This window comes from Dermochelys coriacea, chromosome 7 (genome assembly GCF_009764565.3).
Source record: "Dermochelys coriacea isolate rDerCor1 chromosome 7, rDerCor1.pri.v4, whole genome shotgun sequence".
NCBI lineage: Eukaryota > Metazoa > Chordata > Testudines > Dermochelyidae > Dermochelys > Dermochelys coriacea.
Window position 1 is genome coordinate 93,320,313 of NC_050074.1, and position 144,179 is coordinate 93,464,491.

The 144,179-nt window shown below is 41.0% G+C and overlaps 1 protein-coding gene across 5 annotated transcripts; it reads left to right on the top strand.

Moving 5' to 3' along the window:
* The first annotated feature begins 7,385 nt into the window (after positions 1-7,385).
* Positions 7,386-81,527, top strand: HECTD2 (HECT domain E3 ubiquitin protein ligase 2). Of its 5 annotated transcripts, none has more exons than XR_006282978.1 (24): positions 14,099-14,248; positions 21,629-21,758; positions 33,277-33,435; positions 33,538-34,815; positions 37,916-38,054; positions 40,913-41,015; positions 42,168-42,257; positions 45,197-45,261; positions 49,218-49,263; positions 50,518-50,627; positions 51,666-51,814; positions 53,973-54,096; positions 58,967-59,063; positions 59,629-59,736; positions 62,194-62,326; positions 63,132-63,220; positions 64,812-64,970; positions 67,144-67,218; positions 68,101-68,188; positions 68,457-68,563; positions 73,177-73,292; positions 74,338-74,481; positions 78,782-80,409; positions 80,513-81,527. XR_006282978.1 is itself a non-coding variant. In XM_038411425.2 (21 exons), exons 1-21 carry the CDS (start codon positions 7,552-7,554, stop codon positions 78,900-78,902), a joined length of 2,376 nt encoding a protein of 791 aa, XP_038267353.1. In that variant the 5' UTR covers positions 7,511-7,551; the 3' UTR covers positions 78,903-81,527. The 5 variants fall into 5 exon arrangements, 1 of the variants encoding a protein (XP_038267353.1); XR_006282979.1 differs by having other exon boundaries at positions 14,100-14,248; positions 33,538-34,840; XR_006282977.1 differs by lacking the exons at positions 14,099-14,248; positions 33,277-33,435; positions 33,538-34,815 and adding an exon at positions 7,386-7,734.
* Positions 81,528-144,179: the final 62,652 nt, after the last annotated feature.

Sequence of the window (144,179 nt, forward strand, 5' to 3'; positions counted from 1 at the left end):
GATTTAAGCGATAGGTTTCGTGCCAGTTAGTAGTGCTGCAATTTCATATTTGAATTCCTTCAGAATTCTTGGATGAATACTATCTGCTCCTGATGACTTATTACTGTTTAATTTATCAATTTGTTCTATAACTTCCTCTATTGACACCTCAATCTTGAAAAATTCCTCAGATGTGTCACTTAAAAAGAATGGTTCAGGTGTGGAAATCTCCCTCACATCCTCTGCAGTGAAGACAAAGGCAAATAATTCATTTAGTTTCTCCACAACAGCCTTGCCTTCCTTGATTGCTCCTTTAGCACCTCAGTTGTCCAGTGGCCCCACTGATTGTTTGGCAGACTTCCTGCTTCTGATGTACTTAAACATTTTTTTTTTTTGCTGTTAGTTTTTGTGTCCTTTGCTAATTGCTCTTCAAATTCTTTTTTGGACTGTCTAATTATACTTTACTTGCCAGAGTTCATGTTCATTTCTACTTTTCTCTGTAGGATTTGACTTCCAATTTTAAAAGTTATCTTTTTGTCTCTAACCTCCTCTTTTACTCTGTTGTTTAGCCATGGTGGCCTTTTTTTGGTCCTCTTACTGTTTTTTTATTTGGGGTATGCAGGTAGTTTGAGATTCTATTATGGAGTTTTTAAATCGTTTCCATGCAGCTTGCAGGCATTTCACTCTTCTGACTGTTCCTTTTAATTTCTATTTAACTATCCACCTCATTTTTCTATAGTTCCCTTTTTTGAAGTTAAATGCTACTGTAGTGGGTTTCTATAGTAGGTTCCCCCCCACAAGGGTATTAAATTTAATTACATTACGATTGTTATTACCAAGTGGTTCAGTTATATTGATCTCTTGGACCAGATCCTGGGTGCATCTTAGGACTAAATCAAGAATTGCATCTCCTGTTGGGTTTCCAGAACTAGCTGCTCCAAAAACCAGTCATTAATGGTGTCTAGAAATGTTCTCTCTCCATCCCATCCTGAGGTGACATGTTACCTAATCAATATGGAGATAGCTGAAATTCCCCCATCATCAATGGATTTTCTGTTTTTGTAGCCTCTCTAATCTCCCTGAGCATTTAATAGTCACCATCACCATCCTGGTCAGATGGTCGGCAGTATATTCCTACTGCTATATTCTTATTGTTCAATCATGGACATTCCCTTGAGATTTTACTCTGTTTGATTGAATGCTTTATTTCACATATAGTGCCACTCTCCCACCAGCATGACCAACTGGCATTCCTATATATTTTATACTCTGATAGTACCATTGGTTATCATCGCTTCACCAAGTTTCTGTGATGCCTATTATATCAATATCCTCATTTAATACCAGATACTCAAGTTCACCAATCTTAGTATTTAGACTTCTTGCATTTGTAAACAAGCACTTATAAAATTTGTCAATATTTTGTTGTCTGGCTTCATGCGATGTAACTGAATCCGACTCTCTTTCACTTGACTGTTTCTCTTCAGTTCCTGTACTTTGTAACTTCAATCCTGTCCTCTTTATTAGGATATAGAGTATCCCCTTTAAAAATTCCTCACCTAATGGATGTGTCGTCAGAACCATGTGCTTCACACGTGTCAGTTTTCCCCTTTCTCTTACTTTAAAAACTTCTCTACGACTTTTTGAATTTTACCTGCCAGTAATCTGGTTCCGTTTTGGTTTAGGTGGCGCCTATCCTTCCTTCTTTCCCAAAAGGTTCCCAGTTCCTAATAAACCTAAATCCCTCCTCCAAATACCATTGTCTCCTCCACACAGTGAGACACTGCAGTTCTGCCTGTCTAACTGGTCCTGTGCTTGGAGATAGTAGCATTTCAGAAAATGCTACCATGGATGTCCTGAACTTTAATCTCTTACCTAGCAACCTAAATTTGGCCTCCAGAACCTCTCTCCTACCTTTTCCTTTGTCATTGGTTCCTACAGCTACCGTGACCACCATCTCTTCCCCAGCAATGCACATAAGCCTTGATAGACGTCTCAAGAGGTCTGCAATCTTTGCATCCTTCAGGCAATTCATTATGCAGGTCTCCTGGTCCTCACAAATCCAACTATCTATATTTCTAATGAACGAAACCCCTTTTACTATTACCATATCTCTTTCTAATAGCAGTGGTCCTCTCCCTTGTAGAGGTGTCATCAGTGTGAGAGGATACCAGGAAATCATCTGGAAGGAGGGTCCCAACTATGGGATCATTTCCCTCACTCCAAATTCTCCTTCCCCAAGACTTTCACACTCCTCAACAGCACAGAGACTGTCATATGGGGGATGGGACTGTGCTGTGTCCTGAAAATCTTATCTATGTACTTCTCTTTTTCCCTTAGCTTCTTCAGTTCAGCCACTCTGGTCTCAAGAGCCCAAACTCCTGTCTCAGAGGGCCATGAACTGCCTGGACCGAATGCACACATACACCAACCATACATGCTGCATTCAGTGCAATAAATTGGATAGCCCCCACTCTGCTGCTGGACTTCTGCCTGCTTTATTTTTACTTTTTTGTTTGTTCTTTATGTGTATGTGTGTTTTTCTTTTACATGTGATTGTAAGTTTTGAGAAACAACACTCTAAAGAAAAATTGCAATTCCTGCTAACTATATAATACCGAATAATAATAAGCAGGAGTAAGACTGAGTTTGTATTAGTGGTATTGTATCAACATTTCTCTTTGAGGTCCCATAAGTTTGTGAAGGATTTAAGATCCTGCTTTTTAAAAAATTAAGTTTCTAACCCTCCCCTGCATTGTGCTCTGGGATTTTATTTTTTATCTATTAGTCTGTGGCTAATGGGTGTCTGGTCTAAATTTGAATTCCTCCTCCACCTCTTTGGCTGCTAACAGAAAAAGGTTACTCTCTGTGTTAATTTTGATATAATAAATGGGCCTAGAGCATCAAACATCTCCCTCTTTTGCCTCCTGTTTCCACAACAGCTGCCAGACTGTTGAGGAGGTTGTCCTACTAGATCCCTTCCCAACAAGAAAGAAAGTAACAGAACGCCACTAGCCATCACCTTCAGTCCCCAACTAAAACCTCTCCAGCGCATAATCAAGGATCTACAACCTATCCTGAAGGATGATCCCTCACTCTCACAGATCTTGGGAGACAGGCCAGTCCTTGCTTACAGACAGCCCCACAACCTAAAGCAAATACTCACCAGAAACTACACACCACACAACAAAAACACTACCCCAGGAACCTATCCTTGAAACAAAGCCCGTTGCCAACTCTGTCCACATATCTATTCAGGGGACACCATCATAGGACCGAATCACATCAGCCACGCTATCAGAGGCTCCTTCACCTGCACATCTACCAATGTGATATATGCCATCACATGCCAGCAATGCCCCTCTGCCATGTACATTGGCCAGACCGGACAGTCTCTACGTAAAAGAATAAATGGACACAAATCAGATGTCAAGAATTAGAACATTCAAAAACCAGTCAGAGAACACTTTATTCTCCCTGGTCCCTTGATTACAGACCTAAAAGTGGCAATATTACAACAAAAAAACTTCAAAAACAGACTCCAATGAGAGACAGTTGAATTGGAATTAATTTGCAAACTGGACACCATTAAATTAGGCTTGAATAAAGACTGGGAGTGGATGGGTCATTACACAAAGTAAAACTATTTCCCCATGCTTATTTCTCCCCCTCCCTCCACCACTGTTACTCACACCTTCTTATCAACTGTTGGAAATGGGCCATCCTGATTATCACTACAAAAGGTTTTTTTCTCCTACTGATAATAGCTCACCTTAATTGATCACTCTTATTATAGTGTGTATGGCAACACCCATTTTTTCATGTTCTCTGTGTGTATGTGTGTGTGTGTATCTATCTATCTTCCTACTGTATTTTCCACTGCATGCATCTGATGAAGTGGGTTTTAGCCCACGAAAGCTTATGCTCAAATAAATTTGTTAGTCTCTAAGGTGCCACAAGTACTCCTCGTTCTTCCCAACACTGTGACTGTCTCCAGAACTGCAGGGACTGCTATTCTGTCCCTGCCTGCAGGAAGACCTAGCCTCTGTCTGCCCCTGCTGCTGTTCATAGTTTCCCCAACCAGCCGCAAAGTGAACTTGACAGTTTCACAGATACCCTTAATCAATATGAATGAAACTGACCCGTCTCATCAACTTCAAGCTGCTGGAAAACCTATGTGCAACTGTGGCTGTCAGAGAACAGTGCATTGTTCACATTTGGAGTGGAAGCTCTACAACCACAAGGGCTAGAACTTTTCTCCTTAAATGACAGCTTAAATATGACATCCGATGAGGTGAGCTGTAGCTCACGAAAGCTTATGCTCTAATAAATTTGTTAGTCTCTAAGGTGCCACAAGTACTCCTTTTCTTTTTGCAAATACAGACTAACACGGCTGCTACTCTGAAACCTTAAATATGACAGAAATTGATGACTTAGCTCCCTGAAACACCCTACTCCCAATTTTTTAAAAACAACCCTATGGGGCTCTTTATAATAAAACTAATGTTTTATGTTAGTTTCAGTATAATCAGCCAACCTCTCTGTACCTGACAGTCCACAGTTTCATTCCAAGTTCCCATCCCAAAACTGAACCTGAGATAGCTGTGTTGATGATGGGTTCTGGGCACCTCTCTATTAAACTGTGGTGAGTTTTGGAATGCCACTGAATCTATGGTGCTCCAAATCCTGGTCTTGTGTTTTCTGGACCATGCAAGAATCTGTGATGTAGTGCCAGGGCAGTGTGGGCCTAGAACATAAATAAGTATGATCCACGTTAAAACTGTGAAGCATGTGGTGGGGTCACTCTAGGCAGTAGGAGGTTTTAGGCTTCAGGGCCTGGTACAGCTGGTTGACAAGGAAAAGAGGAGGAAAGAATTAGGTACTTTGTTTGAAGTGACATGTGCTCCCAGTTTCCAAACCATCCAATCTTCATTTGACAATATTAAGAAATATGTCCTGGTTTTTGGTTTTTAAAAAAATACTGTCTATTCTGATGGGAAAAGAGAAGCTGGCAATCATGCAGCAGCTATTTGGTAACACATTTTAGATTGATTGATAAGGAAGTATTATTGAGACACCTGGAAATAAATTAATAGGCTGGGGAGAATGTATGGAAATTGGGGGCAAATCTGCCGCCCCCCCCCCCCCCGTTTATTTATTGTGCTCAGAAAATTAAAATATTGTAGCAAGCCAAAACAGAGTCAATTATGGACACCTCTCTCCCTCCATTCTATCTTATTCATTTACCTAACTGTTTTATACTGCCACCCATCACCATAGTATCTAAGTAGCTTCCATGAAAAATCAATCTCAATAGTGAAGTCTCCAGTGGACTTCCTCATTTGTGGTACTTTTCCCCTTTTCAGGATAAAAACTCTGCATGGTTAGGGTTTGTTTAGATTTTATTTATTTCCCCTTTCTTTGGTGGGTTTGTCAGGATTTATTGGGTATAAGAGGGTGTGTCCATGTTGTATCACTCTTAAGGTGGATAGGATTTTTGGAAAAAGAGGAAAGTTTTGGCGCTATTTCCTGAAGATGGTCACTTAGGGTTGCCAGGTATCCATGTTTCGACCGGAACATCAGGTCGAAAAAGGACCCTGGTGGCTCCAGTCAGCACCGCTGACCAAGCGGTTGAAAGCCAGGTTGGCGGCGCAGGCAGGCTCCCTACCCGCTCCGCATGACTCCCGTGAAGTTGCCAGCATCTCCTTCTGGCTCCTAGGTGGAGGGACAGCCATGGGGGCTTTGTGTGTTGTGCCCCCGCTGCTTCCCCTCCCCTCCCCCCCGCGCCAGCTCAGCAGCTCCCATTGGCCAGGAACCATGGCTGCGGGGACAGCGCCTGCAGGGCTCAGAGGCATGTGGTCACGCCTCTGCCTAGGAGCCGGAGAGAGATGTTGCTGCTTCCCAGGAGACACCTGAGGTAAGCGTCGCCTGGAGCCCACACCCCCTCCTGTGCCCCAACCCCCCAGCCCTGAGCCCCCTCCTGCACCCCAAACTCATCTCTGGCTGGCCCCACCCTAGAGTTCACACCCTCCTGCACCCCCGTCCCCTCCTGCACCCCAAACTCCTCATCTCCAGCCCCACCCCAGAGCCTGCAGCTGCGGCCTTCACCCCTCTCACCCCAACCCCGGCCTGGTGAAAATGAGCAAGGGTGGGCGAGAGCGAGCGACAGAGGGAGGGGGACGGGGTGAGTGGGGATGTTGGCCTCAGAGAAGGGCTGGGGCAGGGTGTTGGGTTTTCTTCAGATAAAAAGTTGGCAACCCTATGGTCAGGGGTGAGGGCTCTGGCTTCACCTGTCTCCCTGGGCAGTTCGCTGCCCCGCCCCATGCCCTTGACGGGGAATGCTTTGTCCCCAGCCCTCATACGCTTCAGCCTGGGCTTTGTGAGGTGCAGCCCCCGAAGGGTGGTTCATAGCTGGAAACTGACTGGGGTTTGATCCCCAAATTGCTTTCAAATGCGGGGGGAACAGAGCGCGGGGGGGGGGGAGAGACTCCCTCGCTGGGAGGAGAATTAACCTCCACGTGGGCAAACGCGGGTGCGACAGAGGAAAGGCTGGTTCGATTACGGGGGAGGAGGAGGAGGAGGAGAAATCCCCTCTCCGGGGAGGGCGAGGGATTGCGCGGCCCTGCGAGGCAGGCTAACGGGAGGGATTCTCTGTCTGCGGGGCGGGGCGCAGGCAGACGAGGCTCGCTCCCGACTCAGAGCGCTCCGTTGACAGGCTGCTGCTGAGGGAACGCCCCGGGGGAGGCTCGCAGAGGCCCCTTGGCAGGCCCCGCCCGGGCGGGGGAGGGTGTTGCAGGGTCCCCCGGGCGGGCTGTTCGCCCATGACGTAAAGCGTCGGTTCCCCCCGCTGCCCCGGAGCGCTGGAGCCTGCGGCGGCGCAGAGCGAACGGGCAGTCCCTGCAACGTGACCGGGGCACCGCGGCGTTTCTTACGTTGCGGAGTTTCCGTAGCCGTGTCCTCCGCTGCCTCCACGCCTCGCTCGCTCGCTCGTCGCCAAGCGCGTTTCTATGAGCAGCCCGTAAACAACATGGCGGCTGTGCCGGCTCCTGGTCCCGTCCTTGGGCTGTAGGCGGCTGTGCGGGGCGCGGGCAGCCGCGGCCGCCTGGAGCGCTCAGGGCAGCGGGCAGGGGGTTCCGAGAGCGGGGAGGGCGACAGGTCCGGCCGCGGGCTTCCAGTGAGGGCGGCAGGGCGGCGCTCCCCGCGCCGAGCCGTGCGGGGGTGTGTGCGAGCCCGCGAGTCGCGCCGTCTGCGGCACCGCGGCTTGTCCCCGCAGTGCGGTCGGGGCAGGGGTCGTTAGGGGAGCTGGCTGGGAGGGTGTCGGGGGGGCTGCGGAGGTGACTGGTTCTCTTCCCTGGGGTGTTGAGTGATTTCGGGGAGGCGGTGGGTGTTTGGGGGCGACCCGGTTGAAGCAGGTGACCTAGGGGCTGGTGTCTGTGGGCGCGTGTGGGGAGGCCGTGGGTCGCTGGGGTGATGAGTTTGGGGGGGTGATTGGGGTGTAGGGGCTACTGAGGGGGTTGGTGGGGGCGGGGGAGTTGCCGCAGAGCCGGTGCGTGTTGGCTGGGCGAAGTAGCGATGTCACTGCAGACCCCGCAGGCTGCCACAGCCGGCTCAGATCTCCCCGCAGCTACCGAGAAAGGGTCCTTTCTGGGTTACAAAATGGGCGAGGACAGTTTTGTTCCCCCGTCAGTGGAGGAGGAGGAAGAGGAAGAAGAAAAATTGCCTCCTATCCTGACTGCACCTAATACTGCTGCTGGGGTATGTGGAGAGCAAGTACCTTTTTCTGATGCCATAAGGCTCTTGACACAGATGCTTTGTGAATCATTATGAAGGGGATTGCGTGACCTGTCACTTTTCGTTAAAGAGCATAACTCAGATTTAATCCATTTTTTTTTTAGAAGGGCTTGAAAACTAGGAAGCAAAATGATTAATTTTTTAAAGTTTTTTTTTTAATTTTACTTTATTTTATTCTTAGTAGATAGACATTTTTTCTTTTTTAATGTTACTTGTTTTGGGGTGTTTTAAGTTTTTTGTTTTTTAGAAAGCGTACCAATAATCAGTGACGTAGCTGTGAATTTGCATGTGGTTGTTTATTTTATAGTGACGCTTCCATTTTTTGTTGGACGTGAGTGAGGTCTTTGTAATATTCTTATGGTAAATTTACCATTTTGAAAGTAATGTAATGCTAATTATTTTCAACCCATTGCATTCTCTTATGTTCTTCAGTCTGCTTAAACAAAGATGACAAAATATTTTTGGTGATAAAATTACTGCTATATGGGTTAATGTAGACCGCTTTAAACTTTATAAATATGTAAAACAGAAATGACCATATTGGGCGAGAACAATGGTCCATCTAGCCCAATATCCTGTCATCTGACAGTAGCCGGTGCCAGATGCTTCAGAACTGAACAGGGCAATTTTTCAAGAGATTCATCCGCTGTTGTCCAGTCTCAGGTTTTGGGGTTGTGTCCCTGACCATATTGGTTAATAGCCATTGATGAACCTATCCTCAATGAAGTTATCCAATAAAATTGAGGATGAAGAAAGATACTTACATTGAAAAAATTCCATTTCATAAACGTTATTATTTTAGTGAAATCTCCATACTTGTTGGAATTTCAAGTTTATTTCTGATGAATATATAACATTTCCCACCATGTAACCTTGATTTCCTGGCTATAATCTGCCATTTAACTAGCTCAAGTAACTGTGAGGACTATTTTCATAGAATAAAGGAGCAAACAATAGTTTCACTAATCCTCTACCTTGCATAATGACAGGTTTCAGAGTAGCAGCCGTGTTAGTCTGTATTCGCAAAAAGAAAAGGAGTACTTGTGGCACCTTAGAGACTAACAAATTTATTAGAGCATAAGCTTTCGTGAGCTACAGCTCACTTCACCTCTGTTTTTTCCACCAGATGCATCCGATGAAGTGAGCTGTAGCTCACGAAAGCTTATGCTCTAATAAATGTGTTAGTCTCTAAGGTGCCACAAGTACTCCTTTTCTTTTTACTAATCCTCTAGTGTCAGAATTCTGAGGTCTTTTAGTTGAATAGATTTAAATGACTGAATTATTAGAACTCACAATTTAATTTTTAAATTGAGTGACTGCATTGTTTATGACACTGACAGTCTGTCTTCACTAGCTGGTCTTTAATACTATGTAAACTTCTCTGCACAATTCTGCCAGTGCACCTTGGTCTTTGTGTACAACCAAATTCATGGCCTCTGGTTCATTAAAAAGATTGTCAACTTTGCGAATCACTAATTTACACAAATATGGACTTGGGTAAGATCCCTAGATTTATTTGCACTTGTGAACTCAAGTTAGAATTGGTAGGAGATAATCAGGGCACAAATGCCAGTGCTAACTCCTGTTGAAAGTCAGTTGGAGTCAGACACCCAACTGCCACCTGTCCTGGACACATGACAAGAAAGACAGAGAGCAAGGAGTGTGGCTTAGGTAACAGCTTTATTATTTAACTCATCTGGGAACAAATTGTTACAGTGCAAGTCATGATTCCTTAAGTTACTTCTACCTGTTGGAAGGCTGCCATCAGCTCCCCACCCCTCCACGGCTAGTCTCCGCTTGTTGCGAGGATCCCCACCACCTTCCCTTCATACAAAGGTTATGGGGCGGAGGAAAGGGAGTTGTCTCCTTGCTCTACCAGACGTTACTTGCCCCAGCCCATTAACCTAGTTTCTTTACATTCATTTCCATTTAATCAAGGAACTGGTCCTCCTCTGGAATGACTTATACATCCCAAAATGCCATTGGGATGTACAAGTAGGGGCATTGCCAGCAGATCGAGGGACGTGACTGTTCCCCTCTATTCGATATTGGTGAGGCCTCATCTGGAGTACTGTGTCCAGTTTTGGGCCCCACGCTACAAGAAGGACGTGGAAAAATTAGAAAGAGTCCAGCGGAGGGCAACAAAAATTATTAGGGGACTGGAACACGTGACTTAGGAGAGGCTGAGGGAACTGGGATTGTTTAGTCTGTGGAAGAGAAGAATAAGGGAGGATTTGATAGCTGCTTTCAACTACCTGAAAGGGGGTTCCAAAGAGGATGGATCTAGACTGTTCTCAGTGGTCACAGATGACAGAACAAGGAGTAATGGTCTCAAGTTGCAGTGGGGGAGGTTTAAGTTGGATATTAGGAAAAACTTTTTCACTAGGAGGGTGATGAAACACTGGAATGCGTTACCTAGGGAGATGGTGGAATCTCCTTCCTTAAAAGTTTTTAAGGTCAGGCTTGACAAAGCCCTGGCTGGGATGATTTAGTTGGGGATTGATCCTGCTTTGAGCAGGGGGTTAGACTAGATGACCTCCTGAGGTCCCTTCCAACCATGATATTCTATGACTACCTGTATTGGATGCCAGCCTTAAGGAGACATCAGCAATTAGCTTGGCTGACTGCCCACACATCCGAAGCTGAGTTCCCAAATAGCTAACAGTTCCTTCCCCAGTGGCCAAGAAGGAGAGTAGATGTACCCCATTACCTGAATAATTCAGGTACCAAATGTATTTTGGGTGGATAATTACCAATCCTCCCAGATCCTATTCCAGATGCTTCATATGACTACTGGCTTTGTCAAGCTGCACAGTAAGCTTTTCAGACAAGTTTATAGTCGCACCTTAAGCAATACCTACATCTCTTTGGCTCCGATTAGTAAATCAATCCACTAATGAAATCTCAAATTGTTTTCACCCAAGTGTACTGGAATCATTTTAGGTGGCTGCTTCCTCACTGCCAAAGAATATAAGAGGGTCATAAGCTGGTTCCAGAGCATGTCCCTCTTGCCATGCCAGCTCAGATTCATCTCTCCACCAAGACCCACCTGTGAACCTCCAGGGGAACTGTGCTTGGCTGCTTGCACAGATCCAAACATAGACTCTCATGACCCATTTCCCAGCTCTCTGTAGAGCACTCCGGCATTCATACTAACTCAGCTGCCTCACCACTGATGCCCAGCAGCATACTTTGTGGAGGAACTGGCCACCTGCCTGTATGTCATAAGCGCAATCTTATCTCTGAATATCTAGTCACTAACTCCTGTGAATCAGTCATGTGATCCTGAAGGTTTAGCGCACAAACCACTGAATTATCCTCCCAATAGGAACCTCCATACTTTCGTATGCATTTGGATGTCACCAAGTATCACCACCACGTAGGTTCCTATTCCAAGTTGTGCTGTGGATTAGAGCTTGGCAAATAGTTTTTTTCAGTTTTGCCAACAAACCAAAAAATCAACTAAATTATTGTTTTTGTTCTGAAAATGTTCTGAATTTGTCAGCAAATCAGAAAAGTCTGTTTTATGTGGGTCACCTTCAGAAAAACACGTGTCTAGCCATTCCTCTTATAACTTTTTAGCTTAGTGTTTAGGGCTCTTATGTGGAAGACCCAAGTTTGAATCCCTACTCTGGAGCAGGGACTTGAATTCTGATCTCCTGTGTGAATACCCTCACCCAGGGGTGGGTGCGCATCCGGCCCTTCAGATGTTTTAATCCAGCCCTCGAGCTCCTGCCGGGGAGTGGGGTAGGGGTCTTGCTCTGTGTAGCTCCCGGAAGCAGCGGCATGTCCCTGCTCCGGCTCCTACACGTAGTGGCAGCCAGGGGGCTCCGCACACTGCTTCTGCCCCAAGCACTGCCTCCGCAGCTCCCACTGGCCAACAGACAGGGCCAATAGGAGCTGCAGGGGCAATGCCTGTGGATGGAGCAGCATGCAGAGCCACCTGCCCGCGCCTCTGTGTAGGAGCCAGAGCGGGGACATGCCGTTGCTTGAGGTAAGCGCCGCCCGGAGCCTTCACCTCAACCCTGCTCCCCCTTCCGCCCTCAGTCCCACCCTCCTGCACCCCAAAGCCCTAGCTGGAGCCCTTGTCCCCACACCTGCACCCCAACCCCAGGCCGGGCCCCCCTTCCGCACCCTTAACTAATTTCTGGCCCCACCCCAGAGCCTGCACCCCTAGCCGGAGCCGTCATCCCCTCCCACGTCCCAACCCCCAATTTCATGAGCATTCATGGCCCACCGTACAATTTCCATACCCAGATGTGCTCCTCAGGCCAAAAAATTTGCCCACCTCTGCCCTAACCCCATGCCATAGGCCAGTGATATTAAGACCTCACTGGTTCAGGAGCCAAATTAGCAATCAGCATTACCCAAAAGAGCCACAGTAGAGTGAATTCATTGTTTCATTTACTATAGTACTATATATTCATATTAAAACAGTATGATGGGACAATATTTGATTTATTGATTAATTCACAGCAAAATGGCTGACCAAGTAATATTATTTTATCAACCACAATTATTTTATCAATTGTTTAATAACTTAGTAAAAGCATCCTGATTGGTTAATAATTAAATCACACAGTGTTTTAGTATCCTGTGGCTCTCTGCAGCACATGAGACACATTAAAGAGTCACTTGCGGCTCAGGAGCCTCAGTTTTAGTATCATTCCTGTAGGCTATTGTGCTCTTAATCTCTCCTGTTAAAAACTGTTTCACTTTATGTAAACACATAACTATTCATTGGGCCGAAAGAGAATCAGAACAATTTTATAGCTTATTGATTAAGGTGCTCACCTGCGAGATAGGAGATGTGGATTCATCCAAAACGGCATTTATAAAGACTAAACAATTCATCCATAAAAATTTGCCCAGCTCTGCTTTTAATGTAACCAATCCAGTCCTGAAGAAATGGGATCCTACTTTACCAGGGGAAACTTCAATAACGTGCGCTTTGACATTGCCATAAACTGAAAATACTTTCCCAAGGTTACTCCTCTGTGAAGAAAGAGCGGCACCTTCTTCATTAGTGCTTTGATTGGGCAAATCTCAGCGTCCCCACACTCTTGAAATATCATGTTTCACTTTGCCATCCTTTAATGGATTTTTTACACTTTGAAATTCGTCGTGTGAGACGCCTCAGTTTGCTTCCCTCCTTCTTCCCTTTGCAGATCTCTAAATTCTGAAGACCTATCTAGATCCTTCCTTGCTGAACTCCTTAATAGCCTGATCGAGAAATAAGTCAATTCCTCCACATCCTCAATGTATACCTGAATATTGAAGCTTTAAGTTGCACTAAGACAAAATGGTCAAACAAGAACTAAGCAGCCAGAGGTCTAGCTGCACCAGAATAGCTTCCTCACTGGTTGCCAGTACCAACTCTCAAATTCCATCTCCCTCATACTCTGAGCAACTCGAATGGCCAGTTACTAATGTGGACTTCTGCCTGAATCACCTCTCTAGTCCCTGACTTCATTCTTGCAAGAAGTCTCTGCCACTGGAGGGAGAGAAAAAAGAAAAGGAGTACTTGTGGCACCTTAGAGACTAACAAATTTATTTGAGCATAAGCTTTCGAGAGCTACAGCTCACTTCATCGGATGCATACAGTGGAGCTCTGTAGGGTTATGCTCCCATCCTCCCTGATATCCAATGAGCACTGCTTGCCCTGGTGAAAATACCAGAACAGATGCCCCCCAGTACATTCTAATCAACTTCCAGGTCCAACTGTCATCCATCCTCCCTTCATGGATATCCTATTGCACTGACTAGAGGATTTTCCAACACTCAAAACCTCCATCTCTTTCTTTTCCCTAAATAAATAAGTTCTGGCCATAACTGAGGAAATAGCCAGCTGTTAAGTGCAAAATATCCATCCCAAGGGCACCACCCAAGGTGGAAGTTGAAGATGGCCAGGCTTGTTGTTCATGCAAACTAATCTTGGACGCCCCAGTCCTTCATAGCCAACTCCTACAATCCTGGTAGTTTATTAACAGCGAGTAGAGATATCTTCTTGTCTCTGACGCAGACTCCAGACAAGCCAGCCAGAGGCTCACTGTGATTTCTTTGCTGGTATTATTCAACGGGCTTGTATTCTCTCTTGAATCCACCCTTGCTGCACATAAAAGAGTATCCAGATGACTACCACCTGCAAAGTTGGTCTTAACCAAACTGTAACATCTGCACTTCAATTACCCAATGTCAGGTCGGGAAAGGTTTCCTCTTGCCACCCCTGCTCCCAAGCTATGGCATACTCTCTCTTGCGGGTCTGTCCCTATCCCTGCGGTGTGTGTGTGAGTAAACCCTCTCTGAGCTAATCTTATGCTTCTTCCCCAGGGACAGCTTCTTCTCTCTGCCCCGCCTCCATGTGGACTGCAAGTCAGGGTCCCTTGGCTGAAGTGTCCCCCAATATCCATAGTCACACTCTGTAAAAGGTCTTCTCTTATAAACATGACTACTGCATATATACTTTTCCCACCCTCAGGTAGGTATCCTATATTGTGCAGTACTCCTTAAGAGCCTCAGTTTCCCCTTTCAGCTGAGATCTTTGTCACAGCAATACTGAGCTGTGCCTCGATTTTGGCTAGGATTGTAGCTGCAGCAACACTCAGCTGTGTCTGTTTCATTGTTTTGGCTACCTCACCACTGTGCATGCTCTCAAGCTGCAATGTGGGAGAGCCCAGGCAGCCCTTCTACCCCGTAGGAGCCATACACTCGGAAAGCAGCTGCTGCGCTGAATTGCACCCTCACCACACACATATGCTCTTGCCCCACTGAGGGGGTTGGCCAGAGGCGAGCCAGCTTCCCTTTCCCCCAAGGGGCTACCCACTCACTATTCTGTGGTGTGGGGAGCCCAGCCACCCTGCTCCTGCTGGGAATCACTCGCCCTTCCTCTTCTGGTTCCAGCAGCTGCTACTGTAGGCTGCCTCTGTGTTGGCCCTTCACCCTGTCACTTCTTCCCATATGCATGTGCTCTCCTGGCTGGCAACCACACCACACACACGCTTTTGCTCTGGGCAGAATGAGGGAAGGAAAAGGCACAGCTAGGTAATCAAGGGGGCCCATTCAACCTCCTCTGACCAAGGAAAAACCGGTGAAAGGCTAGTACACAATACCATCTATAGTTTAAAATCAAAATCATGTTATAGCAAGTCTGAAGTGTATTATGCTGAGGTTAATTGATATTGTCAGAGTGCAGATATTATAACTTGAATCTATATCTGAATTAGTGAAGGGTTTAAGAACAGGTTAGATGAACACCTGTCAGGGATGATCTATATAATACTTAGTTCTACCTCAGTCCAGGGAACTGGACTAAATGACCTATCAAGGTCTCTTCCAGTCCAACATATCTATGATTCTATTATTCTTATGTAGTTAATTCAAGGAAGATGTCATGTCAATATGTGGCACAAGTTTTTTAAAAAGTGAATGATTGTTTGTCCTGTTAAAACAGCATAAAATATTACAGTGAGATAGTATAGATATGTCTGCGACTTTCATACTTTGTTCAGTTTTGATTGCCTTGTTTCTAAAATGGTATAAAGGAGATTTAAATAGATTGATCTACAGCAATAAACCCACTTTAGTAGACGCATAAAGGACTTTCATAAATAATACATTTACTTAGCACTTTTTATCTTCAGTTACTTAAAACATTAATCTTTACAGTAGTCTTGAGTTAGGTATTTACTCATTTTGCATATGGGGAAACTGAGACAGAACAGTTAGATTGTTGAGTCACACAGTGGGAGTTGATTTCAGACCTACTCAGGAGTTCCTGACTCCTGATATTGTGCTTTCATCCACTTCATGCCTTTCTTATATGAAGAGTGACTCGGAAGACTTGAGTTCTTCATACTAGTAAGAGCAGGTGTAATAAAAGTGTGTTAAAATAATTAACAATATAGAGAAAGTAGGCCATCGAATTCACAACTTTAGTTTTGCTTTCCTAAGAACTGTAGGAGTGAAGAGCAGGTGAAGCTATGAAGTAATGAGGAACTTTACCTCTGTGTACGGTCAAGGGAATGATGTTGGGGATCTCACTACTGATAGGACTTTAAGCAGCAGCTCAGAGATCAATGCAGAGGGGGCATCTGTAGTCCAAACGTTCCTGCCGAAAGCTCTGTTGAGGACAGAGGTCTGAGCCTACAGCAGTCTCTTGTCAGTCATGTGTGGGATTTTCAAACCCTGGAGACACATAAAGTTTTTAATTATGGAAAGATAGTTGGTGGGACTTTAAAATTTGCAAAAGGAGTCCTGGTACAAGGCGTGGTCTTTTCCATGGCCCTGGATTTCTCTTTATGTAAGCTTGGAGATAAATTTTCAAGCTAAATAGACAAAATTGGTAAGGCTGCTCAGGTCATTGGTTATGAAGCAAGTACTTTATAAGATCCTTTGAGGAAGCTGATGAAGCTTGGAAAATTGCTTTGCTGCACCCTAGTGCTCGCTAAACCCAGATATCTGGTTCCAGGGGTTTGTATAGTGTGCTGCCAGATCCAATGCACCAAACAAGTTCTTTTAAACCCAAATTTCTTGTTAGTGCATCAAAATCAATGTTACAGAACACAGATCAGATCTTATAAAACAATTGTAAAAGAAAAAGGAAATTCTCAGACCCAACCTTATTAAGTTACAGTGAAGGTTGCAAGTTTGTATAACAACTTAAGAAAAAAATCCTCGTTAGAACTTGTAGTTTTACTTAAAAAAACAAAGAAACCAGCACTGACCTTAACATGCAAGGAATTTTTAAGTTGAAGTCTCCTGGCTTTAAAACAAACAAAAAAAAACAACAACCCCTAACACTGTAAATGTGAAAATGTAGTTAACTTACTCTAAACAACATTAACTTTGCTGCTGTATCCCTGTATATATGATCTGTCCAAATTTATATGACAATCTTACAATAGCACACCTGACATCTTCTGCAATGAAATCATACTCCTTCTGCAATACTCCACTAGATTTTTCTTGTACTTGATATATTGTCAATGTGCTAGACAACCTCTATGTATTTGTACAACTAACCTGGCTATACTGTCGGGTAATTATTCTTTGATGAACCAAGCAACTCCTTGGATGTACATCAACCAGTTACTGTACTAGTTATGAAAGTGCATCAGATCCAGCTTCCTGGTCTCAAAGGTTGATGAGAAAAAGTATACCTTGCTGTCTGCTACATTACCATTTTTCTCATAAAAGCTTGGTGTCAGAGGTATCGGGGTTCAAGGAAAGGCTGTCAGCACATAGGTAGTATATCTCGGAATCCTGAGCTGTGGCACTTAGAATCATTTGGATGAAAGGCTTGCGTATACATGGCTGTAGTCCTTTGCGTTGTGACCCTTCACGGCCATAGGTGAAGTGGAACTACAAGAAGGAGGGTTCCATCATGACCTATTCTCTTCCCTAAGAAAAATGTTGGGTGCTTAAGAAACTAGTACATGAATGCAGTGATCTGACATGCAGTCAGTTCAGAACTTTGCCGTGCATCAGGGCTTCTGCCTTAGGGATGGATATCAATAGTTCTGTCTGGCTGTAGGTATCCAGATTTCAGCAAGAGAAAGTTTAAGAACTTGCCTTTCACTAAAGAGAATTTGTTTGAGGAGCAGGTGGTGGCCTCTGCAAAGGAAACAAAGGGCACTCTGCATTCTCTGGGGCCTGTTTCACCTTCACTTTCTTTCTTCAAGGGAGGAAAAGGAAGGGCTCTGCTTCATAAGCAGGTATTACATTGAGTGCCTTAACTCTTGCAGCAAGTTCAACCTTGATGCCAGAAACTGAAGTGTCCTAAGCCCTCTTTCAGCAAATGTTGTTGTTATTTATAGTACCACAGTTCAAAAAAAACCTTGACAAAAGTTCAAGAGTGTTGAGTCCCCCTGCCTTTACCACTAGTCTGCCAGGACCTTCTGAGTGGAGGAGGATAGGAAGCATTTTATCTTCAGTGGCGCCTGTTCACCTCAGATATGTGAGTCGTGAGCATTGTTTGGATCTGCAGAATCAGGAAGGGCGAGTGATGGCCATCAGGAGCAGGGCGGCTGGGCTCCCCACACCACAGAAAGTTGTCAAGATCTGCCTCTCCTTCCCTGTAGTGCGGTATATTTAGACTCAAAAGGATGCCTTTATTTGCTGCTCACAAGAGCTGGGCTATCTTCTTCACCTGTCTTAAGTCTAATTTATGCACACTTATATGCACATTGGTAACTGCTTCGGTCTGTCATGAATTCCTTGAAGGTAGGCTGATGTCTGTCTAACCTCTTGTCAGATTCATGCAGGGGTTTAACTCAGGGGTTCTCAAACTGGGGGTTGGGACCCCTCAGGGGATCATGAGGCTATTACATGGGGGGTCGCAGCCTCCACCCCAAACCCTGCTTTGCCTCCAGCATTTATAATGGTGTTAAATATATAAAAATACGTTTTATATTTATAAGGGGGGGTCGCATTCAGAGGCTTGCTATGTGAAAGGGGTCACCAGTACAAAAGTTTGAGAACCACTGGTTTAACTCTTTTGAAACTCTTCATTACTAAGCCAGTGCTATAGTGGGTTAAATGTGATCCTTACAAAGATGATAAAAACCCTTTTGAATCACTTAGTTCCAGTAAGCTTAAATTTTGTACATGGAAGTTCATTTTTTCCGATGGCAGTAAGTGAGCTTTAGACCCTCGTGACTGACTGACCGCCTTACAAGTTTTTATAAGAATGAGATTTAGACTTATCCAAGATACTCTCCAAGGAGGTGTCAGTTCCTCATTAGCCCTTTTCTATATGTTTAATGTTGAAAAGTCCTTTGATGCTCTGCTTGGAGCAGATTAATGTCATTAGACTGTTCACTTAATTTTTTGTTTCATTTTATACTAGCATTCTAGGCAATGCTGTTTTCCAGAAGACAGTTTCTTATGGTTCAAAGGGATGTTTCTTGTGGCTCACATTGCTGTGCCCTGGCTAGCTTGAAATTGAGAAGGCCCTGAAAAGTCTTATACAGTCAGAGATAAGGCTGCTACCACATCCTGTTTCAGAGATCAGAGTAGCAGCCGTGTTAATCTGTATTCGCAAAAAGAAAAGGAGTACTTGTGGCACCTTAGAGACTAACACATTTATTTGAGCATAAGCTTTTGTGAGTTACAGCTCACTTCATCGGATGCATTTGGTGGAAAATATTGGTATTTTCCACCAAATGCATCCGATGAAGTGAGCTGTAGTTCACAAAAGCTTATGCTCAAATAAATGTGTTAGTCTCTAAGGTGCCACAAGTACTCCTTTTCTTGTTTCAGAGATGTTTCCATTGCATTTGTCTACAAAGTAGATTCATGGTTCTCTGGTCTTCATAATTGAACTCAAGTTGTCTGGCTTTGTATTCTGCATGCCGCAGAACTTGATTGCAAGGTGGCCACCCCAAAAGAGTTTTTCATTTCAACAAAAAGAAAAGGAGTACTTGTGGCACCTTAGAGACTAACAAATTTATTAGAGCATAAGCTTTCGTGAGCTACAGCTCACATCCGATGAAGTGAGCTGTAGCTCACGAAAGCTTATGCTCTAATAAATTTGTTAGTCTCTAAGGTGCCACAAGTACTCCTTTTCTTTTTGCGAATACAGACTAACACGGCTGCTACTCTGAAACCTTTCATTTCAACATGTTCCTTATTTTCAGCTGACCAATTCTTACTTGTTTTTTCCATTAGGTTGTGGATTTATTCTACAATCTTGTATGTTACACATTATAAGTTTTGAGAGGTGTCTTAGTTTTTTGTTTTTAACCTTTAAGATAGAATGAAAGTTTGAGTGGTAGCCTAGCATGTTGCATGTCAACTTTTCTGTGACCTATTTTTAACACTTCTGGCATATCAGGGGTTTACAGTAGGAAATTGAAATTCATCAGTCTAGAGGTCCTAGAGATGTCTTGTGCTGTTCTAAATTTGTTCAAATTTGACTGAGCCATGGTAAATGGCCACTTGTGCAAGTGCAGTAGAAATTTCAAAACTGTTTAAAATTTTCCAACTCCTGCCATGCTTCAGTGTGCGATTTTCTGGGCCCTTCTGAGCCCACTGTATTTCAGAATGACTGTGTGGATGTATAGCTTTTCCCAGAACTCTAGCTATATGATTTTTTTACAAGTGTTTTTTGTTTTTTTGTTTTTTTTTTGGTAAGGAATGAGAAAACTTGGGTTTTAAAAAATGGGTGGAATAATGCATTTTCAATATTAATTATTATTATTTATTATTTTTAGAATTACAGTTTTGGAGTTCTGAAGATTTATATAAAAGGCTATAATTTAATGTAGAAACACAAAACAACTCTATATTTGTAGTGGTCAGAGCATTGGCAAGGTTTGTGGGCCAAATTTGTCATTGGATTAGTGTGAGGACCAAATTTATCACTGGCTGAAGAGTAAATTCTTGAAGTGAGAAGACCTTGAATCTGCCTATGCCAAATGTGGATCGAGCCTTGAGAGTTCTAATAATCTTCATTCTGCTGCTGACTTCCTGTGTGATCTTGTGCAAGTCACTTAGCTTCTCTGAGCCTCCCTTTATTTGTTTGTAAAATAGGAATAATATCACCTTTACACTTCTATAGAATTTTAGAAATTGTTGTTTCTCAAGGGCACAAAAATAATAATCTCCCCCTTCAAACAAGTTAACATAAATAGTCATTTGTATGTTCCATCATACTGGTTCACGTAGGCTCTCTGCTAATTTTTAAAGTTTATTTGCATACAACATTGATGGCAGTGGTTTATGCAGGTTCCTCACTGGCATCAGATGTTCAAGCAGCTTCTCTTGTTGTCTAACTACAATAGCTAACCTTTTTTTGTAAGCTGAGTGGTAGCCAACATTGAAAACTCAAGTTATTGGCCTGTAGATTAACATCACCAGCAGGCAGCCCACAGTTCATGGCCACATGCCTAAGTTCAGGTGCTCAGGGAACCTGCCCGGGGACCTGCTGGGGTAGGGGAGCCCCTCCCTCTACCCGAACCCAGCCCCGGTCCGGACCTGTTGGGGGGGGGCGCCTGACCTGTGGCCCCAGCCCTGAGCTGCCACGGTGGGGAGAGGCACTTTCTCCTCCCTCCCCCCCCCCCCAGGTGCTGCTGTGGGAAAAGCGAGCTGGGGGAATCCTCTATCCACGCCATAGGTCCGGAGCACCCTCCTGCACCCCAAACCCCTAATCCCTGACCCCACCCCAGAGGCAGCACCCTCAGCTGGAGCCCTCACACCCCTTCACCTCAACACTCCGCCCCAGCCCTGAGCCCCCTCCCACACTCTAAACCCCTCAGCCCCACGCCTCCCACATGAATTTTGTTATGTGCACCAATATAGAGGTGATGTGTCACACATCACCTCCATATTGATGGACACATAACAAAATTCATTCCGCACATGGGTGGGCAAAATTCGAGGGAACACTGAAATTGGGGACATTTTTAAGATTTTTTTTTTTTAGGTTTCTGCTCTAAAAACAGTCGGAATACATATAAAGGTATTTTGATGTAGGAATGTGAGACGCACTGTTGGATATGAACTCAGTTGCATGCAAAAAAGAAATATAAAGATAATTATTAATTAGGATACAGTGAGTTAGAATAATACAGTATATTTAAATCATTTTAGTCATATCTGCTACTCCCATTTTATCTGAAGAACTCTTAAATATATATGGGTTTTAAAACATGATGAAAATGGGAAGGAATCTTACAGTGGCTTTTGTTATTCAATTTGAAACAAATTTGTTCAAAAATATTTAAGTATTACTCATGGATCTGTTCCTCATTCAAGAAGCATGTTGTTTAAGTGTTCCATAGAATAATTCATGAGTAAAGTTACTTTTGCAATAATAGATATTAGTGCTTTATTATTATTACTGCCTTCCTAATTACAGGGATTGGAAAGAGGAGCCAAAAGCCAATTTTCTACTTTTAGCAATTTTATTTCCACTATCAACCAAAAGAGAGAAGCAGCCGGAAGCAGCAGCTCACCTACACAACTTGTTATACCCAACATCAAAAATGGTAAGAGAATAAAATTCCTTGTTATTTAGTTAAGTTGTTAAATTACTCTGAGACATGTTCAATATGCTGCAATCATTAATTATCTGTATTACCATAGTGCCTTCAAACCTTGACTATGTTGAGTCTCCATTGTGGTAGGCACTGTACAAGCATATGTTAAACAGTCCCATGCTCTGAAGAGCTTACATTCTAAAAGACAAGACCTAACAGGTGGGTGAGACAAACAAGTGGGCTGGGGGGTGGAGAATGGAGGATAAAGTAATATTAATAATCAGAAGTTTTAGCGTAGACTCTCTCTATGCACAAATCGCAGAGCCAGTCAGTAGCAGTAATCACAGCTTGCCACCTGTGTATCCATTGTCAGATGGTAGATTCTGTAGACATCATGCAAAGATGGGTTTTAAAGAGGTACTTGAAAAAGAATAATGTAGATATTCTGAAGGAGAAAGTGGGCTATACGTTGCAGGATTGGGTCCTATATTACTTTAAAATCATGGTATCTGTATCCGTGCTGGCTATAGATGTGAGTTCTGTACTAGGTGTATTAAAAAAATCTAACATTAAATTTCATAGCTGTTCTTGAGTAGACAAGTACTCAAATCACCAAAAGGCAAGGCAATTACGAACCTGTAAATCATGTACAGGTTTCAGAGTAGCAGCCGTGTTAGTCTGTATTCACAAAAAGAAAAGGAGTAGTTGTGGCACCTTAGAGACTAACAAATTTATTTGAACGTAAGTTTTCATGAGCTTCAGCTCACTTCATCGGATGCATTCAGTGGAAAAAAAAAAACTGAATGCATCCGATGAAGTGAACTGTAGCTCACAAAAGCTTATGCTCAAATAAATTTGTTAGTCTCTAAGGTGCCACAAGTACTCCTTTTCTTTTTGTAAATCATGTAGTTCATCTTAAATTAGATATTTTGGACAGGATTCTCCAGTCTGCTCAGGTTATTTTGCACAATAGAAACAGAGCAATGTAGCCTGAAAATAGTCAGAAAAGGCTAGTGGGGGATTATCCCAGTGTAGAGTTGGGAGTGGATGTGTCAGGGAGAGCATGTGGGTAAAGCCTAGAGGGGGGGTGTTTTATGAAGCGTGTCAGAGCTGTGCCCTCTGCTCCACTGGTGTAGGTCAATTCAGGACTTCCTCTGTGCAGCCCTAGCTTAAATCACGGCGAGGGATCCTGAAACAAGAAGCTGCAGCCAGTTCCCTGTGACCCTCCCTCTCACCCTTATAATTGTAAATAAAACCTTTCAAATGTAAACTGAGTATAAACTGATGCAGTGCTATTAAATCTGAAAGAGCTCTGAAAAAGGTAAAATTATTCATTGAAATCAGTGCAGTGTTAACTCTGGAAGCTAAAGATGACAATTTGTAAATATAAAAACAACAAGGAGTCCAGTGGCACCTTAAAGACTAACAGATTTATTTGAGCATAAGCTTTTGTGGGTAAAAACCTCATTTCTTCAGATGCATGGAGTGAAAGTGCAGACATAAATATACTGACACATGAAGAGAAGGGAGTTACCTCACTAGTGGAGAACCAGTGTTGACACGGCCAGTTCAATCAGGGTGGATGTAGTCCACTCCCAACAATAGATGAGGAGGTGTCAATTCCAGGAGAGGCAAAGCTGCTTCTGTAATGAGCCAGCCACACCCAGTCCCTACTCAAGCCCAAATTAATGGTGTTAAATTTGCAAATTAATTTTAGTTCTGCTGTTTCTCTTTGAAGTCTGTTTCTGAAGTTTTTTTGTTCAAGTATAGCTACTTTCAAATCTTTTATAGAATGTTCAGGAAGATTGAAGTGTTCTCCCACTGGCTACTGTGTGTTACCGTTCCTGATGTCCGATTTGTGTGCATTTATTCTTTTACATAGGGACTGTCTGGTTTGGCCAATGTACATGGCAGAGGGGCATTGCTGGTACATGACATATATAACATTAGTAGACATGCAGGTGATTCACAAAAAGAAAAGGAGTACCGGTCACACCTTAGAGACTAACAAATTTATTAGAGCATAAGCTTTCGTGAGCTACAGCTCACTTCATCGGATGCATTTGGTGGAAAAAACAGAGGGGAGATTTATATACACACACACACACAGAGAACATGAAACAATGGATTTATCATACACACTGTAAGGAGAGTGATCACTTAAGATAAGCCATCACCAGCAGCGGGGGGGGGGGAAAGGAGGAAAACCTTTCATGGTGACAAGCAAGGTAGGCTAATTCCAGCAGTTAACAAGAATATCAGAGGAACAGTGGGGGGTGGGGTGGGAGGGAGAAATACCATGGGGAAATAGTTTTACTTTGTGTAATGACTCATCCATTCCCAGTCTCTATTCAAGCCTAAGTTAATTGTATCCAGTTTGCAAATTAATTCCAATTCAGCAGTCTCTCGTTGGAGTCTGTTTTTGAAGCTTTTTTGTTGAAGTATAGCCACTCTTAGGTCTGTGATCGAGTGACCAGAGAGATTGAAGTGTTCTCCAACTGGTTTTTGAATGTTATAATTCTTGACGTCTGATTTGTGTCCATTCATTCTTTTACGTAGAGACTGTCCAGTTTGGCCAATGTACATGGCAGAGGGGCATTGCTGGCACATGATGGCATATATCACATTGGTAGATGCGCAGGTGAACGAGCCTCTGATAGTGTGGCTGATGTGATTAGGCCCTATGATGGTATCCCCTGAATAGATATGTGGACAGAGTTGGCAACGGGCTTTGTTGCAAGGATAGGTTCCTGGGTTAGTGGTTCTGTTGTGTGGTGTGTGGTTGCTGGTGAGTATTTGCTTCAGATTGGGGGGCTGTCTGTAAGCAAGGACTGGTCTGTCTCCCAAGATCTGAGAGAGCGATGGCTCGTCCTTCAGGATAGGTTGTAGATCCTTGATGATGCGTTGGAGAGGTTTTAGTTGGGGGCTGAAGGTGATGGCTAGTGGCGTTCTGTTGTTTTCTTTGTTGGGCCTGTCCTGTAGTAGGTGACTTCTGGGTACTCTTCTGGCTCTGTCAATCTGTTTCTTCACTTCAGCAGGTGGGTATTGTAGTTGTAGGAATGCATGATAGAGATCTTGTAGGTGTTTGTCTCTGTCTGAGGGGTTGGAGCAAATGCGGTTATATCGTAGCGCTTGGCTGTAGACAATGGATCGAGTGGTATGATCTGGATGAAAGCTAGAGGCATGTAGGTAGGAATAGCAGTCAGTAGGTTTCCGATATAGGGTGGTGGTTCAGCCCCCAACTAAAACCTCTCCAACGCATCATCAAGGATCTACAACCTATCCTGAAGGACGAGCCCCCCAATCTGAAGCAAATACTCACCAGCAACCACACACCACACAACAGAACCACTAACCCAGGAACCTATCCTTGCAACAAAGCCCGTTGCCAACTCTGTCCACATATCTATTCAGGGGATACCATCATAGGGCCTAATCACATCAGCCACACTATCAGAGGCTCATTCACCTGCGCATCTACCAATGTGATATATGCCATCATGTGCCAGCAATGCCCCTCTGCCATGTACATTGGCCAAACTGGACAGTCTCTACGTAAAAGAATGAATGGACATAAATCAGACGTCAAGAATTATAACATTCAAAAACCAGTTGGAGAACACTTCAATCTCTCTGGTCACTCGATCACAGACCTAAGAGTGGCTATACTTCAACAAAAAAGCTTCAAAAACAGACTCCAACGAGAGACTGCTGAATTGGAATTAATTTGCAAACTGGATACAATTAACTTAGGCTTGAATAGAGACTGGGAATGGATGAGTCATTACACAAAGTAAAACTATTTCCCCATGGTATTTCTCCCTCCCACCCCACCCCCCACTGTTCCTCTGATATTCTTAGGTTTCAGAATGCATCCGATGAAGTGAGCTGTAGCTCACGAAAGCTTATGCTCTAATAAATTTGTTAGTCTCTAAGGTGTCACAAGTACTCCTTTTCTTCTTTCTGATATTCTTGTTAACTGCTGGAATTAGCCTACCTTGCTTGTCACCATGAAAGGTTTTCCTCCTTTCCCCCCCCTGCTGCTGGTGATGGCTTATCTTAAGTGATCACTCTCCTTACAGCGTGTATGATAAATCCATTGTTTCATGTTCTCTGTGTGTGTGTGTGTATATAAATCTCTCCTCTGTTTTTTCCACCAAATGCATCCGATGAAGTGAGCTGTAGCTCACGAAAGCTTATGCTCTAATAAATTTGTTAGTCTCTAAGGTGCGACCGGTACTCCTTTTCTTTTTGCGAATACAGACTAACACGGCTGCTACTCTGAAACATGCAGGTGATTGCGCCTCTGATGGTGTGGCTGATGTGGTTGGGTCCTCTGATGGTGTCACTACAGTAGATATGGGGACAGATTAGGCAACGAGGTTTGCTACAGAGATTGGTTCCTGGGTTAGTGTTTCTGTGGTGTGGTGTGTAGTTGCTGATGAGTATTTGCTTCAGGTTGGGGAGCTGTCTGTAAGCAAGGACTGGTCTGAAAGTAGCTATACTTGAACAAAAAAAACTTCAGAAACAGACTTCAAAGAGAAACAGCAGAACTCAGATTCATTTGCAAATTTAACACCATTAATTTGGGCTTGAATAGGGACTGGGAGTGGCTGGCTCATTACAGGAGCAGCTTTGCCTCTCCTAGAATTGACACCTCCTCATCTATTGTTGGGAGTGGACTACATCCACTCTGATCAAATTGGCCCTGTCAGCACTGGTTCCCCACTTGTGAGGTAACTCCCTTCTCTTCATGTGTCAGTACATTTATGTCTGCATCTGTAACTTTCACTTCATGCATCTGAAGAAGTGACGTTTTTACCCACGAAAGCTTATGCTCAAATAAAACTGTTAGTCTTTAAGGTGCCTCCAGACTCCTTGTTGTTTTTGTGGATACAGACTAACGTGGCTATCCCCTGATACTTGACATTAATTTGTTAACATTAAATTCACTGCTAATCATTTTTAACAGAAATGTGCAGTTAATGTGCTTATTTCACAATCCCAAACCATTTCCTTTGTCTTGCTGGTGCCACAACCCCCAGTTTTTTCCTTTTCAGCTATAAAACACCAGCATCGTGAAAAATTGTACAATGCAATCTTCATAGAATCATAGAATATCAGGGTTGGAAGGGACCTCAGGAGGTCATCTAGTCCAACCCCCTGCTCAAATCCTTAAATGGTCCCTCAAAGATTGGAATGGTCCCCTCACAACCCTGGGTTTAGCAGGCCAATGCTCAAACCACTGAGCTATCCCTCCCCTTATGTTGTTCATACAAAAATCTGCAGCACACTGAAAGTTGGAAGCGTAAAATAAATGTAATACTGAAATAAGTAACACAATGGATATATGGATTTTCTGGAATTCACGTCCATATTTAAATTTTTTAAAAATCTCAAAATTTCATTTTATCTGTAATTGCCAGAGAATATCTTGTCCTTCACTTGAGTGCCAGAAGAATTTAGGTCCAGCTTTTTGAAGGGAACATAGACGCCTGGTTATAGTTATTACCACAGCAATAGTGATTTTTTTAATTTGTATGTATTCATTCAGAAAAACACTTATTTTGATTATGACTATATTTTCTCCTTATTATACAATCAATCCTGCAAACAGTTGAGTAGACTCACAGAATTTGCTAGAACTCACATAATTTCATAATATTCTGTTATGATGAGGGTAGAAATTTTTTCAAAACTTGTTTGATTGTGTCTTTCATAGATTGTACCAGATACTGATATATAACTTTATGCTTTGAGAAATCCCTCATTGATATAAACCCAACATTTTAAAAGCTTTTCCTTGGTATTCCTTTATTTTAATGAGAATTATGGTATTTGTTTAATTTATCAAGGTGTTTTAATGTATTAATTCACTTGTATTTTTTTAAAGTTAGTGATATGTAATATATACCATGAAAAAGATGAGATAAGGCAAGTACTGTTGATAACACGAATTATGTTTTAAGTACAATTGGTATAATAGCAGCTACAAAGATTGAATTGATATAACAATATGATACAATAAATATCTATAATGAAAAGTGTTTTTAATCAGGCTGTTTTTTCTAGTTTTACTGTATAGTTAGGGTTTTTTTCACTTTGGCTGCCTGGAAAGGCTGATTGCTCAATGGTTGTCAAGTCATTTCAGAAATGCCACTGTTCTAGATCTTTCGTTTTTAATGTCTTTGTAATAATCACTCCCCCCATACCAGTAAGGTTTTGTTCCTCAGAGTTTTCACATTGCTTGTTGCATATTGGTTAAGGTTTTACCTAATGTAACTAAGCAACCAGCTAAAAATGGTAACACAATATTATAAGAAAAGAAAACATTATTGCTGCTTATCAATTCAGCACATAAAGATCCAAGTATTAGCTGAATGGAACTCAAGTACCAGGTTTTTAATTATGAATATTTTTGTACCTCTACAGAGCATTATGATATCGTGAATAGTGGAGCAACTGTGCATTTGTTGTGCATGGTGGGAGTGTTTAGAACATCAGTTTGAGATTAATTTAATATTTCAGTGTCCTCTTTGTTGCTGATTACTACTTTTGCCTTCACATTGTTTAAAAGTCCAGCTGTGAGAACAGGCAAGAAACACTCTCGAAAATCAATGCTACTGATACTCAGGGGTCTGAGGACAGGTCTCATCTATTATCGTCTCATGAGTGGTATTTGAATAAGTCACATCAGTAGATTGGCTCTATCATTCATGTGGGTGAAAAGAACCAACATTCTTTCTTCAGCTGCAGCTTCCTGCTGGGATTAGTGGAATTGGCAGCAGACTAGCAATAATACTTTGGTGTTTGGTTAATTAGAAAAAATGTAAACTCGCAAACAAGTTTTAGTGAAAATGGACACTTATTGGATTGCAGATAAAAGATTTAGATGAGTTTAGGATTAACATGCATTTATTGTACATGACATCTTTTTGTATAGCATCTTTCATCCAAACAATACTTCAAAATCCTTATACATAATTTAATAATAAAAAGAGGAAAAATTTAGTAGTATAAATAAGGGAGAAACAAGATATTTGAAAAGAGAGAGGGTCAATGAAATGTGTTTTAAGTATGATGTGTTATAGTTTGTTTGATGTGACTAAGCTTAGCAAAGGCAGGGCAGATTGAAAAATCAAGATAAAATGTGGAGTTAGATTAAAAGACCTCAGTGAAACTCTTTTTCTTCTATTTGGAGAAGATGTTCTAACGTCATAGTGACTAAAAGTTGAAAGATAGAATAGACACAGTAAAAATTATCTGCAAAGAAGTTAGAGTTGCATTTGTAGACTTTGATTACCTCTGCATCCTATTTAATTCAGTAGAGGGATCCTTAGAGAAGGATGACCTCCCTTTGTCCTGTGCTTTATTGTAGACTAATGGAACCTTCGTGCTGCAGTCCTGATGATTCAATAGGTGACATTCCTCTCTCCAAGTCGATGACAAACCAGTGATTGAATGCCAGATCACTGAGTTGCTAAGATGCCATCTTTTTAGAGAGAACAAAAATGAAAATTTTGATTACACATGGTCATTCTAAAATTCTTCTTTGAATAGTGTCCCTGTGGGTGCTCTGCTTCAGGTGCACATGTGCCTTTTGAGCTGTTGATTAGAGATTTTCCGTTAGTAGCATCCATGCAACCTGCTCATGTGCTCCGTACAACCTTGTGGCGTATATAGGGCTGCATGGGCGAACCATGTTCAGTTCCTTCTCTACTACTTTGGACTCAGATAGAGCTCTAGTATGTCTACCTCATGTGTACCTCAGTGTGTTTACAGTTGTTATTAGTATAGGAATAGTTAGATAGCTTTGAAATATATCAGTTTGTCCTCTCCCCCTTTTTTTCTGAGGAATTGATCTGGCCTTGCTTGCCATGCCTGGCTCACCAGGTTGCAAATGCTGCCTCTCTAGTTGGGAGGCTGTCCCGGTCAGTGATGGCCACTCTAAGTGCATGCATTGCTTGGGATGTAATTTTTGCCTGGCTCTCAAATCTAGAACATGGGAGAATCAGGAGATCAAATTGAAGCTGCTGTTGATTGCCTCAAGTCAGGTCAGGAGACCGCCCTCAAACATGTGTCTGAGCAGATCCAGTGCTCCTTCATTTTCAACTAAGGTATCTCCTAGAAAGAACTCAGAGGACTCAGGGAAGACTCCAAAAAAGGGGAGCTCTGTCTCTCATCATAAGGAGTCAGCTCCCAAGAAGCCCTGATCTCCCACTAGGTCTATGGTGTTGGAAACCTTGACCTTTCAACTTAGTACCATGGTGGCAAACTCTTTCTCCAGTACCAGTGAAATAGGGAGTGCCCAGAGCACTTCAGAGAAACAAGGCTTCAGCAGGGCCCCAGTACTGACCATGAAGGACAGGGAGGTACAAGACATGCATTTCTCCAGAATGGCACTGTCTACCTCAGTCTTACCAACAGTACCTTCACACTCGGTTCCATCATTATCAACAAAATTGAAGCCTTTGGCACCAGTGCCTACAAGCTCCAAACACAGCAGATAAAACTGTTGATCAGTGCTGACCCACTTGGTACCTCAAAAATTCCATTACAGCAGGGACTTGTCAGTGTTAGACAAGCAGGAGTCCCCACTGTTTATGGGAACCGAACAACTCTCAGTGCTGTGACCCCAGTCTCCAGATTACCATCGCTTCCCAATACTGCAGAATTCTCTGCCCTTTTCTGTTGGGGCCCTCCCATTGGATAGCATTGAGGAGGCTGAAGGAAACATTCAATCAGACTCCTCCTTTTCAGTGCAGAATTCACCTCCACATCATTCCAGAACCCCATATTTTGACAAGAACCCTCATTCATATCAAGAATGATGGAATCAGCCCTGAGTAATATCTCTTCTCTTGCATGGGCTTCCTCAGTTGCTATACTGGGATCCTTGGGTGATGTATCAGCGGAAATTTGCTAGATCTCCATCTCCATTCCAAAGGGAGATTAGGGCCACACAGTCCCCTATACCAAACCACCACCATGAAGAGACCTTAGAGGAACAGGAGGCTAGGGTGGACAAGGAGGCTACCCCTCAATCCCCTATTTCATCTCCAGATGAGGCACCATTGATGGCCAACAATTTTTGTCAATTCTAGGACCTTGTGAAGAGGATGGCTAATGCCCTTCACATACCTCTTGAGGAGGATAAAGACTCTCAACATGAGCACGTGGACATTTTGCAATCAGCAACACCCTCCCAGGTTGTACTACCAATTAATGAAGTGCTCCTAGATCCAGAAAAAACTGTGTAGCAAACTCCTGCCACCATCATACCAACTTCTAAATTGGCGGATAAAAAAATACTCTGTTCCTACAAGGGACTCAGAATTTTTGTTTTCTCACCCCTAGTTTAGTTCAGTGCAGATGGATGCTATAAACAAGCGGCGTCAACAGCAGGTCTAAAGGCATATTTATCCATGACCCTCTAGTTTTGGATTGCAAGCTATTAGGTGATCGTGAACAAGTATGATTACACAAATTACAAGAAGTTTGCATCCTTTATTGAATATCTTCCACATGAGCATTTCAGGTCATCGTTAAGGAGGGTCACTTATTAGTAAGGCAGCTTGGGTAGCCCCTGGACAGCCGCACCGGCCGCTGCTGGGGCAGTCTCGGGCCACCGTCCCCTACCCCTCTGCAGCAACAGGAGTGTCGGTGTGAGAGGGGGCTCCGGGCTGGGGCTTGGGATGCGGGAGGGGGTGAGGGCTCTGGGCAGCACTTACCGTGGGGGCTCCCCAGAAGTGGCAACATGTCCCTCCCTCAGCTTCTAGCTCTGCATGCTGCCTCTGCCCACAGGCACTGCTCCTGCAGCTCCCATTGGTCTCGGTTCCCAGCTAAGGGCTGGGAGCCAGGGCTTGGGGCAGGGGCAGCACACGGAGCTAGGAGCTGAGCGAGGGACATGTTGCCACTTCCAAGGAACCGGGTAGGGAGCTGTCAGCCCTGGCAACCCCCTCCCCCAGCCTCAGCGGGGGTCCCACGCTCCATGCTGCCTCCCACCCCCCCGCACCAGCCGAGATCATGGGCTGCTTCCCACCGAGCACCCATGGTGCCCCTCAGACTGCCCCCAAATACCGTTGGCATCATCTGGGCTGCTCCCCCATGAGCACCCATGGCAGCATCTCTTCTCCCCCCCCCCAAGATATACTCAAGGGTACATAGTACAGGTCACAGGTCATGAGTTTTTGTTTACTGCTTGTGACCTATCCATGACTTTTATTAAAAATAGCTGTGACCAAAACATAGCCTTACTTATTAGCCAGAACCTTTCTTCAAGTGTCCTTAGATGCTGCAGATCAACTCCACAGCAGTTGTCATGCACAGGGCATCTTGGCACCAGTCATCAGGGTTTCTGAGAATGGTTCAGAATACTGGTGAAAAACTCCTGTTTGATGGTCAAAAACTCTTCTCAGGAACTACAGACAAGTCCCTGCATATACTGAAGGACTCTATGGCCATGCAAAGGTGTCTGAGTATATACACCTCCACAAACAACAGATGTAGTACAGGCGATGTACGACACAAAGCAGAGATGGGCGGGTCATGTAGTCTGCCGGCAAGACAATAGGTGAACAACCCACATCAGTGACCGGATCTCCAGAGACTACAACCAACCTTTGGGCAGACCGAAAACGCTCTGGGCTGATCCCATGACAAAGTCTTTGGCCAGAAATGGAAAGAATGTGCTCACAACAAAATGAATGGTGTGATGTCGACTTGTGTTCGTGGAAGGACGGACGAAGACAAGCCGCACAAAGGTGAAACAACAGAAGATTTAGCAGGTCTTAAACTGCCCAGTGATTGCTCCCAGCTCAGTTCTCCAGTTTTCTCTAAACCACCAAACCTGCTAGAAAAAGACAAAGGTTCCAGAGGAGAAGAGCATTTCACCCTCCATCATCAAGTACCCAGTCATCATCGAAACAGCAATTTTCATGGGTTGGTCAAGGGTTTGACTCCTCCCTCACCTATAGTTTGTAAGCTGCAACCCTTTGCCCACTTCCCCACATTTGGAGACTGCCGTTGCCATTTCCAGCAGGCCTTATGGTATGTTACAACAGACAAGTGGGTCGTGGAGGTAATAACTTTGGGCTACACCATTGCCACCCAGCAGCAGCTGTTACCTGCCCACTCCCTGTGACCCATAATCCACAGAGGTTCAACATGGATCCTTAGCTAGGTGTCATGACTACCCTGCTTCTCTGTTCCTGAACTCTCTGTATTTACCTTAGCTCTGACTTGGATTCTGATTCCTGATTGACACCTGGAACTGCAACAGAGACCCTAGTACCTGGTATTGACCTTTGGCCTGATTTCTGATTGTCTCTGACCCTTGGCTCAACTCCTGACTCTGACTCCAGTTTGACTCTTGACCCTGATACTGGCTCTGACCCCTGGCTTCAGTTCCAGAATCTCAAGCTCCTGCTACTAGTCCTGCCTACCTTCACCCAGAATCTTGACAAGTACTATGTTATCAGTTAATGTTCAGAAGATGATACCTGGATTAATTTTTTTAATGTTACAGATTACTACAAATAGAAGTACTTCAGATTGATTTCCCATCTTCAAAAAAGAAATAGTTCAGTGGTATTGAACTTTGTTTATTATGCCAAAGGAGATGTAATGAGGCACTGATTAAGACATCAGCATCCATCCAGAAATAACTGGAATCAATCTTCAAATGGTATGCATATTGTTACATAACTTACATTACTTAACATCATTACAATCCCAGAGTAATTTATTACAGAATCCTTGTTTTTACTTTAGTCTCAATCATTTTTAGGCATCAATGGGGAGACAAAAGATTACCAACTAGTAACTGAACCTTTGGAGAATATCACCTTGGAGGACCTGATTGAACACAACACTTGGCATTGTGAACCATATTTTTGCAGGGAAAAAGTTGTGATATGTTGTAGAATCACACACCCAAACACTCGTTACCCTTCAAAAATGCTAACTAGATGTCATCTTTGAAAAGCATACTGATGTATTTTAAGTTGTTTCTCAAAGGATACAGGACTTGCAAGACGAGTTCCATACATCCAGTGTACATTCCGTATTCAGTGACCATTATTGTACATGATGGAGAGCTGCAATATCACAGAATGGATCATGAAATTTAATGAAGTTGAATTGGTGACAAAGCCAACTTTTGGACTAGTGTAGTAATACATGAAGATGCTTGAGTCTTTGCTGCTCTTTATTCGATCTGCTAATTAGAATTTGTATCTCACACTGGAAGACCTAGCAAAATACATTTTTGCTTTAGATTTAACCAACTATTCTGGGATGATTAATCTGCTACCTCGCTGAAATAAGAGGTGTGAAAAGTCTGACCCTGACATATTGGAGGAATTTCAAAAAGGAAATTGGGTTGTTAAAAGGTCACCTGTTCCCTTCTGTTATCTTATTATCAAACTATCTTACTGGACGGTATTAGATTCAGTTTCCAAAGCCTCTTTCCTCGCTCTGAAGGTTCTTGGAATGCATGAGACAATCACTGATGATGTCATAAATTAACTGGAGGCATTAATATACCAAGTTTACCATTTGAAGACTAACATTACGACATTTGCAGAACTATGTTGATGGATGCTTTCTAAGAAGCAGATAAACTGAGAAAAATTGCCATTGATGTGGGTACTATTTATACTTTGGTGTCATAAGGGCAAATTATCAAGCAATGGAATGGCTCTGAGATGATCGACCATATCCAAAACTACCCTCCCCTATTGGGCATGGTTGGGTCTTGGAGAATGAACTGATCATACCGGTTATGTGTGAATTACTATGTGGTTCCAGATCAGTACTTCAGCTAATCAAATGCTTGTGTGCAAAGACCAGATGCTCACCATCCTGCAAATGTTTGGCCAGCAGCCTGCTTTGCACAGAAATATGCAAGTGCAGCTCAGACAAGGATCAGTGTGAGAATATGTCTAGCAATGGTGCCCCCTAGATGGAGATGACACTGATGGTGACTTTGATAAATAAATGTTTTCAGTCCTACATGTCAATGCTAACTTCACTAGAATTACAAAAGATCAATGTCTTTTTTTATGTAAGCAATGCATCCCTCTGTTAAGGTATAGTTTAAAAAATGTTGATTTTAAACATTTTCTCGAATATATGTTTACATAATCGTTCTAGGTTTATCACGTTTGGTGCCTTTGTGTTTATGGGAGAAAGGGCTCTTGAATGATACCCAACTGGAGGCATTTCTGACAGCACTGTATTATCAAAATTTCTACCAACCGGAGGACTAGAAGCTGGGTGCCAGGGGAGCAGTAAGCCCCTCACAATGCCACAGAAGTTGGCACATTGAAACTGTGATTCTGTAGGTTTTTAGGAATCAAATGATACCTCCATCACCTTTCTATCACTAATTTGCCCACAGAATGACATTTTACTATATTGTGTTCCCAGATTTATGCTAAAAAATTGTGGTAGAGCTGTGAAAAATATAATATATGGCTGTCGATTAATCGCAGTTTTAACTCGCGATTAACTCAAAAAAATTAATCACAGTTTAATCACACTGTTAAACAATAATAGAATACCAATTGAAATTTATTATAAATACTTTTGAATGTTTTCTACATTTTCAGATACAGTAAAAGCTGTTTTATTCGGTATGTTGGAGTTATGGGGGGTGCTGGTAACTGAAAAATGCCAGTTAACTAAAAGGAAGGGAGTTGGGTGCGGGAGGGAACTCAAGACAGCAGGTTGGGGCACGGGAGTGGGTGCGGGCTGCCTCCGCCTGCAGGCACCATCCCCACAGCTAATGGGAGCTGTGGAGCTAATGCTTGGGGATAGGGCAGGGGCAGCCTGCCGCACCTCTGCCTGAGAGCAGCCAGGACAGGTCGCCTCTTCCGTACCCCAAGCATTAGCTCCGCAGCTCCCATTGGCTGTGGGGACGGTGTCTGCAGGTGGAGGCAGCCCACACCCACTCCCGCGTCCCAACCTGCTGTCTTGAGTTCCCTACCATACCCAAACCGTATGAGCGCCCCCCGGATCTGGCTCCTTGCATACTCTCTTGCGCCACACCCTCTGCCCCGATCCCCTCCCACAGGCAGATTCCCTGCCAGAGCCTCCCTCCACACCCCCTCCCGTGTCCCTGCGCTGGACCCACACCAACTGGCCTATAAACCGGCATTTCAGTGAAGATCAGAAATGCCAGTTTATAGAGCTTTACAGTTGGTGAAATGCTGAATAAAACAGCTTTTACTGTATATTGATTTCAACACAGAAGACAAAGTGTACAGTGCTCACTTTATATTATTATTTTATTACAAATGTTTGCACTATAAAAATGATTTAAAAAATACTAAGTGCAACTTACAAATGTCAATATTTTTGTTGCATATCTGCACTCAAAAACAAAATAATGTAGAACTTTAGAGGCTACAAGTCCACTCGGTCCTACTTCTTTTTCAGCCAATCGCTCAGACAAACAAGTTTGTTTACATTTATGGGAGATAATGCTGCTGAAAGTGAGAACAGGCATACGCATGGCAATTTGTAGCTGGCATTGCAAGGTATTTACAAGCCGGATATGCTAAACATTTGTATGTCCCTGCATGCTTTGGCCACCGTTACAGAGGATATAATTCTATGCTGATGACACTCATTTAAAAAAATGTGTTAATTAAATTCGTGACTCAACTTCTTTGGGGAGAATTATATGTCTCCAGTTTTACCCACATTCTGCCATATATTTCATGTTCTAGCAGTCTCAGATGATGACCCAGCACATGTTGTTTGTTTTAAGAACACTTTCACTGCAGATTTGACAAAATGCAAAGAAGGTACCAATGTGAGAGTTCCAAAGATAACTACAGCACTCGACCCAAGGTTTAAGAATCTGAAGTGCCTTCCAAAATCTGAAAGGGACTGGGTGTGGAGCATGCTTTCAGAAGTCTTAAAAGAACAACACTCCGATGCAGAAACTGCAGAGCCTGAATCACCAAAAAGAAAACCAACCTTCTGCTAGCAGCATCTGACTCAGATGATGAAAATGAGCATGCGTCATGCCTCACTGCTTTGGATCATCATCGAGCAGAACCCAGTTGATTTGAAGTATGAAGGGACATATGAATCTTTAGTGCATTTATCATGTAAATATCTTGCAACTCCAGCTACAGCGGTGCAATGCAAATGCCTATTCTTACTTTCAGGTGACATTGTAAACAAGAAGCGGACAGCATTATCTCCTGCAAATGTAAACAAACTTGTTAACCTGAGCGATTGGCTGAACAAGAAGTAGGACTGAGTAAGACTAGTAGGCGCTAAAGTTTTTCACTGTTTTTTATTTTTGAGCGCAGTTATTTTTGTACATAATTCTACATTTGAAATGATAGATCAAATTCCATGATAGAGATTGCACTACAGTACTTGTATTAAGTGAATTGAAAAATATATTTATTTTGTTTTTTATAGTGCAGATATTTGTAATCAAAAATAAATATTAAGTGAGCACTGTACACTTTGTATTCTGTGTTGTAATTAAAATCAATATATTTGAAAATGTAGAAAACATCCAAAATATTTAAATAAATGGTATTCTATTATTAACAGTGCGATTAATCGTGCGATTAATTTTTTTAATTGCTTGACAGCCCTAGTATAATATAAATATTGCAGCTGGTCAGGCAGTAAGTAAGCTTCACTAAAACATTCAAAAGAAATGAAAATGTTTGGCTTTATTTGAAATGTTGGGGGTTTTTTTACATTTTTAAATGAATTTTTTTTAAAAGGTTTGGGAGGGAAAAAACCATTTTCTCTCACTCCCTTTTACCTATTTTCACTTTTAAAAGATAGAAGGAGGAAAGTAAAATAGTGAGAATGTGTTTGTGTTTTTTCCACAGTGAAATTTTAAATTTTGATATTTGTCAAAAATGGAATTTTGAGCAATATGGAAAAAATTTAAGCTAATTTTTATATTGGTTGAAAAGGCATTTTCTATCAGTTTCACGTATATACAAGTTCCTAGTTTACAAAAACAATGTTTAAGTTCTCTTTACAGATTACAATGTAAACTTTAGTCCTTTTGCATAGTTCATATGCCTTTGTATTTTGCAAGCTACATAAATCAATCTTTCTTTGTAAATTATGTATATGATTACAATACATTTAACACTTCTTTAAAATTTTTCAATAAGTGAGAGATCTACCACCAATTTGCCTTGATGTTAGGCAAAAGCAGCGCATCTCTATAGATACACTACCACCGGAACTGAAAGCTCCAGTCCCTCCAGAATCTTCCCTTCCCATCCGAACCAAAACTATGAAGGACTTCCAGTAAGTTGTATTGGTTTTAACTGTATACTCTGTTTTGGTTTTTATTGACTGACTTTCCATTTTATTTATGTATGTATGTAATATATTGTTTTTCTCGCTGACCTCTAGTGATGGGATCAGTACAAGCTAACAGAATGCTAGATAGAATGTAATTTTGTAAGTTATTTTGGCTAGGATGTTGGAATTAATACTTCTGTGGCTGTGGAAATTGTCATGGTTCTTTGCTCAGCTTGGGTTTTATGCATCACCTAAAGATAGCACCATCAGCAGCTCAGTGCCACATGCATTTTTTCTACCATTACTGTTTTCTTGGAGGGTGGGGAAGTGAAAGAACTACTGATATTTAGTGGATATTTAGTTTCAATCAGAGAAAAGACATACTGGGGTATTCTCAGGATACAAAAGCTCTTTCGATATTTAAACCACATCTCTGAAGCTTTGCTGTTTATCATCCACTCATTTGGGGTCCGATCCAATCAGAAGCTGGGCATTCTCAACTCTGAAGACATTGTGTACCAAGCCTTTAATTTGTAACTTCCTATATTTTTGGCCCTTTGACAATAGTTAATAATATGAGCTGTGCCACCTCTCACTTAGATGTTTAAAATGTAGAAATATTTTTTTCATATTATGTGAAAGGACACTGTTGTCAGCAGTTCACTCTCTTTTTGTAGTTAGTTGTTTTTTTTTTTCTCCTCCTTTCTATTGATGATAGTGCTATTTTAAATAGCGTAAGTAAGCTTGAAACCATATTGGGGAAATCCCCTTCATTCTAGTTCCCTTATGTGAGAAGCACTACACTCAACAGGCCTTTTATTTCTGTGGACTTAGATCAGATTCCTTACAGGTGAGCTTTATACTGCTGCCCTCTTACAATTTAGCAAAAGGATAATATGATCACTGTTCCAAATCGATTTGGCTTTGTTCCACTTTCATATTTACTCTCTCTGTCAGAACACAAACCTAACTGACCTCATTTATCAAGGAAAAGTTCACAGTTGCTCTTACTGACATATGAGTTTATCTTCTTTTAACAAGTTGGTTGCTTTTTGTGTGTGTTTGAGATTTCTCACATTCAGTAGGAGGTTAAAAGTAACAGATGTTCTGATTTGTCAGGTGTTTCTTTACTTGGTGCAGAATGAGTCAGGTATCACAAAGGAACTGGTAAAAGAGAATATTTGGCCAGAACTCAAGTGGTCGAAAAACTGAAACATGTTACAAACCCATCTACCCCACATTATAAATTTTAACTAAAATTTTCAAAAGTGTCTGTGACTTAGGAATCTAAGCCCCGTTGACTTTCAGCAAAACATGCTCCTAAATCCTTTAAGCACTTTGAAAATATTACATCTATTTTCACATTTACAGTGTGTTTTATTGAAATAAACAAGTTTATTTCATATGAGTGAATATATAAAAATGTTGTAGAGGAAAAAATTAATTGTGATTTGTATCACTAACATGTAGGGCTAATGTTTTCTGGAAATTGCTGCAATTACTGCTTTTTTTTTTCCAAAATGACTTTTCAGTTCTGGAATTGCCCTTAATTTTTGGAATTGCCATTCAGAGGGTGAGCAGGGCATGCAGGGTGACATCCACAGCACCTGTCCCCCACTCATTTCTCCTGCACACAGCTTGCTCCTTCCCCCTGCTACTCAGCACATAGCTTGCCTGGCTCTAGCCCTCAGTGCCCAGCATTTTTGTAAAGCAGTGGTTCTCAAAGTGTAGTTCTCTGTGCCCCCATAAGGGGGTTCAGAGGACTGTCCAGAGGGTGCATGGTGGGGGCACGGAGGGTGGACCATGCGTCCAGTCCCACTTCGCACCCAGACCAGCTCCACCTCCAACACCTTTTTGTCCTCATCCAGTCCTGCTCTGCCCTCATTACTTCTCTGCCCCCAAACCAGCTCCACCTCCAGCCCCACCTCCTCCCCCATCCCCAGCTCCGCCTTCTTCCCAAGCTCTGCTGCTGAGGAAACCTTGGCTATGCAGTAATGCTGGGTGGGCGCAGACAGATTCCATTACTGGTAAGGGGCAGGGTGTGACTGGAAAAGTTTGAGCACCATTATTGTAAAGGATTGCATATTGCTCATGTTTGTCAATGTGTATTTTTTATTAATATAATGCATATCAAAAATGTCTGAAATATATAGCTTTGAAAATCCAAAATTACTGTTTTCATTGCTGGAGAACACTGGCCCTACTAATATGGAAATAAATTGCCGATTGGCTTTGCATAAATGTTTTTACTTTTATTTTCAAGGTATTTAGAGTTTTCCATTATTTCAGACATTAGTTCTTTATGGGTGTTTAAAATATTCACATAACGTATCCAACTCTCAGCTTTTAACTAGCTGTGAATCTCTGAATTTTATGGTTGCAACAATGAATGTGATCTTACATATGCTATGTAAAATTTAGAAATTTTAAAGCTTGTAATAGAAGCAAAGATCAGTACTTGTAATGTTAAATTAACAGTTTTAGGAGGTTACTTACTATTTTAAATTATTTCTACACATTGCATAAGAATTGATAATACATTATTCTATTACTAATTTGTTTTAAAATACTGAAATATAATCTGAATTAATAAATATTATGGTCAGGTAGTGCTGAAATATATTTTGCACAACCAATTTCAAATGTCTCCATTCTTTTGGAGCGTCAGTGTTTCTAGATTTTCAATATTAAAGTAGAAATTAACTTGCACACATCAATTCTTAAATTCACCCTTCTCATAAATCTGTTAAGAGATGAAAGACATTGGAGTAATAGTGAAGTATAAAGTCTATTTCATAAAGTGCTTAATATTTGTACATAAACTTGTGTGATATATATTTATTTGTGAATTTTCTTTCTAGGGAGGATATGGAAAAAACTAAGTCATCAGGAGATTGGAAAGCTGTACATGATTTTTATTTAACAACATTTGATTCTTTCCTGGAGTTAAATGCTGCATTTAAGGTAGAAAACAATTCAGAATGCTGCTTAGCTCTACAGCTTTTATATCTTCAAGATGCTATAAATCATCACATAAAATTTATTTTTATCTTTGTTTACTTAAACAGACTAGACTCATAGTATTATTATCTTGTTTACCTTACCCATACACTTTGTAGTTATAGTATTTCATTGTTTCATGTACTAGTTCCATTTATTATTTGTTTTTAGTACACCATTCGTCCATTATTCATGTATTAGTAAAGCAATGTTTCAAGGACATTTGTAGGATTTAAAACAAAAGAAATTCAAAAATTGGCGTCCTGAGAATTAAAGAAAATGCAAAGACTTTATAAAAGCTGTCTCTGTACAACCCATTTCTGAAAGATTAACTTTGCATTATAGTAAATAAAACTATATACATATTATTTTGTTAAAATTTGTAATACTTTATAACTATGGAGTTGCTTTAATATCTTTTTAGACTATTGTTGATGTAGGTTCCATTGCTGGTAAACTAGTTATCTGACAGCCCTGGAGACTGAAGCCCTCAATTCCCTAATCAAATACAGTATGGTTTGTGGCAACACTTTCTTCCTTGCATTGCCTTCTTAATGTGCCTCAGTCCGGTTCTGAAAGGATCACATCCGTGGGTGGGTACTTCAGTCTCCAAGCTGAAGTAAATTCTTCGTATTTTTTCAGAATCTGCCTGTGGCAGTGCTATTTGATGTGAACAGTGGGATCTGAATTGAGGGTATTAATTTATGTCACACAGGTTATCTAACAGATATTGCGTGGTAGTAATTTTGTTGCTCTTGACTTGCTGAATTTGAATTTGAGCCAATGACTAGAAATGGTAGACTAAATCACCCATCATGTATCAGCTGACACATCTAATGTAGTCCCGTTATTTTAGATTTTTGATAAATTGGAGCCAGGTGAACTTTGCTAACATAATGTATTCTTGCATTAGAATTTGAAAAGATACAATATCATATCTGACCTGGTTTCTTTTTTGTTGTTACAAAAAATTATCAATTTATTTTTTTCCTCTGTACATACTTTTTTCTAAACTTGAGACAGATGTTAGCACACCAAAACTTTTATTTTTAAGGGGATTTTAAAATGACATTTGAAATAACTTGAATAAAAAATGCTTATGATTTGAATTTGCAGAAAGATATCAGTCTCCCTTTCAGTACCATTGATGATTCTGGAATCAATGCTAAATTTGTGAATGCTGTCTATGATGCCTTACTAAATACTGTAAGTAAAAAAGATGTTTTTAAAATCTTTTAAAAGATTCACAATCATGAACTGAGGAATCTGCTGAAATTGCAAAAACTGTGCAAGCTTACATGAAATCACCATAAAATCCTGAAAACTGCACTCTACGGATAGAACAACTTTTAGTTAATAATATTGTTTTATATTTTGGTAGGGTCTAGAGGCCTCAATAAGAACCAGGATCCCATCATGCTATATGCTGCACAATCATAGCAAGGCATGGTTCCTTTCCCCAAAAGCTTTTTATGTGGATTGAAAAAAGATACAGAAATGAGTGTAGGAAGCAATGGGGAAGATGGAATGAGGGTGACAATCATATGAATATGCATAGGCAAGTTAAATGTGCAAATGATGGGTTCCAAATAATTTGAAAGTTATTTTTTCTTTAATAATTAAGTGCACAATATAGGCTATTCTTGACCACTTATTAATGTAGTCAATTTTTTATTATTTATTTGATTGATTTTGTATGACCTTTGGTGTTTCGCTCAATAAAAATATTTGCATCCGGTATAGTGAACTTAATATTACTGTTCAGTAAAGGATATTGTGTAACCATTAGTTTGCTTCTAAGCTATCTGTTCACATGGTACTGAACTGTTCTCTTTTGAGGCATGAAAGAAAAAATGGTAATGAGGGCTTTTTCCTCACAACATCGGAGGTTCTTACTTAAGCTCAGATCCTGAAAATGGCTTTTGCAGGTAGATTCCTGTGATTGTGCAGGACACCACTGATTTCAAATAGGCTGTACATTGTATAAAGGTCCACCTGTGCAGTGTTCTAGTGAAGTTAGAAGGACCCTGGCCCCGGCACAGCATAGTGCTCTGACCTCATGATCAGATTGAAGGATTGGGGACTTGGACTGTAGAAAGAGAGAGCCTTTTTTTACATACTAACAAGTAGTCAGAGAAACAAGATAATAGAAAAAGAAACCATAAGATAATATATAATATGTAAGAGATACTAGTGATACCAAAAGTTAAACTTAGTTGTGCAATAGAAAAACATATTGCTTCCCAATGTATTGATTCAAAACAATGGTGCATTCTTTATCTCCTCACTTTCACCGGACTCCCAGTCTAAATCTATCTCTTTAAGTTTGGGTGATATACTTTTTAGGTGATGTAGCTTTTTTTTAAACATATTTTTTTCCATGTTTGTATCCAATTGAAAAGTTTTGTGCCTATTTTTAATAGGGCTTAATATAAGATAACATCTTCTGGTAACTTAAACGATATTTTATATAACCAAACAGAGAGCTTAGCTAGCAGTGATTTGTCTAGGGTGGTCTTTGATTTTGTTTCTTTTCTACGCATCCATCCTTGATAATTTGTATTACTTTTAATAATCCTCCTATCGTGTCACATCTAAATAAAGATTTGGAGAAAATGTAATAAACTGATAACGTTTTGATTGGGAAGTGAGGCTGTGGTGAAAACACACTTGCTCCCCTGATTCGTTTTTCTGTTTTAAATTCTGCTAGTAGCACAGCTTTGAAAGATCTGCAAATTAAAAGATTTGTTTATATATGAAAAGAAAAAAAAATATGTATTGAACTTTTTCTAGACTGACTAGATTGATGAGATTTGCCCTTCCTAATTTTTACAAATGTAATCAAGCTATTAAACAAGAGCTTCTGTTGACTAGAGCTAGAATCATCAAGAAGTATTCAGCAGACCTTGGGCATTTAACTTTTGTAGAGAAGGTAATTTGCATGAAGGAAAAAATTAGGTCAGCTTTCTTATACAATTAACCTACTACGAATGTCAGCATAAGGTCATTCGTTCTATTACCATTATAAGAAAATTAGTATTTTAATTCTAAATTAGTAAAATGGAACGCTGAAGACTGAAAATGGGGGAAAGTTGAAGTAGCATTTATTACATATTCAGTGACTCATCAAGAAATTGAATATTATTAGTTCTTCATACATATTTAGTTGTCATGTCCTAAAATGAGAGAATTTTAATAACCAATTTAATAAATCTTGCCAGATCTAATTTACTTATAGACCTAGTATTCAAAATTCAACTAGCTGAACTAAATATTCATCTGAAAGTTGTAAGTAAAATAATGACAGGTTTCAGAGTAGCAGCCGTGTTAGTCTGTATTCACAAAAAGAAAAGGAGTACTTGTGGCACCTTAGAGACTAACAAATTTATTTGAGCATCAGCTTTCGTGAGCTACAGCTCACTTTCACTATCACGAAAGCTGATACTCAAATAAATTTGTTAGTCTCTAAGGTGCCACAAGTACTCCTTTTCTTATGCAATTTTCATTGAAGGTTTCTCACTGATTACTTTAAAATCAGTTTCTCCCATAGAGTGGGTGGAATTATAATCTTAAACTTCACTGCTCAGTGTAGTTCAGTGTAGGTTCATATGTGCAGTATTCCCCATTTTAAGTATAGGGATAACCACAAATACAGTACTGTGGTAAAGTCAAATTTTTAGAGGCACCAAAAGTAAGTTTAACATTTTCTCCTGGTTCTTTGTTCAACAGTAAAAGCCCTAATTCTTCTACTGATCTATTAATGTTACTTTATTGTAAACAGAGGGCAAAATACAATAAACATTTACATGTGGATAATTTTATGCACCTGAGTAGTCCCAGTTGGAACTAACCTGGGCATTTCTCTCAATTAAGGTAGCAGAATAGTATGCATATAAATTTCCTCTTAATGTTAATTGTATTATCATTAGTTTGGGTTGTTTTAGTTATATATTTTCTGTGAAGTAGACAAAATAAATAGTTATGTTTTATTGTGGAGTAAAAACTATTCCTAATCCTTTAAATAAGAATGTTATCCTACTGTCATGCTTCAACAATTGTATTAGATGAACTGTAAAAAAAGAAGTGTACTCTTTACACTCTTTACACTAATACTGTTTGGTTTTTTTTCTTTCCATTCTTCCTAGCCTCAAGATATTCAGAAGTCTGTCCTAAAAGGAATAATTAATGGTCTGTTACAGGAGTGGAAAGGGTAATTATAACCAGCATTTGCACACATTTACATTAGTGAAAAATCTGGGTTTATTGTACTCGTATATTATCTTTCTTTAATACATGACAAGGATCTAGCATGTTTTTAGACCAAGAATGAAAAATTATTTGAGTTACATCTTATTTGCTTTATAAGTTTCTCCTTTGAAGAGACACATCTGCTGATCATCTAAATCTTAGTCAAATCCCCTCTGAGTGATTGATCAGAAATAGCTGGAGCTTTCATGGTATTCCTACACTGTAAAAAAAAACTTAAATTGGGTAGGAGAGACAAGGAGGGTGATATACTATCTTTGATTGGACCAACTTCTGCATTAGCTAACTCAGGTTGTGAAGACATGGCAAACTCAGCATAGCAGTTCATGTTCAACCCCAGGCTTCCCTCTAAGGCTTGAACTCAAGCTGTTAACTCAAGTTAAAAACCATGTTAACCATGTCTTCACTGCCTATTTAACCCAAGTTAGCCAGCATGGGTTAGCAAACCCAAGTTAAGAACACACAGGTTTTTTTTCTTTTCCTTTCTTTGTTTTTTACAATGTAGATATATCCTCAGTCATGGTGGGCACTGGTTCAAGAGGACCTCTCCCCAACTTCTTGCTTGATTAAAATTTCTTAGGAAATGGGTATGCGGCTCTGGAGCTCCCTCGTGCTTTTCCAAAAAACTTTTATTTTGCAGCTGGAAACCCTCTTTTTCTTTTCAGCTTTTTGCTTTCAGAATCTCTTCTCTCTGCTGCCTCTCCACAATGCAAATTGCTCTTCGATTGCCAGGCAGCACTTAAGCTAGGGGCTTACAATGGTGTTCCAGACACACAGTTCTTTTCCCCACTCCACCCTTGGTCATTATTGCCTCTTTTGGTTGATAGATCTCTGCTGGATAGAGGGGAATGTGATGGATAAGCTACTTTCCAGTTCCCACCAAAGTGGCTCAGCAAACAGTAGTAGCTTAAAACAGAAGAGCCTGAAGAGGCACACAAAAAATTTAGTGAGGGAGGCAAGTCTCAGCAGTGACAGTAACAACAGCAAGAAAGTAAATGAACAGCAAGAAGTAGCAAAACCACACTGATACACCTCTCACAAAGCACGAAAAGGCAGGTAGGTAGATCCTCAACCATGAAGGGCGATGAGAGCATCCATGCTTCTCTAAGATAGAAAAAAGAGGGGTAACTCCTTTTCCTACACTGTTCCTCGCTCCCCATGCGTCTCTCATTCCGTAAGATTCCCCCAACCTCTAAGATGTGGGGATGATTTTTAATAAATATTTATATTAACTAGTATTTGGGTCCTTTGTGTTGGGTGCTGTACAAATACAGAAAAGAGAAAACACGCTAAGATAGCTAGCTGGCTGACATTGTTCCTGTTTCACAAGGTCCCCCTCACTCAGAAAGTAGCCAGAATTTGGTAAGGGTCTTCCCAAAGGTGTGTCTCATTCAATGATTTAATGGAGAGCAATGGGATCGTATATGCAATGAACACTAAAAGAGCTTATTCCTCCCCCTTTCTCCTTCTGAATCTGTAGACTCTTTCTGTCGTGGACATAAGATCCATGATTGGATCTTAAGATCCAAGATTAAAGAAATACAAGAAAAGTGTAGGAGCTTTGAAAGTGCTACTTGATTCCTCCTCCAGCTCAACCACTTCCTTTCACTCTCTTTCCTCAAAGAACAACTGTCTGAATCTATTCTTTAAAATGTTAACTAAGCTCCCAAGAAAGACTTTTTACCCCATGGAAATACTGCAGTAGTATGACTAAAAGGATTATTTTGGCTCTTGAGTCCTCACCAAAAGAAGGCAAGAAAGAATCAGTTAAAGCCTAGGTGGTCATATATTTTCCTGCTACCACATGGACTTTCCTTTGAAATGATTGCTTAAGGAACAGTAAACTCAGAATGGGAGCAGCCATGAAAAAGCAATAGCCTAAACTAGCAGATCAATAACTTTTGAATAAGCTGCAAAGAAAGGAACTGTCCACAGTGCCCAAGAGTGATGCTGTTTTGACAGGCATGATAAAGGAAACAATCTTCTTCATTAAGAAAGATTTCTTTCTTAAGCACTATGTTGGACAGGAAGGTCAAAGCACCATTCCAAGAAAATTCAGGCCTTAGTATTATTTTTCCAGCCCTCTGTCTCTGCCATCTACTTTGCTAGAGCATCTGTATTATAGTTCAGGAAACTTAGGAGTGGGCTTTTCAAAAGTGCTCAGCATTGACCTTCTCTTGTCCCATTAAATCCAGTGGGAGTTTTATCATTGACCTAAATGGAAGCAGAAGTAAGCCAATGCCGAGAGCTTTTGAAAATTCCATCCTTGAAAAGCTACGGCCTTCAAACACAAAATAATGCAGGCCATCTTGAAGACTTCTCATCTCTTCTTTCATAGTAGATGCCACCATTCGCTCAATTTGATCCTCCACAGGATCACTGATCCCAACCACCGTTGTCAGGAAATAAACATAGCTGTGTTTATGGAAAGCTAACCACCAAAGCAGCTGGTAACCCTTTAACACCTTTCTATGGAGGAGGACCATGTGGTGAAGCTCTCAACAAGGTCATGATTAAAATCCCTTGAGGACAATTGACCCAAGAAATATAGACCATTCAGAAATTGTAGGCTGTCTCTTCACACATCTCCAACAGATGCTACAAGAATGAATTCACTTTTTCTAAACTATGAAACCCAATGATTACAAAAAGCACACCAGGATTTCTGCAACATTTCCTATGTCAGAAACAAGTGGGCTGTTTGATTATGCTTGTAATACCAAGGACATTTAAGAATGATTCCTGCTTTCTGCTCTCATGAGAGGGATTAATCAGAGACTTCTACTTCCAGATTCTTGCGTGGACTTATCTTGTGGGATTTACCTCATGGCTAACGCTTCCTCAGAGTTATCATTATCAAAAATCATATTAGTTACACTCATTACAGCATATTCCATAGGGAACAAAGTAACCCCCAGGATTTCAGACTTAGAAGTGTATCTCATGTCTTAGTATCCTGTTATTTTACCCTAATCTAAAATGCCCCCAAAAAAGAAAACTGATATATCTCAGATTTTTGGTTTGTTCTCAAGATTTATCTTAAGAGAACAGAGCAGTATTGATGGTCAAGTTTTTGTCTTTCTTATTAGTCTTCAGCATCCAAACAGGACAAAGTCTCTTCTTGAATCAACTGCTCTGTTAGTAAAACATTGCAGGCCAAAGGTCTCTCCTTAGAGGGACTATGGACACACTCCTCTGAATCAGCTTCATTTTCATGGGCAGAGAAATCTTGAGCATCAATCAAGGAAATGTACAAAGCAACCATTTGCTTTCAAAAAGGAGTTCTGGGTATCTCGTCATACAATTTCATAGGAGGGTATTCAGTGAAGTGGTGCTTCAGCTATGTTTTTCTGTGCTTTCCAGTGTTTCTGGCCTAACCTTGTTCTTCCCTGCCTGTCTACTTTTTGCTTCTGGCTATGCTTTCTATGCAAAGGATCAATGGACAAGAGAATAATAATAAGAGAAATGTTCTTTCTTGTCAATTTCTCTTACCTGGGCATGTCTGCTGATCCTTCTTTTATTGTTTCAGAAATATATAGGCTCTATCAACTTGGTGCATCTTCAAAGGGTTCTTCAGGATCATATTGAGATCCTTTTAGAAGACATTTTCCCTGTGAACATAGTTATTTACAGTAACGTGCGTCTTGCTTATACTAACTTTGGAAGAACTCTTTATGGCAGAAAGTGGGTGGATGGTGGGTTCCTCAGCCAATGGTTTACAATGATAGACTACTTTTGCTTCTCCTAACCGATCAGTGAAAGGGACCCAGAGTATGTATAGATTGTAGAAGATCAACAGATATGGTATCTTTGGAGAAGCAAAACTGAGAAAATAGATGCATGTTTTCATTGACTGTTAATGTTTTTTATACTTACGTATGATTTTGATATAAATCTTAGGCCACGAACAAAAGATGATCTTAGAGCATACTGTATACTTCTACAGGTAAGAAAAATAAAAGCTTTTTAGTAAATCACATAATCTGTTTAGTGCATGATGTACAATCCTGTATGCAATCAAAGTGTAACTAAAGTGTACTGTAAATTAAAAATATAAATTGAGCGGCTTTACATTAAATGGGTTTATATTTAATTTCCTTGTATATGGAAACTATGTACTGAAATATTTACAGCTACCTTACAGAAAAGTCTACTGCTGTGGGATTTTTCTTTTAAAATTTTAAATTGATATGAAACATAGAGGCTTTCTTTCTAATTAACATGCAAAAAACAATGCAAATTTACTGCTTGGAAACTGCCATCTTGCAGGATGAGAGAGCAAAGTGGGTTATTTTATTTTCTCCCCATCCCCTGCTCTCCTGCACTGATCTGCCCTTGTGCCCACTTTTCCAACAGGCTACATTCTCCATATTTTGAGCAGTTTTGTTTCAACAATTAAATAAGGCTGTAATGTTGCAGGAAACATACAAATATTATCGATAAATACATCAGATACAGAGGTAAGAATGCCTGAGTCTTATTTATACTAGCATTTGACTGTTGCTGCTACTAGTGGAGTTGCACCAATGATGAATTATACGTCCAAATTTTACTAACGTAGATGAGGCTTGTGGATGTGTTTTGTACACAAGAGAGCAGTTCACCAGTATTTGGGGTTAAAATCAGCTGGGAATCTAATTCATGTAGGAGAAAAGGTTTTCAGTACACCAGGAAAGGGAAGCAACTGTGAATTGTGTGAAATGTAACCTGCTGTGATAGTGGAAATGTGATCAGTCCAGTGCAGGGGTGATGATAGAAATTAAGACTAATGCTCTAATCCTGGAAGATGTCAATCATTAGAATTTATGCGGAGAAATATAGTTGTATATAATATTGAGCTGTAAGGTCAATGCTAACCACAGCCATAAGAATATTAAAACTTCCATAAGTATTGCTTATCCAACATGTTTTAATTGATGTTCACTTATAGCAAAGTCTTCATTAAATAAACAAACCTCTGCTTTCTGTTTAAAGTGTAAGAGCATTTTAAGTGTTTTCTGTTGCTATATTGAAGTTGTACATATCTTTTGACTTTGAACAGAAGTTGTAAATAAAAAATATCTATTGTTTTATAATCTTGACTCTATCACAGCAATTTTCAGAATGATATTTTCATCCATGATTGTATTGGTTGGAAAAGTGTAATGGCTTTTTTCTTTATACGATTTTGGTACTAACATGTTTTTAATATCTTTTGCAGAATCCTCAGTTTAGTAACACATCTACTTATGTCATCTATGCTCACTTGCTAAGACAGATAGCAACCTTGGCAGAAGCTGACCATCATTTCCTAGCTCACTGGTTTAAAAAGTAAAAAAAAAAAAATACTTTCCATCATATAGGATCATAAATTTTTAATGTACTTTCATTTTTGTATTCTGACAATATTATATTATATTAATTATATTAACTGAAAAGTTTTATTTTTTTTAAACATATATGGAAGGAGCAGATTGTGAGGTTCATACATAGTTCTCCTATACTCATGGAAGTTACAAGGCTATGTTAACTTTTGCACAGATCCCATTGGTGGAAGCGTAGTCCTGTTGGAGCTGTGCTAGTAGGGACCACTAGGGGCTGTAACCTCATCTGGATACAGGATTTCTGTGTGAATGAGCCTGGCCTTGCAGGTTATCTGCTAGGTTTGGGGGCAGCTTTTCCATGAGGAGGTAAAAATTTCCCTCAAGTTGAAATGTGTCCTAGTTTACCAAAAACTCTAATAGCTGTAATTTTATTTGGCTCACTGTTTGAAAAGGGTGATTGTTCTCTTGGTTAAGAAGGTAACATGAAGATTGACGTTTTTGATTGTTACAGCCAGGATAGAAAAGCCAAACAATACTAAAAATTTGAACTTATCTTTTAAAAAGATTTTGCATTTCTCTTACTATAAACATGGAAGCTATGTATTGTACAACATAAAAAGTGTTTGTAGAATACTTAATCTATACTCAAGAGTGCATGAAGTTCTTTTCAGTGTCTCTGTTCAATGAAGCAAAATATCTCTAAATAGAAAATTCCAAAAAGCTGTCAGGACAAACTTCACAGAGAACAGATAATTTCTGTCTTTCTATTTACCACTTTAATAAAGAGCCAAAGGAAAGCTGTAACTTTTAATACAGTAATCTGAAAAAGATGTAGAGACTAAAGCATATCTAGAGTACGCCTGATGCATTCAGTAGAATTGCTATATCCTTTAAAGAAAAATATTGCCACATGTCAATGTTCAGAAGTATGCAGATGTCAATAAACTTTATATTTGGAATTTTGTCCATTATGTGATAATTTATTATAGTGGGCTTCAGTGGGGGCAGTACTAGCATAAGAGTAACTTCAGTGTGTTTCTTCTAGGATTTCGCAGAGGAGGTTTAAGCAGTTAGTAGACAGGTTGCTGCAATTTATTTCTTTACGTCTGTTCCCTGCAAAACCTGAAGAATTCCCACCCATGATAAAATGTACCTGGTGGATTCCATCAGCAACCAAAGTCTTGGCTTTATTCAGTAAGTTTTTCTCATTAAAATTGATTATTCTTAGTTCATAATTCTGTTAGGATATATGGGCTTTTTCTTTTTACCATAGAGATATAAAATGGTAACTGACAAAATAGATTCTGCAGTCAATCTCATCAACAGACCATGATGTTCCCACAGCACTTCTGTTTTTACCACTGCATACTGAGAAGAATGCAGCCCTGTCTACACCTACCAAATGCTTTTTCCATTCTCCTAGAAGAATGCCTTTAAACTGTACCCAAAAGCAAGATTTTCCCTGCAGATGAAATCTAGTCTACATAACTATCACTTCTTTCCTAATCCTGTATATATATTTAGGGAGAAGATGCATTCTTATCTTGCACTTCAGGGGATAAGATTTTCTCTCACAAAATTGTGACCAATTAAGTTTTAGTCAAAACTCACAGATGCAGATAGGAGTATATTGATATCAAATGATTATACAGAAGGTTTCTCCAGCAACTGAATAAGACTGTAATGTTGTAGTAAGGATACATATATTTTTACCACATAAATACATTTAAAAAGATATAGGTAATCTGATCACAAATCAAATTGAATGGTCAGCATTTAGCCTGTTTCCCCTTAAAAAAAAAATAGATCAAATGAATGTGAGATACTCTCAGTCTCATAGATAGCCCATACCAGTCTCACTGATATTTGCGGCAAATTGCTGACATATAAATCCACCAATCCCACTGGCACAAACCTGTTAGCAAACGTGCATGTGGATTAGCAGATCTTAAAAATTTCCAACATGCAGCATTCAGTTTATTTCACATCCAGTGAAAGTCAGATCTCATTATAGTGCAGTACTTTATTCAAGTTTTTTTTGTGGAGTGAACAGATATTTACAAACCTTAGTATTAAATTTGGAATTGCTAATCCAATGTATTGCTTGATGGATCGCAATAAATGCATAGCGACTCATAAATTTGGGCTTGTTGAAAGGAGTCGTCTTTTGCCATGAATATTGGGTCAGTTATGGGGAGTGGTTTCAAGTCTACAGTGTGGGTCCTCTTTTTACATCAAGACAACAGTTGATTAAAGATCAGATCCCCATGTAATGACAAGTTGGCTAAATCTTGTTCTCATTTAGTATCTAATTATTTCACTATGAATCTTAGACAAGGTGATAGAGAATTGGAACTCTGAAAGGAAATAGGTAGCCTAGAGTGCATCCGTGCCTTTTTTTCCCTTTACTAAGACTGCATTGAACTTATACATGTAACATAAAAACATATTATGTCAATAGATGTGTTTGAAATATCTAGATATATTAAGACTTCAGGGTCTTGAAAAATAAGATAAGGAATCAATTGATTCCTTAATCAAAGGTGTCCATTGGTCTGGTGACTATACTTTACTCTTTTTATTTATGGCTTATATGAGTAGATTACTCTTTGGTGAAATCCTGGCCCCGCTGAAGTCTATAGGAGTTCTATTACTTTTTTGTGGGACAAGATTTCACCCTTATATTGAGGTACAGTCAAACTAAGATATTTTTTCAGGAAAGCAGTCTTCTATTGCTGATGAGTAAAATACTTTTTAGATTTCCATTGGAATTTCAAGGTTGGGTTTTTTTCCTTAAATTCTTACAATATATTTGGAAAAAATGGAAGCAGAAAAAAATTACCTTGGAATTTTGGTCCCTGTTTCAAGTCACTGATCATAAGCATTAGCTGGTACTTTAATTTCAATGACAAAATCTGTTGGTTCTTCATAAAATACCAAAAAAGTAAATTAAATGATACATATCAATTGCATGTCAAATTTCCATATGTCAGAGACATGTTTGAGATAGCAAAAAAAAAAGCAATTTGAGTCCCTAGACTTACTATTTTTTAACAAACTGCAAAATAAAAATATTTTAAAAATGATCTTGAGATTAGCATTTGTTTGTCTAGTTTCTCTTTGATTATAATGGTTTGTAAAGTATTCTCATTAAGTATTGGTGTGCCAGCATGACAATATGTATTTTAGCAGGGTGATTGCAATGCTATAGGTAAGGTTCAAAAGAGATGGCTTTATAACAGCTGATTTTTCTAAGTGCTCTGACATTCACACAGCTTGAAAATTGGTGTGCGTCATTGGGATAGTAGTTTGAGAGAGTTCCTAATAGTGATTCTGTATGTTTTCTTTGTAGATGCTGCAAATAGCCTAGCTAATCCTGCTATTATTCCATATATGGATTTTTATAATTCGACTTTGGATCATATTGATCTCATGGAAGAGTATCATAACTGGCAGTGTTATGGAAACTCTCACAGGTAAAAGGAAAAACTGGCAAGAGTCAGGTTTTATCTAACAATGAATAAAAACAGATTATATTTTTCTGTTGTTTGTTATAGGTTTGTCTATTTATTTTAAAGTTCACCATGTCTTTTTCAAATAGATAGTTTTGACAGTTTCAGTAAAATCCTGACCCCACTGAAGGCATTGGAAGTTTTGCCATGGACTTCAGTGGGGCCAGGATTTCACACTTTGATTTAAATCAGATAAAAGGTAAAAATTGTAGACAATAATATAAGTTCATTGTTTGCTAATATTCACAGTACAAAAGGCAGCTAGTGAAGTCTAATTACAGTAGAATCTTAGAATTACAGACACCTCAGGAATGGAGGTTGTTTGTAACTCTGAACAAAACATTGATTGTTCTTTCAAAAGTTTATAGCTGAACATTGACTTAATACAGCTCTGAAATTTTACTATGCAGAAGAAAATGCTGCTTTTAACTATCTCAATTTAAATGAAATAAGCACAGAAACAGTTTCCTTACCTTGTCAAATCTTTTTTTAAACTTTCCCTTTAATGTTTTAGTAATTTACATTTAACACAGTGCTGTACTGTATATGCTTTTTTTTGGTCTCTGCTGCCACCTGATTGTGTACTTCAGGTTCCAAATGAGGTGTTTGGTTGACTGGTCAGTTCGTAACTCTGGTGTACGTAGAACTCTGAGGTTCTACTGGACAAATTTTTTAATATGAATTATTTTTATCATGATACAAATTATTTTTGTCTGCCACACAATAAGAGAGACACCTATTAATATCAAGTGGCATTAACCATTTTATATATAAAACATCTGAAGTTCATATACTATATGTGTCCTTCCAGAATTTGGCTCTGATCCTGCCAAGACTTAAACACATGCTTAACTTTACAGACTGTGATCAATTTCACTGAGGTCAATAGGACTATTTTCAGTGCATAAAGATAAACGTGAGTAAGCCTTTGCAGGCTTAGGGTCTTTAACTGTCATTTTTGGCAACAAGTCTCTTGTTCTAAGTAATACTTCAGGTTATTAAAGTGGAAGAAATGTAAAATTCAATTTATTTTTCACTGTTAGGCTGTTTTATTTTTTGCATTTTGCTCAGCTTGTACGGTGAAATTAAGACTTTAGATTCTCATGAGACAGCACAATATTTGGGTTTCAAAAACAGAAGAGGAATATTTATTAAAACTTTCCTTTGAATTTAAAAAAAATCTTTAATGAAAACTTTTTTCATTGATTTCACAAAAACTTGTTTTTACAAAATGAAAATTTTGGATCAGATTAGACAATATATCATCGCATTAAGGATTTCTGAAGGGATCTTCATGGCTTGAATCATGAGACTAATTACATCTTTCTTTATTTTACTTTTTAATTTTTTATATCAAAGTACACTGAAATATTCTCAGTAAGTTAAAGAAGCTAAAAACAAATGCGCAATTATATATTGACTATTGATTATATATATGTGCAATTTGTATTGACTTTAGTAGGAGTTGAAGAAAACCGTAAGGGCAGAATTTCACACCATTACAGGTATTTTAGATCAGGCTTCAGTGTGATGCCTGATATTTGGATTTGGAAATATAAAAGCATTTTACAAACTTCTAGTATCATGAAATCTTGTCGTACAAATATCTTCAGAAAACTACAGAATTTCTGCTGCAAATTCACATGTATGTCCCAGAACTGCAGAGCTTCAGGAACTTCCTAGGAAACAATGCCAGTTGGGTTCACATGAGTGCCTCCTTCTGGCTCTGAACATTCGGAACCAAGCCTTTAGTAGGGCTATCTGGCCTCCACCCCACCTCAGTTCTTTCCTTTTCTTGGCTAGCTATGGACACTGGGACTATTGTCTATAGCCAGACATGTTTTATTTGGCTTTTGGCCATAGTGTAGTTTAGTCCAGCTATATCACTCTTGGTATAATTTTAATTCTTTTTTTACTTTGGGGTTTTTCCCTTGTTTCTTCCCTTGTTTCTGCAGTATTACATAGTCTAAATCCCCAGTGGGGCCTCAGAACAGAGCACTGTAGCCAATCTGGACAAGCATACCAGTTTCAAACTGTGTTTTGTGTGTGTGTAGTCTTCACCATTCTTGCGACCACAACCAGCTCCAGTAACTCTGACTGTTTCTCCTCCCTTCAGCTTATATCTGTTATGATCTGCCTGGCTTGGGAGTGGAAAAAAATAGTAGGTCAGTTTTGACTACTGATGTTCACATGGCTTCTGCATCCACTAAGCAATATATTTAACAAATTTCCTGAGAAACCTGTGCCATTCATTAATTTCTAGTCGTCTTTGTTGGTTGGGGACCATTTGGTCCATTTCCTTGCAATGTGGAGTGAAATTACCATGGATCATTGGTGGTTAAAGTTTGGTTTGGCCACGCAATCTAATTCCATGGGGCAACCCATTCTCTCTTCCCATATGCTTATAAGGGTTTCTTCTCACTAAACACTATTCAGAGCAGAGGAGAATTCTCTGTAAAGTTTGAAACTACAGAAGGAAGGTGCCTGATCAGCACAAAGGGGATGTTCTGTCTATTCAAGATCATTTCTCATGTAAAAAAAAATCAGGATAGATCCATGATGATATGAAGGCTAAAAAAATTAACAGAGTTAATGAAGAAATTTAAATGCTGATATTGGTTTCCATCATTCTTATCTTTTCTCTATGAAGCCTGTACAAGGCTATCAACTTTTTAAAAAGATGCTTACATATCTCATTCGGACTTACCAACACAAATATTTAAGTGCAGGCAACAGACATTACTGTTTTCTGATTTACCAGTTTGGTTGTGCTTGCACCATACTTCTGATATTAAGGTATTCCAATATACCTGTACTTGAAGAACTGGCTGGTTTGCATTTGTATACCACAAACCTTAGAAGAATTCCTGAAAGTGACATGGGTATTGCTTCATTTCTCTGGTACCTATTCAAAAGATATCTTCTTATATTGGTGCAATCCTGGACTCTTTGCAAGCCATTTTTTACCCCGAAGAGAGATTTCAGGATGTTTTCTAAGCTACTATTCCATTAAAGAATAATTATCAAATATCAGTGAGTTTCTTTATAACGTGGTTAAGTCTCGTGGCGTCCTGCACCTATGTCACAGGCCCTAGTGGTCCCTGCCTGTGAATGAAGCCACTGCAGTACTACTTAGCTGCCCGTTAAATTCTCAAAACAAGGACGATATGAGAGCACTTCTCATCATCCTGTTTTATACCTCATGATCAGGAATATACAGAAGCAAACCTTGGAAAAGAAAATGATTATTCACCAGCAAATGTAGTTCTTTAGGAGGGTTGCCTCTGCGTATTCACACTCTGCTCCCACCTTTCTCTCTTCTTCACAACTTTGTTCTTGCGGGATTATGGAGTTCACTTGGTGGTTGTGGGCTCTATAAACCTTTGTATAGGCTTGCAACGTTCTCAATGTTCAGAGCAACAGTGGAGTGCTTTCCAGAAAGTTCCTGAAACTCAGCTGTACCAGGCCACACATCCCATAAATGTGAACAAAAGAAATACACTCAACTTAAAGTTATTGGTAAGTAATCTTTTTTTGTTAGGTTTTATAAAATTGATAGAAATGCTGATGCAGTTCACATACATTTCTTATTTTTTTTGTCTGTTGTTAATGTAGCTGTAAATTTTTGTATTGTAACAGGACATGTGGACCACTTCATCAGTTTTAGAGTTAGTTTCAAATTGATTTTTAATGAGTGGGGTAGAATATTTAGTAAGTTCATTTTTAGTTTACATGGTGAATCAATGTTTCTGCTATCTTCTTTAGTGAATGATGTCTCTGTTGACTAAGAATACTAACTGTTGACTTGTGGCCCATATAATGTTGTTGTTAAAGGTGAAGGATGAAAGAAACTCTAGGTATTATATGAAAGATGACACTAGTTTTATGACAGATGGTACATTGGACTAATACACTATCCTTGCATGTTGGGGGCCCAAAGTCCAAATTCCTGCACAAGTTCCAAGGCAAATTTTGTATTTGGAGGGAGTGTCATACTTCACTGTAGTAGCTTTATGATATGTATAATGTTCTACACAGTTGTCAGAGAATAGGCTAAAGAGACAAATAACATTACTGCATGTCATGACTGAATACTAGCAGAGCCACGTGAGGAAGCTTGGACAGCATCTACATGCTCTGTTCTTTGCTCAAGTTAGTGCTGTCTATTCCATCACTTTCATGAGAGCTTAAATTTAACAAAGAAAACTAACAAAAGAACCATAGGTATTTGTCACTTTTGGGATTCTTGAGCGTTTATCATTCTTATTACTGATTGATTGAAAAATAATGTTACTAATGGCCTGATTTTTTCAGAAGTGCTGGATACCTGCAGCTCCAATTGTCAATCAGGCCCCAGCAAATAGCATAAAATACAAGTATTTACATTATGTGCTTTAATTGACTGGAAAATAGTAGACATGAGACATCATTTTTGCAATCAAAGTCATTTAAAAGTTAAGTTTTTTTTTTTAATTCATTAGCTTTGCTTAACAATTCAAATTTAGTATTTAACACCAAAGATACTGTTTGCATACTATAGTAGCTGGCTTTCTTCTTCTGTCACGTGAAAGTGCAATGATGGTAGATGCTACAATAATGCTAAGTCCTTGTTAGTTAACATTAAAATGGTTTGCACAAGATTAAATTAACATCTGTGCATACAACACAGAAAGAACAATAGCTATTTCAGAAGAAGAGTTATTTACAAATAACTCTTATAAAAATATTAACAGAGGGGAAAATTTCTAAACTGTAATACAAATATTGATTCTTGTTTTATTGTCTTTAGTAAAAATTACACCTTATTTAACTTCCTATCTATTTTGCCATTCAGGTTTTCTTTCTGTCAGTATCCATTCATTATTTCTATAGCAGCAAAAAAAGTTATTATTCAAAGGGACTCAGAACAACAGATGATAAGCATGGCACGGGTAAGTAACTTTGTGAAAAATGATGTTCATGTAAAAATAATGTTATACATTTTAATCTGTTAAACATTCTGTAAAATTATTCATTGCAATCTCTGAAATTTAGGGCTAACCTCGTAAGAAAAAAAAATTAGGTCATTCTGTAACTTCTAGTCTGCAAAAGGTCATGAAAAATGCTTACGTAGTGTTCTTGTTTTAGTTTGCTTAGGGCTGCGGTAGCTTCATAAATGTGTTTCTACAGTGTAATGTGCTGCTCTTTAATCTTCTGCAATATATGAATCTTCCTTCACCACTCCCATGAGTGACAGGCAAGCCAGATTAATGAGGAAGATAATTTTGAGGGAACACATTTCCCTGAAACGCATTGTTAGTTGTCAGTTTTATTCTGCTAATGTGAACAATGATAGATCGGAATACAACAGTACATATACAGGTCACAGGACACAGTGTTGGATATAAGGGAGAAGTGGCTGTTAAGAGGAAATGGTGCTAGGTACTGAGGGCTGATCTGGCTTCTTAAGCAAAAATGTTGTGTGTGTAAAATTTTTTTTTTTTTAATTCCAAATAGCAAAGCCTGGTGGACAAAGTCTCTCGCAGGCAGAGACCTGACATGAATATGTTATTCCTAAACTTGAAAGTGAGAAGGATGCACCTTGTTAGTGATTCACTTGATGAGGTACAGAAAATGGAAATTAATTAATGTTTGTTGAAAAGTATCTAACATTTTTCATTCAGTCTGATAGGACTTATTTCTATAGTGAATCTATTTAAAACATTTGTAATGGTAGCTGCGGAAACGAACCACATGTTCAGTCGTTGTCTCCTGCACATTTACTCACTTTACACACAGTTATGTACATTTTGCATATGTACATGCTAACTAAAAATAAATTTTAAAAATATTAATATAAAGTTAACCCATTAATAATACTGTGCATAATCATCAGATTATATTGTATCATATTCCAAGGTAGGAGTTCCAACTTCTTCTAACTAATGCTTTAGATACTGTGTGATTTCTTCTTTCACGACCTTCTCTCCTCAAGTTTTATAGTGTAGGAGCACAGTGTAGTAAAATCTCATTCTGTGGTGGGCAAGCTATTGTTACCAAGATAAGGGGTAGGGGGTTGTTTGATTTGTAAAAATCTACAGAATCATAATTGCACTGGCATGGCAGGGGGGCTCACTTCTCCTCTAGTGGTGTTCCCCAAGGTTCAGTCCTAGGACCAGTCCCTATTTAACTTATTCGTATATGATCTGGAGAAAGGGGTAAACAGTGAGGTGACAAAGTTTGCAAATGATACTAAACTGTTCAAGATAGTTAAGACCAAAGCAGACTGTGAAGAACTTCAAAAAAAAATCTTACAAAACTAAGTGATTGGGCAACAAAATGGCAAATGAAATTTCATGTGGATAAATGTAAAGTAATGCACACTGGAAAAAATAACCCCAACTATACATACAATATGATGGGGGCTAATTTATCTACAACTAATCAGGAAAAAGATCTTGGAGTCATCGTGGATAGTTCTCTGAAGACATCCACATAGTGTGCAGCGGCAGTCAAAAAAGCAAATGGGATGTTAGGAATCATTAAAAAAGGGATCGAGAATAAGACAGAGAATATCTTATTGTCCTTATATAAATCTGTAGTACGTCCACATCTTGAATACTGCATACAGATGTGGTCCCCTCATCTCAAAAAAGATATACTGGCATTAGAAAAGGTTCAGAAAAGGGCAACTAAAATGATTAGGGGTTTGGAACAGGTCCCATATGAGGAGAGATTAAAGAGGCTAGGACTTTTCATCTTGGAAAAGAGAAGACTAAGGGGGAATATGATAAAGGTATATAAAATCATGAGTGGTGTGGAAAAAGTGAATAAGGAAAAGTTATTTATTTGTTCCCATAGTATAAGAACTACGGGCCACCAAATGAAATTGATGGGTAGCAGGCTTAAAACAAATAAAAGGAAGTTCTTCACTCAGCGCACAGTCAACCTGTGGAACTCCTTGCTTGAAGAGGTTGTAAAGACTAGGACTATAACAGAAAAGAGAACTGGATAAATTCATGGAGGTTAAGTCCATTAATGGCTATTAGCCAGGATGGGTAAGGAATGGTGTCCCTAGCCTCTGTTTGTCAGAGGGTGGAGATGGATGGCAGGAGAGAGATCACTTGATCATCACCTGTTAGATTCACTCCCTCTGGGGCACCTGGCATTGGCCACTGTCAGTAGACGGGATACTGGGCTGGATGTACCTTTGGTCTGACCCAATATGGCGATTCTTATGTTCTTATGGGTCCCCACTCCAGGTCCTCCAGTTGGTAGACATTTTGATAATAGAGTGTGGTCGGAAATGAGTCAAGCTGGGTATCATTCAAAAGTCCTTTCTCCAGCAAACGCTATGGTACCAAACAGGACAAGGCTGGAACAATTATGTAGCTATACATTAAAGAAAATATTTAAAAATAATTTTTTTAATTATACTTTAACACAGGCTTGTCAAACATGGCAGCCCTCACGAAGTTCTGTTGAGGCTCTTGACTGACAATAATGTGTTTATCGGTTAATGTCCAGTAATGCACATTACTATAAATGGAAGGAATGCTTGAAGTTGATTGCCATCATCGGTTAAAAAGGTGATACCATTGAAATTATAATTCCGTAGATTTTAATGACTCAAATGACACTTCCATTACCTTTCTATCATTAACTTGACCACAGAATTACACATGCTCCAAGATTATTAAATACTTTAGGCTTTCTTCTTCCAATTTCTTACCCAAATTTTTAACCCACTGCTGCCATACCCAGGACCCAGTTACTCAGAGAGCATGGATGAGAGCTATTTGGTGCCTTGACTCCCAAGATGGCTTCCAAGCCTGGACAGAGACCTCATGAGTCAGGAGGGAGAGCGGCCAACCAATTATGATTAGCTAACTCTCCCAGTCTAGACGGTTATTTGCATATAAACTTGAATTATGAATTAGAATTCAGTAACTTTATGGATTCATATTTCACTCAAAATAATAGCTGTAGAAATAAAATAAGCACATTTTTGTTATCCAGAAGTTCTGTAATATTAAATATGTTGTGAATCTTTGATTTATTGTAATTTTAATTTTTTAATAGCTGACACGGAAGAGGGCAGATCTGAAAAAAAAGTTGAAAGTTACATTTGTAGGGGAGGCTGGTCTTGATATGGGTGGCTTGACAAAAGAATGGTTTCTTCTCCTTATTCGCCAAATTTTTCACCCAGACTATGGTGAGTCCTCATAATTTACTTCTTTAAGATTAACAGATTAAAAACAGGATTAATTAAAAACAGGGATGGATAGGCATTTTTAGTTTTTCAAATGTTTAGCCCATCCACCTTGGATCTTTTTTTTAATATTCTCTATTGGGTCACATAGCCTGAGCCCTCCAAGCCCAAGTCGGCTGGCAAAGGCCAGCTACAGGTTTTTCTTTGCTGTGTAAACATACCTTCAGTGTCTGTAAGCCAAAGCACAGTAATTGTGTATAGATGTGGGACTTGCCTGCATGAGTGCCAGCTGCTTACTTGAGAATTGTGAACATGGTAGTCAGTATTGCACTATCCAGTGGGTCTCGCAGTCTCCTCATTTACTAAATCACATATCCCACGGCCATTATTAGAACATATTTTGCACTTGTTTTTTCCAGCAATTTTGACTCACTCTAACACTCTAATTTTTGGCTCCATAAATATGGATCTTAAATACAATTCTTTAGCAAATTGACTTTAACATTGTCAATTTCACTATTGTTTGGTGATTTCTGTGAGACAGCCCACAACCATGCCTTACATGGCAATACAGCTTGTGACATTAGTGTCAGTGAATATGTGCCGGCATCCTTCAAGATTGCCAACTTACAACTTACCTGTACTGCTGTGGAAAGGAAGGAAAGTATCTAGAATGAAGGCACTCACTGATATACACACACTGTTAGCTAATAAAAGGATGCAGGAAGCGCAAGCAAATGTATGCTTTGGGGAGGATTTTTTTCATTGCAGATAAATAATGTTGTGAAATAATTTTTACATTCCACAGGTATGTTTACGTATCACAAGGATTCACACTGTCACTGGTTTAGCAGCTATAAATGTGATAACTACTCTGAATTCCGATTGGTTGGAGCTGTATCCTTTGCTGTCCACTTGAAGGTGCTACTTGCATGGTATTTTAATCAGTTACTAAATGTAAAAACAAAAAGCTAGGAAGTTCTGATTAAATATAAATATACAATATCAGAATTAGTTTTTATTATGCTTTTATTTTTCAGAAAAAGATCTTTTTTTGCTTTAAAGGGCTAAACAGAATACACTGACCAGTGATTCTTGTAGGAAAATTAAAAATAAGCAAAATACATATTGTGTGTATGTATACATATACATTACATACAAAAAAATACATTAAAATAATGTAGTCAGCAAAATCAAGCACTCCAAAGTTAGGAAATTAAGAATTAGATTTTTTTTTAAAGTATGGAATTCCTATTGGTAACCAGTTTAAAATCTATTTTGTAATAATAGTTCATTGACTATAAAGTTTCATCTTTAAAATTGAATCTTTGGTTGAAAAAAGTAATTTCTTGCTGACTGTTAAACCAACTGACATATAACCTAGTATAGGTTACTCACACTGCTATTATAAATGACATAACTTGTCAACAAAATGATTAGCAATAGATAAACTGAATTTTTTAAGAAAATCATTAAAGAGTATAGTCATTACAAATAGAATGAATACATACAGTAAACAGAATTTAATCTACTAAATACAAAAAGAAAAACAGCCTGGTGGAATAGGCAGCAAATCGAATGGCTTATACATTTGTTTATTAGAACTGGCATATTTAGTAAATGGAAACCAATAGCCTGGTCTTATATTTAAGCTTTGTATGAGGAAAATATCCCATGCTTTACCTAGTTGGCTGCCTGGCATAGGAAGGTTAAACTAATGGGATGTAATAACAAATCTGGCAGTAACCAGTAACAACCATAAAAGATGGGCAGCTTCTCCTGATGGATAAAATATCCCATGCTTTACCCAGTTGGCAGCCTGACATAGGAAGGTTAAACTAATGGGATGTAATAACAAATCTGGCAGTAACCAGTAACAACCATAAAAGACGGGCAGCTTCTCTTGATGGATAATTAACTTCTGAGGTACAGCAGTAATCATATTGATTTGTACAAAAATGCCTAAAATCAACCTGATTTCTCATTAATAGTTCCCAAAAACTCTGGATTTTTGTGCAGTCCCACCAAATATGCCTGAATAGGCCAGCTGGTGAACTACACTGTCAGCATAAGTTTGTCTTAATGTGTTTAATTTTTATGGAAACATTTGTATGTTAAGACCTCTTTAGAATTTTTTAGATTAAAGATACCCATATCTATAGTTTCATTTTAACTTTTTTTCCATATTATAGTAGTTCAAAAAATGTTTCATGCTGTATTAGAATCTTAAGTATGAAGCAATTCAAGTGTTGAATAGAAGTGCATTATTTGATCATGTTAATATTTTTTAGTTTAATAATTCTTACATTAGACAGTAGACTCTTAAAAGAATGATGGCAATGTTGAAAAAGGAACATATTTTCTTGCCTTTTCAGTTTTGTTTAATACTTACAAAATACTCTCACTAACAGTGTAAAATATTCTTCCAAAAGTGATCTAAAAAGAATAATAAGAATATGATTTTCTACTTAACATCTGGCATGTATAGCTTATGGGACTTGCCGTGTATAACAGTATCACCTTGGATATTCGCTTCCCACCTTGCTGTTACAAGAAACTTTTGAGTCCTCCCATTGTTCCCTGTGATCAGAACACACCTGTAGGCCTCAGTGATGTTTCATTAGATGACCTGTGTCATATTATACCAGTAAGTAAAAAGCAGTATTTTAAAGGATAGTTTATTTAAATAATAATTGGTTTCATTTATGGGTGCTTGGGTGCTTCTGTTTCATTTAAATGTTGCAGAACATTTCACTTTATAAGCCCCTTTTTTATATGCTTTCCAAACCACTCACCATTTTCTCTCTTCTTGAAGATCTTATTTATTTATCTTTTGCTTGTAAAAGATTGAACAAAATTTTTCCTTCTGCCATTTAAGTTATGGGAATTAAAAAAAAAACAACAAAAACTACACACAAACTCATGAAACTTCACTTCTAAGAAATTTACTATGCAGAACGCCACTCTAAGAGACCAGTGCTATACTTTGCAATCAACAGTATACATGAGTCAGTTCTGGATTTAAGCATTCTCAGTGAAGTTACAAATGGCCTCGGCCATTTAATTGACCTCAGTTCCTCTATAGCCACCTGCTAGATCATTATCAGCCTTCATTCCTATGGTTTAAAAAAGCCCATGAAAGTATTGTAATGGCCAGATTCATTTCTAATAATTGTAGTGGGGTTAGTTTCTACAATTGAGTAGCAATATTCTGAAATCTGCATCAGCACAAGATGATATATCCTAAAAAGAATTTGGGAATCAAAAAAAGGTGCCCCATGCAGTGGGAAGATGTCACTACCCTATCATTAAGGCACTTAGTACACTGATGGGTATTTGCATTAGTATTATTTTTTTGTGTGGCACCATATTCCAGGGTAGGGGTAAGAAGCATGAGCTCAGTCTTAAACTTCCCCCCCTGGATTGAAGTCTGACCTGCTCAACTCCTTTCTTCAGAAGTCTCAGAATCTTCGACTTTGAAATCAGAGATGATCTTTCGGTCCAGCTTCTCCAACAAAGAAACCATCAGATCATAAATTGAAGACAAGATCTTCAGATCTTATTTTTCCTGCCAAGAAACCACTTTATCTATCAGTAGGTTCCATTTTTGAATACTGAGAGTCATAGTTCCTCTTGCAGTCATATTGAAGAGGAAGGTGGAGGCAAAGCATTCCTCCAGATACACGTACGCAGGCCAGACAGTAGATTTACAAAAGTGCATAGGAGCCTAAAAGATGCAGATAGGCGCCTACTGGGATTTACAAAAGCACTCTGTGAGTTAAGTGCCTAACTCCCATTGACTTTGAGTGAGAGCTAGGTACCTAACCTACTTAGGTATTTTTGTAAATTCCAGTAAGCACATAGCAGCATGTTTAGGTACCTATTTACCTTTGTAAATCTGGCCTATGGTGTCTTCATGCCACAAAGAGAAGTTACATAAGCATAAGCTGGGCATGGAATGGGCTATTTAGTTACCATCTGGACACACTAAGCCTTTCACTCAGGCTCATCACAATTATTTGGGCATTTTGGGAGAAATACATTTCTCCCTCAGTAAAATGCTTCTGAATCCCCACTGTAGAAGGATAACATACAATAACAGAACCAAGTGGTGTCAAAGGATTACTAATTTTTTTTTAAAAATTGAAGAGCTGCTCTCCCAATATTAGCATCTGATCTTGACCCCAGTGTCAAGAGTGTCATAATTATTTAAACAACATAAAGCTGGAAACTAAACTTCAAGTAGCAGCCCTACAAATTTGCAAAATACATACATTCTGGATGCAAGCATTCCAAGCAGTCGCTCCCCTGGTAGAATAAGAGTTTAGTCTCTGTGGCACTGGGACTCCAGCTTACTTCTTACAGACCTGGATACTAAATTTAATCTATTTGAATAAATGTGATATAATGGTGGTAGGCAAAATACAGAAGCAGCCCCTTCTCTATGAGCTCTTTGTTTAGTTGTACCTTTCTTTCAGAGGTAACATCTGGGGAACAATTACTGATAAATCTCCCTTTTTTCCATTTGTTTAAAAAAAAATCTAACAGGGTTTTTTTAGATCCATTTGTAGCTGATGTTTGAAAGATGAATTCAGTATGAACATATTGGAAATAAGTTCATTTGCCTGGTGAGGGGAAAAATTCAAAATATAGTTATTAGTAGTTGAAAAAACATTTCTGCACATGTGGAGTAACAGGTTGCTTTATGTATAGTATGCTTTAATGTGCAATTTTGCCCAAGGTGTTTCTCAGTAGTAAATTGTTGTACTTTAAAAGGACAAGGTGGAATTGTAGCTAATTTAGTAATTTTTTCCCCCCAGGAGTTGGCCCATGGACTAAGTGAGCTTCTATCCTATGAAGACAATGTTGAAGAAGACTTTTATTCAACCTTCCAGGTACTGTAGGAACACAGACTCTACAGTTTATAGTAATTATTGATCCATCTCAGGAGATTTATTCATAGGTAGAGTAGTCCATCATAGAGAGTGATTGCTGATTGTCTGGAGTTCAGTGGGGTTGGGGTTAAAGAACTATAAAGCTTGCCCTAGTTTAGCCTGGAAGGTTGGCCCAGACAGAGGCTTGCTCTAGCTTTGGAGGATTTAGTAAATTTGGGATTGAAGTTGGCCTGGAAGCCTGATTTAGGCAGAGACCTACCTAATTTGAAAGATTTTACCTAATCTGGGGGCTAGTTTTTGACAAATGCTTGCACTAACTATTTGATTTACTCCAGTCTGAAACATTGGCTTAAAGAGAATCCTGATCCAGTTATGAAAGATTTGGTATGCCGTGGGAGTTTTAAACTGAGTAGTTTGCTTGCTTGCTCTAATCTGGAATCATTTAGTTTAGCCAAGGAAGCTTGGGTTTAGGCCTGCAACAGCCTGAAAACGGTTGTTAGGCCTAACATAGGCTTGTTAATCTAGTTCAAGGCTTTTTTGCTTTGGCTGGGAATTATATTGTCATCAGCTGGTATGAGAATCTTTATAACCTAAATTATTTTCAATTCTGTGGGACCTACGATTAAAAGAGAGTTTATTTCTTCTAATATATTTAATTTCCTAAATCCTTTTCTGCATCTTTCTCCTTCATGGTATCTGAGTCTTACCACACAACGAGCACGTTTTAAATAGTGTATTTGTTTGTTAAGAAAAATACTAAAAATTACAACACATAATTTTTAAAAATCTCTCAGAAATATGCAAAACTATTGGTAAGTGATTTATTTGCCATAATGGACCAAAGGTATTACATGTACTATACCATCTTCTCTCTTTCTCCAGGTTTTTCAAGAAGAATTTGGAGTCATAAAATCTTATAACCTAAAGCCTGGTGGTGATAAAATTCCAGTTACGGCTCAGAATAGGAAAGGTACACTAAAGATATAAATATGCCAACTGCAATGCACCAAACTTCACTTGTAACTATAGATTTTGTTATTTAGCTGAGTAGTAAAAATAAAATTTAGAATGAACTTGCTAATATACTTTCTATTTCTAATGCTACGTAAAGTAAAATGTATTTTAAAAGTTTTAAATTACTTCAACTCAGTTTAAGATAATACAATAAATGATAGTCTGAAATAATTTTATTAATATCTAATATAAAGGGTATCAAATGCTTTTTTTTTTTTTTTTAGAATATGTGCAACTTTATGTTGACTTCATTCTCAACAAATCAGTCTACAAACAGTTTGCAGCTTTTTATTATGGATTCCATAGTGTCTGTGATTCATATGCATTGATGGTAAGAATAAGATGAAAAGTCTTATAATAAACTTTATTTAATATTATCTTAAAGTTTGGTTTACTTCTATTATAAATCTGTGACAAAGAATTGAAAATGACTGATCTGAATTATATAAATAAACTTTAATAATTCAACTGACTTTTTTCAGTGTTCATAGAGGCTCTGATTCAACAAAATATTTAAGCAAATCCTAATTTTAAGCATATGAGTAGTCCCACTGTGATCAATGGGCCTTGCTGAATATAACCACTCAAGAAAGAGATCTTGGAGTCATTGTGGATAGTTCTCTGAAAACATCAACTCAGTGTGCTGCAGCAGTCAAAAAAGCTAACAGAATGTTGGGAATCATTAAGAAAAGGATAGATAATAAGACAGAAAATGTCATATTGCCTCTATATAAATCCATGGTATGCCCGCATCTTGAATACTGCATGCAGATGTGGTCATCTCATCTCAAAAAATATATATTGGAATTGGAAAAGGTTCAGAAAAGGGCAACAACCATTATTAGGGATATGGGACAGCGTCCATATGAGGAGAGATTAATAAGACTGGGATTTTTCAGCTTGGAAAAGAGACAAGTAAGAGGAGAGGGGTATGATAAAGGTCTATAAAATCATGACGGGTGTAGAGAAAGTAAATAAGGAAACGTTATTTACTCCTTCTCATAACACAAGAACTAGGGGTCACCAAATGAAATTAATAGGCAGCAGGTTTAAAATGAACAAAAGGAAGTATTTCTTCACACAATGCATAGTCAACCTGTGGAACTCTTTGCCAGAGAATGTTGTAAAGACCAAGACTGTAACAGGGTTTAGAAAAGAACTAGATAAATTAATGGAGGATAGGTCCATCAATAGCTATTAGCCAGGATGGGCAGGGACAGTATCCCTTGCCTTTGTTTGCCAGAAGCTGGGAATGGATGACAGGGGATGGATCATCACTTGAGGATTACCTGTTCTGTTCATTCCCTCTTAAGCACCTGGCATTGGGCACTGTTGGAAAATAGGATATTGGGCTAGATGGACCTTTGATCTGACCCAGTATGGCTATTCATATGTTCTTATGACCAGAAAACTATTTGAGAAAACAGTATATAATTGCATTAATATTTAGGACTCTGCAATATTACGGAGTTGGAAAGTATAGTGTTTTCATTGGAGAATCTTAAAGGTCTTTAAAGATATTTAATGTATTTCCTCTCACAATACTGCTAGTAAGGAACCAGTATGATTCCCCTTTTATAGACAGATAATTGCAACAGATTAAGGCCAAGATTTTTTTTTTTCTAATGAGTAGGATTTTTAACAATTAGGATACAGTGGGGCCTGGTTTTTCAAAAGTGTTTATCACCCAGCAGTATTCATTAAACTTAGTGGCTGCTCATCTCTTTTGGAAATCAGGCCATTTATTTTGGTGCCTAAATGTGAACTTGAAACCTTAACTTTATATACCAATTTTTTAAAATCTTGTCTCAAGTAACTATAATAAAACCACAAATGAAACCTCTGTTTCCTCACTTTAGTCTTTAGTTTTAAGCCAGTGATTCCCAGGTGTGCAGAGCTAGATCCCCTCTTCTGTGGCAGGTTTGCAGAGGTGCCCCCATTGTCTCTCATGATTAGGGTTGCCAACCCTCCAGGATTGTCTTTGAGTCTCCAGGAATTAAAGATAATGTCATGTGATTAAACCTCCAGGAATTCATCCAACCAAAGTTGGCAACCCTACTCATGATATAACCCAAGTGGTGTCACCTAGTGTAGTCCATTCTCTTCCCTTCTCCATTAGTTTTTCACCACTTCTTCAACCTGATAGTTTAGCCACATAGTTTGCAAGCAGCCACAGGGCAATGTTGCATGTTCTAATATAATAATAACAACAACACTAGATGGTAGACAATTATCTTAATTGGAATTACTTAATTAGAGCTTATTAGTTAAAGATTCATACAGTATGATACAGAATACAGAAAGTATACTTTACTACCCTCTGTAAATTGTGAAGAGATGGCCGCTTGTTCTCTTTTTAAATATATAAAAATAACTGAGATGGCAACTTGTTCAATTCTAACTAACTTTCCAAAATTTATTCCTTTATATACTGGTTTAGAACAAAGAGAGTTTATTTGTTGGGAGGGGAAAAACTATTTTCCCACAGTTGATTGTGTGTGTTCTGTTTTAATATTTTAATTTATTTAACTACTTATGAAATTTTTATGGTATTTTAATATACATGATTGATACACTAAAGGGGTTTTTAACCCCAGTTATTGTTGTTAAGAACATCTGTTCCAGCAAACACTTTCAAAGGAGTTAAAAAATCTCTGAATATGTCATTTTTTATAAATTACAGAAAATATTTGTATCCACAAATACCTCTTATTAATCACAGAACATGGATTGTAAGCACTCTTTATCAATTATCCAATCTTGTTCATTATATCATACTTCTGGCACTAACAGAGGATACTTATTACTATAGGAGTCCCTTCCTGGACATCTGGATTAGATTAAAGGAGTTAAATTATACACATTTCATTATTGAGTACATGCCTTCCTTTATTTTCTTACTCATTAAAGTTTAACTTAAGCACAGAAAAAGGATTTTAGTTAATGGGTTTGGTTATTTGGTTTTTACGGTATCAGTGGAGATTGAATATGATTGACAACCAGAATCTCAATCAAGGAGTATCCTTCCCACTTACTGACCAGAGAGCAGTGAATTTGGTGAGATTGCAGAAGCAGGCCCATTGGTCCCTGGGACAGTTAATTTCTTCCTGGACAGGGAAGAGCCTATTAAGGTGGCTTGGAACTGGCTTTATGGTAGTGTGGCTCCTAATATGACCAATAGCATGTCAATGAATTGCTCCAAGGTCCGGCTTCTGATTGATTGGGAGCTTTTCTGGTCCTGAAATTAACGTGTCACAGGTTCATTCGTACTTGTTCCCTGCTCCCTACATTTGCAGGCACCACACTAGTACTTCAGGAAGAAGGGGGAGAGATTTAAAACTAGTAGCATTTTCAGGGTGAAGACTCCATTCTCAACACCTGGAGCATCGGAATATTATACAGAAAGAACCAGATGACCTAGAGGACTGGGGTAATAGAAATTAGATGAAATTTAATAATATCAAGTTCAAAGACATGCACTTGAGGAATTATAATACCAATTTCTACTAGAAGCTTGGGCTCAGTCTTTGGAGGCAACAGAAGAGGAAAGAGACCTGGGTGTGTGGGTTCATCCCAGGATGGCTATGGCTATCAATGAGATGCAGTTGTGAAAAAGGTAAATGTGATCCTAAGATGTATCAGGAGAGGTATTTCTAGTAGAGATTGGGAAATATTAACACTATTGTACAAGGCAGTAGTAAGACCTCACCTGGAATACTGCATACAGTTCTGTTCACCCATGCTCAAGAAAGATGTATTCAGACTGGAACAGGTGCAGAGAAGGGTTACTAGGACAATCAATGTATGTGGCGGTCTATCTTATGAGAGGAGGCTGAAAGAACTTAGTTTCTTTAGCCTAGCAAAATGAAGGCTGAATGGGGGGTGTGAGTGTGCACAAATATATCAAGGAGGTAAACACCAAAGAGGGAGAAGAGCTAGTTAAGTTAAAGGAAAATGTTGACAGAGGAACAAATGAGTATAAATTGTCCATGAACAAATTAAGGCTCAGAAATTAGAAAGTTACTAACCATCAGAGGAACTTCCCAATTAGAATAGATTGGGCAAGCAATCTAATTTTAAGATAGAACTCGATAAATTTATGAGTGGGATTGTATGATGGGGTTACATGCTGTGACAGAGGGATTGGGCATAGTGGCCCAGAGGTGTATTCTGTATTTTTTTTCCTCCTTCCTCAGAAGTATGAGATAGGACACTTGGCAGGATGGGCCAGTGCTATGAGACATAAATGGAATTCCTTCTCAGATGCTTGGCTGGTGAGTCTTTCTCACATGCTGAGTGTCATACTGATGACCGTTTCTGTTTTCAGGAATGAATATCCCCAGGTTAGATTGGCAGGAATTGTGGGGGATTTTGCCTCACTCTGCAGCATGGCATGCATGTCAATTGTTAGAATCATCTGAGTATATCTAACCTAATCAATTCCCTACCATCGCAGAGGCCTTGAGTATTAGAGCTACTCACTCCTTCCTGTTCTCTGGCTGTGGCATATAATAGTTTACTGGTGTTGGGCTCAGTACAGGGTAATTGGGTTCAGTTAAGGGCCTGTGGATGGGCAGGAGGTCAGACTCAATGGCCTAAATCTCTGACTCTAAGTAAGTAAGTGTAAACATTAGGAAGAAAGGGGAATAAAGATAACAGTAATAACACACTAATGGGTATTACCCACATTTATCTTGCTTGTTAGTACAGGATTTTAAAATTAAACACTGAGGAACTGATCTTCCTGCAAAATCGTAAATACTGGAGTTCACATATCAACTTTTATCCATGAAAAATGTTCTTAAGAAAATAACATACTTTGTCTACAATACATAACAAAACATCTGCTAATACGATTCAGACTAAGAATTGAAAAATTAAATTGCATCATTATATATCTTTTAAAAAAGTGTTCTGCCAGCAAATGTTATGACTTTTTGGCAGCTACTTCGTCCAGAAGAGGTTGAAATTCTTGTTTGTGGAAGCCCTGAACTGGATATGTATGCTCTACAGAGAAACACCCAGTATGATGGCTACCTGAAAACTGATCTCACTATACGGTAGACTTAATTTTTAATCTTCTTAATATTCATATAGAAGAACAGTATAGACTGATGCTCTAATGGGAGCAATTAAAATCTGAATTTCAATATAGTCATGAAGTACTAAGATATAAGTTATGTTTTAAAAAGGTTATCTCAAAATGACATTAAATACTGTAGTCTTATTTCCTTTAGTAGGAAAAGTTATATTAGTTGAACCTCCTTAGCTATACCAAGTATCTTTTCTAAAAGGACACAATTGGTTTAAGTCTAGTCAGTTTCAGGTACTACACCAAGCTACTGTGTGGTTTTACATTATTTTCCTATATTTTAAAATGTTATTTCTCTTCTCTGATGATGTGTGAAAGATCCACACAAACTGGGGCAACTGTCTATACACAAAATATAAAATGCATAAAAAATTGAGAAGAAAATGTTTCCATCTGATCTTTCTGTAATACCTAAAAAAGAAAAGGAGTACTTGTGGCACCTTAGAGACTAGCAAATTTATTTGAGCATAAGCTTTCGTGAGCTCACGAAAGCTTATGCTCAAATAAATTTGTTAGTCTCTAAGGTGCCACAAGTACTCCTTTTCTTTTTTGCGAATACAGACTAACACGGCTGCTACTCTGAAACCTGTAATACCTAGTAACCCTCGGCATTTCTTGTAACTGATAGGTTTTAAATAACGTTTCAGACAGAAATGTAAATGTGTATCTTTAACTAAACCAACATTTGAAAAATAAGGGTTTGTAAGATACAGGCATGTAATCTGTAGCTCAGCCAAAACATCTCTTCCCTTTGCCTCACTATGCCAGTTATAAAATCTGGCTCCAAATAATGGTTGGGGGGAGGAGTTGTATAGAGGAATGTCACTAGCACATTTTTGGTAATAGTGTTTGAAAATGTACATAAATACTTTTTGCTTTTAAGTTCACCAGTTAACTATATATTTATGGGAATTTTTATATTAAGTGATAATATCTGAGCCTAGGGTGTAGTGATAACTTTACATTGCTTTTATCAAGATATTAACTCTCCCCTTCCCTAATTAATCCTGTAGATACTTTTGGGAGGTAGTACTTGGATTTCCTCTTGATCTCCAAAAGAAGCTGCTGCATTTTACTACAGGAAGTGACAGAGTACCTGTGGGAGGGATGGCTGATTTGAATTTCAAGATTTCAAAGAGTGAAACGTCCACTAACTGGTAAATAATTTTCAGTTGTATTCTTAAATATTTTAACAGAAGAGTCTTACTGTAATTTGTGTATGTACTGTAAAGAAAAAGCAAACTGATTGAGAAACTATATTAGTTCCTTTAGCTTGGTTTACAAATGTTGTTAAAACCAGTTATTGATTACACAAATTTAGCAGATGTTCATATAATACAGAGCTAGCTCTCTAAGCAATGTGTAAATCTGAAGTCCAATTACTGCTTTTTAATACAAGTGGTCCTTATGCTTCAATTCAGAGAAGCAAATTTGCTTTAGTCCTTGACTGGGGCTGAGCTGGTGAAAAATAAACTACCATATTTACCAGGAGTCCTGCTGGATCCATTTGGGTGTTCATCACTATGGATACCAGTCTCCGCAGCTGGCAGGATGCTCTTGTTTCTTATAGCTGATCTGAATCAAGCTTTTTAGCGTGAGCCCTGAACAGACTGACCATTGCTTTGGGATGTCTATTGAGTAAATGGACAGATGGTCCAGAGGTTCTTCTCTGTAGGTGAAACAAGAGAGTCTGTAACATGAAATTAAAGGTTAAATATTTGTGTGCTCTGCTGGAACCTTTTATATCCTTTTGAACTCATGCGGGAAGTTTCTCATTCCTTACTATCAAGCTAGTTTTTTGGATGGCTGTTTTCTCCAGAAGGTTAGGAGAAATTCAGCTAAGTTAATTTGGAGAGCTATATAAAGAAGCTTACTATCACCAGAAATTCCTGGTTCCACTTTGCATTGTCAAGTCTTCAGCATCACAAATAATCCTAGATTTGAAATAAGTACAGTACATGAGATCTTTTTTTTTCAAAAATTCATTTATTGTAATTGGCCTTATAATATTATAATGCTTCTACTGATTTTTAGATCAACTGACTCATGAATCCAATAATATGTTAAAGGAATATCAAGGCAAGAAAATTGAGAGCTGACTGCTAATCTGTTCTTAACTTGGTCCCATTTTTAAATTCTCAAAATTGTATATGATCTTACATATGTTTGGGTACATGCAACACATATCTTCCTGTTGTCTGGTGCAGTGGCACAATTTAAAAATGGAGTAGTTGCTTTTAAATAAAAGGTGTATGTTAGAATAATGTAGGCCCTATTCCTACAGTGTCATCTTTGCAGTCAGATTCTTGCACCCATGCAGAGCCATATTGACTTCCATGTGTCTCTTCATAAGCATAAGGATCCACCTGCATGGATCATATTACAAGATCCAGGCAATAGTAATGGCCAAAATTTTCAAACCTGAGTGCCCAGTATTAAACTCCTACATTCATTGGATATGTACCTAGTAGTGAAAGTGGCCTGAGTTTTAAAGGTGTTGAGCACCCGCAGCTCCTGTTGACTTTAGTGAAATGCGTGGATTCTCAGTGCTTGTAGACATCTGTAGCCCAGCTTTCAATGGCCTAAAGGCTGTGATTTTTCAAAGAAAGTTATGCCACTGCTGAGAGCATTTAAAAATCCCACCCCAAATATGAATTTAGAAACTTAACTTTTAGACATCTATCTTTGGAAATTTGCCAATATGTCCAGTCAGTTTCATACCTCAAACTGATCTGAACTGTAATTCCATACATATTCCACTATTGGTGCATGTGCAGTCCCTGCACTTGATTTTTGGATTATTTTGGATACCAATATCCATATGGGGCCATGCCTGTGCTCTTAGTGTCCTTGTGCCTCCCACCTAAGTGTTTAAGGGTAGGGAAACCCTACCCATCCTTCAGTTCTTTCTCAGTGCCCATGGCTACAAGTTGGAACTTCAACAGTGGCTGAGCCTCTTGATCACTGTGCCCGTTCTGTTGTTTGTAAATACCTTAGTGTTAGGATTAGCTTTTTACTTAGCATTTCCTTTCTCTTTGAAAACAAAAAAATTTCTCTAAACGACTTCACCTGGAATCAGGGTTAGTCCTTATAGCAGAATAGAAATTTCCACGATTTAAGAATTGTCCTTGTGAGGCAGTAACACCACTTAATGATGGATACACGCGTGTTTATGTCTTAGCAAAGGGGCACGTTCCTGAGAGAGGTGTCATTTTGCAAATCATTCCTGAAACAAACACCAAAGGGAAGAGAGACTCTCAGGAAGCTTCTTTTACTGGAGAGGTCTATGCGTCTTCAGATATTGGAGTGGCTAGACATGAAATTTCTGAACAGTCCTCTTCCAAAAGTGCTCCAGTCAGCTCTTCGGTCTACTCTCTGAGGCACATGTCTAAGGGACCTTCCTCTCTGGCTGGTAAAATATCTGAGGTTGGGGGAGAAAGGAGCATTGCACCTCTAAGGGCCACAGATCTAAATCCCCCCTCAGTAGGTCCTCTCATTCTGCTACTGAGAAGGGTAGTTCAAATGAGTGGGTGTCTCTCTGGCACCTAGTCCACACCAGTCACCATATCCTAGTGCCAGCTCCCACAAAGCATCATATATTATCCAGAACTGACTTGTCACTGAGGCTGCTGGTACCTATCTCTTCCATTCACTTGGTACCACCATGCTCAGTACCAAGACCCTTTGCAGCATCAACAGACCTCACACCTTCTGCAGTACCATTGTTGTTGTTCATCTAACTTCCTTCTGAAGTACCAACCACTACTCTGTCTCTTCAGTACTGAGCACATCTGTGGTACCAGGTAGACAACATACTAAAGGCTTGCCAAGCACCTGATCTGGTACTGCTCCTCCATTAAAAGAGTAGTAGTTTTTCTCCTCCTCTCGTTCAGACAATAGCAAGTTGGGGTGACCATCTCATTCCCTGGAGTCTTTTGATCCCTACACACCAAAAAAGGATTCTAGAGCACATTGCTACCATCTAAAGCCCAAAATTCTAGGAGAGACACTTTATGAGACACCCCCATGGTTCAATATCCGTACCAGGACCCCAGCAGTCATACCCACTCTCATGGCTCCCTGTTCAATATTCTTACCAGCACCTTGGCAACTATCCCTCACACACAGCAGAGCCCATCTGAGAAGTATCAGAGATTCGAAACAAGGAAACCATCAGCTTCTGCTACATCATCATCTTATCAGCCATTGCTATTTGAAAGTCTTGGTTACAGATGCCTCCAGTCTAGGGTGGGGAGCCCATCTAGACAATCTTCAGACACAAGGTCCCTGCACTTCTCAGGAAGTCTAGTTGCATATAATACTAAAATACCTCTTGTTGTTTAGGAAGTTTGTAGACAGTTCTGAATTCCTTAAGGTTCACCTAACAGCCATTTCAGCTTTCCAACTTCCCATTTGATTCAGAGCTATCAAGTATTCTCACACCTCACAGTAGGTAGATTCCTGAAGAGCCTTATAAGGGTATATCTCCCAGTCAGGGACCTTCCTCTTCCTTGGGATCTTAACCTAGTGCTGACAGGTTTGATGGGTCTTCCCTCCCCCATCCCTAGCTACACATTCCCTCTTGTCCATCAAAACAGCCTTCCAGATTGCAATAACAGCAGCTATCAAGGTAGGAAAAATGCATATGCTCATTGCAGAACCTCCATATACAATATTTCAATGAGGCCTCACCCAAAGGTGTTTCTAAAGGTAGTCTCTGACTTCCATTCAACCAAGTAATACACCTGTTGTGTTCATTCCCAAGCCATACGCCAACAAGGAAGAATTATAGCTTACTCCATCAGGGCTTAAGCAGCTTCTACAGCTTTTTAAGAAGCATTTTGATACTGGAAATATGTAGGGAAGCAACTTCGGAATTCCATGCATACATTTTACCAAACATTACTCCACAGATGAAGCATCAAGATCTGATGCTCCTTTTTGGCAGAGCTATCTTATTGTTAGACTCCAAACACCCACCTCCTGTGATATAGGTCACTGCTTGCGAGTCACCAACAATGGAATATATATGGACAACTAACCTAGAAGAAAACTGTTACTTACCTTAAAGTAACTGTGGTTCTTCAAGATGTGTTAGCAATTTATATTCCACAGCCCACCTTCCTCACTACTACAGAGTCTCATAATATCTGGATTCTGTATCGTCAAAGAGTCTGAGGGTTAGGTGGGATTTCCTCACCTTTTGTGCACTGAGGTGGGAGTCACAAGGACACCGCTGGTCAAAAAGAATCCAAACTCAGCATGGGGCACGTGCATTAACCATAGAATACATATGAATGATACCTGTTGAATCCCAGTTACTGTGAGGTAAGTAACGCTTTCTTCATGTGGATTTGTAAAAGTAATGCACGTAAATTAAAACCATACAGGTAATATCCTAGTGCTATAAAATTTCTTTTAAAAACAAATGGTGCATTATTTTTTAAATATTTTTAGGTTACCTGTGGCCCACACCTGCTTCAACCAGCTTTGCCTCCCTCCTTACAAGAGCAAAAAAGAACTGAAGCAGAAGCTGATCATTGGAATTTCAAATGCAGAAGGTTTTGGTCTAGAATAAGATGAAAGATTTAAAATACAGGATTTTTTATGTAGCACTCACTTTCCTCTTATTGTGCCTTTAAGCTTTTCATGTTTCTGTCTCTTGATACTGTGCCAGTCTTATCCAATTTAAAACATGATTTTTTTAGTTAAATGCAAAGTGCATTTGTTTTTGCTGTATGGCAATACATTTACTGCTTTTTTTTTCCACAAAGTAATTTTCATAAAATACAGAATGCTGCATTACTTGACAGAAGAAAGCTGCCAGAGGTGACAAATTCCAGGTTACAGTTTTGTGTCTGATTATTCTTGGAGCACTTTATAATTAATCATAATTTATATCCGGATACATATCCCACTGGGAAAGGAAACATAAAAGGTTTATTGATTAGGTAAGTCGAGTGGCAGAGTGTCTTCAATTAATACACGCAGTAGCAAAGTGTATAACTGCCATTCATGTGAGACACGGGGCCATATTTTCATATTGAGACATAAAGCAATTTTAGCCTAGATAAAATGTATACAGTTTTAATGTTTTGGCTTTCGTTATCAAATAATTAAGCAGGATATTTAAAAAGCATGTAAATAACTGCCTGTGGAAAAATAGAATTTTGATAGTGCCATTAATTGCTAAAGATTTATTTTTACAAATACACAGTTTTAGACGATATATATTCAGCTTTTACAGATCAACAGAATTGATTTGTATAGGAATGTTAAGAGTACTATTTTCAGTATAACTGGACTCAAGGACAGACTTTAAGTATTAAACAACCTGCATGTAAATCTTATGAAATTGGCAGCAAACTAATCAGTTTGGCTGTAGATATTGTAGTTTTGTAACCATGGCTTACTTAAAGAAATTGGATATTGACAGGTAAATTCTAAATCTTTGAATTGCTTCAGAAATAAGTGATATCCACATCACATGGAAAAATATTAAAATTTTAATTTGTGTACAATATTGTCATTTGATCAACAACTTTATGCTAGAAATCTTTTACTAAAAGTTTATTAGAGTAAGCTATGACAAAAGTGAATACAAGAACATATCAAAATGCTCTATCTTTCATTCACTTGAAGGTCGGTATTTAGACAATGTTTTGTTTTTTTCACTGCACACTAATAAAGTAAATGTAAAGATATTCTTGTCTGAAAGTTTTAGCAAATTTGGAGCTGAGGAGGAAACTGATTGTAAAATGCAGGCATAATTACAAGTCCATTTTTATTCACAACCTGAGACAGTAGCAGCATACAGTATAGTATATTGTATTTTTTTACATCAAGTAATACCTACTGTATGTTCTATAGATTTTGCAATGGAACTTATTTGCAATAACAAAATATATAGTAATTTTTCTGATACTTTTCTTATTCTGGCTATTTCTTCCTTTCTATACTACTTACACACAACCAGCAGATTTCTACATTGGTTAATAAACTAATCTGGCTACTCTGTAACCTTAATGACATTAATCCTTTAGTAAATAATTACACATTTAATTCTGTTCTGATCCTTAAAGAAGGTAAAAAGAAAAGGAGTACTTGTGGCACCTTAGAGACTAACAAATTTATTAGAGCATAAGCTTTCGTGAGCTACAGCTCACTTCATCGGATGCATTAAAGAAGGTAGTGATGGTTTACCATTTTTATTTTATTAGGAATAGAGATTAGTGGTAGGATTTTTGAAAGCATTCAGCATTGGCCTAACTCAGCTCCTCTTTAAGTGAGTGGTAAAACTACCATTGACTTCAGTGGAAGCATATTTAGGCCAGTAATTGTTGCTTTTAAAAATACCGATCTAGAATTATATTTTTAATCTGAAAATGTAAAGTGAATCGGTTACACAAATCACATTGCTTCACCACTGTACTGCCTGAACTAAAAAGACATTTAAAATGGGTAAAATACTAATAAGCACAAAAATGTGGATGTATTTTAGAAGTCAGAATAATGTATATTTTTATTAAGTAAACTGGAAGCAAAATTTTTGTTTCTATAGGGGTTGATTCATGGAAGGTTGTCTTATGCATTTTTGTTTTATGAATTAGCTATACAGTTTTTCATGTAAAAATGCACATGTCAATATTTTTATGACTCAAGCCCACATTTAATAACTAAAGCATTGTTTCTGCCTATCATTAAGATAAATGATACATTTTAATCTTTTACATTTTAATCTTTTATCACAAATTTGCACTTTGCCTTGGTTTAGTTTTAATTATTAAAAGCTTTTTGGGTTTACTGTGTAATATTACCTCAAAATTTTAAAAGCTATTATATTTGCATCCATTTTTAAATAAATTAGAGAATGTCATTGAATTACATTTTATATTTCCTGACATTAAGTTAAATAATTGTAATTTTTGTATTTGTTAAATGAAAGCATTGCACAGTATTTATGAAATAAGCCTCTGATCTCCTCATTTAACATTGTTTGCTCAACTACATTTTGTTTTTTGTCTTGCAATGTAATCCAACAAAACCTTCCTCCTCCTTCTCCCCCACCCCCCTTTTTCTCTGTACAATTGTTTTGTACATTACCTAAGGAAATCTGGTTTGTATACATTTGTTCATTACTGGGTATCTATTTTTATGTATTGAAATTGTGCAGTCATTAAATCAAACACGTTTCAATTTCCAAGTCTGACCTATTTAAGTGCAGTATTTTTTCCATTGAAACATTTTCTTTGCACTAGCAGTTCATAATCTTCTATTAAATCTCTGCATGTTTCAATGAATAAGAAATCTTGATTTACTAATACAGAGATACCCACCAAAAAGTCCTAAAATAATAATCCATATTCTATCTTGATCTACCGATGTTGCAATGCATACCATGCTAGAAACACAAGAATGTAAAATAGTATTCAGAGTAGCAGCCGTGTTAATCTGTATTCGCAAAAAGAAAAGGAGTACTTGTGGCACCTTAGAGACTAACAAATTTATTAGAGCATAAAGCATATGCATCCGATGAAGTGAGCTGTAGCTCACGAAAGCTTATGCTCTAATAAATTTGTTAGTCTCTAAGGTGCCACAAGTACTCCTTTTCTTTTTAAAATAGTATTGATCCTGAACCTATTTCTCCTTATTTCCAGGAACAATCCTGATCCCTCAGCTTCAGGGCTGTTCTAATTTGTGATGCTAGAAACTGGCTCAGATGTTATCATGCTCCAGCCATATCTCCTCTCTGTCCCACAATGATCCCTAAACCAGAGGGAGATAAGGGTAAGGAGCAAGAACCATAGAACTAGGTTCTCTGCCTTTGTGCTGCTTGAGGATTCCCCTATGCAGGCATAATCTCCAGCCAGCTGTTAAAGCCATCTTTCCATCCCCTTTGCGCTACTTGAGTGGCACACAGGGGACATAAGGGATCAATATCTGAACTATTTATTATAAATATCAGAGTGACTTAACTTTTAGGTCTGTATTCAATGAAGAAATGTTTTATTTTCTAAATATGCTGTTTCTTCATGAATGCTCAGCCGCTAGGTATAAATCCTACTTCCAGCAAATGGAGATGGGGGGGAGCAATTCTCTTCTGACATCACTCTGTCAGATGACTTGCCCTAGTATCCTGTACCTGCTTTCATTTACCTTGCCAAATTTGGCTTCTCAGCCCTCTCACTGAGTCTTTCATCTGGTGAATGCAGGTTGTTAATCTTCACCACTGGTCACTTTTAGATCCTCTCAATTGATAGTACCACGTTTATTATAATAACAGTACTCACTATGGACATGAGCCTGGTAGAAATAGACACTTAGGCCACCCTGTAATCTAGGACTGCTAGCTGCTGACAGAGAAGATTCTCCTGATCAGTTGGCTAGAAAGTAGTGCAGCTGGTAGGCAATTTACCACTTCAGCTAGGATCCAAAGTTTTAGACAGGAAGAATTCAAACAGACAGTAGCATAACCATTTGTAACCATGTTAGCCCCAAGAATTTAGAGAGACAAGATGGGTGAGGTTGGTCCCATCACAGATATTACTTCACCTGCCCCTGGTCTCTCCAGTATCATAATCAGTAGGTCAGGGAACACAATGTAAGAGCATGGCAGCCAAATCCTCTTTTCAGCAAAAAGGAATTTTACATATTCCCCATGAAGAAAAGGAGTACTTGTGGCACCTTAGAGACTAACAAATTTATTTGAGCATAAGCTTTCGTGAGCTACAGCTCACTTCCGAAAGCTTATGCTCAAATAAATTTGTTAGTCTCTAAGGTGCCACAGGTACTCCTTTTCTTTTTGCGAATACAGACTAACACGGCTGCTACTCTGAAACCTGTCGTATTTCCCCATGGTCATCCATGTTACCAGGGGTTCTGAACTCCAGAGCAGACAGACTTCTAGAACTAATCAAGGGAAAGAAATGTACCAGTCCGCATTCCTCCTAATTTGCCACAAATGGAGTCCTCAGATGAGTCTGATGGCTTTATGGTCAAACATAAAGACAAATGTCGTCTTCTCCAGAATCATTAGTTTTAGGAATACGGGTGTTCTCTTTTTGGAAGTTTCACCCAGCATATCTTCTGTTATACGTCCCCATCAAATGAGCACACAATTAGTCGAGTCTTCCTGATAGCCAATGATGCTTTTGATATGAGACTGACTGAATCTCTGCCTAGATCATTCTTTAATTCTTCCCTTCAAATGGGACATTCTGGCCTAAGATCCAGTCCACCTTGAATACTGTGATCAAATATGTTAGTTGGGCTGGTTTATGAAGTGAGACTCATTAAGGAGGATTTTATAGACGGGTGGCTTTTACAGCTATTTGCACGTAAGTAGTCTACATTCCCTGTATGTTAATCTGGGTTCCTTAACAGCATTTTGCAAGGACATCAATTTAAATCCTTTAAAAATGTGATTTTTTTTTTAATACTCTTGCCTGAATATGGGCTCTCTTTAGGTCCAAATGGCTGCTAGTGGGGCTTTAAAAGCAAAACGGAGCATTCTTCTGTGGCTTCTGATCAAGAAGTGGTGAGATTTTTTTGGTTGGCTGGGTTATTATTAAAGCTAAGGAAGAATAGAATCTCTGTTCTAGCTCAGTGGTTCTAAATGCACCCTCAGAATCTCCTTCTGAACACCTGAAGAAGTTCTGAGAGATTTTGACTCTTAAAATTGATCTTCTGGCCAGGAGAATGTAGGAGCATAGGGTTTTGTTTTTGCTGGGGGGTTTTCCCCCTGCAAGAATCTCTGCCAGATTTTCCATAAGGACATGTTAGTGATTAAGACATTTGTTTTCCAAGATGGTTTCTCCTTTTCTGTTGGTACCTTTTGAATAACTATCTGATCAATCACCAGGATTCTCTCTCCTGGATCTCATTTTCATGATGTTTGTTTTGTGAAAATTCTAAGCTCTTAACAATTTTTAGTCTCCATGTCAAGTGATAACAGGATGGAGATTTGCACCATACACAGCAGGGGATCATGCACCACCTACTGACTTGGAACTTCCCACAGTGGTTAGCAAAAGAGCCCCCCACAGGAGACACAGCATTCAAGTTGCTAACTCAATCTCTTTTACTTCGACTGATTAAAATACAATGGCTTTAACTAAACACTATAAAAGGAAAATGGTAAGATGATTGTGTTACAGTGTAACAGTTACTAATATAGCCAAATTCCCAGCAAGATATTCATAGCAATAGAAAATGTTTGATTGAAAAATATCTCATTCTACAATGTATGTACGGGAGGGAGCGAAGTGGAGAAGATGGAGGAGTGGTCTGTTTTTGTAAGCAAACCCTTTACTGTGTGTTTGGGCATCACCTAGCAAAAAGAGGCTTTGGGAACTACTGCAATACAATATACTCTGTAATTATTATTTAACATTAGTATCTAATTTTATACAAATGAGCAGGGCCCTGCCAAATTCATGACCTATTTTGGTCAATTTCACAGTCATAGAATTTTTAAAATAGTCAATTTCACGGTTTCAGATGTTTACATCTGAAATTTCATGGTGTTGTAATCATGGGGGTCACGACTCAAAAGGGGATCATGGGGGGGGTCACAAAGCTATTATAGGGAGGTTGTGGGATTGCCACCCTTACTTCTGCACTACTGCTGGCAGGGGCACTGCCTTCAGAGCTGGGCAGTGCCCAGCTGTAAAGCCAATACCACCGCCAGTAGTAGCGCAGAAATAATGGTTGCGGGGTATGGGGGCGTTGTCAGTTGGGGGGGCAGGGCCAGCCTCACAGGCAACCGCTGGGCTGGGACTAGCAGCTGGAGCCCGGTGCATGGTAGGTGCCCCCAGCCCTGCCCCTTCCCTACAATAGCCAGATATCAAAGAAGGATAAGATTTCACGGTCCATGAGGCATTTTTCATGGCCGTGAATTTGGTAAGACCCTACAAATGAGAAAAACAAAATTGTATAAAAATATACAGATTAATAGTTCAGTTGCATTTCTTGATGCTTGGATGCTGCATCATTATAAATCAGTACTTTCTTACATAGCTAGTTTCTAGTGTCATTGATTTCTATGTTTAGAAATTTGTAGTGAGTGACATAAACAAATGGAGTCTCTTTTCATTTTCCTGCCAAATATTTCCTCCCTAAGAAAGTGGTGCCAGATCACGTAGAGATTGACCAGACTTTGTCTAAGGTCATCTTGTGTATATAGTACTTTGACTCTAAACTATGACTAAAATCTAATTTTATAACTAAAAGCCACACACCCCCAGGTTCAAACTTGTGCTCTTGCACAAAATCTTAACAGCAGTTTCACAGTCTCTTCTATCAACTGATTGCCACATCTGTCACATGTAGCATACAAATGAGAAATTATTCTGCCTTAACATTAATGAGGTCAGTTATTAAGATTTTGTACTAGAGCACAAGTTTGAAGTTGGGGTAGATGCTGCTTTTTGCTGTTATCGGTGGTGTAGGCAATGTGAAAGTGGCAAGGAATGTAGGAGACTTTCCTTTAACTTTTCAGTTTTGAGTGGAGGGAAGTATTTTGGTGCAAACTTACCAGTCAAAGTAATACATATTGGAAAAAATAATCTCAACTATAAATACAAAATGATGGGGTCTAAATAGCTATTACCATTTAAGAAAGAGATCTTGGAGTCAGCATGGATAATTCTCTGAAAATGTCTGCTCAGTATGCAGTGGCAATCCAAAAAGCTAACAGAATGTTAGAAAACCTTAGGAAAGGGATAGATAATAAAACAAGATACCATAATCAGGGGTCACCTAATGAAATTAATCGGCAGCAGGTATAAAAGAAACATAAGGATGTATTGTTTTACACAGCACACAGTCAACGGGTGAATCTCATTGCCAGGGGATAGGTGAAGGCCAAAAGTATTGCCTGTTCTGTTCATTCCATCTGGGCACCTGGCATTGGCCACTCTTGGAAGACTGGATACTGGGCTAGATGGACCTTTGGTCTGACCCAGTATGGCCGCTCTTACGTATAACTGGGTTAAAAAAAGAATTAGATAAGTTCAAAGAGGATAGGTCCATCAATGACTATTAGCCAAGATGGTCAGGGACACAACCTCATGCTCCAGGTGTCCCATAACCTCTGATTGCCAGAAGCTGGGACTCGGCGACAGGGGATGGATCATTTAATAAATTCCCCTGTTGTGTTCATTCCCTCTCAGAAGACAGAATATCTAGCTAGATGACCACTGGTCTAACCCAGTATGGCCGTTCTTATGTCATTAAACTAAGCTTTTTTTGTGTCAAATTTTTAGGTTTTTTGTTTATATATAGGGATGGTATATCTCACTAGGTATGCTCTCAGGGTCAGAGGGGAGATGATAACTGAAATGAAACGCACACCCTTTCTGGGATGTTGCTTAATTTACAGAAAATGATTTTCAGTTACAAATATTGCAGGATGCTCATTGTCTGAACTAAATAAACCAGTTTATTTAAAAACAAAAGGAAATGCTACCCGCACATGCCTTCACATGGGTCAAATCAGGGTTTGAACCCTGGACTTTCCAAGCCTCAGACTCTTACCACTCATGGTGCACAAGTAATTGTTAGCTTCTATTGAGTAATACAACGGAAAGATGACTTGATACACACTTTTCTTACACAGTTATATGGTAGGCATCAGTAGCATAATGGAGAGCAAGCAATTGTGTAACCCACTAGAAAAGTGGGTTCTGTCCCTGGCTCTTGGAAAATAGTTTAGGTTTAGAGGGTTAGCAATAGCCGAAGCATAGTCAATCCTATCTGAAAGGCAATGAGACTGACTTGGCCTGTTGTGTTGAGTCCTAGCTTCTATTCCTGATTGTGTCTGTGACATTGTGTAACCTCTCAACTTATTTGTATAGAGTGATGTATCAGTTCATGCTTGACTGCCATCTGAGACTGGGACTCAGGCTTGGTTGGGTGAGGTGCATGGGAATATAAACCACAGAGAGTTGAAACTTGAACTCAGGACCTCCTCTTTCCTAGCTCAGGAACTTTGCCTATGGCTAAAGGGACATTTGGGGGAGAGGAGGTGTGCCTGTCTCCCTTCCTGCCTCCATCCCCAGTAGAAGATTACCTGACTAGATACGTTGAATCATCACCATTAAATGCATTAAATTCATCATCATGCATTTCTTTTCAATTATGGAGAAAGAGCATGATACAGACAAACACTACATACCGGTATTTATAACGGATATTGCATTAATTAGCACATGAGGAGCAAATCCCCAATCTCAGAGTATTTTACATTTCTTCCTAAAGGGGTTTAAAAAAAAAAGTGAGACAATCCAGTGAGAAACTTCAAAAAAGGGGTAATTCTATAACTCATTCTTTCTGTAGCCATTGAATTCGCAACAAACTGCTTTGAAAGATTCAAATAGTAGTCAGATTATATTTCATTTTTTGCTAGTTGAGATTTTTACAAAATAAAGTTTCTTAGAACTCCTGTTAAACTTAACTCTTCTGCCGCCTCCTTTCCTATTCTGTTGTGACCAGTAGCAGCATAATTAGCTGGGCTGTTGCTTTATAATCAGCATATCTGCTCTCTTCCTATTTTCATATATTCTGTTTAGACTTAAAATTTGAGGGGGATTGATATTACTCCCTACAACATTTGCCTTTTCTCCAGAAAGGAGAAGACACTTCATAGGTCCTTGCTCTTTCCCTCAATTCTCTGTAGCCCATCACTAGTGCTGAAGATTTTTAAACAAAAAACTGGCCAAGTGAATTATATTTGAGGATTCTATGACACTTGACAGCTGAATACAGGTAATGGAAGGTGCTTGATAGGGATTAAGGTTATTCAGTCCTTACAAAAATGAAATGGGAAGCAAGAAAAGGAGACTCCATTTTCTAGCTGATTCCTCTGAAGCAAAACAGAGAAACATTTAATAAGTTTAAGGTTGCAGAATAGTTTCCATATTCACCTCTTTTCACACACTTACCAAAATATTCCTTTTTGGACTGAAATTTCCCATACTTAGTCTCTTATCACAGATTAATTTTATTTTTCCTTTGGAAAGTCTAAACAAAATCTCAGCAGTTTAATTTACAAGTTCCACTTTATTTTACAAGTTGATCACCTCCCCACATATATTTTCCTTTTTTTCTTTTTTTTTAATTAAGTGTAATTAAAAAAAGAAACACTTCTACAATATTATATTAAACTTGTAAGACCAAACATGAATCAGGAAATTCCTAACGTTAAAGTTGCTCTGGCAAAATTAACCACTATGCTGAGCACACAGTATATTCTCTTCTTCTTTTTTATGTAAACCTTAATGGTTTTGCTTTTGTTAATATATACCATAAAGTATACATCACGTGCAACGGGACTGAATTAACATTAACTGAACTTTGGGAATTTCTTGACCCCATTGCTTGATTGTGCAACCTTATCAAGCAATAAACTTTTTGTTTATTGCATAGTTTGCAATAGGCATTCCTTACATACTGCAGTTCTCTCATCTCTGTGTTTTTGCAGTTCTGAATCTGAAGACATAATTATTTGTCATATTATAGTTGTGTAAATGTACTGCCTGATTTCCCCTCCTTTCCTCCAGGACATCACCGGAAAACACAAAGGCATTCAAATTTTAATATTTCGTGGTGAGACAGTATTCCCAGTTTCAGTATTCTTGCTTCTCAACTTTGCCTATATTTCTTTGGGGTTTTGTGGGGAGAGCAATTTTGGAGAGGGTTATACCATGGATTGCTAATTTTATATGCCATAAGCATGCAAGGCACATCTAATTATACATTAAGTTAGCATTAATTCTTAAAAGGTGTGTCATGAAAAAAGATTTACTTCCTACACAGCACTACAAATTCCTTAGCAATTTCTCTTAGCTGTCATTACATTCAGTATTAAATCTACATTCTTTTCAGATTAATACTGCCTTTCACAATCTTCAAGTGCTATTTACTGTCATTCATAATAGTCCAGACGTAAAGTGATTAAGAAATGCAAGCTTTCATTTATGAATTATTTTTTTACTATATGTAGGCCTAAAATCTTGAAAGTCAATCAGCAATGCATAACCAGAACTCCACAAAGAAGTTCGAAGGTACTGAAGAAGACATGTGGGATAAATAGAAACCTTCCTCTTTCCATGAAATCCAAGTATATATTTTGAGAAAAAAGCACATTTAAAATGCTCTTAAATAGATAAAATCTGTAAACCTGTGTAAGATCCTTGTTGTGCCCATTACCATAGTATTAGAGTGCCTCCCAGTCTCATGTATTTATCCTTGCAAAATCCAATGTGGAAGGGGAAGTACTGTCATCCCCATTTTACAGATGGGAACTGATGGACGGAGAGATGCGGTATGTTTACACTGCATCTGGGAGCATGCTTCCCAACACAGGTATACAGATGTGTTAGCTCTGCTCAAGCTACAGTAATGCACCAAAAATAACAGTGTAGGAGGATATAGGAAGTAGCACAGGCAGCAGTGCAGGCTACTCGCTGAGTACAAACCACTTGGGCGGCGTCTCTCTCTCTCCAAGCTGGGAAGCACACTCCCACCTGCAGTATATACATACCATAAGTGACTTGCACATGGTTACACAGAAAGTCTGTGGCATCGCAGGGAATAAAACCCTGGTCTCCCAAGAGAGTGTCCTAACCATTGGTCCATCTTTTCTCTGGCTATAGCAGTTATACATCTGCACAGACAAATGTCATGCCTAAGCATGGTACAGTTTTCATCCCAAATGCTGCCCCCTTTCCCATATTAACATAGCCTTGTCGCTAAAAGGCAGCGTGTGCAAGGGCGGCGAGTTCTCTACACTCGTGGTGCCCAGGCTCCAGCAATACTCAGGGCCCAGCTCCACCAATGTTCGAGGAGGGCCCTTGCCACACAACTTCTTCCTTCCAACTGCACACACCACTGAGGATGCCTGGGAGTCAGCACCTGCCCCATCTGCGGGCCCCCCCCCCGAATGTTCCCCAGCCTCCACTTGCTGCACCCACTCACCTCCCCCGGCCCCAGAGCCTGCAGCTCATGCTGACTCTGCTGGCTCCCTGCATCAACTGCTGCTGCAAAGTCCTAGTGCCCCCCCCATTCACTAATAGCAAGGCAGGCTGCCCTTCTGCCTGAGCCCTGAGCCTCTCCAATGCCCCAAACCCCTCAACCCCAGCCCCAGACAGAGCCCTCATCCCCCCCACACCCTAATCCTCTATCCCAGACCTGAGCCCCTCCCAAACCCCTCATTCTCAGCCAGAGCCCTCATCCCCCCGCACCCTAATCCTCTACCCCAGCTCTGAGCCCCCTCCCACACCCCAAACCTCTCATCCTCAGCCCGACAGCCCTTACCCTTGCATCCCTAGCCCCAGGCTCCCTCCCAGAGCCTGCACCCCTCACCCCTTCCTACACCCCCACCCCCAGCCCAGAGCCTGCACCCCTCAGCCCCGCCTGCACCCCCACCTCCTGCACCCCTGCCCCAGCCCAGAGCCTGCACCCCCAGACTCCCTCCCCCACCCAAACTCCCTCCCAGAGCCTTAGGCAGGTGGGGGGCGGAGTTGTGGGGGGGCGGGTTCTGGGCACCACCAAATTCTAGAAACCTGCCATCCCTGAGCATGTGTAAACGCTCTTTGTTGGCACTTTTGCTGACAAAATACTTCCAGCCCTGTGAGTGGCATTAGCTTTGTTGGCAGGAGAGTGCTCCTGCCGACAAAGCCACGTTCAGACTGCCACTTGCGTCGGCAAAACTTTTGTCTTTCGCGGGGGTGCTCTTTTAAGTACCCGTGAAAGACAAAAGTTTTGTTGACAACTTCGCAGTGTAGAGATACCCTGACAAGCCTCTATTCCACCACAGAGATAAGGCACTACAGAGATTCTCTGGCCTCAGCCTCTCTTATTGCCCAGGCCTAATTGTTACTGAATGGGGTAAAATCAGGAGCGCCCTTTGTACAACTGGCCACCACCCACGTGCAGTCTCCCTTTTGCTGACTCCCAGGCATCCTCGGTGTGTGCAGTGGGAAGGAAGAAGTTGTGTGGCAAGGGCCCTCCACAAACGTTGGTGGAGCCGGGCCCCCGGGCCCTAAGTATTGCTGGAGCCTGAGCACCACTAGTGTAGAGAACTCACCACCCTTGCACATGCTGACTTTTAGCCACCAGGCTATGTTAACACAGCCTTGTTGCTAAAAGCTGTGTGGTGTAGACAAGCCCACTGCTCCTATTCCAAGGTCTTTCCAGAGGAGTCTTTTCTCTCTCATGCAATTCTCCAGCATCTAGTCCACACTTTTAAAATAGTCAGTTTTAAATTTTAATGGTGAACTTCAAAGGAAATAAGACAATTCCATTGTTGAATACCTACATTAACTAGGCTAAGAGATTTCAATACAATAATTACAAGTTAACTCTCCTTTCAAGTTACAAATCCTTTACCACTGTGTCCATTTAACTCCTGCACCACTGTAAATCCTGATAGTTATCAGCATGGGGCATGATCAGCCCCACCATTTGGGTATGTCTACACTACGAAATTAGGTCAATTTTATAGAAGTCGATTTTTAGAAATCGATTTTATACAGTTGATTGTGTATGTCCCCACTAAGCGCATTAAGTTGGTGGAGAGTGTCCTCACTACCTTGGCTAGCATCGACTTAAAGAGCAGTGCACTGTGGGTAGCTATCCCACAGTTCCCGCAGTCTCCCCTGCCCATTGGAATTCTGGGTTAAGTACCCAATGCCTAATGGGGCAAAAACATTTTCGCGGGTGGTTTTTGGGTACATGTCTGTCCCCCCTCCCTCCCTCCCTCTCTCTCTCCCTCCGTGAAAGCAATGGCAGACAATTGTTTCACATCTTTTTTCCTGGGTTGCTCATGCAGATGCCATACCATGGCAAGCATGGAGCCCGCTCAGCTCACCGCTGCTGTTGTGAGCATTGTAAACACCTCATGCATTATCCTGGAGTATGTGCAGAACCGGGCTAAGAGACACCATCATGAGGAGAATTTTGATGAGGACATAGACACAGATGTTTCTGAAAGCATGGGCCGTGGCAATTGGGACATCATGGCGGCAGTGGGGCTGGTTGATACAGTGGAATGCCGATTCTGGGCCTGGCAAACAAGCACAGACTGGTGGGACCACATAGTGTTGCAGGTATGGGATGATTCCCAGTGCTGCGAAACTTTTGCATGTGTAAGGCCACCTTCCTTGAACTTTGTGAGTTGCTTTCCCCTGCCCTGAAGCACAGGAATACCAAGATAAGAGCTGCCCTGACAGTTGAGAAGCGAGTAGCGATAGCCCTGTGGAAGCTTGCAACGCCTGACTGCTACCGGTCAGTCGGGAATCAATTTGGAGTGGGCAAGTCTATTGTTCTGCTGTGATCCAAGTAACCAATGCAATCACTGACATTCTGTTATCAAGGGTAGTGACGCTGGGAAATGTGCAGGTCATATTGGATGGCTTTGCTGCAATGGGGTTCCCTAACTGTGGTGGGGCGATAGACGGAACACATATCCCTATCTTGGCACCGGACCACCTTGCCAACCAATACGTAAACTGCAAGGGGTACTTCTCAATGGTGTTGCAAGCACTGGTGGATCACAAGGGATGTTTCACCAACATCAACGTGGGATGGCTGGGAAAGGTGCATGACGCTCGCATCTTTAGGAACTCCGGGCTGTTCAAGCAGTTGTAAGAAGGGACTTAGTTCCCAGACCAGAAAATTACCATTGGGGATGTTGAAATGCCAATGGAGACCCAGCCTACCCCTTGTTCCCAGGGCTCATGAAGCCATACACAGGCAGCCTGGACAGTAGTAAGGAAAGTTCAACTATAGGCTGAGCAAGTGTAGAATGGTGGTAGAATGTGCCTTTGGATGTTTAAAAGCTCGCTGGCGCTGTTTGCTGACTAGGTTAGACCTCAGCGCAACCAACATTCCCATTGTTATTGCTGCTTGCTGTGTGCTCCATAATATCTGTGAGAGTAAAGGGGAGACTTTTATGGCAGGGTGGGAGGTTGAGGCAAATCTCCTGGCAGCCGATTTTGCACAGCCAAACTCCAGGGCGATTAGAAGAGCACAGTTAGGCGCGCTACACATCAGAGAGGCTTTGAAAACCAGTTTCATGACTGGCCAGGCTACAGTGCAATAATTGTGTGCGTTTCTCCTTGATGCAAACCCATCCCCCTTTGTTGATTTTAATTCCCTGTAAGCCAACCACCTTCCCCCCTTCAATCACAGCTGGCAAAGGAAATAAAGTCACTATTGTTTTGAAACTATTGCATTGGTTACTTGGATCACATTCTTTCTTTATTAATTAAAAAAAAAGGGAGATAACTGATAAGGTAGCCCTGATGGGGTGTGGGAGGAGGGAAGGACAAGGCCACATTGCTTATTGTAGCCACACTACAAATCAAAACTGTTTGAATGACAGCCTTCTGTTGCTTGGGCCATCCTCTGGAATGGAGTGGCTGGGTGCTCAGAGCCTCCCCCATGTGTTCTTGGGCATCTGGGTGAAGAGGTTATGGAACTTGGGGAGGAGGGCAGGCAGTTATATAATGGATTCAGCAGGGGTCTGTGCTCTTGTTGGTTTTCCTGCAGCTCCACCAGATGGTTCATCATGTCTGTTTGCTCCCCCATTAGCCTCAGCATCGCCTCCTGCCTCTGCTCTTCGCATTCACTTAATGCTTTCCTGGTCTCTGCCACTGAATGCCTCCATACATTCAGCTGTGCCCTATCAGTACAGGAGGACTTGGAAAACATGTCATCAGAGTGCATTTTTTCCGCATTCTAATCTGCGATAACCTCAGGGATGGAGATGATAGGGGGAGCATAGAAACATTTGCACCTGGGTGGGGGGCAGGGTGGAGAGATAAAACGGGAGAGTAAAATTTAAGATGATACATTTCTGAGAACAAAAGGGAGACTCTTTCATTGTGAATCAAACAATTCACAGTAAACAGCACATGTGCTTTAGGTACAAAGTCACATTTTGCCTTTTATATTGAGGGTGCCTATCGGTATGGTGACACATCACACATGGCCTGGCAACAGAATATGGTTTCCAAGCAGCCATGGTAAGCCTTTTGGTACGCGGGGTTGGCTTCTTATGCCTTCATAACATGTGGGAATGGTTTCAAACTGCAGCGCTCTCCTTTCCCATAGCAAGCAATGCTGGTTGGGTTTCACATTTAAAAGGAGGGGCTGCAGTTTTCAGGTGGATATGCAGCACACAGCTCCCCCCATGCCACTGCGTGGCTATTCTCCGGGATGATCCCTTTTAGCCAAGCTCAAACAACCCAGCATGAATGGGGTCCTTTTACTGTTCTCTTACAAAAATTCCCCTATTTCAACCAGATGACCATGAATGATATCACTCTCCTGAGGCTAACACAGAAACATAAAGACCAAATGTTGCTTGAATGCTACCAAAACCCAGGATCATTCGCTGCAATGCGTTGTGCTGCAATGCGTTGTGCTGCAATGATTCCAGGCTACTGGCATGGTAAAGTGTCCTACTGTGGAGGACAAAATAAGGCAGCCCTCCCCAGTAACCTTCTGCAAAGGCTTTCAGAGTATCTCCATGAGAGCTTCATGGAGATGTCCCTGGAGTATTCCCACTCCATCCACAGACATGTTAACAGACTTTTCCAGTAGCTGTACTGGCCACAAATGCAACCCAAGTTTCCAGGGCAAATCAAACATTAAACACTATTGCTTTTAAACCCTGTACTGGAGTTACAAATGTGCACTCACCAGTGCTGCCTTCTCTGGCTTAAGGATCAGGGATCCCACCTTGGGAGGGTATTGGCTCCAGGGTGATGAAAAGGTCTTGGCTGCCAGGGAAATGGATTCACCACTTGCCTGCTGCGCATTTTCCTCCTCCTCTTCCTCATCCACAAAATCCTCTTCCCTGTTGCGGGAGACTCCCCCCTTGCAGGTGTCCATGGACGGTGGGGTAGGGTAGTCATAGGGTCCCCTCCTAGACTGCCATGCAGCTGATCATAGAAGCAGCATATATGGGGCTTTGACCCGGAGCAACCATTTGCCTCCTTTATCTTTTCGTAGGCTTGTCTGAGCTCCTTAACTTTCATGCAGCACTGCTGTGTGTCCCTGTAGTAGCTTCTTTCCACCATGCCCTGTGAGATTTTGGCAAATATATTAGCATTTCTTCTTTTTGATTGGAGTTCGGCCGGCACAGATTCTTCTCCCCATACAGCAATCAGATCCAGTGTCTCCTTTTCAGTCCATGCTGGAGCTCGTTTGCAATTCTGGGGGAACTGCATGGTCACCTGTGCTGCTGAGCTCGCCACACTGACCAAACAAGAAATGAAATTCAAAAGTTCCGGAGGCTTTTCCTGTGTACCTGGCTAGTGCATCGGCATTCAAAGTGCTGTCCAGAGTGGTCACATTGGAGCACTCTGGGATAGTTCCCAGAGGTCAATAACATCGATTTGCGTCCGCACTTCCCCAGATTTGACCCAGCAAGGTCAATTTTAGCACTATCCCCTTGCCAGGGAGGAATACAGAAGTTGATTTTAAGAGCCCTTTAGGTCAACGGAATGGGGTTGGGTGTGTAGACGCATTAATTATAAAATTGACCTAACGCAGCTAAGTTCGACCTAACCCTGTAGTGTGGACCAGGGCTTAGAGTCCAACAATTAACGTTATCTGCCACAGGAAGTTGATTGTGTTAAGCAGCCAAACAAATGTCTGAGGAACAAGATTATTACTATGCTAACCATGGAATACATGACACAGTCTTAGAGCAATGCTCATGCTAGGTGTCATGACACAGTCAAGCATCTGTGTGGCATCTCCCTTTTTTCTGATAAGCATGACCTGTGTCATGACAAACGGCATCTTACATTTTGTATAAAAAATTGTTATTCTTGTGTGCGCTTACATATGATGTAGTAAAAGTGTTAAAATAAGCCAAGTTTTTCCTTCATCCAGAAAGATGACACTTTAAATTCTGCCACATTTGTTGTCATAAGTGTAGTTCTCACATCACTCATATTGAAATTTTTATTTTTTGTTGAGAAAATTCTGAGTGCTCATCTGAAGAAAATGGATAATATTGGAATAAGATTACCTGAGTGACAAAATATCTCATTTTTCCTCCATTAAAAGTACAGATATCCAGCACAGGAGTTACACACCATCTCAGATCCATGAACCATTTCCATCAGTCGACTGTTAGGATGTGTGTTCCCGTCATCCAGGAGATCCTGCATTCTAGCTGAAGTTGTAAGAGGCCTCTGTCCTCCAACTACCTGTGTACCCACCAGGTCACAGAACAATTTCTCCAGCTGATTTGACATTTAGATTTTTTTCCCTCTTTTCTCTAAACCTCCTGTTTTCTCCATATTTTCTTAAAACCTTAATGTAGACTTATGGAGTCCCATTTAAGTAACTAAATATTGTCCTTTATGGTACCATATGGTATAGATAGCTTTCTTGGTAGCTATTATGCCATCCAGTTAAATCAGTGAATTTCAAGCCCATCCACCCTCTACTTGCAATAATGTTTCACAAAAACAAGATGGTTCTAACATTCATAAAGCACTTTCACAGTTTCATATTAGTCAAATTATTCCTCTGTTTCTCCTCCCTTGTCCTCATGATTACTTTAGTGATTAGTGAGAGAGTCAGGCTTCATATACTGGATGTGGAAGGAGCCCTCAATCTTCCCTTAAACAAAATGGAGTCCCTTAGAGAGTTCACTGTCTATTTTATAGACTGCTCTCCAAATGCTAAGGATCTGTTTACACATGAAAATTAATCCAAAGTAGGATGTGAATTTAAAATGGATTAACTATTCCTGATTAACTCAATGTGTGGCTATTCTTATTTCAGAATAGGAACACTTTCTTCCAAATTAGTTTAAATTAATTCAGAATAAGATTGTCCATATATGGAGTTATTTAGGAACAGCTAACCAGGAATAATTCCCCATGTAAACAAGCCATAAAGGTTAAAGCAGTCTCAGTCCAAGAGCTGTCTGAATTGATCTGTTTTTTTTTAAATTCAAACCTGTTTTGAACAGGCCTGGATGTTAGTGCCAGACGATGGCATTTACTCAGCAAAACACCTCACAGCATGCTGCCATAATGGGACTCTTTCTAAGGCTGCCACTTGAGAGTATGCTACATACTTTTACTCAGCAGTATTATGTCATTGGTGGAGCTAAATTGGCTGTATGTCTTTAAGTACTAATGTAGTCTTCTGCTTTGGAATTGTTCGTGTGTTAATTCTGAGAGAAATAAATACTGACTGGAGATCTCTGAAATTCATTCATTGCTTCTGCACACCTGCATTTGACCCACTGTCTCCTCCAGCCTCTTCTGAGTCTTATGCTAGAAACTGATAAGGAGAGAGAAACCAAAAGCAGTTTGGACTTCGATTTTTCAGAACTTGCTGCAATTCACAGGTTAGTGGCCATATGCCTCCCTTGTAGCCAGCTGTTTGAATAGGCGCTCATACAGCTCACGATCATTGTGGTAGGATCAGCAGAGAGGAGACATCTAGAGATCTCTGGTTGCTGAGAAGTAACCTTTTTTAAAAGCTTCATCATTGATTCAGTACTGTATGTGGACCCATAGTTGTTCTTGGAGTGTCATAAACACACATCATGTTCTGGCGTGCCAGATCTTGCATTTAGATATCTGTACTTTACATTAGTTGACTGTAACTAGACCACTAGTGAATTTTGGTGAAATTATGTCTCTTCCACACAAGGGTCAAAGGTGATAAGCAGGAGATCCTTGCTTTAGCGAGGCTTGGATCCTCCCAGCAGATTAGCAGTAGGGTGGAAAGATGCTGCCAGCCCCTTACATTTCTAAATGAAGGTCACTTTTCAAGGTATCCTGATACCATGATAACAGTGTAGTTATCATGGTATCATACTTCTCAACTTTGTCTAAGGTTTAGCTTTTGAACCAAGTACTTTGTCATATTTTTTGGTTGTTAGTGAAAAACAGCTAACAATCTGTGGACAAAAAGAAAAGGAGTACTGGTGGCACCTTAGAGACTAACAAATTTGTTAGTCTCTAAGGTGCCACCAGTACTCCTTTTCTTTTTGCGAATACAGACTAACACGGCTGCTACTCTGAAATCTGTGGACAGAATCTCTACTAAGTTCAGAGGGGTGGTATGAGAAGAATGAGGGAAAGTACTGGTTAAAGGTACCAGTTGCTTGAGGTAAGTGCCGCCTGGAGCCTGTACCCCTGTCCCCTTCCTGCACCCCAACCCCTTGCCCCAGCCCTGATCCCCTCCCACCCTCCAAACCCCTCGGTCCCACCCTCCTGCACCCCAGAGCCTGCACCCCCAGCCAGAGCCCTCATCCCCCCAACTGCACCCCAACCCCCTGCCCCAGCCCAGAACCCCCTTCCACACCCTGAACTCCTCATTACTGGCCCCACCCCAGAGCCTGCACCCCCAGCTGGAGCCCTCACTCCCTTCCCGCACTCCAGCCCCCAATTTCATGAGCATTCATGGCCCACCATACAATTTCCATACCCAGATGTGGCCCTCAGGCCAAAAAGTTGGCCCACTCCTGCTCTAAGGGTTAGGCCATTTTAGAGAGAAGGAAACAGAAGGTAAGTGAGTTACGCAGGGCCACACACATATCTTTAGAAAAACTAGGAATAGAATTCAGGAGCTCCTTACTCATAGTTCCATACTCCCTCAATGGACAAGATTGTTATCCCTTACACCCATTGGTGAGCAATTACATGCAGGAGTCATCTCATAGAATTCAGTACTGTTAATGGAATAAGGGGTTCTCACTGTGAGACATCTTGAAAAAGGAAAAACCCTCAGGGTGGCAGAGTATTGACATCTGTTTCTCAGACACATACTCTGCTGCTTTATGAGACTGATTAGATACATCCTGCCGAGTTCAGGCTACGCTGCCCACCACTGTAGAGGGATGGTGGGGGTTGCTAGGTCCAGGGAGGGGGATGGTGGAGTGAAAATCTGTTATACCAGATTGTACACTGGCATAAGGCCATCTGTGTCAGGGACCTGACTGCAGTCCTCCACCGTAGCTCTAATTTATGCGGGAGTCCAGCTCCCTAAATCTCCACTGGCTGCACCTTAGGTGGGGTGGAGAATTTAGCCTTCAGTGTTTTGTTCTTTCAGGTTTCAAGGATGGCAATGGTAAAAAAAAAGACTACAAGAAGCTGAGGACTTTAATTATTTTAATTGGGAAACTGGTGTGGCAAAGGGCAATAATGCAAAGGGCAAAGACCAGACCTTCTTGAAGTAGTTACTGTACTTCAGAATCCACCCTACAATAGATTGACTATTTCTAACATGCTACAGTGATGGAGAAATCTTCACCATGCATTTGCATTATCCGGAGAGTATAACCCCTTCTCCAATCTTAATTGAATCTCCTTTAATGTGACCCAGGTTTCTGATTAGAAAGTTTGGAGTGGGGAGTTGCTAACCTATATACAAAGTGTTCGTATAAACAAATTCAATATAATTTAGCAGTAACTATAAATTAAATTAAGCATTTGTAAAGGAGTCTCAATAGTTTTAAGAACAAAGTCTTTAACATTCAATCTATTATATTTGAATACATTTATTATGATGTTCAGATCCACCTTTCCTGCAAGAAGCAGTAGGTGAATCTTTAAAAACATATTAAATATCTTCAGAATAGGCTGAAGACATCAGTCTAAAAAGATTAATTCAGGAGGTTCCCAAACTATGGTCCATAGCACATTTGCAAGTGATCTTTGCCGAGATAGCTTGCAACAAGATGCCAGGTCTATTCTATTCCTATGTTCCAGTTCTAAAAATTCATTAAAGCACTGATAAAATACGTCACTTTCCAGATATGACTGCGGCCCCTGGGCCATAGTTTGCCCACCCCTGCCTTAGAGGATATGTAAGGTGCAATGTGAATTAGGAATTTTAAAGATGTAATGCTGTGTGTAAGGGTTAAGTATTTTATTGTGTGTTTATATTTGATTGATATATTTTAATATCATTATGTCTTCTTTCATTATTCTAGCTAGAACAAGAGCCTTTTTAAAAAACTAAAAAATATCAGTCTTAAAGAAAGGCAAACAGGTTACAATAAGAAATGCAAGGTTCAGGCAGCCAAACAATCTTAATGCTGTTCTATGCTGACAGCGCGCATTAACCCGCAAGTATGATTAAAGCGTTTCAGTGGTTTTAGTCCCAGATTAATCTAATCTTATTTTTAAAGGCACATTAGTTTTATTCCTATTTTCCCCTTATGTTACTACAGTGCAGAGTTATTTCCATACCTAAAAAATGTTTGTATTTCTTTTAAATATAATCTTAACTCTGGATTTCCAGGGTTTGGGGCTTGATTTGGGAATAATTCAACATCCTTGTGATGATTTTTGCTCTTCAATTATTGACGTATACTCTCAATCTTAACTCTGTTTTATCGTCATGCAGCTTCACCCTGAAAAGTCACGCTGTACCGTCTCACCCAACATCTCGGGTCTAGAGCCATGATTCTCATTACACTTACTCCAAGGTAAATCAAGGAAAATTGGTGTAAGGAAAATTGGAATCTTGCCCTCAGTGTGTATTCAAAGTCATATCTTCTCTAAGGTTAGAAACAAAACTAAAGTTTTACTACTTTTTCTTCCAGTTAGCACTGCAGAGCCAGCCTAACTAAAGGACCGTCAGTGGGATCCTAGTCCTTTTCACACATCACCAACAAAACAAATAAGTAGTTTCCAATGTCATTTGCAAATAGAGGGGTTGCACAGGTATAAATGAAGCCAGAATGTGCCCTGCAGAATATTGACAGAAGGCACTAATTTCAAATCCCAGATTCACTTTGCTGGGGGCTGATTTTTTAAGTGAAGGGGGGGAATCTTTTGAATTGTGAACTGAGCCCATTTGTAAGGAGGTTACTAAGAAAACATCAACATGGGACTGTGTGGTACCATTTCTACAGAGTGCCTTTTTAAAGAAGGGCTCAACAGGACTCCACTGGGAATTTCGTGGGCATGCCTCCATGATTCAGTCACCTGATTCCATTAATATATCAAAACTTTTTTAAACTAGTGTGGCTCACTCCAAAGCAGATATTTTGTTATCTGAGATGTTAGAGATAATGAGTATCTTAACATTTGGTACGATACAAGTTTCCTACAGGTATTTGGCATTACAAGCCATCTGTTTGACCTTCATTTAGAACTCATGTGTCTCTCACATGGTAGGATATAAGGTCAAGTGATATTTTGGGCCTGATCCTAGGTTCCTTATACACCTAAAACCTCCACTGTATTCTGTGTTTATATGAGGAACCAAAGCAACACCTTAAGCTTTGAATCTGAATCCCTGCACTGTATAGGACACAGGTGTTCATAACAAAACCATGATTATAAGGAGTATAATAGCTCTTTATATGCATTCATGTTATTCAGCATATTTATTATCAAATTATTGTTACAACGTTATTTTGAGAGTACGTAACAGGTGAACATCTAAAAATATAGGACCATATAGCAATGACCTTTTTAGTACCACTTTGCAATTCCTTTTTAAGTGCATTTACTATGTCCCATGTGAATATGTTTGATGGCACTGTTGTGGGGGTGGAGGGGAATTGCTTCCCTCCTAATTCTATGAAAAAGCCCTAACATAATGTAATGCAAAATAATCTTTCTGTAGAATTTTTCAACCCAGCTATAGAAGTCTATGTCAGGCATATAATTCTGTATTAACAATTCTATTGAGCAGATATCATTCTCGATTAAATTCAGTGGGGGTTATAGTAAGTTTTACAGGATTCTATTTAATTTCTGTGGAATCCTATTGGCTTCTTTCTTTATTGTTTTCTGTAAGAATGTTGCATAACAAAATGTTTATAATTTTAATTTTTCTTTTGTCATCCTTCTACAGTTTGTGTTTCTGGAGACTGATGATGATCTGAGCAGCGGTGAGAAGGAAGGATGGTTTGTGGTTAAGGTATGTTGGGCACATCAGTCAATCTTTCTTGCTTCAGTTCCCCATCTGAAAAAGGGGAATAATACGTTCCTGAGAGGGTTGTTGTGAGGATAAATCCATAAATACTCAGGAGGAATTCAGGTGGTGGGAGCTATATGAGTACTTAGATAGTGGAAAGTGCACTACTGATTTCTGAACAATCAGAAAACATTACTGGAACTAACTCTTGCTTCAGAAAAATTACTGGTTCAGAGACAGAGCTCTGGAATGGGTGATATAGTACAGAGGAGAATTAAGATAATTCTTGGTTTGTGGTTGGAACTGAAATCGCTATGTAGTTAGCCACAGCAAAAATTTCTGGAAGCCAGAATAAATAGATTCCAGTTTTTTCTAGGTCCTTCCTTTGAAAAGTAATTACACATAGATAGCTGCCAACTTCTGTTGGCTCAGTTAATAGTCTTCTTGCAAACTCAACTCTAGCTCGCCATTAGTGATTACAATAGGCTTTCTTTGTCTTTATATGGGTGTTTCCTATCCCACTGGAGCTAACTCAGTCCTCTCCCAATTACATTTTTATCGTTTAGGAAATGACAAGCCTTGTGATTCTGGGCATCAGTCCCACTTTTGAAATAGAACATAGCCTTTCCTGTTTACATGAAAGGTGTGCTAAACCCAAGGCTGTAGTCTGCTGTTAAAATTTAATATAATCAACAAAGAGTGATGTTTAATTAGTAAATATACTAAATAACCCCTTTTTTCACCCACTGATAGGACAAAATATACTCATCCTGCTTCCCTAGCATTTGGTTCATATTTGGCTTATAAGTTTGTTCTTAGATAGTCAGTAGGCACCGCTGAAATGAAGAATAAATCTTTGCCCCAACGTGCACATTGTTTATATAGAAGGGAATTGAGATCCCCTCACTGGAGGATGTTCTCTCAGGGACATAGTCTATTAGCATTGCTTTAGCAAAGCAATTTTTGAGATTGCTCTGCATGCACCTGTATTACTGGCATCTCTTTAAACAGAAATTAATCAATTTACAAAGTGATGTGCAATTATTTAATCATGTGCAACTTCTGAGGATTTTCAGTCTTCAACATACTGCAATGATATATGTACTGTGGAACATAATACTATACTTTTATACTTCCAAGATAATAAAAACTAAAAATACAGTGGTGGTTCTCTCCTTGGTTGGTACAATGTGGTGCGGCATGGAGAAGGAAGAGCTGGCAGATGCATGTGGGAACAAAACTAAGGAGCTGTATGGACAATGTAGGAAATGTTAACATGAATTCAATTATTCTTCTCTTCTCCATAAGATCAGTACTGCCTCATCCAATGCCTGATGAAATCACTGGAAAGACTTTTGGGGATTAAATGTTGCTTTGCATTGGACCATACTAATATACCGGGAATTGGACATATCCCATTGCATAAGACAAACTGTATTGCATATGCATGGGATTTGTATTTTTGATATCAGGTTTTTGAAAGATTATGGAATTATTCAAAAATAGAATGCACATGGTTTTCTTTTGTTCACACTTTATTGAAGTTAACTGAGATGCATCCGATGAAGTGAGCTGTAGCTCACGAAAGCTCATGCTCAAATAAATTTGTTAGTCTCTAAGGTGCCACAAGTACTCCTTTTCTTTTTGCGAAAGAAAAAGGCTGCTACTCTGTTAACTGAGAATATTATTGTTTTGGAAGCACTTTTGTTAATATTGAAACAACTTCTCTTATTTCAGCTCTCCTCTTGCCTAATCTCTGTTTAACCTGAAGTTCACTCAGTCCTCTGTAAAATTCAAGAAATATTGTTCAGGAGGCAAGAGTAAAATAAGATATTGGTAAAGAATTCAGGATTAGTGCAAAGTTTTAAGTGTGGAAATAACAAACTAGTCAGTCATCATTACTTTGCATCATTCTGGTTTATAGAACAAGCAAAGATTGGGTCTGTACGCTGATTTTGTTTGATATATTCCGCCAGACTGTTTGTACTTGACGGACAGAAGTTCTGTTTGGCTGTCTACCAGTACTTCTCTGAAGAACCTTCTCTTTGCTTCCTGAGGAGAAGGTCTGTGTTGAGCATGTAGGGTGACATTCCAAAGGCCAAACTGTCCATATAGTAACGCTGCAGAGGTCCAGTGAGTTTAAACTTCTACTGCCATTAGAGTTGTCAGTGAACCTGAGATTGCCCATGTGAACTCACAAGGATGGCAGGACAGGAGACTCAGTAAGTGTTTAATTTCCTAAAAAGAACTAAAACTGCACCCGAAAATATAGATAGTTAACACAGTGTCTGGCAACATTTTGACCAAGGAAAACTTGCCAATATTGCTGTTTATTTGTATTACAATAGCACCCAGACACACTAACTGAAATTTGGGCCTCATTGTGCTAGGTGCTGTACAAATATGATTAGTGACAGTCCCTGCCCCAAAGAGTCAGAGTCTAAATAGATAAGAAAAACACTTGGCTGTGGGGAAGCAGCAGCACAGAGCAGTAAAGTGCCTTGACCCAGGTCACTTAGTAAATCAGTGGCAGAGCCAGGAGTAGAACCCAGGTCCCTTTACTCCTCGGCCAGTTCACTATCCACTGGGCAGTGTTGCCTCTAAACAGGGATCAAGTGGAATGTAAGTAGTGCATAGACTTTGTGCTGGCTCTCTGCATGGGGCAATTTGCACCCTTTGTGAATGCCACTTTATTTTAAATCAAGGAGCTATATGCATTTTAAGAAAGCTATAAACTTGTGACCAGATCCCATTGATATTTCATGTATACAAACTAATTATGGTTTTTGTGATTTTTGTGTCTCTGTATTTTCTGAGCTAGTATCCTGTGTGATGTGCGGGGATTGCCCAGATAAGGGGTTCTTTCACCACCTTCCCTGTAACCCTGGGTGCTTCTGTACTGTGCAGATTTGGCTCAGAGCCCTGACACTAGCAGTCTGCCACAGCACAATGGCCTCACTCTGGTTTCTACAAGCCTAGTTACTCTTTTGCAATGACACCAACAACCCTTCTGATCTTGAGTCTCCCCATCTCCTCTATCGCCCCTGCAGGGTCCAGTCCCTTTCACTGGATACTCACAGAAGTTAATAAGTTTGCTGCTGCCAGAGAGACAGAACACACAGCAGACTCGTAGCTGAGGACTTCATCCTTCAGTTTAATAAGAAGCACTGAGATGATTTTATAATAAAACGAGAGTAAGTTTATTAACAAAGAGCAGGCATTTTAGTGATAGTAAATAAGAGTTCATGATACAGGCACGGTTACAAGTCAAACCAAACCAAACCTGCTTCTAGTGACTAAAACGTAACTTCAGCAAATTACAATCTTTGTCTAAGCAGGCTCCTCACCTATAGTCAGTTCCCAGAGACCTCAACCCCATTAGTTGGCCTCTTCTGTCCCCCAGGAGATCAGTGCCAAAATGGTTTCTGCTTCTGCTTGTAGTTCCCAAGTCTACTGACTGTTTCCAGAGCCAGGAAAGCTTCCTGGGGATGCAGGCTCCATCCCCCAGTATGACTATTAAGCAGTCTCCCCCCCCCCACCCGTTTAGCTTTCTTTGTTTACCCTTTCTCTGTCAATACACTTTTCATTATCCTCCGAGGTATTATCTGGCCCAATTTACACTGAAGATTCAGGAAAACAGGTAATACAACATTCCTATGTCTAGGACAGACTGGACTTATGCACTGCTTGCAAAACACGTTCTAAGAACATACTTCCAACACACATTTGTAATTCTTTATATACCACCCGTACATACATCACACAATAATTTTAATGCCCAGCATATTACTGATTTGGATATGATACCTTACATGACAGCTTTTAGATGCAGATTATGACAAGAGTGTGTGAGGGCAAGGAGTGTGTCAGGCCGATGTGAGTTACAGGATGAGGTGCTCTCTGGCAGTGGGACTGAGGGACTCCCTGGGTCACAGCTGTACAAATATGCTATCAACAAGTCAAGGAGATGATAATCTCAGCCATCAAACCAAAAGCAATTCGCTCTGTTTTCTCACTCCTAATGCTCCAAGAAGAATTTCAAAGGCATTTGCTATTGGATTGCTAACAGCTGCTTCTGTTCCTTTTATCCAGTAGCTTCTAAAGCCCTGATCCAACTCCCATTAAAGACAATGGAGAGATTCCATTGACATCCCTGGGAATTGGATCAGGCCCCATATAGTCTGTGTTCTGTATCTGAAACATTTACACTGATACAAAATACAAATCCTGGAATTTGCTAGGGAGGAGTTCTGCATAGCACCTAATGTAACAGGGTGTGCCACGGTAATATAAATATTGGCTGATAATATTTCTGTGAGGGCTCACAAATGAGCACTCTACTAACTGTTTGCTTCTGCTTCATTGTACATGTTAGTTTGGGTGCTAGCATTTAGGAAAGCATTTAACATCTGCTAAAGTAAAACAGCAGAAAATAATTAATTAATTAAATTAAATCTGAATATGAATTATGCTGATATTGTGAAGGCAGTGACTGTTATAAGCATTGCTTGGTCAGTTTTTATAAATGTTTGAGAACACTTGCAAAATGACTGCATGTAATATTTTTAATTTCTAAAATATGTCCACTGAGATTTGAAAAACAAAATAAACCTTTCTAAGAATTAGCTGACAATAATGCTGTCATTAACAAATGTTCCCAGTATTTTATCACAGCCCTTGGTTGACAGATGATGTGACAAAAGGAAGGCCATCTTAGTTTCATTTTCTGTAAGTTTGCATTTAAACAAGTTTGAATGCTTGAAAGAAAACCTTGGATTTTGAATATCTTAACTTTTTCACTAAAAGTCAGTGCATTTTCATTTCATTGCCCATGGCACAGTAGTATATCTATGGTAACCTATAATGGTATCTGGGAAAATGTTCTGAAATATGGAACTCCTAGTGAAACCAGCCATTGCAGTGTTGAATAGGGAGGAACTTAATAGCTTGTAAGAGAGAATCAGGGAATCAGTGACAGAAGCTAAAAGGAAAAGTTGACTAAAATTCAAAATATATAAAGATAATGTAGTGTTTTATAGCAGCTTGTGTGTTGATCATATGCCACACAGCAATCCTTGACTCTATAGCAGTGCTTCTAATATAACTGGAAATGTGCAGGAACCCTCAAAAGTGATCACTGCTTCCTGCTCAAAATATAAGCTTTCGTGAGCTACAGCTCACGAAAGCTTATGCTCTAATAAATTTGTTAGTCTCTAAGGTGCCACAAGTACTCCTTTTCTTTTTGCGAATACAGACTAACACGGCTGCTACTCTGAAACCTGCTCAAAATAGCATGTGTGCTGAGGAAGCTACAACAAAGACTTACCACTCATCAGACACCACATTCTCACATGCTTTCACTAAGCTCCTTGCATTTTCTATTAAAGAATCAGAGTTTACACACACTACAGAACTTGCTAGAAGCAGCTGGACGTACCTGTTTGCTACCACACTTTGGACAGGTAGAACATTTCACAGATTCTTTATCAGTTTGATTTGTGTGCCGCAGCGTGCTCTACAAATTAATCTATGGCTGAAATTCACTGCAGTGCAGAGGGCCCTATGCATTTCTTAAACCCAACTTCAAAAGATCTAAGTGGTGTTTAAGTGTTGCAAAGCCCTGCACAGATCCTCTACACTGGAGTGAATTTCACCCTATTAACTTGGAATGAATCGAGTCCTTATGTGCAAAGAAAGCAAAAAAAGACATTTTGGAGCAAAAGTACACTTTCTGCCAGCTGCTTCCTTTCATGTGTCTCATGAGCTAACTACGAGTGAAGTAGCATTTTCCACCAGGGTATACTCTGTTGCCCCATATGATTTCCTACACTCTGTTACAGACTCGCCTTTAGTTCTGCTGGCAACTTGTAAAGTCAAGAAAGAAACATGCTTTTGATTCTGTGATCCCTACCCTTAGTCTCCAGCCTTTAATGATAGAGAAGCATTTCAAAGTCAGATGCCTTTGAAGTATTGTGATAATCAGCCCTGAAAGAGGGGAAGTGATAATACTTCACGAATAGAATCATAGGAGAAACAGTGCCCAGGTAAAAGAAGTATATGGATAAAGAGAAGGTTCATATTGAAAATGGCTACAAATACTCTGGTAAACATTGGCAACTGGGATTGCATTTTTGAGCGGATACCCTAGAGCACTGTTTCCCAAAGTGTGCACAGCACCCACCAGTGGGATTCAAAAGGCAAGCCAGGGGGGTGCAGGCAGCTCTCTCCATTGTTCTGCAGCATCTCAGCTTTCAGTTAAAAAAGAAAAAAAGGAGGAATGCAATTAGTCTCGTTCTCCTGAAAAGAGGGGAGCGGGGAGGGCACGTAGCTTTCCAAAGAGCAGGAAACATTGTTCTAGACAAATAAAAATGTTTATTTAACCCTTTCTCTGTATAGAAAAAGGATGGAAAGAAAGATATGGGAACCAAAAATCCATAAACCGACATGGAAACTGTGTAAATTTCCTGTAACTTGGTTATATGTGGCTTTGAAACCTGGGTAGGTCATAGGTAATTCCTGTTCTTATCACTAGTGTAGAGTCTAAAGACAGGTTCCCATTGGGCCCTGATTCAGTAAAGCCCTTCAACGTGTACTTAAAGTAAAGCACATGCTTAAGTGCTTGCTGAATTGGGGCTATACTGAATATTTTACTGCTCTACTTTTTGTTTTTTTGAGAGAAGGCATGTCATAGCCAGTCTCAGTAAGAACCACTTAATATGGTAAGTTTGTTTATAAAATGTACAGTTCTCAAATAAAACAAAGAAGCTAAAAAATAAGAAAACTTAGTATGGTTGTTCAGAAATGGTGGCATTTTTGTTTTCATGTAGATCTTTTTCTGGATCAAATTTGTAAATACATTTGAAAGTATCTGCTTTTTCTTGTAAATATTTATGAATTAGTCATTTTCCAATCCCAGTAAACCAATTTAATTAATTTTCCAAGCTATTTTTATGTCTATGGTACAAAATTTGCTCACAAGATAGCAATGATCCAAAAAAATGTTTTCAGCAGCAAGTAGAGACTTACTGAGCAAATATTCTGTTCCCAATTATCCAGAGCCATTCTGAGCTCCCTGTTTTTATACACTTCACATAGACAATTAGTAATGCACTTAATATTGGAGTAAGCTTCTTTAACTAAAACATGGAAAATCTGGTTATGAAAACATTTGAAGTCTGTGACTTATTTTCTGGATAGACAACTTTTTAGCTAACATTGTTTGGACTTTTCATTTTTAGCCCAACATGTGCTAAAAGAGGGCAAAGGTGGTTTGTGAATCAGATCCAAGCAATTTCCCAAGATATTTCATCATGATCAAGGCAGACTTTTATCAGACAAGACCATTTATATTGGCAATTTTTCAGAGGTTACCATTCTCAAATCAGGTTAGTTACATGGATAACTCATACTTTACTCTGGACATTGATTCAGAGATTGCAATAATGTAGTAAAAAGCAATATGTTAAATTTTAACTGACCTTTAATAGACTTTTTAGTTTCTTTCTGATGTATAAACTCAAGTTAACTATGAAGAGTCAATATATATTTTTAGCCCTGCAAATGTTAGCAAACAACTGAAGGTTAACTGAAAATTTTGACTGCCCTAGTTTTCAGTTTCATCTTCCTAGGTATTATTAAATGTAATATATATTTTAATCAAATAATAGAATTGATTCACCTTTTAACCCACAGTATGAAACTCTTTCTTGATTGCTAGCTAAAAGTACAGTAGTATAGTGCTCATCAATTAAATGGGTTGAACTGATTAGGAAGTTAATTTTTACTTTTTCCCCCCCATTCTTTTTCTTGAATTTGCCCATCAGTGTGTGATGTGATGTGAGAGAAAAAAAAAATGTCCTTTTAGCTGAATCCTTCTTTGTTATGAACTATTGTTTTGATTCTGCATTATGTCCAGGACACCCAGAATTGTGCAGTTAAAGGGACCCTCAGGTTGAAGGGCCCCCAAACCTTTGCCAAAGGTCAGACTGAGGTAAAAAAACAGAAGGTGATACTTTTCTTAGCTGCCTTCAGTATGCCTGTGGGCTCTGCTAGGCTTCTTGAATTTTGCTCATTCTTGATCAGGGTAAAAAAGTAAGTGGTGGTATCTCCTAGATGTCATCTGCATTAAATTGTGTGGATCTGTGATCCTCCCTCTCCTTTCTTACGTGAAGAGAAATGAAATAGTTCATGCTGACAGGTACAGTGCCATCCACTGGGTAGCTGAGTGAACCCCTCCCTGAGATGAATGAGTAGTTCTCACCTCAGGTTGCTGCTGTTCCAGGTTCCCTGCAGACTCATCTCTGTATTATTTACACTTATTTCACACTTTTGAAGTTTTCTGCACAAACATACCACCTAGAGACTTTTTTTTATAATAAAAGTTGAGATTCTAGCAAACAAGATAGTAGCTTCAGAGTGGCACTAATAGGATGTAGGGCTGTGTACTGGTTGCTTCTGAGTTCTGACACTTGCAAATTAAAGATCCAGCCCTAAAATAGCCCAAAGAATTGCAAACATAGGCTGAGATCCTCCAATATGATTTATGTGGGAACACGCCTATGCCCCCGGAGTCCTATTGAAATAAATTTGGGCTCTGTATGAGCACAAAGTTCTGCCTGCAAGGTTCCAGTTGCAAGACTGGGGTCAAATTTATTTTAAAATATTTATTTTTCTGAAAAGAAATATATAAATAAGAGATAGAAATGACAAATTACTTTTTTATCCTAATTTCTTCACCTGATGGGAGATTACAACTTAAGACAATAGATTTTTATAGGAAAAAAATTTAGGGACTTAGGGAAGCCAAGGGACTCAGGCTTCTAAAATGTTACCTTTTCTTCTAGCAACAAACAAACATGTATTTAACATAGCTCTGAAAAGCTAAGAATCCTTTTCCACCAACATCTCTCTTCTTTCCTCTTGACCACTAATACCCTGTAGCTTACCATTTGTCTGGTCTGTCGCCGACTGCACATTTGGTATTCTGAACATGTCCTTCATGTGGCTAATGGGTTTTGGCTGTGGCTTTATAACTGGAAGCTGTGAAAACACAGAATGCTCATGTTCTGCTACATGAGCCAGAATGTGACTTTGAGGCCACAGTGCCCCTGAGCAAGTATAGCAAACAAGAAGAAGATGGACACAAACTGTAGCACTTACTGCACATAAAACTAGCCAGGTCAGAGGAAGGAATGGGGAAGACATTCTGCTTTTCAACTAAGTGAGAAACATGGCAAACCATATAATACTCCATTCTATGGTGGCAACATACTTACTACAGCAAGAAATAAAGGTATTTGCAGAACCCAATGACCCAAAAATCATTTAATGATTACATGCAGCAAAATAAGTGTGTCCCCTTAAATGGGCCCCTGTATAGATGCTGCTTACATGTAATATCCCATGTACATTGCCTGTTGTCCCAGTGGTATAATGAACTAGGATATACATGCTGTTTGGGCGCATAGGTCTACACAGACTCTGCCTTGAAAATATCATTGCAGACTTCATTGCTAGGCCTCAGATGGTGTCTAAGCACCCACAGTGACCAGAATTTGGAGCCCAAGTTTTCCCATAGGTGCACAAATATTACTGAGATTTGGCTTCTCAGTTATGTGTGTACTTTAGGATAAATCTGTCTCTAAAATATTTCCTTCTGAAAACTGGGCATGTTTAGTCTTGAGAAAAGAAGCCTGAGGGGTGACCTGATAACAGTCTTTCAATATGTGACGGGCTGCCATAAAAGTGATGGGGATCAATTGTTCTCCATCTCCACTGGAGGTAGGACAAGAAGTAATGGGCTTAATCTGCAACAAGGGAGATTTAGGTTAGAGATTAAGAAAAACTTGCTAACTATCTGGGTAGTTAAACTCTGGAATAGGCTTCCAAGGGAGGTTGTGGAGTCCCCATCATTGGAAGCTTTTACTGTTGGGTCACCCTCACAGTTATATAAGTATGGTAAAATTATAATCAAGTATAGTAGAAATAAAGATAGATATAAGAGATATACAGATATTGTAAAAGGTTATGAATATCAGTTCCATGCTGTATTATTATGTTGAATTTCATTCTGTAACAAATGCAAGGCCAAAGTGCTAATTATCTCAGGCTGGTACAAGGACTGAGTTAATAGACCAGGGGTCGGCAACCTTTCAGAAGTGGTGTGCCAAGTCTTCATTTATTCACTTTAATTTAAGGTTTCGCTTGCAAATAATACATTTTAACATTTTTTAGAAGGTCTCTCTCTATAAGTCTATATATTATATAACTAAACTATTGTCGTATATAAACAAGGTTTTCAAAATGTTTAAGAAGCTTCATTTAAAGTTAAATTAAAATGCTGATCTTACGTCTCTGGCCCACTCAGCCCATTGCCGGCCTGGGGTTCCGTTCACCTAGGCTGGTAGCAGGCTGAGCGGGGCCTGCGGCCAGGACCCTGGCTGGCAAGGGGCCAGCATCCAGAACCCCAGACCGGCAGTGGGCTGAGTGGGGCTGGCGGCCAGGACCCCAGACTGGCAGTGGGCTGAGTGGGGCTGGCGGCCAGGACCCCAGACTGGCAGTGGGCTGAGCAGCTCAGCCCGCTGTCGCTCAGCCCGCTGCCGGCCTGGGGTTCCGTCCGCTGGCTCCTGCCAGCCAAGGTCCTGGCTACCGGCCCTGCTCAGCCTGTTGCCGGTCTGGAGTCCTGGCCCTGTCCACATAGAGTATGTACCTACCTTCTCCCTGGTTCTAGCCATTCTCTTCCTCTCTCTGCACTGAGATGAGGGTGGGAGTATGCTGAGAACAGGGCTGGAAGTAAAGGAGCAGGCTGGGAGTTGGGGTGCAGGGTCTGGCCAGGAGCTAGAATGAGGAAGGGGGCTCAGGATTGGGGCAAGAGGTTTGGCTGTGGAGCGCTTACCTGGGCAGCTCCCATTTGGTGCGAGGGGTGCAGGTGGGAATGTGTGTGTGTGTGCGCAGGAGCTCCCGTTCGGTGCTCAGGGTGGGAGTGGAGATGAGGGGGGTACAAAAGTCAGGGCATGGGGTGGGGGGGCTGGGTATGTGTGGGGGAGTGCACGAGTCAGGGCAGGCAGCTGGGGGGGGCTGGGTATGTGGGGGGTGCCAGAGTCAGGGCTGGGGTTTTGGGGGTGGTGCAGGGGTCAGGGCACGGGGCTGGAGTGTTTGTGGGGTGCAGGGGTGAGGGCAGAGGGCTGGGTGTGTGTGAGGAGGGTTCAGAGGGCTGGGGTGTGTGGGGAGTGCATGGATCAGGGCACAGGGCTGGGGGTCGTGTGGGTGCTCCCTGCCCTGAGCAGCTCATGGCAGGGGGCTGGAGGGGTTATGCCCTGATTCCACCCTCTTCCCCAAGGTCCCCGGAGCAGAGAGCACACTGTGGCTCCGCTTTTACTGCTCCCCCTCCATAGCAAGAACCATCAGCTGATCAGCCGCAGGGAGGGAGAGAAGGAGGGACAGGAACCCAGCACGCTGGGGGAAGAGGTGGAGGGAGGAGGTAGCTTGTCTGCCCTACAAGGAGAGAGCCGTGGACAGGATGCGGAAAAGAGCAGGCTGGGCCGGGCAGGATTTTTAGTGGCACACTGCTGTCTGCCCGGGTCCGGCAGACAGCAGCGTGCCATTAAAAATTGGCTCGCGTGCCGTGTTTGGCACACGTGCCATAGGTTGCCGACCCCTGTAATAGGCTATGCAAGGAGATAAGAATGGCCAGTATAGGACAAAGAGTCTGCGCTGGAGAGTGAACTTTGAGAAAACAATGCTGTTCTTTGAAGCAACACCCTCACACTCTTCCTCCCCCACGGGGGTCCCTTTTCATGCTTATGTAAATCTTTGTAACCAAAGAGGGAAAAACAATGGGATGAAACTTGTTAAACCCAAAAGAGTCCTGAGACTGTGGTTTTAAGTAAAAGAATGAATAATGAGTGCATGGAATTGAATGTCTGAAGTGGGTAAATAATTGGTTAGTAAATGGTGCCAGCCTAATCCTAAGAATTACAACCTTGGTATCGATGGGCCGAAGAGTATGCAGAGTGGAGATAACCGGATGACTCCCGGAGGGCGAACCGGAATCCACCCAAAACTCAGCAAGGAAGAACAAGAAGATAACAGCTAGCCATCATGGAGCCGTCATGGATGTACCATCTGCTGATTGAGCTGATTGATGGTCATCTCAATGGTAAATTCAACAAGATGAAGCAACTTCCATAGACTTGTATTGAACCAGAGACCTATAAAGATTGGACCCCAAGACTGTGTTCTTTGAGTGTGGTTCTACAACCACCCTCCAGGAGCATCGGATGCCCATCTGACAACGACTCGGCTCCACTCTCATGTCCAGGCCACCTGGCCAGTGACTTGGCATGAGCAACGTCTAGGCTGGTAACTATAACACCTCTTTTGCAGAATCTGTGTGAATGTCTGTGTGTGTGAATGAATCTATATAGAAATTGCATATAGTAATGTTTTATTGTATTTACAATAAACGTGGTGGTTTTTTGCCTTATCCCTCTTATAAGATCCTATTGGTATTATTTTATGTGTAACATAATTGGTGGAGAATTGAGGAAGAGGGAATATTGGCATCTGTCCCAGTTATTGTAAACCAATCACACAATGGCTCATAGGAGCAAGGCATTATTGGTTAACCTAAGCTCACTGGCCTCCAGGAGTAGGAGCTCTATAAGAGATTGGTACCTAGCTCACTGACCTCCGGTAGGTAGGAGTTTCACAGAAAAACTGAGAATTTGTTAAAGTTACGATTATGGTATCCAAGCTGGATTGCTCACTGAACGAGATCAGGAAGTAATAAAGAGCCAAAAGACCCAGCACAAACTCACTGAACGACATTGGGGTAAACAGATCAGTAAATCTTGGCTGAGTTACTTGCTGAGCAATACCGGGGTAACAAAGGAAATAAAATAAGCTTGTAAAAATGTTTAAGAAAAGGCAAGGTAAGCCAATAACGGAGGGAGGAATGGAATTAACATACGCTCCAGCCTCCCCCTTTGTAAAAGAGATTACACCTTTTAAACAAGTTCATCAAAGATACGGGCACAGTCCGTGGACTGAACAAGCCCTTGCAGATGTATGTACTATTTCGGACTTAGAGGATAGATTGGCTCAATACATCTTTATGTACAAACCATCCAATGCGGCTAAAAGAGCTGCAATTTGGTTATTATGGGAGGCATGCAATAACAGCTACCTCTGCCTAACCACATGCAAAGAAAAGAAAGCGTCACTAAAAGAAAAAAGAAAAGGAGTACTTGTGGCATCTTAGAGACTAACAAATTTATTTGAGCATAAGCTTTCGTGAGCTACAGCTCACTTCATCGGATGCATTTGATGGAAAATACAGAGGGGAGATTTATATCACACACAGAGAACATGAAACAATGGGTTTTATCATACACACTGTAAGGAGAGTGATCACTTAAGATGAGCCATCACCAGCAGCAGGGGGTGTTATGTTATGTTAACTGCTGGAAATGGCCTACCTTGCTTGTCATCATGAAAGGTTTTCCTCCCCCCCCCCCCGCTGCTGGTGATGGCTCATCTTAAATGATCACTCTCCTTACAGTGTACTGTTCCTCTGATATTCTTGTTAACTGCTGGAATTAGCCTACCTTGCTTGTCACCATGAAAGGTTTTCCTCCTTTCCCCCCCCCCCCCCCCCCGCTGCTGGTGATGGCTTATCTTAGTGATCACGCTCCTTACGTGTGTATGATAAACCCATTGTTTCATGTTCTCTGTGTGTGTGTATATAAATCTCTCCTCTGTTTTTTCCACCAAATGCATCTGATGAAGTGAGCTGTAGCTCACGAAAGCTTATGCTCTAATAAATTTGTTAGTCTCTAAGGTGCCACAAGTACTCCTTTTCTTTCTCCTTACAATGTGCATGATAAAACCCATTTCATGGTCTCTGTGTGTGTGTATATAAATCTCCCCACTGTATTTTCCACCAAATGCATCCGATGAAGTGAGCTGTAGCTCACGAAAGCTTATGCTCAAATAAATTTGTTAGTCTCTAAGGTGCCACAAGTACTCCTTTTCTTTTTGCGAATACAGTCTAACACGGCTGCTACTCTGAAACTAAAAGAGAAAGTATCCCAATTGGAAAAAGGGATAGAAGACTGGAAAATAATGGCCACAAATTCCCAAAATCAAATGGAAATCATAAAACAAGCCTTACAAGAAAGTAAAGGCCAGGAAAGGTTTCTAATGGGCCAAATAGAAACCTTTAGAAAACTAGAAACTGAAAACCAAGCTTTAAATAAGGAAAATCAAGTCCTACAGGGGATGGCAGGTATACTTTCACCTCTAGACACTTTGGATATGACTTGTAGTCTCTCAGTGAACTTATATATGTGTGTATATAAATCAAATTCCATGTGGAAGCAGAGGTTGGTAAGGGAAGGACAACAGAACTTTGAGTCTAGCTTGTTAGTGAAAATGGTTGGTCTCTCTTTAAGACAGAGTGCAGCCTTGGAATTGGTAGCAGTTAAGAATCTGAAAACTGGTGAACTGGCTCCTGTCTATGGTAATGCGAATTGGCTGGCAGGGAAAAGAAGGACTTGCTAATAGCCCTTAGCAGAGAGAGCACACCCAATCAATCAGCCAGTGAATTCTGTTAAGCAAAGGAAATCAGGGCTTGATCCTTCAGGACAAGGAGGAAAGAGAGACCTTAATTTTGCAAAGGGAAGCCACAGGCTGACCCTAAAAGGCCTAAACCCCAATGGTATTGAGCCAGAGGTGTGGCAAGACAAACATGACTGTAGGTGGACACTTGTAATGAATTTGTTGTTATTGCTCATGGTAATTTTTGTAACTGATGTGTTGCTATTATCAAGAACTTTAAAGATATACAATGTGCCTAATCTTTTGGAAAATCCCTTGAATATGTTAAAAGTGATACATAAGAACACACTTTATGTTAAAAGGCTTTGTTATACTGATGATGCAAAGTTAATGCCTGTAAACCATACTGAAACTTTTCACAGGGGAAAAAGACATTTCAAACCTGATGTGCTGTATGAAAAAGGAAACTGAGGCACACTACCATAATGCTTTCATGGCTAAATGCCAAGATTTCTAGACTATGGACAACATCATCATCCCGAGCGCCAGGGGCATGTTGGAGAGGACCCTGAAGGCAGCCATCCACTCACTGTACATGGAAACCCTGAAGAGTAAACCGGACCAGGGTAAAGCCTGACCAGCAAGTGGGATGCCAGCAACCACTTCCTCGCCGGGGGCGGCTTCACCCATTTCGCCGACTGGCGGTTCATCCACCATGCCCGGCTCAACTGTGTCCCGCTCAACGGAGCCGTCCGCCACGGGAACCGAGACAAGCATTGCAAGAAGTGCGGCTACTCCATCGAGACCCTGACCCGACTCCAGAGCCTGGCAGCTGTGCCACAATGCCATCCAGAACCGCCTGGTGAAAGCCATCACACTGCGCCTGGGGGAGGTCGCCGTGAACTGACAGCCAGTTGCGACCTGACATGGTAGTCACTGATGAGGCCCAGAAAAAGATCATCCTCGTCGACGTCACGGTCTCCTTTGAGAACAGGACCCCAGCCTTCCGCGAAGCCTGAGCTCTTAAGCTGGAAAAATACAACCCTCTGGCCGACACCCTGAGAGCGAAGGGCTACTAGGTGCAGATGGATGCCCTGATCGTCGGAGCCCTGGGTGCTCGGGACCCCTGCAATGAGTGTGTGCTGCAGACCTGTGGGATTGGTCGACGCTACACATGGCTCATGCAGCACCTCATGGTCTCGGACACCATCCCCAATGGTCCAGGGACAGCTACATCGAACACATCACTGGCCACCGTCAGTACCAGGAAGCGTGAGCCAGTACGACATCGTGCATCAACTATGGGAAAGGGACTGAGAGACTTTTTCCATTGGACCATATGAACTGAAACCATAAACTCACTGAACATTAAATCCCACCAAATGAGGGTAAATCCATCCTCATCATCGTATCCACTCATTATACTCCACACCTGAACATAGCCATTATATGGACAACATACCCCATATCTCAATGTCTGTACTTTGACCCGTTAAACTTTTACCCCCAAATCGGGGCGATTGAAGATTATGTATTCCTTACGCCACTTGTTCCTAAACCGAATTTTGCACCCCTTGATAAACTGTATCTTATTCCCTGATAACCAGAAACTTTTATGCTTAAACTCTGTACTGTTTTCTTTTTACTTCAACATCATCTTAATAAAATTATTATTTCTGAGAGGGGTGAATTGCTGCTTAGAAAATCTCCTAGGGAAAGAAATCCTCATGGTAGTCTTTGCAAGCAGTTTACTGCAACTGAAGGGTGAAAGTGATTTAATCAAGAAAGTTTCAGTTCCTAACAGCCAGAAATTTTCTGTTGTGAATGGATCCACTGACTTTCCTTTTGAAAGATCCAGTGTAGATAGCTTTGAGAAGGTCTCAGATGGAGTGAAAGCTGGTAAGAAAGCTGAACAGTCCTATAACCAAGTGGCTGGGTTTGGCCAGCTTGTTGGGGAGACAAGGTTGTTGAGAGAGGAATGTCTCCATGCTGATTCTGTAAGTGAACAGTCTGTGCCTCAGGTTCAGAGGGAAGACTGGGTAGCTGAATCTGCAGAGCAGAGCAGCTGGGCAGTTAATCTCTCAAGAATGGAAGGGGATGAAAGATGATATAGAAACATGGGTCAGGAACTGTGTACAGTGTGCTAAGGATAGGGATCGACCCCCACACCAACCTCAGATGCTCCATCAGCGGAGACTGGACCCCTGGCACCGCATCCAAATTGATTTTATTGATAAATTGCTCGGCAGCAAGGAAGATTTCGTTTCCTCCTTGTAATTATAGATGCATTTTCTGGGTGGGTAGAAGCTTTTTCCACCAGAAACAACAGTACTCAGACAGAAAAGGAGTACTTGTGGCACCTTAGAGACTAACAAATTTATTTGAGCATAAGTTGCATCCGATGAAGTGAGCTGTAGCTCAAGAAAGCTTATGCTCAAATAAATTTGTTAGTCACTAAGGTGCCACAAGTACTCCTTTTCTTTTTGCGAATACAGACTAACACAGTTGCTACTCTGAAACCAGTACTCAGACAGCTGCCAGAATTGTCAACTCCGATAACAGAGGGTCTTTTGTCGGGGAAATGTTTAAATTTATGCTTAAAGCTTTGGGGGTCACAAATAAGTTCCATGTCCCCTACTGACCGCAATCATCCAGTCAGGTAGAAAGAATGAATCGCACTATTGAGGAAGCACTCCGAAAAGTTGTGGACAATACTGGTAAAAACTGGCCAGATAAGCTGCCACTGATTTGGGCAGCTATCCGCAGCAATAGACTGCGGAATAAAATACCAGCCCTACCAACTCCTTTTGGACAAGCCATGGAGACTGGCCATCGACCCTGACCAAATTCTAGAAACAGAAGGGTCAGAGGCCCAGAAACCATGACTATTGGCTGTGGTTAAAACAATTACAGGAAGACAAAAGCACGCTCCAATTCAGGGTAACCCAAGCTATCGAATAAATGAATCAAAAATGGACCAAAGAAAACCGGGGACCCCCAGCTATGGGAAGTAGGAGATCAGGTAATGTATTTAAAATTGGGGAAAAGGGACCACACCTTGGAGTCAAAATGGACAGGTCCATACTCCATAGTGGATCACCTCAGCCCTCTTATCGATCGTATAAACAAGGACGGTAAATTGAAGTGGGTCCATGTCTCACAAATCAAATTGTTTGGCTAATATAATATCACCACCCTTACGCTTATGTTTGCAGACCCAGAACCCCGCCCCCGATGTCACCTGGATACTAGGGCCCGTGGAAAAGGTGTATTTTTATTGTTCTCATCGCAGGACTCATGGGTGCCGTACTGTGTTGCTGTTACTCACCGTGCTGCAGGTGCTCCTGAGACAGCCAGTCCCGACTTCATATCCGCATCTTTGGGCAAGCCCTGACGGTTGAGAAAGAAACAAATGATGCCATCCCAGATCCGACAATTATTGATTTGGACCCTGTGGCTTAACACCTTTGTAAGGGCGATGCTTATTCCTGAAGATATGTTGAATCCCAGTATCAAGGACAACCGCACTCATCACATGGAATCACAAAGGAAAGGTAGAACCATTTCAGTTACACCCACCAGCAGGATACATTTGGATACAACATACACACCAGGGGTCTCATCACAGGACTTGAGTATTTATGTAAGATGGGTTGACTTAAGAACAAATCTTACAATACCACCCTTTGGGGACACACATGTATATGTGGGAGAAGGGGAACTCCGGTTACAAGTAAACATTGACGTCCCAGAAGGAAAAGAGAAAAACTGGATGGTGGGGGTCCAGATGGAAGGGTATGTGGGAGACACCACAGTGATTTCAGATTACCCCCTCACCCATATATCTGGGATGGAACAGTTAAATCCGGAACGTTAATTACGTTGTGGTAGTATATTGTCCAAAACACACACAGGAAATAACATTCCCAGATGGGTGTGACTGGACATGGGGAAAAAGAACATCTTTTTATTAGAAACACCCCTGTTACCGTGCCTAAACCTATCAGTTTACAGTAAAAAACAACTCCTGTTAGAGTCCTTGTCAGCCCCCTCCTGGTAGAAGTAAGAATTATTATGGATTGGACACAGTTAAATGTATCAAGAGTAGAACCTAAGTGTCCCCAGTTCTCTCTCCCTATTTTGACTGCATGGATTAAAACACACACACTGATTCCCCCAGGTTCAACACACCCAAGGGTTAGAAGGGGCATTATGGATACAGTATTAGGCTTTGGGGCAGGGGCCAGATTGGCCAACGCAGTAAATTTGGAAATAATTAAAAATAAACTAAATTCCCTGGCAAAACTACAAGATAGCCTGATTCAGAAACAAGTTCACGCTAACGTAGACCTGGTGCAAATAGGCACTGGCAATTTAAAAGCTAGATGGAATCTTTGGCAATGGCTGAATACCACTACCGGGATGTTGCATAAACAACAACTACAGCTAGAGAACCGCACAGCCATAGCCAAGGGGTGTACAGAGATGCAAATTATAGCACTCTCCACATTAGAACAGGAAATGTTCTGGGTTATATCAGGGCATACTAAGGTCTTGCTACACCTACTAAAACAACGAAAAAGATCATTGTTTGACATGTATCGGTACAAGTGGATGCAGTATGTGTCCAGTAATGTAAGACCAAACCTACTGCTCGGAGAATTTGTTATTAAAATAGCACATCAACAAGTACAGGAGGCTTGGATATGGAAAGTTAGCCCACTCCCTACAATACATTTGGGATCATACTGGCTACTTTGGACCCCGAGCCAGTGGGCTGGGGAGGATGGAAAACTATTGGATACTAGAGGATGTACTGAATGGACACCTCAGAAGTGGGTGTGCTTATCCCTGCCTGAAGCCTCAGAGCCTTGCAGTAAGGATATGGCTATAGGATCCTGTGTATGGGATGAGTTAATTAATGAGACCCGGGTATTGTATAACGGGCAATGCGTTTGTATCACCTCGTGGGAAATTGTACATTGGGAGGATGGGAGCACCAGTAATCCACCAGTAGATGAATGTAAATGTAATGTGAACACTATTTTTTCTAAAAATCATACCTACTATTTGCCACAACCAAAAAGATCTCAATTCAAAATGGAGGCAGAACTACCACAGTTCTCCATTCATCTTGATTGGCAAGAGTTAGCTCTAGAGTTACTAAACAGCAAAAAAGTCACCCAGCTATTAGAACAAACAAGTGATATTGTAGGGAATAGAACTATCCACATTATCCACGAAAATGGAAACATGCTAAAAATTGCTACTGCAGAAAAAGAAATTACTACTTATCATTGGTATGACATTTTTTTCAGGATGGTCACCTACAACCACGGGTATATTATCTGTAATGTTACACCCTCTGCTGATTGTGTTAATTTTAAATTGCATTTGTCTAATTGGAATGTGTGGAATGTGTTGCTGGATTAAAAAAAAATGTATGTGAGGCTAGAGCCGCAAGCCCAGCTCACCTCCCAGTATATACTTTCCCAAAGATTATATAGAAAGTGACACTATTAACTATAAAAAGAAAAGGAGTACTTGTGGCACCTTAGAGACTAACAAATTTATTAGAGCATAAGCTTTCGTGAGCTACAGCTCACTTCATCCGATAAAGTGAGCTGTAGCTCATGAAAGCTTATGCTCTAATAAATTTGTTAGTCTCTAAGGTGCCACAAGTACTCCTTTTCTTTTTGTGAATACAGACTAACACGGCTGCTACTATGAAAACTATTAACTATATTATTATAGTGTCAAAAGAGGGATAATGTTGGGTCACTCTCACAGTTATATAAGTATGGTAAAATTATAATCAAGTAGTAGTAGAAATAAAGATAGATATAAGAGTTATATAGGTATTGTAAAAGGTATCTCAGGCTGGTACAAGAACTGAGTTAATAGGCTATGCAAGGAGATGATAAGAATGGCCAGTATAGGACAAAGAGTCTGTGCTGGAAAGTGATAAAAACTTTGAGAAAACAATGCTGTTCTTTGAAGCAACACCCTGACACACTTCCTCCCCCACGGGGGTCCCTCATCATGCCTATGTACATTTTTGTAACCAAAGAGGGAAAAACAATGGGATGAAACTTGTTAAACCCAAAAGAGTCCTGAGACTGTAGTTTTAAGTAAAAGAATGAATAAGAGTGCATGGAATTGAATGTCTGAAGCAGATAAATAATTGGTTAGTAAATGGTGCCAGCCTAATCCTAAGAATTACAACCTTGGTATTGATGGGCCGAAGAGTATGCAGAGTGGAGATAACCGGATGACCCCTGGAGGGAAAACCAGAATCCACCCAAAACTCAGCAAGGAAGAACAAGAAGATAACACCTAGCCGTCATAGAGCCGTCACGGATGGACCATCTGCTAATTGAGCTGATTGATGGTCATCTCAATTGTAAATTCAGCATGATGAAGCAACTTCCATAGACTTGTACTGAACCAGAGACCTATAAAGATGGGACCCCGGGACTGTGTTCTTTGAGTCTGGCTCTGCGACCACCCTCCAGGAGCATCGGATGCGCATCTGACAACAACTCGGCTCCACTCTCATGTCCAGGCCACCTGGCCCGTGACTTGGCACAAGCAACGTCTAGGCTGGTAACTATAACAACCTCTTTGCAGAACCTGTGTGAATGTCTGGTGAATGTCTGTGTGTGTGAATGAATCTATATAGAAATTGCATATAGTAATGTTTTGTTGTATTTACAATAAACATGGTGTTTCTTTTCCCTTATCCATCTTCCTCTTACAAGATCCTATTGGTATTATTTTATTAGTGTAACAAAATAAACAAGTTGGACAAACACCTGTCAGGGATGGTCTAGATTTACTTGGTCCTGCCCCATTGCAGGAGGTTGGACTTGATGATTTCTTGAGGTCCCCACCAGCCTTATATTTCTATGATTCTATGAATGTATAATGTGTCAGGAAGAAAGTAGCATTCACAGGAGCTAACATTAAGTGATGCATTTAATAGACAGCCAGAGACATACAAATCTGAGTTCTGTCATGGGTAGCTTGTCCTTCATTGTGAGATGTCTTTTGCCTAGGCAGTATGCCACCCTATCTGTAACTTTAGCCTGTTGAATTTGTCCTGAGCCTTATTTATTTTTACTTATACAGTGATTAAATGAATTATTTTTCTGACACACGGCATGGCTAAGTGAATGCATCTCATACGATCAAATGTTTTCGACTGCAGGAGGCATTAGTAGATTAGGAGCTTCATGCCTTCATATTGTATGTTTCCATATCCTAAGATGTCATGTAGTAGCTCATAGGAGCTCCTATGCCCAAACAGACAACTGAAGCCTGAGGACAACTTAGTGATAGAATATGTTTATGAACATGGTCCTATTTAGTGAAGAAAATCTGCCAAAGTAAATAATTCCGCAATTTCCACAGAGCACTAGAGATAAGAGAAACCAGAGAGGTTTGGGGTTTAACAAACCCTGTAAATGTCATCTTAAATAACTGTATAGATTTAACAAGATGTTTTAGGGCATAAGTAATGACAACAAAATTATACTGCTTCCCAAAAATGCCAAATATTCTTGCTCCAAATGTTTGGTATAAATTTAAAGGCAATTTCCATAGGCAGGAAAGTCTAGCTCATGCACATGAATACTGTATTGATGAAGCAAAACAGGATTCATTTTCAGCAGCTCTCTGAACTGTAGGTTTATTGATGGCTGGATGGATTAACTGAGACATCAATGGGGTTGTGGACTCAACTCCCCAGGCTGGGGTCCCCCTACTTTCACCTAAGGCTTTTGTTGGGGCAGAGAAAAACATTTCCTGGCCTTGCAGTCCTGCTAATGTTTGCTTTTGTGGTTCTCTAGCACTATTTGAAGGGAGGAAGAGAAGCTTTTTCTTCTCCCTGATGGCCAGTCTTCTGTCTGAGATTGCTGCCCCATTGGTGACTACCAAAATCAGTGACAAATTACAGGATTGAAGTATTACTGGAAGTCACTAGAAGGCACTATTGTAGAGAGTGCTATAATTTCCATCCATCGCAATATATAAGGAGTTAGCTCTTAGGAAATGCTTATTGTCAGCTGTGATTAAGTTTGATTTAAAAGTGGAACATATCACCAGTAAAATCTGTTCTGGCTTAGTCTGTTGTGCTAAGGGTCATGATTCCTGTAGGTGCACCCAAATGAGTGAACAAACTGTTACATGCTGCCATAACAATAGGCGGATGAAGACTCCAAAAGTGAAAGACATAAGAGTAACAGTAATGAAGGAAGCTTCAAAGGGAAGTCTTATGGTTCAGTGAGTATATTAAGGCAGGTAGGGTTGCCAACCCTGCAGGATTGTCCTGGGGTCTCTAGGAATTAAAGATTAACCTTTAATTAAAGATTATGATGTGTGATGAAACCTCCAGGAATACGTCCAACCAAAATTAGCAACCCTAAAGGCAGGAGACCTTGTGTTGTAATTCACATGCTGCCACAGACATCATTGTTGACACTGGAAGAGTTGCTTAATATTCTGTGTCCTCAGGGCTCCTCAGCTCTAGTAAATTCCAACCTGCTATCCAGTGACCTGCTAACAGTTGCCAGAATAGGAGCTGAACTTTGACACAGGACTCCAGTCCCAGAAGCTGACTGGTGGGATGCTGGGGGTCCTGACTGATTCACAGCTTCTATTTAAACCCAGCACAGAAACAGAAAGTTGTCTGTGCAAGTGGGTTCTCCCTGCTCAGGCGGCCTGCTTCCCTGCAATACTTGCTCCTAGTCTCCTGGTATTCTGACCCTGCCTGCATCCTGACTCTTGATTTTGGTCCTCTGACCTCCCTCAGACTCTGACCTCCTGGTACTTGACCTGGCCTGACTCCCACCCCCTGCTCTGACCACTGCCTATGTCCCTATCATGACAACTTGCATGGACCATGTAGGCCACAGAAGTGGGCCCGGTGCCAATAGAATAGACTTGGCTAACCCTTCGGACTACCCATCTTCAGGCAGACAACCAAGTCCTGCAGACCTGAGTCATCCAGCTGACCTCAGGAGCAAGTCACACAATTGCTTGCTGAAAACAACGCACTCCAGGCACAGCTCATGGAGTCCTGTTCCCCAATACATCCGCCGGAATGGTTTGATAGCAATCACCAGCGACTCCAGGGTTTTACAAACCAGTGCCATCTAGCGACGCCAACTTCCCCAATTCCCGGGAGGTGCTGGAACCGCACTCCTCCTCAGGCCCTGCCCCCACTCCACCCCTTCCCCCACCTCTTGCTGCCGCCGCTCCTCCCTCTCCCACTGAACAGTTGATCGCAGAGGGCGGTAGGTGCTGGGAGGGAGGGGGAGGCACTGCTCAGCAGGGGCTGCCAGTGGGCAGGAGGGCTGGGGAGGAGGGGGAGGAACTGTTCCCCGGGCTGCCAGAGAGTGCTGAGCACTCACTATTTTTTTTTTCTGTGCTTGCTCCAGCCCCAGAGCGCCCACAGAGTTGGTGCCTATGGTGCACCCTCAGTCCTATACTACTGATCATGCAAAGGTGAGCCTGGTTATCAGCCTGCTGCCTAGGGCAGCATTAGACTGGGCCTCCCCCTGCTTGGAGTGTCACAGTCTGGTACTGTCAACCTGGGAGGTCTTCATCCAAGGCATGTTGGTATTATTTGATGATCTGCACCGAGTTCAAATGGCAGCAGCTGCCCTAAGGAATCTCTCACAGGGGCAGGGCACCATAGCCTCCTATGCTGCACAATTCTGCTGCTTCACCACCAATACAGACAGGCACAAGGAGACACAGATGTGCCAGTCCCGTGGGACCTGCAAGAAGAAATTAAAGATGAATAAGCCCAAGTAGGGATGCCCATGAGTCTGGATGCCCTCATGGATCTCGTCATCCATATAAGCAACAAGTTACGGAAACAATGGGGTTCTTGCAACCCTCCAATCCAGGTACCTTTTCACAACTACCTCCCATTGAGCCAATGCAGGTGGATGTGGGCCGTCAATGGTTCACCTACGTAGAAAAGGAACAATAACACCATCATTATCTCTGCTTCTACTGTGGTGTCAGATCACTTCATCTCTGTCTGCCTCATACGAATGCCAAGGAATCAGGGACAAGAGCTCCCCCACACTTCACTCTTGTCTGGAACACCCCTGGAACCCTGCCCAAGAACTCTCCACTTGCATGTGCCAGTTCAGTTGCACATACTTGGGGTGTGTTAGGATATAGATACTCAGGCCTGTCTGTAAAGGCCTATACTCTAAGAATTTAGGTGTATTCTTTTCACTTAGCTAGTTCTAGAGGTATAAAAGAAAGAATCAAAATCACTGTCTGCCGGTGTAAGGTCCTTCTCTTACTGTGACAGTCCGAGGCCCTGTGCTTAGGCTAAGCAGCAGAGGCAGCCATAAGCTGGGAAGCGACCGGTCACATCCTCACATTCCAAACTAGTCACATTGAAATAAGGTGCTATTGGGCTGTTAGGAATAAAATCCTGTCCTGATATTGCCTATCACCTCCAGAGAAAGGGAAGTGCCTAGAAGATGTAAAAGGATACTTAGTTTGATAGCATCCTGTCTGGCAAGAACTCACTTATCAATAGACACAGCTGGGAAACTCTTATGTCTTTATAGATGTAGTTGTGAAATCCTCACTTCTGTATTGTTTTGTCATTATAGTTCCCTCTTTGCTATTGTTTATTTGCATGGTCTCTGTCTGGTTCTGTGATTGTTTCTGTCTGCTGTATAATTAATTTTGCTGGGTGTAAACTAATTAAGGTGGTGGGATATAATTGGTTAAATAATCATGTTACAATATGTTAGGATTGGTTAGTTAAATTTCAGTAAAATGATTGGTTAAGGTATGGCTAAGCAGAACTCAAGTTTTACTATATAGTCTGCAGTCAATCAGGAAGTAAAGAGGGGAATGGGAACAGGGAATACGGGTGGGGAAATTGGAATCATATTTTGCTAAGGGGGGGAATGGGAACAGGGACACAGGTAAGGCTCTGTGGTGTCAGAGCTGGGAAGGCGGATACTAAGGAAGGAAACTGGAATCATGCTTGCTGGAAGTTTACCCCAATAAACATTGAATTGTTTGCACCTTTGGACTTCGGGTATTGTTGCTCTCTGTTCATGCGAGAAGGACCAGGGAAGTAAGCGAGTGAAGGAATAAGCCCCCTAACAGGGTGTCCCTGCAAAATCCTGTCCTACCAGCCCTCATCAACTCAGGAGCAGCTGACTGCTTCATTGATGCAGCAGCAGCCCAGATCCTGCAGATTCCCCTACAATACAAGGCCACTCTGTCCTTCCAGAGACTATTGACAGTTCCCCCTTTGTCTTCTGCTCCAGCCACAGAGGAAACAATTTCCCTGGAGGCTGTGATTCAAGGGCACTGAGAAATATTACACCTTGGCGTGATCCATTCTCCATGTTTTCCCCTGATCCTTGGTATCTCCTGGCTGGCCCTCCACAATCTGCTCATTTGGTGACAAACACAGGAAGTCTGTTTTCCATCACAGTCTTGTAGACAGTACTGTTGGGGACCAGTAGCTCCAGTCCCAGCATCCGAATCTTGAGCGGCTCAAATGGGGGTGGGTATCCAGATAGAACCTTCCATTGAAGCAACAACGGAACTCCCCTCAAAATTCCAAGACTACACTGGTGGTTTTGAAAAGAATGAGAAAACTCTACCTCTGCATGGAGACTATGACTGCCCAATAGAGCTGCAGCCAGGAGCAAAAATATCGTTCAGATGAATGTATGTAATGTTAGAACCTGAGCTGACAGCACTCTGAGTACCTCCAGGAGAACCTGGCCCGAGAGTGTATCCACAAGTCAACCTCGGTGGCTAGCGCACCAGTACTTTTTGTCAAGAAGAAAGACAATCTCTGACTCTACATTTATCTGACTCAGTGCACAGTAATCAATATCAGGAATTGTTACCTGCTACCCCAATACCTGAGTTGCTGGATAGCGCAGGAGGTGCCCCTATGTTTACTAAGTTGGCCCTTGTACGTTTCACAGAGGGGGATGAGTGGAAGACTGCCTTCTGAACCCGGTATGGTCACTATGAATATCTTGTAATGCCCTTCAAGTTGACCAATGCCCGCAGTCACCTTCAAACATTTTATAAACGATGTGGTCCGAGATACATTGGACCAGTACATAATATTCTACCTAGATGACATACTGATCAGCTCTGGCTGCCCAAAACAGCATACCACTCATTTTCTCACACAGTCCTGGAATGCTTACAGCAGCATGGCCTTTATGCCAAACTTGAGATGTGTGCCTTCAATCAGACCTGCGCAGGCTTCATGTTATTCCCAAAAGGGATCCAGATGGACCCATGCAAGCTCCAAGCTATCCAAGATTGGCTGATTCCACACACAGTATATGTCCTGCAATGCCTCCTGGGGTTCACCAATTATTATCAACTATTTATCCTGATATTTTTCAGAACAAATTGATCCCCTCGCCACTCTCCTCTGGAAAAATTCCCAGTTCCATTGATCTCCTAAGGCCCAGCATGCATTCAATCAGCTGAAACTCACCTTTACTACAGCACCCATATTGTCTCATCCAGATGTCACACAAGCCTTCATTGTAGAAGCTGACGTCTCCAGGCCAGCGATCGGCTCTCTGAAGTTTCACCTAGTGTTTCATGTATAACTTTTGAAATCCTACACAGAAAATCCTTTTCCTCACAGGACCCAGCAACCTCCTGGCACCAGTACAGGTACAGGGCCATGTGATTCACAAAATCCTGGATTCTAAATATAAACGTGGCAGACTCTGGTATCTTGTTGACTGGGAGGTGTATGGTCCTGAGCAGCGCACTTGAGGAAAAGATACGTGCCCTGCCACAAGCATTCCATAGGAATCACCCTGCAAAACCCAGCTCCATGTCACCCTGAGGCAACCGCTTTGGGAGAGGGTGATGTCAGGAACCTCAGGTGTTGAACGCTCGTCCCCAAGGCTCTTCAGCACTAGTAAGTTCCAACCTGCCAGCCAGTGACCTGCTAACAGTTGCCAGAATAGGAGCTGAACTCTGACTCAGGACTCCAGTCTTGGAATCTGACTTGCAGAATGCTGGGTGTCCTGATTGGTTCACAGCTTCTATTTAAATCCAGCACAGGAACAGGAAGTTGTCCATGCAACTGGATTCTCCCTGCCTAGGCCTGCTTCCCTTGCAGGACCTGCTCCTACTATCTGCTGATGATCTCCTGGTATCCTGACCCTGCCTGCCACCTGACTCTTGGTTTTGCCCTCTGACCTGCCTCACACTCTGACCTCCTGGTATCTGACCCAGCCTGACTCGTGACCCCCTGCTCTGACTACTCATGCCCTGATCATGACATCCTGTTTATAAATAGACGAACAAAAACTCACAGGAATGTTATGAGGCATAATCCAACTCTGTTTCATGATGCAGCATTTCAGATGTCATTAACAAAGTGAAATAGCAAAATTAAATCTGGTTGCAAAGTCACCCACAGAGTAACAATTGAGCATAATCATGGATGAGAACTGCCTCTGAAAAAGCAAGGACTGGTTTGCAAACAAACAGAATCATTTTGTTCCTGTTCAGCTGAATACCCCCCTCCTCGCTTTCTCCCTGAATCTCCAATAGCCCCTGACTGCCCCTGCAATGATCTTCCAACGGGACTGTATTCGAAGACAGTACTAATTCTGCCAGCTTTTTGAATGCTATGCATGTAACTCCTTCCAGAAATCAAATTATTACTGTTCAATGCTAGTTCCAAGCAATATGTGTCAGGTTATACCAGCTCCACACTGGGCTGCCAATTTGTGGGCCCAGGAGGCCATGCCTCTTCTTCCCTGCTGCACATGCTCCAAGTGGAGAACTCAGATAAAAGGAGGCAGCCCACATGAGTCGGTGGAGGGGGAACAGATGGAGGAGGAAGGAAGTACACTGCTGGCTCCTGCAGCGACCCAGTGGTAAAACCCAGGGACCTGGACTACCCGCCGGCTGCAGAGACTGCCATGGAAGCCAAGCCGCCACTCGCTGAGGAAGCTGCCTGAACTACGCCCCAGCCCAGAGAAATGTGAGGCCTATAGAGCAGGGGTGGGCAAACTACGGTCTGGGGGCCGCATCCATCCCTTCAGATGTATTAATCCGGCCCTCAAGCTCCTGCCAGGGAGCGTGCTAGGGGGCTTGTTCCGTACAGCTCCCATAAGCAGCAGCACGTCCCCACTCCAGCTCCTATACATAGGGGCAGCCAGTGGGCTCCGCATGTTGTCCCCGCCCTAATTACCGGCGCCACAGCTCCCATTGGCCAGCAAATGGGGCCAATGGGAGCTGCAGGGGCAGCATCTGTGGAAGGGGCAGCACGCAGAGCCACCTGACCACACCTCCGCGAAGGAGACAGAGGGGGGACATGCCACTGCTTCTGGGAGTTGCTTGAGGTAAGCGCCACCTGGAGCTTGCACCGCGACCCCCTCCTGCGCCCCAACCCCTTGCCCCAGCCCTGATCCCCCTCGCACCCCTCAGTCCCACCCTCCTGCACTCCAGAGCCCACACCCCCAGTCCAGAGCCCCCTCCCATACCCTGAACTCCTCATTTCTGGCTCCACCCCAGAGTCTGCACCCCCAACTGGAGCTCTCTCCTCCTCCTGCACCCCAACCCCCACTTTCAAGAGCATTCATGGCCCACCATACAATTTCCATACCCAGATGTGGTCCTCAGGCCAAAAAGTTGGCCCACCCCCGCTATAGACTGATTGTTCACTTGCCTTGCCCTGCCCTGCCCTGCCCAGGGGCTGCAGCCTGTTTGATGCTTTGCCCTGACCAGGGGGCTAATTCTCCAGACTGCTTGATTGTTTGCTGCTCCTACTAGGAGGCTGCAGGGCTATAGACTGCTTGTTTACTTTGCTCCGTCCACGGGCTGCAGCCTGCTTTCTGCTTCACCCTCATGAGGGGAATAATTTCCCAGACTGTTGGATTGTTTTGCTGCCCCAGCCAGGAGGCTGCTGGCCTATAGGATATTTGCTTAATTTGCCCCACCCAGCTGCACCTGCTTGCTGCTTTGTCCTGACCAGGGGACTAATTCCCCAGACTGATTGTTTTGCTAGCGCAGCCAGGGGGCTTCAGAGCTACAGAATGTCGCTTACCTCGCCCCACCCCGGGGCTGCAGCCTGATTTCTCCTAATAATTATTGCCTGCCCCGCCAGGAGGCTGTGGGGCCAAGACTATTTGGTGGTTTTGCTGCTCAGAATCCATGGATTACCCATTTAGGTGACCTCGTCCAGGGGCCGGGCCACACTTGGCAGAAATCACCCGCTTAACGGGTGAGCAGGCCACTCCCATATTGGACTGATGGGAGCACCCCAGCTCGATCAGCAAGGCCCCGCCTGTCACACGTGGTGGAGAATGTGAGCAGCGGTCAGGTCCTGCTAAAACGACTAATCTGAGGAGAGCTACATGTGAGAATCCCACGGAAACCATGCACACAGACAAGATATTAAAATGTATGCTAGAAAGCCAGCAGCAGCAGGCTACCCAGCAACAACAACAACGAGCCCAGCTACTTCAGCAAATGGCCACCCAATAACAACAACAGATGGCCCAACACCAACAGCAGCAGCTGATTAGGGAGCTAGCTGCACAACACCAATCCCAGCAAGAACGGCTAGTTTGGCAGATGATGGCACTCCTGCAGCTGTGGGGACAACCCGATCCTGTCAGGTGAGCCAAGGCTCAGAGAACACCCTGACTGGGTTACCAGAGAGGCTGGCCAAAACGGGACCCCCAAAACTGGGGATGACCCAGAGGCCTTGTTAGTCATATTCGAACAGGTTGCCATGGCGGCCCACTGGCCTCCAGAACACTGGGGTACCGTAGTGGCCCCATATGTAAACAGACCCACACAAAACGCCTACCAGAATTTAGACCCTACAGAAGCCCTCGACTACACCAAAGTGAAGGCCGCCATCTTAGAGTAAACCGGGGTGAGCACCGAAACATTCCGTCAGCAGTTTCGACGGGAGAGGTATTCCCAGGAGCATGACCTCGGGTGGTGGTTTATCAACTCCGGAATTACTGCTGGAGGGAGTGGGAACCCGAGAAGTTGACCAGGCCTCAAGTGGCGAAGGCTATTGTACTGGAGCGGTTTACACAGATCTTCCCCCAAAGGGGGAAGGAATGGGTTTGCCGACACCAGCCAAGGGGTATCGCTGAGGCGGTGTCCTTGTTGGAAGATTATTTGGCCACAGAAGGGCCCCGACTTCTAGCTCCTAAACAAAGGAGACCACAGGAGGGACCCAAGCAAAACACCTCCCAAACCAGAGGAATCATAGAATCATAGACTTTAAGGTCAGAAGGGACCATTATAATCATCTAGTCTGACCTCCTGCACAACGCAGGCCATGGAATTTCACCCACCAACCCCTGTAACAAACCCCTAACTTATGTCTGAGCTACTGAAGTCCTCAAATCGTGGTTTAAAGACTTCAAGGTACAGAGAACCCTCCAGCAAGTGACCCGTGCCCCACACTGCACAGAAAGGCGAAAAACCCCCAGGGCCTCTGCCAATCTGCCCTGGGGAAAAATTCCTTCCCGACCGCAAATATGGCGATCAGCTAAACCCTGAGCATGTGGGCAAGACTCACCAGCCAGACACCCAGGAAAGAATTCTCTGTAGTAACTCAGATCCCACCCCATCTAACATCCCATCACAGGCCATTGGGCATATCTACCGCTAGTAGTCGAAGATCAATTAATTGCCAAAATTAGGCTATCCCATCATATCATCTCCTCCATAAACTTATCAAGCTTTGTCTTGAAACCAGATATGTCGTTTGCCCCCACTGCTTCCCTTGGAAGGCTGTTCCAGAACTTCACTCCTCTGATGGTTAGAAACCTTCGTCTAATTTCCAGTCTAAACTTCCTGATGGCCAGTTTATATTCTTTATTTATATTTATATTTATTCTTGTGTCCACATTGGTACTGAGCTTAAATAATTCTTCTCCCTCCATGGTATTTATCCCTCTGATATATTTATAGAGAGCAATCATATCTCCTCTCAGCCTTCTTTTAGTTAGGCTAAACAAGCCAAGCTCATTGAGTCTCCTTTCATAAGACAGGTTTTCCATTCCTTGTATTATCCTAGTAGCCCTTCTCTTTACCTGTTCCAGTTTGAATTCATCCTTCTTAAACATGGGAGACCAGAACTGCACACAATATTCCAGATGAGGTCTCACCAGCGCCTTGTATAACAGTACTAACACCTCCTTATCTCTACTGGAAATACCTCACCTGATGCAAGACCACATTAACTTTGGAGAATGCTGTGGAAGCGGAGCTGCCATCTGCTGAGAAAGCTGGCTGAACTACGCCCCAACCCAGAGAGACATGAGGCCTATAGACTGATTGTTCACTTGCCTTGCCCCACCCAGGGGCTGCAGCCTGTTTGCTGCTTCGCCTGACCAGGGGACTAATTTCCCTGACTTTTGGATTGTTTGCTGCCCCAGCCAGCGGGCTGCTGGGCTATAGACTATTTGCTTGCTTTGCCCACCCAAGGGCTTCAGTCTGCTTGTGCTTTGCCCTAACCAGGGGACTAATTCCCCAGACTGATTGTTTTGCTGCCCCAGCCAGGGGGCTGCAGAGCTACAGACTGTCACTTACCTTGCCCTGCCCCGAGGCAGCAGCCTGATTGTTGCTAATAACTATCGCCTGCCCCACCAGGAGGTTGCGGGGCCACAGACTGTTTGGTGGTTTTGCTGCTCAGAATCCACAGATTATCCATTTAGGTATATGGAGGGCCACACTTGGCAGAAATCACCCACTTAACGGGGAAGTCCGACGACCGAGTGGCTGAGCGGGCCACCCCCATACTGGACTGACGGGGGCGCCTCAGCTCGACCAACAAGGCCCCACCCGTCACACAGTACATTCTCTATATTTTAATATCCTTTCCTTGTACCATGTTTAAAGGGCTTTTTTTCTTCTGATATAAGAACAGAATCTGAACCTATTAATATGCATAGAAAATCCAGAATTCCCATATTTACCAATGGCACCTAGGTTGGAGCCATCCAGTCCTGGAGTCCCCTGTTGGCTGCACCAGGAGAATTTAGTTCCAGAGAGAAGCAAAATGGAGCATTATTTAGTTAGTTAGAGCTAAATAACTTTTCCTCAGAACAATAAAGCCACTCTTGGCGGGGCTGGATAATATCCACATGGTAAGAGAGAACTGGGCACAGCAGAGCAGAGCATACATTATTTGTAACAGCAGGCCTGACCGGAGGAAACTCTGCTATCATGCTGAAAAAGAAAATGAGGGAAATCCTGGAAACAAACTGGGAAAGGGAATGAAGCTGGAGTGAGGTACGGAGGGGACTAAACAGAGAGAAAGTGGGGGAGAGAGGAGAAGGCTAAAGATTGGGGTGTTGAGGGAGAGACGCCTCAGATGTGTTCCTCTTCTTGTTGAGCAAGGAATAAAAGGGAGAGGCAAAATGAAAAGCTACTGTAAAGAGGGAGAGCTGGAAGAAGGTTATCAGGGGAATGGAAGCAAAATAAGGTCAAGGGAAGAAAATAACCCATATATGGGAGAGAGGAGGTTGTAGATGTAAAACCATATTAAATGAGCTCAGAGAAAAGTAGACAGGAGAGGGAGTGAGGGGGAAATGCAAACTTGAAGGGAAACAGTCACAACAAAACCAGTTGAGGGGAAAGAGATGAGGAGGGTGGAGTTAAAAATAAACAGCCACACTTGAAAGTTTGACAGATTTTTTTAGGAAGCATAGAAAACAAGAGAGAAAGGAAAAAAACAAGCGTGTTAACAAATGGTGACCTGAATCCGTTGTCAGCAGTGAGTGTCTATGAGTTGGGGGTGGGGGGGTTTGGAGTGGAATGCAGTGTCCTTTTTAGTCAGATTTGGTCTAGCATAGCATTGCAGCAGCATAGTGGCTAAGAGATTTGGACTAGATCCAGTTACTGTAAATAGGCAACAATCTGATATGAGCAGGAGCTCATTTTATATCTAAGGTTTCATGAGCTCAGCAACTTTCTCTATGGTATGATCTAAGAGTTCCCACCTCCAGAAAATAACCCAGTTGGTGACTCTATATAACCTATGAAGCTTGTGCAATATATCTGGCTTTGCAGGTAGATGAGTCAGTAACTGATGGGGAAACTGAAGGGCTTGCCTATAGGTGCTGATTTTAATATTTAGCGTCCCATCATTTGACTTGGAAAGCTTGAGGTGAAACTGAGAACTGATTTTTTTCTCTCATGAGTACAGCAAAACTCATAGCAACCAGTTTTGTAGCAATTGTGTCAAAAAAGATGTAAGTAATTAATATTGTAGTATTATGTAGACTGTGGTAATGCTGACAGTGGTCTAAGCACTTTCCAAACATACAGGATTGTGCAGCCCCTTTGGAATAATGGGACAATTATATCAGTAAATAGTCCTATTAAAATTTTGTGCTGATCATTAACACAACTTTCATGAAAACTTACCAGTCCAGGCACAAAATCAAGTCACCCATTCCTATCATGATGAGGCTAAGATTGAAAAAGTTAACAATAATTTACTTGTCTCTCAGAAAACAAAGGATCTCCCCCAAGTGGAATGGCCAACTTTCCGATTGCAGTAAACCAAACATCCCTGCTCACCCCTTCCTGAGGCCCTGCCCCTTCTCCAAGGCCCCACCACTGCTCACTCCATCCCCCCTCCCTCCATCGCTCACTCTTCTTCCCCACCCTCGCTCATTTTCACCAGGCTAGGCAAGGGGTTGGGGTGTGGGAGGGGGTGAGGGCTCCGGGGTAGGGCCAGAAATGAGGGATTTGGAGTGTGGGAGGTGGCTCTGGGCTGGGGCAGGGGGATAGGGTGTGGGAGAGGTTACAGGCTCTAGGCTGGACATGTGGGCTTTGGGGTGGGGCCAGAAATGAGAGGTTCAGGATTTGGGGGGCTCTGGGCTGGGCAGGGGGTTGGGAAGCAAGAGGGGTGAGGACTTCTGCTGGGGATGAGGGCTCTGATCTGGGGCTGAGGGGTTTGGAGCGTGGGAGGGGGTGTGGGCTCTGGGAAGGAGTTTGGGTGTGGGAGCTCTGGGCTGGGGCAGGGGTTTGGGGTGCAGGAGGAGGTGCGGGGTGCAGGCTCTGAGAGGGAGTTTGGGTGTGGGAAGGGGCTCAGGGCTGGGGCAGGAGGTGTGGGTGTGGGAGAGGGTTCAGGGTGCGAGCTCCGGGCAGTGCTTACCTCAGGCAGTTCCCAGAAGTGACTGGCATTTCCCTCCGGCTCTTAGGCGGCTCTTTGCACTCCCCCTGTTCCTGGCCAATGGGCGCTGCAGAGCCAGCGCTTGAGGCGGGAGCAGCATGTGGCACCCCTGTGGCCGCACCTCCACCTAGGAGCTGGAGGGAAATGCTGGTCGTTTCCGGGAGCCGCAAAGATCCAGGACAGAGAGCCTGCCTTAGCCTGGCTGCGCCACTGACTGGACTTTTAATGGCCCAATTAGCAGCACTGACTGGAGCCGCTAGGATCCTTTTCAACCAGGCATTCCAGTCGAATATCGGATGCCTGGCAACCCTACTCCCAGGCCAAAGGGAAGAATTTTTTTAAGGCCAGTTTTAACAGTCTTACACCCACAGGTCAGACCCTCAGACCCTGGCTAAACAGTGTCTGTGTAAGATAGTCAGGCTGCTGTGACTAAACGGAAACTCAGACCCTATAGCGTGTAGACAACTGTAGTAGCTTCTGCCAGGCAAGCTGGAGAGAAGCATAGGATTGGCTTTTTAGCAATGGAAGCTGTGTGATGTCTTTTGTTACCTGGAAGCCTCTTACACAAATATAAAATGGAATGGTAAAGATTAAGTATGCTTTTAAATCATCAAATAGCACTTAGTGAATGTGCCCTAACTATCCTAAGAATTAATAACTAAGGGCCAAATGTTCAAACAGTGAAGCTAACTTGTACCTGAAAAAGATACATGGGAACATTACATTCACATGCAGGTGAAACTATCCATTTGAATAAGCAATTCCAACTTAACACGCAAATAATGATTTTGCATGTGCAAATGCCAGTGGATACAACTGGTAGATGCAAAGAAGTGCATGTGGTGGCACTTGCACATACAAACTCCACATTTTTGTGTTCAGTTGAATACTTGTACCCACATTTTTGTGTGTGTTTGTATGCGCCTGCAAACACAAGGCAGCCACTATGGTTTGAATGTTTTGGAAAATGGACACAAATCAGAAAATGTGTTAAGATCCAAACTATTTGAAATATAGTCTTAACTAGGCATTTAGGGCCAACTTAGAAAAATGGTAATTTATGATGTTTCTGAATGTTCTAATTTCTTTCCATTGTCCAGCGCAAAACATCAGTTCAGCCAGTGGTTACAGCTCTGTAGCTTACCATCCTGCTCACAAGCTCCTATCTGGCTATACAGAGAGAAGGTAAATCAAAAACCCAGTGAAAATAACAAAAAGCAGAGGAAGATGCTAATGCAAGTACAGGTCTGAGAAACAACAAAATTGAAATTAACCAGGCAAATTTCAATTTCTGGATTCAAACAAAATGAATAAAAAGAAGCAAAAACTAAATGCAAGTGTGTAAAAGTTATCAGAGTAGTCCAATGACATGCAATATTACTCAAGAGTGCTGTGTGCATTTGGATTTAGTATATGAACATTTGGCTTGTCAGTGAGTCCTACTTACTTGTTGCCTTGAAATATGACTTTCTAACAATATTCTCTTTTTTGGAAGATTTTTCTGCAAAATCTATGCTCACTTCAGGACTCTGATAATTTATTTCATCATAAACTGTTGATGATGGAATGTCTTTCTGATTTGGCCCTTTATTTGGCAAGCAGCCTGCCATGTATTTCTTTAATTTAGGAAAGAAGGAAGAAAGGAAGGAAAAACACAGGGCTCTCTGAGACACATACTACAGTAAGGTAATTCCTGAAACCTCTGATTTAACCTCTTCAACCTTTACCATTGTACAGCTTCTGTTTTCCTGATAATCAAAGGACTCTCACTGGTGAGGAGAAAGCAGCTTCTGAAATACAGGTGACAAGAGCTCTTTAAGAAGTACCATTGCAGCGCTCTAAACCAAATAATGGCATGTGATATTGTACACTCTCTACTGAATGTTTCCAGTTAAGCGCAGTTGACTTGAATTTGGCCCTGCAGCAATGTAGTACGATAGTCCATGGGAAGCTTTTTCTAATTGTTAAAAATAACACATTCTTAGCTGCGTGGTAGAGCACTTCCAGAATTAAAACACATTAAAAATTAATGTCCTAAAATGCCAGAAAAGGAAAGCTGACCAGTAGTACGAATTTAATAACATTAAAGTAAAATGGTACCTTTAATGAGAGTTCTCATTGCATTGGAAAATCTGTGAAGAAAGAGACCTTAGAAACAAGGTATAGTAAATACTGTTGGAAAAGAAGAGTTTGCATTGTAGACTGGGAATCAGTTCCAACAGCATATTGTACAGCAGCTAAACCTGATGTTGATTTTCTATTTCAGGGGAAATGCTGGATCTAATTTCTTTAACCCTTTTAAGGCTAACACAAGGACTGCTAGAACTGTAAATGCTCCTCCCCTTCTCAGCGTTCATTTCCTAAAGTCTGATTCTGCTCCCACTAAAATCAGTGGCCAGACTCTCATTGACTTCAGTGTGAGCAGCAAGAGCAAGCCTCCCAGCACTCATTCTCTTTGCATTAAATTTGACCCTAATGGAGGTGTTATGAGCTTTCTCGTAGCTCCTTGAATTTACCCATCAGGTTACAAACTGCAGAAGTTTAAGGTTTAAAAATGGACAATTACAGAGCAGGCCATGCTATCTAAAGAGCATTTAAATTAAGGGGCATCATTCCTATGGATAGCACAGGACATTGATTAGCCCCAATATGTGACTTGTTACGTTTAGTTTATTTTGTTTATGTTGCACCATATTCAGTTTGTGTACATACTTGGCATTATCCCATGGCATTATCTGCAACATACCACATGGAGCTCCATGTTTCTTCAGGAGTCGTGGAGCACTGATTGTATCTAAAATAACCTCTCCATCCTGGGTCTAGGCATAATTGGCCACATTAATGAAAACATTCAGTCTTAAATGAGAATATGCTGGCTTCTGTTGATTGGTCACCACTTTTAGCATTGCTTACCAATAAGTTTTCTCTATCACCATTTATTTTTTAGGACACATTTTTTTATGGAAAGTGCTGACATGCCTATTTACCATGGGAGCTGGTATGGGCTATCTTAGATGAATGCACATTTTAGAAAAAGAACTAATTTTAGAAAGACAGTAAATATCATCCACCAGACAGACCATAAATGGCGCCTTTGGAGCTGTGTTCTGTTTGTATAAAGCCTTCATAATTTGGGGACTGATAGACTGTGACTGCAGTATGTAAGGCTATATATGGAAAAAACCCTTTACAATTTATTTTGGTCAAAAGTTTCCCCACTAGCACAATGGTTTATTTTTGTTTTTAATTAAAGTGACTCAACATTTGTAATGGGAAAAAAATTAATAAACCTTAAACCAGATCTGTTGCCCACAAAATTATTTTCAAATCACATGCTATGTTTGAATTGTCCCTCTGAAAAGATTTCTAAAGCCCCGAGCCTGCAGCTGGAACCATCTAGACAGAACTTTTTGCCCTGTCGTACCCCCATTGACTTCAGTGGGTCTTTGCACAGGTGTAAGGATCCAAGTGCTGGATGGAGCCCTTATATAGTAAACTTTATGGAATAGGACCATGTATTATGATGTTGCCTAGAGAGCACTGGATCCCAATCCTGACTGGGCCCTTTAGATGCTACTGGAATGTAAATGTAATTAACAACAACAACAGGGAAAGGTATTTTATCTGCACAGACTTTAAAGCCCTTTTGTAACTTAGAAATGGCCAGATGGATTTTTCTCAAATTTTGTTTGGAAAAAATTATTCTTGGGCGTAGGCCTCATATACCTCCTTTTAGCCCATCATAGATTATTATCCCTGGACGCACTCTCCTCTGCCTGGATTCTAATGACAGTTTTGGGGCTATTTTCAGATGTGTTTACTCCAGAGGTATAATTAAATGTTAGGTTTCGGAGTAGCAGCCGTGTTAGTTTGTATCCACAAAAAGAACAGGAGTACTTGTGGCATTAGAGACTAACACATTTATTTGAGCATAAGCTTTTGTGGGCTACAGCCCACTCCATCGGATGCATAGAATGGAACGTATGGTAAGAAGAGATGCATACACATACAGAGAACATGAAAAAGTGGAGCTTTTTAAGATGAGCTATTATCAGCAGGAGAAAAAAGCTTCTGTAGTGATAATCAAAAGGGCCCATTTAGACAGTTGACAAGAAGGTATGAGGATACTTAACATGGGGAAATAGATTCAATATGTGTAATGATCCAGCCACTCCCAGTCTCTATTCAAACCCAAGTTAATGGTATCTAGTTTGCATATTAATTCAAGCTCAGCAGTTTCTTGTTGGAGTCTGTTTTTGAAGCTTTTCTGTTGCAAAATTGCCACCTTTAAGTCTGTTACTGAGTGGCCAGAGAGGTTGAAGTGTTCTCCTACCGGTTTTTGAATGTTATGATTCCTGATGTCAGATTTGTGTCCATTTATTCTTTTGCGTAGAGACTGTCTGGTTTGGCCAATGTACATGGCAGAGGGGCATTGCTGGCACATGATGGCATATATCATATTGGTAGATGTGCAAATGAATGAGCCCCTGATGGCGTGGATAACGTGATTAGGTCCCATGATGGTGTCACTTGAATAAATATGTGGATAGAGTTGGCATCGGGCTTTGTTGCAAGAATAAGGTCCTAGGTTAGTGTTTTTGTTGTGTGGTGTGTAATTGCTGGAGAGTATTTGCTTCAGGTTGGGGGGGCTGTCTGTAAGTGAGGACTGACCTGTCTCTCAAGATCTGTGAGAGTGAGGGATCATTTTTCAGGATAGGTTGTAGATCTTTGATGATGCGCTGGAGAGGTTTTAGTTGGGGGCTGAAGGTGACAGCTAGTGGCGTTCTGTTATTTTCTTTGTTGGGCCTCTCCTGTAGTAGGTAACTTCTGGGTACTCTTCTGGATCTGCCAATCTGATTTTTCACTTCAGCAGGTGGTTATTGTAGTTTTAAGAATGCTTGCTAGAGATCTTGTAGGTGTTTGTCTCTGTCTGAGGGATTGGAGCAAATGTGGTTGTATCTTAGAGCTTAGCTGTAGACAATGGATCGTGTGGTGTGTCCTGGATGGAAGCTGGAGGCATGTAGGTAAGTATAGCAGTCAGTAGGTTTCCGGTATAGGGTGGTGTTTATGTGACCATCGCTTATTAGCACAGTAGTGTCTAGGAAATGGACTGCTTGTGTGGCTTGGTCTAGGTTGAGGTTGATGGTGGGATGGAAATTATTGAAATCATGGTGGAATTCCTCAAGAGCTTCTTTTCAATAGGTCCAGATGATAAAGATGTCATCAATGTAGCGCAAGTAGAGTAAGGGCATTAGGGGACAAGAGCTAAGGAAGCATTGTTCTAAGTCAGCCATAAAAATGTTGGCATACTGTAGGGTCATACGGGTACCCATAGCAGTGCCACAGACTTGAAGGTACATATTGTCCCCAAATGTGAAATAGTTGTGGTGAGGACAAAGTCACAAAGGTCAGCCACCAGGTTTGCCATGATATTTTTGGGGATACTGTTCCTGATAGCTTGTAGTCCATCTTTGTGTGGAATGTTGGTGTAGAGGGCTTCTCCATCCATAGTGGCCAGGATGATGTTTTCTGGAAGATCACCGATGGATTGTAGTTTCCTCAGGAAGACAATGGTGTCTCGAAAATAGCTGGAAGTGCTGGTAGCATTGGGCCTGAGGAGAGAGTCCACATAGTCAGACAAAACTGCTGTTAGGATGCCAATGCCTGAGATGATGGGGCGTCTAGGATTTCCAGGTTTATGGATCTTGAGTAGCAAACAGAATACCTCTGGTTGGGGTTCTAGGCATGTATCTGCACAGATCTGTTCCTGTGCTTTTTCAGGGAGTTTTTTGAGCAGATGGTGTAGTTTCTTTTGGTAATCCTCCACGGAATCAGAGGATAATGGCCTGTAGAATGTGGAGTTAGAGAGCTGCCTAGCAGCCTCTTGTTCATATTCCAACTTATTCATGACGACTTATTCAGCACCTCCTTTGTCAGCCTTTTCAATTATGATGTCAGAGTTGTTCCTTAGGCTGTTGATGGCGTTGTGTTCAGAACGGCTGAGGTTATGGGGCAAGTGATGAAATTCCATAATTTCAGCCCATGCACGTCGACGGAAGCAATCTATATAGAAGTCCAGTCTGTTGTTTCGACCTTCAGGAGGAGTTAGCTACACACACAAGAAAACCATCCAGCTGAAAATATCTATCCATTTCATTTGCAATTTACAATGAGGTTGAATAAAAGAGCTGGGTAGGTCCTTAGAATTATTTCTGATCATCTGTATCCAATGGCTGTCCTTTTCTGATCAGAACTGCTTTCTTTATCCCTGAGCAAATTCAAAAGCAGTCTATTGGAAATAGGCCGTTGGCTGAATTTCAAGATCTCTAGCCGCACACTAGCAGCTAGCAAAAATTGCACCAAAACCTTCCCAATGATAATGAGGCCAGATTCCCAAAACAAAAGTATTATTTATCTGACATTTCCTGCCTTGATGCTGAAAGCAAGAACTGAGTTGACCAAAACATTGTTAATGAGAAGATACTTTGCCAAGATGCCATGTCATATTAGGATGGCAGAGCTTTATACACTGTTGCATTACTGTACTTTGTTTTTTCAAGCCCAAGTCCAATTTACTGAAATGAAAGCAATTTATATAAAATGCCAAGGCTAAATATAAACAGTAGCTGCTGAAAGCTCTGGTTGCCCAAATACTATTGCTGTATTTAGCACTTGTGACTGAGAGTGTGGGAAAGGGCAGATATTCTGGAATGCTTTATAAATTTGCATGATGGGACAAATCATCTCTGACTGAGCTACAGTATGATCAGATAAGTCACACAGGCATATGCAATGCTTGTGTTTTCTTCACTGGAGTTATGCTGATTTATACCAGCTAGATATCTGGCTTTAGTATTTGAAGAGTTATTGAACTAAGGGTATGTTTACACTACAAAAATAGGTCAATTTTATAGAAGTCAATTTTTAGAAAGTGATTTTATACAGTTGATTGCATATGTCCACATTAAGTGCATTAAGTTGTGGAGTGCGTCCTCATTACCATGGCTAGCATCGACTTACAGAGTGGTGCACAGTGGGTAGCTATCCCACAGTTCCCACAGTCTCCGCCGCCCACTGGAATTCTGGGTTAAGCTCCCAATGCCTGATGGGGCAAAAACATTGTCACGGATGGTTTTTGGTACGTCGTCAGTCACCCCTCCCTCAGTGAAA

Bases quoted from the DNA above. Each gene is read 5' to 3' on its own strand.
- HECTD2 (XM_038411425.2), top strand. From the start codon at position 7,552: ATGTCACTGCAGACCCCGCAGGCTGCCACAGCCGGCTCAGATCTCCCC. The intron at 49,264-50,517 runs GTAAGAAAAATA...TATCTTTTGCAG, and splicing joins CATACTGTATACTTCTACAG to AATCCTCAGTTTAGTAACAC. The intron at 51,815-53,972 runs GTAAGTTTTTCT...TTTTCTTTGTAG, and splicing joins CAAAGTCTTGGCTTTATTCA to ATGCTGCAAATAGCCTAGCT.